At 49.7% G+C, this 141,663-nt stretch overlaps 3 protein-coding genes and 2 long non-coding RNA genes across 17 annotated transcripts; 2 read left to right on the top strand and 3 right to left on the bottom strand.

The window, feature by feature from the left end:
- Positions 1 to 25,534: 25,534 nt before the first annotated feature.
- Positions 25,535 to 63,296, bottom strand: UBE2V1 (ubiquitin conjugating enzyme E2 V1). 8 transcript variants are annotated; one of them, XM_008014318.3, is made up of 6 exons: positions 60,415 to 60,450; positions 54,661 to 54,718; positions 52,208 to 52,322; positions 41,588 to 41,736; positions 28,527 to 28,652; positions 25,535 to 27,324 (listed from the first exon to the last, which is right to left on the bottom strand). In XM_008014318.3, the coding sequence occupies exons 3-6, from the start codon at positions 52,224 to 52,226 to the stop codon at positions 27,178 to 27,180; spliced, it is 441 nt and encodes a 146-aa protein (XP_008012509.1). In that variant the 5' UTR covers positions 52,227 to 52,322; positions 54,661 to 54,718; positions 60,415 to 60,450; the 3' UTR covers positions 25,535 to 27,177. The 8 variants fall into 8 exon arrangements, with proteins under 8 accessions (XP_008012509.1, XP_008012513.1, XP_037838574.1 ...); XM_008014322.3 differs by lacking the exons at positions 52,208 to 52,322; positions 54,661 to 54,718 and adding an exon at positions 58,617 to 58,890 and having other exon boundaries at positions 60,415 to 60,459; XM_037982646.2 differs by lacking the exons at positions 52,208 to 52,322; positions 54,661 to 54,718; positions 60,415 to 60,450 and adding an exon at positions 63,219 to 63,296.
- Positions 63,297 to 70,879: 7,583 nt separating this feature from the next.
- PEDS1 (plasmanylethanolamine desaturase 1) lies at positions 70,880 to 100,645 on the bottom strand. The gene is made up of 6 exons (XM_008014303.3): positions 100,425 to 100,645; positions 90,477 to 90,596; positions 77,790 to 77,881; positions 76,463 to 76,607; positions 74,895 to 75,107; positions 70,880 to 71,904 (listed from the first exon to the last, which is right to left on the bottom strand). Exons 1-6 carry the CDS (start codon positions 100,543 to 100,545, stop codon positions 71,783 to 71,785), a joined length of 813 nt encoding a protein of 270 aa, XP_008012494.1. The 5' UTR covers positions 100,546 to 100,645; the 3' UTR covers positions 70,880 to 71,782.
- Positions 100,646 to 111,083: 10,438 nt separating this feature from the next.
- LOC103244447 (uncharacterized) lies at positions 111,084 to 120,498 on the top strand. 6 transcript variants are annotated; one of them, XR_012089123.1, is made up of 5 exons: positions 111,084 to 111,549; positions 113,079 to 113,171; positions 113,495 to 116,347; positions 117,044 to 117,138; positions 120,103 to 120,498. It is a non-coding gene; the product is annotated as an uncharacterized lncRNA (long non-coding RNA). The 6 variants fall into 6 exon arrangements; XR_012089124.1 differs by lacking the exon at positions 113,079 to 113,171; XR_012089126.1 differs by lacking the exon at positions 113,079 to 113,171 and having other exon boundaries at positions 111,114 to 111,549; positions 115,747 to 116,347.
- Positions 120,499 to 128,290: 7,792 nt separating this feature from the next.
- LOC140708877 (uncharacterized) lies at positions 128,291 to 131,557 on the bottom strand. Its single transcript, XR_012089137.1, has 2 exons — positions 130,979 to 131,557; positions 128,291 to 130,163 (listed from the first exon to the last, which is right to left on the bottom strand). It is a non-coding gene; the product is annotated as an uncharacterized lncRNA (long non-coding RNA).
- A 2,048-nt stretch (positions 131,558 to 133,605) lies between these two features.
- Positions 133,606 to 135,695, top strand: CEBPB (CCAAT enhancer binding protein beta). Its single transcript, XM_008014278.3, has one exon. It carries the CDS (start codon positions 134,057 to 134,059, stop codon positions 135,089 to 135,091), a length of 1,035 nt encoding a protein of 344 aa, XP_008012469.1. The 5' UTR covers positions 133,606 to 134,056; the 3' UTR covers positions 135,092 to 135,695.
- The last annotated feature ends 5,968 nt before the right edge of the window (positions 135,696 to 141,663 follow it).

Raw genomic sequence — 141,663 nt, 5'->3', positions numbered from 1 at the left:
GAAGTCTGAGCAGTGGTTGGTGACAGAAGACCTGGATGCGAAAAGCCAGCCGACCACCAGAGTCAAGGCCCAGAGAAAACAGCAGGTGCCTGAGGCAAGGAAGCCAGGATTCCCAGATCCCGGCAGCCTGGCCCCAGCTGTCCCAGAGGGGACTCCACCAGCCCCCGGGTCCGCTCCACCCGGGGTCCAGCCCTGACTGCGCCAATGGCAGCAAAGATGGAGGGGACCCCAAGGGCAACTTCCCAACCACCAGCAGCATTTAGGAAGCACCAACTGTGTACCCCACTCTGGACTGCGCAGCATAGAGATTGTACCCCAGTGAATTCCTGGGGACCAGGGGTGGTGACTTCATTGTCTTCCTGTCCCTAGAGCCCAGCACTGGCTACTCATGGATTCAAACATTTATGGAGCACCTACTGTGTACCAGTGACTATGCTGAGTGCATCTACCTGCCAAGAGAGGGAATTTCCGGACCATGGATTTAGGGAGGGGAGGAAGAGAGTGCACTTTCTTTCTCTTTTTTAAATCTTGTTGTTGTTGTTGTTGTTGTCATTGAGATGGAGTCTCACTTTGTCGCCCAGGCTGGAGTGCAGTGGCACAATCTCAGCTCACTGCAACCTCTGCCTCCTGGTTCAAGTGATTCTCCTGCCTCAGCCTCCCAAGTAGCTGGAATTACAGGTGCCTGCCAACATGCCTGGCTAATTTTTGTGTTTTTAGTAGAGACGGGGTTTCACTCTGTTGGCCAGGCCAGTCTTGAACTCCTGACCTCAGGTGATCTACCACCTCAGCCTCCCAAAGTGCTGGGATTACAGGCCTGAGCCATCACGCCCGGCCGAGAGTGCACTTTTCTATCAAAGCTTTTTTTATTTTTATTAAAAAAAAAAAAAAAAAAAAAACAGAAAACATTCTTTTTGCAAATAAATAAACACATCAAGAATTCCCAAGTTAAGCCGGGAGCGGCAGCTCATCCGTGGAATTCTGGCACTTTGGGAGGCCGAGATGGGAGGATCGCTTGAGCCTGGGAGTTTGAGACCAGCCTGGGCAACATAGGGAGACACCATCTCTACAAAAAAATCAAAACATTAGCTGGGCATAGTGGCACATGTCCGAAGTCCCAGCTATTTGGGAGGCTGAAGTGGTAGGGTTGCTTGAGCCCAGTAGGTCGAGGCTGTAGTGAGCCATGATTGCACCATTCCGGCTTATGCCACAGAGCAAGACTCTGTCTTTAAAAAATAAAAATTCCCAAGTTAGGAAAAAAGACAACCCTACCACCTACCAGTGATAGGAGGAAGTTCGGGGGCCTTCGGAGCCCCAGAGGAAACACCTGACATAGCCTGTGCGGCCAGGAGAGGCTTCCAGGAGGAAGTGAGTTCCAGGCAACGACCCCAGGAAGTATGAGAGGGAACTTGGGTGGAGGGAAGGAGCCCTTTGGAAGGCTACTGCCCGGGGCAGCCGGGTGGTTAGGTGCTGATGGTCTCACCCATCCCAGCCCAGCTGAAGGTGAGGCCTTTTGCCCCATGAGTCCCTGTGTCCGATGCTTCTTGGCAGAGCTTATTGCAGCCGTAACGCAAGCATCATTTCCATAATTATGTTTCTGTCTTCCTCTCTCCCACCCCCCCTCTGAACTGGAACTCTATGAGGGCAGAGCCCTTCCTGTCTGCCTCATCCACCACGCTGTCCCCTGGGCCTGGAGCACACAGCAGGTGCTTACGGTGGATGGCCTTGTGTTCCCCTGAAGTTCATGTCCACCAGGAACCTTAGAATGTAACCATATTTGGAAACAGGAGCATTGGCTGATTAATTAGATAGGGATCTCCAGATAAGATCATACTGGAGTTGCGGTGGGCCCGAAGTCCAATGCCTGGTGGCCTTGTAAGAAGAGAAGTGGGAAGGCCAGGCATGGTGGCTCACACCTGTAGTCCCAGCACTTTGGGAGGCTGAGGTGGGCGGATCACTTGAGGCCAAGAGTTCGAGACCAGCCTGGCCAACATAGTGAAAGCCCATCTCTACTGGAAATACAAAAATTATCTGGGCGTAGTTTTGCACACCTGTAATTCCAGCTACTCGGGAGGCTGAGGCAAGAGAATCACTTGAACCTGGGAGGTGGAGGCTGCAGTGAGTCATGATCATGCCACTGCACTCCAACCTGGGTGACAGAGCAAGACTCTGTCTCAAAAAAAAAAAAAAAAAAAAAAAAAAGGAGGAAGAAGAAGAAGAGGAGGATACACAGAGAGGCACAGAGGAGAAGGTCCTGTGAAGATAGAGGCAGGAACTGGAGAGATGCGGCTATAAGACCAGGGACGTGGAGGAACCCTGGGGAACACCAGGAGCTGGAGGAAGTGAAGGCGGGTAATTGCCTGGAGCCTTCAGAGGAGGCACACCCTGCTGACGCCCTGACTTCAGATTTCTAGCCTCCAGAACTGTGGGAGGACATATTTCTCTGTCTCTCGCTCTCTCCCTTTTTTTTTTTTTTTTTTTTTTGAGACAGGGTCTTGCTCTGTTGCCCAGGCTGGAGTGCATTGGTGAGATCTCAGCTCGCTGCAGCCTCGACCTCTCCAGGCTCAAGTGATCCTCCCACCTCAGTCTCCCGAGTAGCTGGGACTCCAGACATGCACCACCACGCCCAGCTGATTTTTGTGTTTTTTGTAGAGATGGGGTCTCCACATGTTGCCCGGGCTAATACTTCTCTTTTTCTAAGCCATCAAGTTTGTGGCAGCCCTGGAAGACTAGTTCGGATTTTGCTGTGTGAATAAATATGTGAATGAATGAATGAATAAGGAAAGGAATGAATCGAGAGCTCCTATGGGTTGTGCAGGGCCTGTGGGGTGTGGCCAGATGTCTGCCTGAGGGCCATAGGGAGCCATGGCAGGGTCCCAGCCAGGAGCTGGTTGGGTCTGCATTTCAGGGCTGTTGCTCAGGCTGTGGTGGGGGGCTGGATGTCATCCAGCCAGTGAGGTGGGGGCTGTGAAAAGCTGTCGGGGGCCCAGCCTCACAGAGGTAACCAAGAAATCAGGTTCTGTAGAATCCTTAATCCCAGAAACCCACGTCCACACCCAGCGTGGACACCCACAGCCGAGATTTCGGGGGTCTCTCCCCTTCTGGTGTCTTGCAGATAAGTTACAGCCAATGTTTATCCCCGAGTTCTGAATTCATCTCAGAAGGTCCACCCAAGTGAGTCTCATCACCTTCAGCTACAGTCCAGAGCTCAGGGAGTTGGGAGGGAAGTTCTCCACCTGTCTGCCCTTCATCCCTCTTGCTGTGACCCTGGAAGTCAGGAGGCAGCAGGATGCAGGGGAAAGAGCCTAGAGTCAGCCTAGATCCTGACTCTGCCCAGTGACTGGGCAAGCCTCATTTTCCCCATCTGTAATTGGGGAAAAGTCATCTGGTTTGCAGAAGCTGTTGTGCAGAGTGGAGGCCAACACGGGCTGACAGAACACCCAGCACATAGTAGGTGCTTGCTAGGAGAAGTGGGCCCAGGGTTCTCTCTCCAGGCACAGCCCTGAGTCTTAAAGGGAGACTCCGGCTTTCCCAACCTCAGATCTTTTGAAAGCCCTGACCCCTTCCCTGTGGCCTGTCCAGTAGACCCACAAGGCCACCCTATCCCCCAAGGAGCTCGACACCCTCAGAGGGAGTAAGACTTGGATTTCATGCTCATAAAATGACTGGAATCAAAGCAGGGCTTATGACATGGAGCTGTTTTGAAGTTGGCCCAGGGCAGGAGGGGCGTGAAATTCCTGACTGTTTTGGCCCCTCCTGGGGGAAACCGGGGCCCCTGGCAGGATGTCTGGGGCCCAGACAGGAGGTTAATGGCTGGTTACAGGAGGTACCTGCCATTTTAGCAATGATCCAAATGCCAACATAGACTTTTGGAGAAAAAAATTCTAAGTTTCAGAGAAGACAAATGGGAAGACTCAATTGAAAAGCCCCCTTATCTGGGGCTGGAGACGGTGAGGACCCAGTGGTTGCAGTGTGGGGACTTGGGCCCTGTAGCTAGGGTTCCCATCCCTGCCTTGCCGCTTACTTGCTGTGTGATGTTGGGCATATTGCCTAGCCTCTCTGTGCCTCAGTTTCCTTCTCTGTTGAGTGGGTCTAATACCAGTCCTTTCATCAAAGGCTTGCGATGAGGGTGACCACATTGACATTTCCTGCCCTGCTGGCCCAGCCTCTGGGTATCACAAGCTCAGTCACTGACACTGTTACTAGTAGTTTTTTTTTTTGAGATGGGGTCTTGCTATGTTGCCCAGGCTGGTCTTAAACTCCGGATCTCAAGTGAGCCTCCCACCTTAGCCTCCCAAAGTGCTGGGATTATAGGTGCGAGCCACTGCACCTGGACCAATTGCCAGTATTTTTCCTGTAGAAACAGCTTCTGAATTGAGGGCTACCTGTGAACCAGCCCCTTCATAGGTCTCCTCTCACCAAATCTTTCTACAGCTGCATGAGGCAAGCCATGCACCCCCCAGGCAGATGATCAGCGATGTCTGGACACTTGCCCGGGGCACACAGCCGGTGAGAGGCAGGGCCAGGATTCCAGCCCCAGTCCTTCTGGTGGCTCAGTTCACATTCTTGGTCACTTTCCTTTAGGAAATATGGAAAGGCGAGGGGAGGAAAGAAATGTCCCTACACCCATACAGAGAGAGCAGGGTTGCTTTTCTTTGATTTTGTTTTTTTGTTTTCGTTTTTGTTTTGAGACAGGGTCTTGCTCTGTTGCCCAGACTGGAGTGTAGTGGCATGGTCATAGCTCACTGCAGCCTCGAATTCCTGGACTCAAGTGATCCTCTGATCCTCCCACCTTGGCCTCCCAAAGTGCTGAGATTACAGGCATGAGCCACCATGCCTCATAAGAACAGGGTTTCTCAACGTCGGCCACATTCTGAGCCCAGTGCATCTCTGCATGGGGGCCGCCTGTTCTGTCCACTGTGGGATGCTTAGCAGCATCCTGAGCTTCTGCCTACAGATCAGGAGTGTGACAACCCAAAATGTCCCCTCCACATGTCCTGGAGAGGGGCAGCCCTGCCTGAGAACTGGACTGAAGTACTGGGGTTGAAATGGTGGAGTGTTTTCTTCTGGAATTTTGCCCTGACTACACACACTGGGGAAATACAGACACACACTGGGGAAAATAGGCATTTTGTTGCATGCCTTGCATTTTCTCTTTATTTTTTAATTTTTTAAAATGTTTGTTGACCTGGCCCAGACATGGTGGCTCACTCCTGCACTCCCCGCGCTTTGGAAGGCCGAGGCAGGCAGATCATCTGAGGTCAGGAGTTCGAGACCAGCCTGGCCAGCATGGTGAAACCCCGTCTGTACTAAAAATACAAAGATTAGCTGGGCTTGGTGGCGTGTGCCTGTAATCCCAGCTACTCGGGAGGCTGAGGCAGGAGAATCACTTGAGAGGTGGAGGTTGCAGTGAGCCGAGATTGTGCCACTGCACTCCAGCCTGAGCAACAGAGCAAGGCTCCATCTCAAAACAACAACAACAACAACAACAAAAATGTTTGTTGACCTGTCAGCAGGAAGAATTTTAAAAATTATTTATTTTTATATGTATTTAGCATTTTATCATAAAAAATACAGCTGGGTGACATCACGCATGCGTTGAACTTAGGTGAATCCATGTTCTTGGGCTGGGGTGAAGGAGAGAGAGCAGTACCATGAGTGATAATGGGGTGATGCTGGCATCAGTGACCCGAGCCAGGAGCTGTCACAGGCCCATTGACTGGGGCTTTCCCCCATCTTTGCCATTGCACAGATGGGGAAACTGAGGCTCAGAGACTGGACAGCGTTCCAGAATTCCAGGGGTAAACCTCTGGAATTCAGTGTGGCTCCAAAACCAGGGCTGCAGGTGTTGTCCCCTCTGGGTCAGGCCCCCGTGGCTCCTTGGGGCACCCCTTGTCTGGACCACTTCTGCCCCAGGGCCCCCCAAGAGTAGGATAAGGAATCAAGAGGGGTTGAGCAGATGGGAAGGAAGTGAGGAGTCAGGTGCAGTGACTTACACCTTTAATTCCAGCACTTTGGGAGGCCAAGACAGGAGGATCACCTGAGCTCGGGAGTTCAAGACCAGCCCAGACAACATAGCAAGACCCCATCTCTACAAAAAATGCAAAAATTAGCCAGGCATAGTGGCATGAGCCTGTGGTCTCAGCTACTTGGGAGGTTGAGGTGGGAGCATCACTTGGGCCCAGGAGGTTGAGGCTGCAGTGAGTAGTGATCATGCCACTGTACTCCAGCCTGGGTGACAGAGCAAGATCCCATTTTTTTTTTCTTCAGATGAAGTCCTGCTCTGCCACCCAGACTGGAGTACAGTGGGGCAATCTCAGTTCACGGCAACCTCCGCCTCCTGGGTTGAAGTGATTATCTTGCCTCAGTCTCCCGAGTAGCTGGGATTACAGGGGTGCATCACCAGGTCTGGCTAATTTTTGTATTTTTAGTAGGGACGGGGTTTCACCATGTTGGCCAGGCTGGTCTCGAACTCCTGACCTCATGTGATCTGCCTGCCTCAGCCTCCCAAAGTGCTGGGATTACACGCGTGAGCCACCGAGCCTGGTCCCCATTTCTTAAAAAATAAAAAATAAAAACATTTTAAAAGGAAGGGAGGGAGGCAGGGTGGGAAGAAGAGGCCCTGCACCCACCATCGCCCGCAGCAGCCACTGCAGGGAGGACTCTGCTGAGGGAGGCCCAGGGGCTACAGGGCCAGGGCCCAGGGCTGACAGCTCCCTCCCAGGCACACACACAGGGGCCGCTCCTTCCCATTACACAAATGAGGACGCCCCTGAGGTGGGAGGGTGATGGCTTCCAGGCTGTCTACTCAGGAGGGCCGTGTCTGCAGGAGGGGACCTTTCCCTAATCTGAACAAAGGCCTCCCTTTCTCCTTCTGTCCAGAGGTTGGTTTGTTCACCCAAAGTCACACAGCAGTAAATCACGGGCTGGGATTTAAACGCAGACTGCCTGCTCCGGAATCCTCGTTTTACCCATTCCGTATCTTATATGGCTTGTGGACATGCATACGTGTGTTTGGACACACACACACAGAGAGACACACACACACACACACACACACACACACACACACGCAGTGGCAGCTGCTCCCCCAGACTCAAGAACCCCTGCATCTGTCTCCAGGGCCCTCTGAGACCTGGGGCCGCAGCAGCTGTGTCTGGTTTGCAGCCCAGCTGAGAGCAGATAATCCCAAGTCTCTCAGACCCCATTCCAGCCCCCATCAGCGCACTCCCCAGCTGTGCATCTTTGGACAAATGGAGCCTCTCTCGGAGCCTCAGGGTCCTTGCCACCCCAGCACCCCTGCACCCCAGAACTTTGCTAGGGGTCCTGTGAGCTGGGGCTACTTTGTGATTTATCTGAGCAGAGTTCCAGTGGGGCACAGAAACCACCACACACAGCTGGCGTCCATGCAGCCTGGTTGGCTGGTAGGGCTCAGTGGCCTCCCAGGGTCCCTGCTCCGTCAGGCTTCAGGGCCTGGTGTGTATGATTTCATAGGAAGCACTGACCTTGGGCAAAAGTGTCACAGGGCATCAGCCTAACGGATTAGGCCTGGCTGAGAGTGAGCGAGAGGGTTGGAGTCCCCCTCCTGGGGCCGGGTTCTTCAGCGTGGGGGAACTCAGGGACCTCGGTCATTGCCTGTGATCAGGGTGAGGAGACAGAGGCCCAGGGACCAGCAGCCTTCCCAGGGTCACCCAGCACTGCCTGACCTCTTCCACCACCTCGGGGTCTTTGGGAAGGACAGGGTCAGTGGGGGTACAAGAACCTGCAGGGGCCAACAGACCTTCTCCTGGCAGGTCATTGAGGCCTCAGTTTCCTCTTCCGTAAGGTGGGTTTGATCAATAGTCCCGATCTCAGGGCTGGGGGAGAGTCTGTGAATTGCTTTGTAATGAGCTCAGCATAGAGAAGGGGCTCATTATGTCTTTTTTTTTTATCTCTTTTTGAGACGGAGTCTCACTTTGTCGCCCAGGCTGGAGTGCCGTGGCGCGATCTTGGCTCACTGCAACCTCTGCCTCCCGGATTCAAGCGATTCTCCTGCCTCAGCCTCCTGAGGAACTGGGATTACAGGCATGCGCCACCACGCCCGGCTAACTTTTGTATTTTTAGTAGAGATGGCGTTTCGCCGTGTTGGCCAGGCTGGTCTCGAACTTCTGACTTGAGGTTATCCGCCTGTCTCGGCCTCCCAAAGTGCTGGGATTACAGGCGTGAGCCGCCGCGCCCAACTGTCTTTGTTGGTTTGCCTCACATCCCTGCCCCCATCTGGAAAGCTCAGTACTTAGACAGTGCTGGCTGCTGGACGCTGCCAGTCCTGGGTTCAGATCCCAGCTCTGGTGGGTCACCCTGAGCTAGTGACAGAGCCTCTTGGAGCCTCAGTGTCCTCATCTGTGAAACAGGGTCACTAACACTACCAAGGAATGGTTGGGAGCAAAATGAGATGGTGGCTGTGAGGCACTTCAGGCACCTCAGTTCATCAGGGTGAGTAAAGTTGCTCTCTGTTGACCTTGCCAGGCTAGAAGTAGCTGATTAATTGTCATGGTGAGTGGCAGATGGGCAGCTAAGGCCACCGGCTCAAGGTCACAGGGATCAGAGTGGAATCTCACTTTGTGGCTCAAAGCTGTGTGATCTTGGGCAAGCCACTTGGCCTCTCTGGGCCTCAATTTCATCCTGTTGGCATCAGAAGACCCCAGGACCATACAGTGGAGGACTGAGTGTAACTTGGCATCCAGTCAGTGATGTGCTTTGTACCCAATGCCTGGCACAGTGCTGCGCCCACCAGGAGAGATGGAAGGGTGATGGCTTCCAGGTCGTCTGCCCAGGTGGGCTGTGCCTGCTGGAGGGGAGACCTTTCCTAATCTGAACAAAGGCCTCCTTTCTTCCATCCACACCCTCCCCTGGGAGTGCAGCCTCACACCTTAACCCATTTCCACAGGGGCCACTCTGGTGCCTGTCCCCGGGTCACTCTGGACTGGCCAGCCTCCTTGAGCCCCCGATCTGAGGGTCTCACAGGCATTGTAGTTTAACACACTCCCATCCAGCTCCAGAAGGCCCCCACAAACTGCCTCTTCCTGAGCCTCCCCTGAGTTAGGCCAAAACCTGGGAGTCCCCCAGCTCCTTTCCCCCTCTTACCCTCTCACTTCTGAGTCCTGTGGGCTCCCTGGTCTGAGCATTCTGCATTTCATGGACATCTAAGAGGCCACAGGAAAGGTATGCATTCCAGAATCAAGGAAATGCGGGAGCTGGAGTCTCATTCTGTTGCTATGTTGCTCAGGCTGGTCTTGAACTCGTGGCCTAAAGTGATCCTCTCACCTCGGCCTCCCAAAGTGGTGGCATTACAGGCACAAGCCACTATGCCCGGCTGCTTATCACTTCTTACCTCTTCTGGAACACCAGGTCCAGTGCCATCCTCTGCCCCTCTGGTCTATGGCAGTCAACTCCCTGCTTCCAGCAATGCCCCGTGGTCTGTTCTCTGAAGGAAGCTAGAGGTAAAAACCTGGGGCACATGTGTCCCTCCTCTGCAATGGTTCCCATCTCCCTTGGATAAAAAGATGGATCTTTGAAAGGCCCTGTAGGATCTGCCCCCCCACCCCTCCCCCACCCCATCTGCTAAGCCTCCCCCCCGCTCCCTGACCCTGCACTCTGCTCCAGCCGCACTGGCCTCCTGGCTGTTTCTCCAACAAATTAGGCATGCTCCTGCCTCACGGCATTTGCACTGGCTGCTTCCTCTGCAGGACACATTCTTCCCCCAGATGTCCACATGCCTCACTCCCTCACCTCCTGCAGGTCTTTGCTCAAACGCCACTTCTCAAGCATCAGGCACCTGCCCCCACTCCAGTTTTCAATGGCAACTCTGCCCCACCCCGTCCCCATCCCCCTCCCTGCCTTGTTTCCCTCTATAGCATGTATCACCATCTCATCTTCTACATCCTTTACTTTTTCATCTGTTTACTGTTTCTCCCTAGTCCCTTGCCCTGCCCATCACCATTCCCAGAACATCCATTTCACGAGAGCCATGTTTCTGACTCTTTTGCTCCCTGCTGTGTCTGCTGGGCCTGGGGCAGTACCAGGCACACAGTAGCTGCTCATTAAATATCTGTGGAATGGGCGGCTCTGGAGTGTGGATACCTACATGCCCCTGGCGAAGCGGGAGCTCTAGGATTTGGAATCAGCCTGTAAGCTGTAGAGAGCAGTGTCCTTTGGATGGCACAGCTGGGTCAGCATGTTCCCAGCAGGGGCTTGTGGGAAACAGCTGTGGAGGGTCCTGGTGTCTACAGTCAGAGTCCCAGGGCAGAATGCTGATGGATGGGCCATGGCACGATGGGGAGGCCAGGGGGTGTGGCTGGGTCCGGCTTTAAGCCTCTGGCCACCGTGTCAGGTTTGTGAAGCAAAGGGTCAGGAAGGCACCAAGGGCAGTGTGGCAGGAAGTGAACGGCCCAGGCTTCTGGGAAAAAAAAGAATTACATTCCAAGGAACCCATGGCTTGGGCGCCTGAGCCACTGGGGGCAGGGAGGAGTGTGAAACGGGCAGGGCTTTCGTGGGCAGATGGTGGCCTCGCCTGAGGTTCAGAGTGGTCAGGTCTGTAGGTCAGGGTGACCCTGGAGAGCTGGGATTTTGACCAGGTCAGGGGAAGTGTCCCCAGATTGTGAATGGCGGGGGCGTGGCAGCCAGTCCACAGCTCCTGCTGCTGTGGGGAGGGGAGACCCCCACTATGGGCTGGAGTGCAGCTCAGGGAGCCCCAGAGGTGACTGAGCCACTTCCTTGTGCCAGCCGGTGTCCATGTCCACCCCCAGGGCCAGATGTGGGCAACCAAGCCAAGAGAGGGGGCTGCCGAGGCCCCAAGCTCATCCATGTGTCCGTTTATCCATCTGTTTACAGAGTGTCTATTGCATGCCATGGGCTGCAGACTCTTTTTTTTTGAGACGGAGTCTCGCTCTGTCACCAGGCTGGAGTGCAATGGCGTGATCTTGGCTCAGTGCAACCTCCACCTCCCAGGTTCAAGTGATTCTCCTGCCTCAGCCTCCTGAGTAGCTGGGATTACAGGTGTGGGCCACCATGCTCGGCTAATTTTTGCATTTTTAGTAGAGACAGGGTTTCGCCGTGTTGGCCAGGCTGGTCTCGAACTCCGGACCTCAGGTGATCCACCTGCCTCGGCCTCCCAAAGTGCTGGGATCACAGGCGTGAGCCACTGCACCCAGCCCCTGTGCTGTAGACTTAATGTGATAATGTGACTTGCATCTTACCGCCTGGGCCTCTGCTCTTGCTGTTCCCTTGGCCTGGAACTGTACCTACCAGACTCCAGGCCTGGCAGCTCCTCCTCACTTGGGGTCACCTCCTCCAAGAGGCTCCCTGCCCACTGCTGCCTGCCCGCCCTCTGTTCCTTTACCTGGGTATGTGCTGAATGCCTGGAAGAGAACCTGGTGCATTTCCTTCTTTGCTGTCTAACTCCCCCATTCAAATATCAGCTCCACAAAGGAGGGTTTTGTCTCTTTCATCACTGCATGTCCCTAGCACAAGATTTGGCACACTGTAAACACCCAATGAATGCTTGTTGAATGAATGAATGGACAAATGAACAAATGGAAGCTCTACTGCAGAAGCTCAGGGTGGAGACTGGTTCCTAACCCAGAGGGAGAAGATATCCTGGGTAATGCAGTCCTGGAAGATGCAGTCACTGGTAAACTGAAGCCTAAAGAAGCTCAGGCAGGCGGGTGAAGAAACCAGGGAGATGGTTTTGTTTCAAAACACCTTCCTCCAAGGGAGGAAGAGGTAAGCTACCTCCAAGGTTGCTCAGAGGTGGAGACTGTGATTAAAAATAAAAAAAGGCGGCCAGGTGTGGTGGCGCACGCCTGTAACCTCAGCACTTTGGGAGGCCAAGGGGGGTGGATCACCTGAGGTCAGGAGTTTGAGACCTGCGTGGGCAATATGGTAAAACCTCATTTCTATTAAAAATACAAAAAGTAGCCGGGTGTGGTGGTGCACACCTGTAGTCCCAGCTACTCGGGAGGCTGAGGCAGAAGAATCGCTTGAATCTGGGAGGCGGAGGTAGCAGGGAGCTGAGATCCCGCCACTGCACTTCAGCCTGGCTACAGAGCAAGACTCCATTCCAAAATAAATAAATAAATAAACAAACAAGGCTAGAAGTGGTGGCTCACACCTGTTATCTCAGCACTTTGGGAGGTCAAGATGGGAGGATCACTTGAGCCCAAGGGTTCAAGACCAGCCTGGGCAATATAATGAGACCCTGGCTCTACAAAAGCAAGCAAAGCCTTTAATTAATTGCTACCATAAAAATTGAGACATTTCACTACATCCCGATGTTCCTGTCTCTCTTGAAGACTTGGAAGATCTGGCCATGTGGGCCAGCATTCTAGAGGCAAACGTGGTCAGTCCTGTGTTCTCCACAGCCCCTATCAGGTCCTTGAGGTATGTGAGCTTCAAAGCCTCGTATTTACAGCGCCACCCTCACTACCCCCACCTGCTGGGTGACCTTGGACAACTCTTTCTGAGTCTCACCTGGTCCTTGGCAAAAAATGGGTTGGAGGCCAGGCATGGTGGCTTACGCCTGCAATCCCAGCACTTTAGGAGGCCAAGGCAGGATCACTTGAGCCCAGGAGTTTGAGACCAGCCTGGGGAACACAGCGAGACCCCGTCTCTACTAAACAATTTTTTTTTTTTTTTTTTTGAGACGGAGCCTTGCTCAGTCTCCCAGCCTGGAGTGCAGTGGCGCGATCTCGGCTCACTGCAAGCTCTGCCTCCCAGGTTCATGCCATTCTCCTGCCTCAGCCTTCCAAGTAGCTGGGACTACAGGCGCCCGCCACCACGTCCGGCTAATTAAAAAAAAATTTGTTTTTTAATTGGCCAGTGGCCCGCACCTGTAGTACCAGCTACTCAGGAGGCTGAGGCAGGAGGATTGCTGGAGGAGGAGGTTGAGGTTGCAGTCAGACTTGATCATGCCACTGCACCCCAGCCTGGGTGACAGAGTGAGACCCTGTCTCTAAATGAATAATTAATTAGTTGGGCGTGATGGCACCCACTTTTGTTCCGGCTACCCGGGAGGCTGAGACAGGAGAATCGCTTGAGCCCAGGAGTTGGAGGCTGCAGTGACCTGTGATCGCCTCACTGCACTCCAGCCTGGGCGACGAGAGACCCTGTCGCAAAAAAAAAAAAAAAAAAAAAAAAAAAAAAAGAAAAGAAAAAGGGTTGGAAGCGCAGGTACTGGGGGAAAAAGCTTGCCCACTCTGCTTTGGGGGTCTCCAGCAGGCTCCCGCTGTGGCAAATGCACACACCCAGATGCCCGGTGGTCCACCCCTGCCCGGCGGTCACGCATGTTCCCTCCTCCAGCCCCAGCCCCAGCCCCAGCCCCGGGTCGGCTGAGAGGTGAAGCGTGGCCCGGCCCAGCCGGAGCGTTGGTCCCTAGAGCGCTAGCGCCCTCTGCTGGCCCAGGGCGGGCGCGCAGGCCCGAGCCGGAGCCGGGAAGCCGGGCGCCGGGAGAACCGGGAGCTTCACTCTTCCGGTAGGTGAGATGGGGAAGAGCAACAGCGAATACATAAGCAGAATATACCGAAAGGAAAGGAAAGAACAATAGCGAACTAACATTGACGGAGGCGGTGCTCCGTGCCAAGGACTGCAAGAAGCCCACACCATGTAAAACCACATGTAATCCTTAGAATAACCCGGCGAAGTGGCTACGGAAACGCACGGAGAGGTTAAGGAGCCCGCCCGGGGCCACACAGCTGGTAGTGGAAACGGCTGACTCCTGGGCCTGTGCTGGTATCCACTGAGGCGGAGAGAGGATGTGAAGGTATCACCTCTGCTCATTCACTCATGCATGGCCTTCCAGCCACTCACCCATTCACAAGTATTCGCCGATCACCTACCGTATGTCAGACATTGTGTGAGATGGCAGGAACACAGCCATGAACACAACTGGCCCGGTGCCTACCCTCTTGACGCTGACATTTTAGTGGGGTGGGAGGGGGCAGATAATAAACATGAATATATCATTAACAGCTGCGCCAAAGGCCAAAGGATAAACCTGTATGCACTCGCTGATGTTACTCGGGCACCTACCCCAACATGATATTTTGTCGCATCTGAGCCCCACCTGTACTATGATTTACTTGACATTTGCTCCTAGACAGTTGGTTTTTAGTTAAGTGTATTTACTTATTTATATATTTATTTATTTATTGAGACAGAGTCTCGCTCTGTTGCCCAGGCTGTAGTGTAGTGGCACAATCATGGCCCACTGCAACCTCCACCTCTTGGGCTCAAGCGATCCTCACACCTCAGCCTCCTGAGTAGCTGGCATTACAGGCGTGCAACACCATACCTAGCTAATTTTTGTATTTTTTTGTAGAGATGGGGTTTTGCTGTGTTGCCCAGGCTGGTCTCGAACTTCTGGACTCAAGTGATCTGCCCACCTTGGCTTCCAAGAGTGTTGGGATTACAGGCGTGAACCACTGTGCCAGGCCAAAGTTTTTTTTTTTTTTTTCGAGATGCAGTCTCACTCTGTCACCCGGGCTGGAGTGCAGTGGCACAATGTCACTGCAACCTCCGCCTCCTGGATTCAAGCGATTCTCCTGCCTCAGCCTCCCGAGTAGCTGGGATTACAGGCACGCACCACCATGGCCAGCCAATTTTTGTATTTTTAGTAGAGACGGGGTTTCACCATGTTGGCCAGGCTAGTTTCAAACTCCTGACCTCAAGTGATCTGCCCACCTGGGCCTCCCGAAGTGCTGGGATTACAGGCATGAGCCACCGTGCCCGCTTGCCAAAGTGTATTTTTAAAAGGGAATCTCGGCATGGTGAAACTCTGTCTCTACTAAAAATACAAAAATTAGCCGGGCCTGGTGTCGTGCACCTGTAGTCCTAGCTACTTGGGAGGCTGAGGCGGGAGAATCGCTTGAACATGGGAGGCAGAGGCTGCAGTGAGCCAAGATTGCACCACTGCACTCTGGCCTGGGCCACAGAGCGAGACTCCATCTCAAAAAAATAAGGGGGAGGGGACGAGGGAATCTCACATCACCACACCTAGCCAACCAGTATCAGCTGTCACTTATCAGACAGCATCCTGGACTGACGGTGAGGTATTGACATCACTGTTATATTAATCAATGTCCTTGGCATGCCACATCAGTTCCCCTGGTGCCTGGCAGGGGCACTAGAATCTCCCCCTGGGAATCCCAAGATGAAGCCAGCCCCAGGGCCAGGCCTAGGGAACGAAGGTGCTATCAGCTTCTGAAGAAGGTGGGTGGCCTCTCCAGGATCCTCCCAGTCATCGTGGCCTGTGCCTTCTCTGGATTCTGCTGATAACCCTGAAGAATCTGAGGTGCAGGCCTTCCCTGGCCAATCTGAAAGCAGTGTCTTCCATCTTAGCTTCCTGCCCGCCGTGGACAACCCTGGGTCGTGGAACCCCTATCTGCTTCCTTTCATGGGCAGCAATGGGTATAAGGGAGACTTGCTCAGACCTGATTCTCAAAATTCCTACCAGGGAAGGCCAGGCTTCTGAGCCAGTCCATCTGTTGTCCCCCCGACCTAGCCACCCAGCTTCCCTGCGTGAGGGCAGAGGGAACAGGAGGCCCCATGGGGCCACTGGGACCCTTCCCTTTTCACTGCCAATGGCCTGACAGGTCCACGTGACCCACCAAGAGAGGAAGGCCAGGCCCAGCCCTGAGGAGTGATTCACTGATTCAGTTGACACAGTCTGACTGTGCTGGGCACTGCTTTTTGTTGTTGTTGTTTTGTTATTTGAGATAGGATCTCGCTCTGTCTCCCAGGCTGGAGTGCACTGGCGTGATCTTGGCTCACTGCAACCTCCGCCTCCCGGGTTCAAGTGATTCTCCTGCCTCAGCCTCAGGAGTAGCTGGTATTACAGGTGTGCACCACCATGCCTGGCTAATTTTTGTATTTTTAGTAGAGACAGGGTTTTGCTGTGTTGGCCAGGCTGGTCTTGAACTCCTGGTCTCAAGTGATCCTCCCACCTCACCCCCCAAAGTATTGAGATTATGGGCTTGAGCCACCATGCCTGGCCTAGACACTATTCTTTATTTTATTATTTTATTATTATTATTATTATTTTGAGACAGAGTTTTGCTCTTGTCTCCCAGGCTGGAGTGCAATCGCGTGATCTCGGCTCACTGCAACTTCCGCCTCCTGGGTTCAAGTGATTTTCCTACCTCAGCCTCCTGAGTAGCTGGAATTACAGGCACCTACCACCACACCCAGCTAATTTTTTGTATTTTTAGTAGAGAGAGGGTTTCACCATGTTGGTCAGGCTGGTTTTGAACTCCTGACCTCAGGTGATGCGTCTGCTTCCGCCTCCCAAAGTGCTAGGATTACAGGTATGAGCCACCATGCCCAGCCTATTCTTATTATATTTTGAGACAGAGTCTGGCTCTGTTACCCAGGCTGGAGTGCAATGATTTGATCTCGGCTCACTGCAACCTCCACTACCTGGGTTCAAGTGATTCTCCTGTCTCAGCCTCCCGAGTTGCTGGGATTACAGGCACGTGCCACCATGCCTGGCTAATTTTTGTATTTTTAGTAGAGATGGGGTTTCACCATGTTGGCCAGGCTGCTCTCGAACTCCTGATCTCAGGTGATCCACCTGCCTCGACCTCCCAAAATGCTGGGATTACAGGCTTGAGCCACTGTGCCCAGCCTTCAACGCCTTCAACACTGTTTTTAATACTGGCTTCATGGCAGTGAAGAAGCCAGATGAGGCGCCCACCTGCAAGAGGGACAAAGGAATAACTACCACAATGAATGAGATAGTTAAAATATACTGGGCATGGGAGTCCGAGGAGGGTGGATCATTTGAGGTCAGGAGTTCGAGAACAGCTTGGCCAACATGGTGAAACCCCATCTCTACTAAAAATACAAAAATTAGCTGGGCATAGTGGCAAGTGCCTATAATTCCAGCTACTTGGGAGGCTAAGGTAAAAGAATCGCTTGAACCTGGGAGGCTGAGGTTGCACTGAGCCAAGGTCATGCCACTGCACTCCAGCCTGGGTGACAGAGTGAGATTCTGTCTCAAAAAACAAACAAACAAACAAACAAAAACACTCGGCAGAGGACTGGGGGCGGCTGCTTTGCATGACTCAGGGAGGGCCTCTCTCAGGAGGAGACACACGAGTGATAACAGAGGGGCTGGGAGGCAGCCACCTAGAGAGAGGAGAGGAGCAGGAAGAGCATTCTGTGCTCAAGTGCAAAGGTCAAGGTAGGGTGAGGTTCCTGAGTTGAGCAGAATCCCTCTGGCTGTGTGGCTGAGAGCCCAGGGCGGTGACAGTGACTTGGGGTTCGAAGGCAGCCATATCCTGAGACCTGGCTTTGGACGCAGGAGTGTTCTAGGGTGTAAGCCTGGAGAACCCACTTGCTGGCGCGAGGCTGGTGCTTTTCAAATCACTGCCCTGGGCTGGAGACAGCAGAAACGCACGCCAAGCAGTCAAGACATGCTCTGGTCAAGGGCAAGCTATGGGTGGTGTCAGGCAGCCACCCTGCCACCCTGCCAGCCTGCCAGGCTTCGTTTTCAACACCTCTTCATCCACAAGACTCTAAAGGGCTGAGGCCACTTTCCTGCCTTTCGAGGGAGGAACTGAAAATGTCCCCAACTGACCACAGGGGAAGCTTCTGATCTGACTGCACAAACTCACCCACCCACCTGTTCCACAAGCCACTTGGCAGCTGGTGAAGGTGGCTCCTGGTGGGCCAGTCCCGCCAAGTCATGACAGAGACACTTGTTTATTCAGTCAATGACCGTCTCAGACAGCGAGAACTCCTTTACATAAGGCAGTCTTACAGGTGAGTGAGAAAAAGTAACAAAGGCCAGGCACAGTGGCTCATGCCTGTAATACTAGCACTTTGGGTGACTGAGGCAGGAGGATCACTTGAGTCTAGGAGTTCAAGACCAGCCTGGGCAATGTAGTGAGACCCCCATCTTTACAAAAAATTTAAAAATTAGCTGAGTGTGGTGGCCCACACCTGCAATCCCAGCTACTTGAGAGGCTGAGGTGGGAGGATCACTTGAGCCAAGAACGTGGAGGCCACAATGAACCGTGATCATGCACTCAACCTGAGCAACAGAGCGAAACCTTGTCTCAAATTAAAAAAGAAAAGAAAAAATAAAGATGAGTGAATGACAGAGTTGGCTTTTCACCACAAGGAAGGACACGAAGCCTCGTCCTCATGAAAACCAGGCAACACCACGTTCAGAGCAAAGACGAGCAGGCACAGACATGTGCCCACACAGAAAGGGAGGGGACCAGGTGAGCCTGCAGTGTTGGTGGGAGAGGAAGGCCACCATTCTTTGTTGGGAACTTGAAAATGTCAAAATTTAAAACGCAGCTGGGCACGGTGGCTCATGTCTCTAATCCTAGTACTTTGGGAGGCCGAGGCAGGAGGATCAAGAGGTCAGGAGATCGACCCATCTGGGCTAACACACTGAAACCCCGTCTCTACTAAAAATATAAAAAATTAGCCGGGTGTGGTGGCGGGGGCCTGTAGTCCCAGCTACTTGGGAGGCTGAGGCAGGAGAGGCGTGAACCCGGGAGGCGGAGCTTGCAGTGAGCTGAGATCCCGCTACTGCACTCCAGCCTGGGCGACAAAGTGAGACTTCCGTCTAAAAAAAAAAATAAAAAAAGGCCGATATCTGGCTGGCCGTAGTGGCTCATGCCGGTAATCCCAGCACTTTGGGAGGCTGAGGCAGGTGGATCACCTGAGGTCAGGAGTTCAAGACCAGCCTGGCCAACATGGCGAAACCCTGTTTCTACTAAAAATACAAAAATTAGCCGGGCATGGTGGCAGGCACCTGTAATCCCAGCTACTTGGGAGGCTGAGGCAGGAGAATTGCTTGAACCTGGGAGGCGTAGGTTGCAGTGAGCCGGGATAGTGCTATTGCACTCCAGCCTGGGCGACAGAGTGAGACTCTGTCTCAAAAATAAAATAAATAAAATGAAATAAAATAATAAAATGCCTGTATCCTTGGATGGAGAAACCTGTTCCTAGAACTGTGTTCTACAGAGGTATGCAAATGCACACACATGCCCTGAAGCCAGCGGGCAGCAGAGCAGCGGAGACCACCTCAGGTCCAGCAGTCCAGGCCTGGCCACTGTGGTGGTGGCCCTTCGTGTGCTAGGTGTGCTGAGATTAACTAAGGAGCAGATCCCCAAGGCTGCTCTGCAGGGCGCTGGGAAGAATATCCCAGGGAGGAGTACGTGGAGACCACATTCCCATTTGTGTAAAAAAGTGGGGGAAAGTGCATGAGGGGAGGGGAAAGAATGTGGAGTGGTGCTGGCTGCACATGCATGCACTCGCGTGCTGCCTGTGCCATCTCAGAGGCTCACACAGTGGTGCTTGCCTTGGGAGAACGGGGTCAGAGGTGCGACTTCACCCTGCACTCTATTCCCTTTCTTTTTCTTTTCTTCTCTTTTTTTTTTTTTTTTTTTGGAGACAGAGTCTCACTCTGTCACCCAGGCTGGAGTGCGGTGGTGCAATCCTGGCGCACTGCAGCCTCCATCTCCCAGGTCCAAGCGATTCTCCTGCCTCAGCCTCTTGAGTAGCTGGAATTACAGGCATGTGCCACCACGCCCGGCTAATTTTTGTATTTTTAGTAGAGACAGAGTTTCACCATGTTGGTCAGACTGGTCTCAAACTCCTGAACTCAGGCGATCCGCCCACCTCGGCCTCCTAAAATGCTGGGATGACAGACATGAACCACTGAGCCCGGTCTCTTTTTTTTTTTTTCTCTTTTTTTTTTTAGACGGAATCTCACTCTGTCACCCAGGCTGGAGTGCAGTGGTGTCATCCCAGCTCACTGCACCCTCCGCCTCCCTGGTTCAAGCGATTCTCCTGCCTCAGCCTACTGAGTAGCTGGGATTACAGGCACGCACCACCACGCCTGGCTAATTTTTGCATTTTTTGTAGATGGGGTTTCACCATGTTGGCCAGTCTGGTCTTGAGCCACTTCACCCGGCCATTCTATTCCCTTTCTGCTGTTTGAAATCCCTTCTAGGATCATGTATTCTCTATTTAATAAAATAAAAATGGGCTCTTCAGCTCAGATCTCCCCCAATAGTGTAAGGGGCCGATTCATTTTGTCAGCAGGGTTTTGATATGGTCTCTGGCCTTCACCGGCAGTGGCTCATTCCCTGTCACAACTGACAAACCCACTCTGCCTTTCACCGACTCTAAAATGGACATCTTCACATTTCTGGAATTGGAATGTTTCTTACAGTTATAGTGTCTTACGCTTATAATTGGCAGTGTTTTTCCTTTTTTTTTTTTTTTTTTTTGAGATGGAGTCCCAAAGTGCTGGGATTACAGAGTGAGCCACCATGCCAAGCATTTTTTCTTGATGGTATATAAACTAATAGTGCATCTTGCAGCAGGTTCAGTTACCTGTGGGTCTGGTTCCCATTGGTCTCCTAAAAACAGGTGCCGCCACCCAGGCTCAAGCATGTCCCTGGGCAGAGCTGCCAGAACCACAGACCTCCTAGAGGTTAAAGGAACATCACATTGACCTTCTTGGGAGGACCAGGGACAGCTGGTGACAGAGAGTCACATATAGCAGTCTCAACTGTGGCCTGTGCTGGGCACGGCTCATGGATGAGTTTATTTTGTTCTACGTGGGATAGGAGAGGTTTTTGTTTTGTTTTGTTTTTTGAGACAGGGTCTCACTCAGTCGCCCAGGTTGGAGTGCAGTAGCATTATCATGACTCCCTGCAGCCTCGACCTCCTGGACTCAGGTGATCCTCTCTCCTCAGCCTCCCGAGTAGCTAGAACTACAGGCATGTGCCACCATGCCCGGCTAATTTTTTAATTTTTTGTAGAGACAGGGTTTCACCACATTGCCCAGCCTGATCTCAAACTTGTTGGCTGAACGGATCTGCCAGCCTTGGCCTCCGAAAGTGCTAAGATTATAGGCATGAGCCATTGCCCCGGCCAACTCTGTTAATTGACACATAAATGTGGGGAGACGTCATGTAAAAATCTGCCTTCACAGCTTCCTTGGAAAATCAGAAAAATCTGGCATTCACTCAGCCCGTGTGCCCAGTACTTAGTAATACCTTCACACTCACCTGTCCTCACCCAGCTGCATGACATCAGACACATGTCAGAACCCCAAGGATGTGGCCAGTGTCGTCTTCTCACAGTGACAGGGCCACCAGCAGCAATGAGATGGCTCTAGCCTAAGGTCTCCCCTCTCCCAAGGTCACCTTGGCCTGTGTGTGACAGCTGACTGCATCTAGCAGGTGACCTTGCCCAGGTCTCACAAGGAAGTCTTTGAGGTTGATCTGTTATCATCTGGAGCTCAGAGCTCTGTACAATCCACCCACCCCAGCAGCTTGTTTCTTGCAAACTGGAAAGAATGAAGCTTTCGCAAGCTGCTTTTTTTTGTTGTTGTTTTGAGACGGAGTTTCACTCTTGTTGCCCGGACTGGATTGCAATGGCGTGATCTCGGCTCGCCACAACCTCCACCTCCTGGGTTCAAGATATTCTCCTGACTCAGCCTCCTGAGTAGCTGGGATTACAGGCATGCGCCACCACACCCAGCTAATTTTGTATTTTTAGTAGAGATGGGATTTCTCCATGTTGGTCAGGCTGGTCTCGAACTCCCGACTTCAGGTGATCCACCTGCCTTGGCCTCCCAAAGTGCTGGGATTACAGGTGTGAGCCACCGTGCCCGGCCAAGCTGCCTCTTCTTAAAGGAATTTCCTCCTCTGCCAAGTAAGGAAGTCCCTAACGCTGTATCTTGAACTTTGTTATGAGGCTCCGTGATGAGGGAGTGACGTCAAGAAGGGACAGGCCAAGAGAGAGAATATGACTGTCCCTGGGCTCCCCAAGGTCCTCTGAGGGGAGATGCAGGAGGCCAAGCAGGGGCTGGGTGTGGTGGTTCACACCTGTAGTCCCAGCATTCTGGGAGGGTGAGGTGGGCAGATCACCTGAGGTTGGGAGTTCGAGACCAGCCTGACCAACATGGAGAAACCCCATCTCAACTAAAAATACAAAATTAGCTGGGCGTGGTGGCACATGCCTGTAATCCCAGCTACTCGGGAGGCTGAGGCAGGAGAATCGCTTGAACCCGGGAGGCAGAGGTTGCAGTGAGCCAAGATCATGCCATTGTACTCCAGCCTGGGCAACAAGATTGAAACTCCGTCTAAAAAAATAAAAGGCCAGGCAGGGTGGAAAGGGGCACAGAGGCAGGGGCTACTCCGTTTATGTGACTGCATCCACATCGTTAGGCAACACCGCAGCTAAAGGTGCAGTACAGCCAACAGTGCTCCCACCTAGAGGGCCAAGAACTTTCTCCAGTGGAGATGCAGCCCAAGGAACTGGCCCTTGCCCCAAGCCCAGAGTCGGTCAGAGATCCAGGGCAGTGGGGCCCCATGGCTGGCTTGCCGTTGGTCAGCCAGAAGGGGTGCTTTCTATACCTGCTGCCTCCCCAACCTTTGCCAGATAACGACAGATGTCTCCCCACACCACAAGGTTTCACACAGTGAAAATTACCAGTGGAAGCATCCCCTCTGGGACAGAAACCTGCCAGGGGCTGGAGACTAGAGGTGTGACCCAGGGAAACCACCTGGCAAAAGTAACAACATCTGGCTGGGCATGGTGGCTCATGGCACTTTGGGAGGCTGAGGTAGACAGCTCATCTGAGGTCAGGAGTTCAAGACCAGCCTGGCCAACATGGTGAAACCCTGTCTCTACTAAAAATACAAAAAATTAGTTTGGTGTGGTGGCGCACGCCTGTAGTCCCAGCTACTTGGAAAGCTGAGGCAGAATTGCTTGAACCCGGGAGGCGGAGGTTGCAGTGAGCCAAGATCACTCCACTGCACTCCAACTTGGGCGATAAAGAGGATTCCGTCTTGAAAAAAAAAAAAAAAAAAAAAAAAGTGGCAACATCTGAACCTCAGACAAGCACTTCCTGTGTGCCCTCAATTTAGGCCTAAACTCTGTCCATAAACTTTGGACCATCTGTAAACCCACCACCAAGGAAGAGCAAATTACACAAACTTGGGACAATGCCCACAAGATCACAGATCCAAACAGCTGTCTCAGAGGGTTTTGAGTGTTGTTTCACAGGCCTTAAGTCCAGGTCCACCCAGCCCGCATCCCCTCTGGTATACAAACCTGGTAGGGGCTGGGACTGGAGGTGTGACCCAGGGAAGCCAGGTAAAGTGCACACTCTAGGATTTAAGACAGGGTTTGTTTTCCTTTTGGGGGTCACTCAGCACAGAAGAGGCCAACTTTAGATTCCACAAATTTGTTCTGGGGTTTTTCCAGCAGCATTTTATTTTTTACTTTTATTTATTTATTTTTGAGACGGAGTCTCACTGTGTCGCCCAGGCTGGAGTGCAGTGGTGCAATCTCGGCTCACTGCAAGCTCTGCCTCCTAGGTTCACGCCATTCTCCTGCCTCAGCCTCCAGAGTCGCTGGGACTACAGGTGCCTGCCACCACGACCGGCTAATTTTTTGTATTTTTAGTAGAGACAGGGTTTCACCGTGTTAGCCAGGATGGTCTCGATCTCCTGACCTCGTGATCCACCCGCCTCGGCCTCCCAAAGTGCTGGGATTACAGACGTGAGCTACCGCGCCTGGCCATTTTATTTTTTAGAGACAGGGTTTCCCTCTGTCACCCAGGCTGGATGCAGTGGCACCATCATGGCTCACTGCAGCCTCGACTCTCAGATTCAAGTGATCCTCCCACCTCAGCCTCTCGACCAGCAGGGACTACAGGCATGCACTACTACCCCAGCTAATTTTTTTTTTTTTTTTTTTGAGACAGAGTCTCGCTCTGTCATCCAGGCTGGAGTGCAGTGGCGCGATCTTGGCTCACTGCAAGCTCTGCCTCCCGGGTTCAAGTCATTCTCCTGCCTCAGCCTCCCGAGTAGCTGGGACTACAGGCACCCGCCACCACGCCCGGCTAATCTTTTATATTGTTAGTAGAGACAGGGTTTCACCATGTTAGCCAAGATGGTCTCAATCTCTTAATCTCGTGATCCGCCCACCTCGGCCTCCCAATGTGCTGGGATTACAGGCGTGAGCCACCGTGCTCGCCTACACCGGCTAATTTTTTAACTTTTTATAGCGACAGGGGTCTTGCTATGTTGCTCAGGCTGGTCTCAAACTCCTGGGCTCAAGTGATCCTCCCACCTTGGCCTCCCAGTGTTAGGATTACACGTGTGGGCCACCATGTCTAGCCTGAAATAATTTTGGAACCTCTCCTCTCCTCCCTTGGGAGGGCTGACTGAGGATGAAGAAACCATGGTTCTTTCCTGGCCCAATGTATGTACTTTCAGAACCAAAGGGCACCAGTCCGTGCAGAGGACTCCAAAGACCATTCACAGAAATCTGGGCAGGGCTTTCTGGAGGGTGGCCTGTTGGGAAGAACCTGGCCCTTTCCTAACAGCCAGCTCTTCTCACACCTGAGCTGCGCCAACAGCCAGAGGGAACAGCCTGCTCCTGCCACAGGGCACCAAGGTGGTACCTGTGTATAGCTGGGACTACAGCAGGAAGTTCAAGCTCTGGGTAAAAACTAGACACGTTCCCACTGCATATGCAGTAGATGGCAGACAAATCATTAATCATCAGATCAAAAAAATTTTTTTAAACATCAGAGAAATACATGTGACAATCCTATGATTTTTTTTTTCTCTGAACAGACTACTAAGTCCAGCCAATAACTGGCTTCTAGTGGAGTCTTAGTAGCTCAAGACCTATGAGGCTACTTAAACCAAACGAAGAACCCTTTTTTAAACTACCATCTTGGGCTGGGCACGGTGGCTCACGCCTGTAATTCCAGCACTTTGGGAAGCCAAGGTGGGTGGATCACCTGAGGTCAGGAGTTCTAAACCAGCCTGGCAACCATGGTGACACCCCATCTCTACTAAAAATAGAAAAAAATTAGCTGGGTGTGGTGGCAGGCGCCTCTAATCTCAGCTATTTGGGAGGCTAAAGCAGGAGAATCGCTTGAACCTGGGAGGTGGAGGTTGCAGTGAGCTATCATGCCATTGCACTCCGGCCTGGGCAACAAGAGCAAAACTCTGTCTCAAAAAAAAAAAAAAAAAAAAAAGAAGCCTACCATCTTTAGGACAGGGGTTGGCAAACTATGATCCATGGGCCAAATCTAGCCCACTGCCTGATTCTGTATGGCTTCTAGCATGAAGGATGATTTTTACAGATGAACATTTGCAAGAGGCTTGATGACAGGGAACACGAATGAATCCCAATTAAGCAACATGTTATCTCCTAGAAGAACTCCAATCCTCATGTTAGTGGGCCAATAACATTATAAATAAACAGAACTCTACTTTGAATTTCACCAATTACAAATTTGGGAAATCTGTTTTCTCTCAGAATATAAGTACTCACACAATGTCCTCAGATTTCGCCTCTTAGCCTGCAAAGCCTACATATTTACTAATTTAGGCCCTTTTAGAAAAAGTTTGCCGACCCCTGCTTTAGGATGTCAATCAGAACCCCAAAGCATCTAAAACATTAAATTCTGTCCCTAATATGCCAAGAGGAAGAAGAGTACAGCCTGTTAAATATTAACGCACACTTTTTTTTTTATTATATTAAAATCAGGCAATGGTCTGACAATAAAAAGGCTGTTTATGGAATACTGTTATGTTAAACTTCACTTACAGGATGTTAAATCCTTAGAACTAAGGTTTTCCCCCCGGAAAAAGATTAATGGAAACATCAATTGCTTTTCAGACTTGATAGTTGCTGCTTCAAAAGGTGGTTTTACACAAATACTAAATTAAAAAAAAAAAAAAACCTTTAGTACACAATGAATTGCTTTTATTTCGGTATGCATCCACATTTCAGCATTTAGTGGTCCTGAACAGCAAGTGGAAAGACGCAGCAATTTGCTAGGAGGTCAAGCCCACCAATTTCGGGGATCTGCTGTGCACACCGGGTTCTTTCTTAAAACCTGCTGAGGATCTTGGGAAGCAGCAGCAGCACCAAAACCAAGGCATGCACCGGATTCAAGGTTCTTTTTGTTCCAGTTGTCAGATTCCAAACTAGACCCCAATGGATTGCAAGGATGACCAAATGAAAGCCCTGTTTAAAACTTCTTCAATTTTTAAAAGCAAAACAATTATAGGAAAATAAAACAATTCAGAGGGATCATGTGTGCTTACAAGTGTCTTCATGTGGTCTTTCTCCAAGTTCAACCACCAAGGACTCCAAGAGCTGGCAGGTCTGAGTAACCCTGGTGACTATTCTTTTCACCTTATCAAAACCTGAGCTAAAAACAATGCATCAGCTGATGACAGCAGAGGGTGGCAGGGCTGAGGCCCCATTATTCATTTCCCAGGCTGGTGGACAGTGAGTGAGTATGGTTCCAAAACTAAACAAGGGAGGTCAGAGACTCTTTCCAACCTTACCTGATGGCTTCTGGCCAAAGCAAGGAAGTGTCATGGAAGGTGTTGAGTGGTGATGGTGCAAAAAGGAACTTGAGGAGGAGGGAGAAAAAGCAGCACCCCTCGATAAAGGTGGGGGAGAGAAGATATGGGGAAAGCCCTGAATTCCTCACCGAAGGCCAATCTCAGAGGGGAGCGGAGGGGTTACAATCTATGCTTCGGCCAAGGGTGGGAGTGGAGGAGTGTGGGAATAGGATGATGGCTTGGAAGGGGCATCATTTAAGACTTAAAGAAACCAGGGGTGCAGGTGAAGCACCCCACACACCTAGCAGTAGTCCCACAGGCTGCGACCTGAAACCTTCACATCTACTCTAACAAGCCCCCCAGGCTAGAGGGCTGTTGTTGCAGGGAGGGTGGGAGGCGGGAGGGTAAGGGGAGAAGGCAGAGACCCCAGGCCGTGTAATCAGCAGCAAGGTGATTGTGTGATGTGTCTTTTCACAGTTAAGTTAGATGTGCCCCACCAGTTATGATGGGAATCAATTTAAATAGACTTTCTTGATCCCAGAAGTTCAACTACGTGGACAGTGGTTACACTTGACAGGATGATTTGTTATAGCACAACTTATATATTTCAAATGGACAAAAAATTAGTATCATTTACAGTATCTTAAGATAAATTTCCTTTGAATGGGAGCTTCCTTTCCAGTACTTTGAGGTCTACAAGACGTATCTAGAAAATTTACTACTGTGGAAAATGAAGACTGCTTAAATCGAATGGGGGGGAAGGGGAAGGGCCTGTGGTTTTTCTTTTTGATTAATTGCTGTAACACTGTCCTTCGGGCGGCTGAGGGAGTTTCATATTTTCTTTAGACATCATTAGGCGCCGAAGCTCTTGCAGGACAACTTTGATGCTATATGAATTCTGCCATTTTGCTAGCACTGATATGGCTCTTGGGTCCACCTACAACAAGGCAAACAAAAGCAAATTACTCTCAGACTCTCAAACAAAACAGCTATATGCTGGGGCTAAGCTACGATGCAAACTAGAGTAAGATGTACTTTTCAAGTTGAACCTGCTGCTAATCCTAATACCTTACATGAAAAATACCTACCTGCTGGAGTCCCTCCCTCCAGTCAGCCTGCCTTTCCCTTTTGTGTCCTGAACGCTTACTATCTGGGATAAGGAAACGGTGGTACTGACACTTGGTGAGACTCAACCCAGCCCTACTTGGCCCCACAACAATGGCTGCAGCTGGGCTGGCTGCTGCCGTACTCAAGGCCTGTTCTCTTCACTGCGCCCAGGTAGTGGGGACAGATGTGCATGCAGGGCAGTACGGACAGCGAAGGCAAAGGGTGGCCAGGACCCGTGCTCTAGTGACAAGGGTCTGCCACAGAGCCAGTGCCTCTCAGATTAGGGCAGCATTTCCCAAAATAAATTCCCCAAAGCATGGGTTGACTTCTGGGCTCAGGACTTTAGGTGGAACTCAGATTCAGGATTAAACACCGAACAAACACACTGTAACGAAGCTCATCTCTTTTCAATTTTCCAGTCTTCTGAGTATCTCAAAGATGAAGGCTTGGTGTGATGTTAATGTGTAGCATCCCTTCAACACTTGCAGGAGAGCAGGCCTCAAAGGCTCAAAGCCTTTGGGTAAATGACACATGGAGTCAAGATTTATTAACATTGCTCTGTTTTTATAATATTTACTGTTGCCATTATTGCCCAGTTATGACAACTGAGACAGGCTTTCCATTTATGGTAGTAAAAATAAAAAAGTAAGGCAATTAAAGGAAAAAATATTACGTGCCAGTGGTTCACAAATAAGGCCCAGGGGGTAAAGATGTAGCCCTGGGCAAGATCCTCTATGTCTGTGCCTCAGTTTCCTCATCTCTACCTCATCGGGATGGCGTGAGGACTGAAAGAGCTCATATCTCAAAGTGACCAGTACAGAACTAGCCCAGGGTAAGTGCTATATGAGTGACCGCCACATATAATTGGGAAACAGGCCCCACCCGAAATCTGTGCTCCTATGCACAGTGATACAGTTTATCAACAAATAACCAAAGAACATACGGAATTGGGCCCAGTCTAAAAGCTCGTGATGTTAAGTACAAAGCAACTGTCAACCCCAAGGAACAAGTGGGGCAGAAAAAACAACTTACCACTCCATTAGAACTATTTACTCCATTCATATTAATTTTTGTTACAAATCTTACAAAGGGGGGTGCTTCTGGGTATTTAGGTCCACATTCTATTTTAAGGCTGTATATTCGGTTTTCATAAATTGTCTGGAAAAAAAGGGTACAGAGATGTCACGTAATTACAACAAAGCATTCAAAAAGGTAGAGCCTGTGAAACCCCATTTATCCCTGACTGGAAAACTGGTACATGTGCTTCCAGCAGGGAGTCTACTTGTTCTGTGGTAGGCCAGCAGTTCTAAACTAGTTCCTATACTAGTTTATATGACTTCCAGGCCTTAGGGGAATAAAAAGAAGATGAAGCATTTAAGCTAGTACCAGTGAAGTTTTAAGTTAATATTATGTCTAAACAGACCTGTTTTTATGTTAATTTCTCTACTTTGCAGTCCTTCTCTGGGGAATGGTAAGAGGCACTCTCTACTCTAGGAAGCCAAGTTAAATGTCCACTCACCAGGATCATCAGCCAATCAGTTAAATACCACTATGTGGTATTAAAGCGCAGAGCAGGCCACTGCTTTAGAGAACCTCAAAATTCAGACAAGATGAGGGAGGGGTGCAGACCCAGAGCTGCTTCCCCCTTCTCCATCACTCCGGGGTTAGGCACTGGGTAAGGGATTTCAATGGGGGTGTTCCACCCCTCCCTGCAGTCTTTTTTTTTTTTTTTTTGTAGTCTGACCTGACAGATTACTGGCATTCAGTGGGTGAGGTGGCACAGGGAAAAACAGTTTTGTTTTGTTTTTTTTTTGAGACGGAGTTTTGCTCTTGTTGCCCAGGCTGGAGTGCAGTGGTGTAATATCGGCTCACCACAATCTCTGCCTCCCGGGTGCAAGAGATTCTCCTGCCTCCTGAGTAGCTGGGATTACAGGCATGTGCCACCATGGCCAGATAATTTTGTACTTTTAGTAGAGATGGGGTTTCTCCATGTTGGTCAGGCTGGTCTCGAACTCCTGACCTTAGTTGATCCGCCCACCTCGGCCTCCCAAAGTGCTGGGATTACAGGCGTGAGCCACCACACCCAGCCAAAAACAGTCCTTCTTAAAAGGCTAACTGTGCCTTTGTTGAGAAACACTGAAAAGTCCAACCCCCTACGTCAATAATCTCTTCATTGTACCGTCTAACCCATGAGCAGTGAGACGCGATCTGCTGCCCGACCGTTCGTTCGGCTTGGAGCACCCTGCCCGCACCTGAAATGCCTTGCAACCCTGAAGACTCAGCTCAAACACCACCTAGTCCCTATCTTTCTGTCCCATATGAAGTCACACTGCTATCACATGTGTCTGAAGACCACACTGAAGGGTGATGTCTCCCAGTTAAGAGTAGGCCCCTCAAAGGCACGGGCTCCCCTCTCTGCGGGTTCCCCTCTCAGGCATCAGCGCCCTCTTCTCAGTAGTCTTGTACCGCGCAAGTCAATTGCTCCGGTGTAAAGAGCGGCATCTAGTGGTCTTTAGGGAGAATAAATCACAGGATGTGATTTAAACCCTTAATTCAGAAGGCATTCATAATATACCCATGGAAACTTTTCTTGTCCACAGGGATCCCTAACTATAACCAAACCAAAACTGTGAATTTCTACCTACCCTCAACCTGCCCTCTTCTTCCTCAGTAAGTGACATCAGCATCTATCCAGTTAGCTAAAGCAAAAATCTAGCAGGCAACCCAATTCCCCTTTCCCTTACCCTCTACCTGCCAGTGGTCAGAAGGTCCCACTGTTCTACCTCTGAAAGAGACCCTGTATCTGTCCACTTTCCTCCACCACCGTCACCTCTTCTGAACTCCCCCAAGTCTTCCTCTCTTGCTGCCGGCACAGCAGCCAGAAGACAGACATCTTAAAAACAGGAAGCTGTCTCTGCTGGCTTAACCCTCTGACAGCTCCTAGTGACCTGAAGAGGAAGCCAAAGTTCCCAGACTGACCTGGGCAGCCGTAACTTCCTCTTCTTTTACTCTTCTCCCTCCCCTGCCCGCCATTCCTCTTCAAGCTTGCCAAGTGCTCTCTACCTTGGGGCTCTCACCCCAGCTGCTTCCCCTTGGAAGTCCTCCCAATCCCCTCAGCCCCTCCCAACCGAGGCTCAATTAGGCATCAGACACCCTCACTAAACAAGGAAAAAGGAGGGTGGGGGCTTTGACAGGGGCCCTCAACTGAATTGGTACTTAAATGTTTGTTGAATGAATGTTTATCTTCACACTTTTATGTTATAAAATAACACCTCATTGCAATTAAGGTGTTTCCTCAAAGAAAAAAAAAAAAAAATCTCCCAGTACACAGAATAAGTAGGAAGCAAACAAAGGTATGACTCACATACAGATTTATGGAAAATATGAGAGATCCATCTTCAGAACCTATCATAGTCTCCATCAACAACTACATACTCAGTGTCGACTGAATGGATCCTGCAGGGAGCAAAATTATACTCCTTGGTTTTGTTACACAATTCAAGGATGAAATTCCTTACAGTTTAAGGAATCAAATTTCTCACCACTGATGTTCATCTGGTAATTTCACTGGAACACAGTTTAAAAAAAAAAAAAAAGCCTCAAGTCAAGTGATCCCACACACATACCTGAAGGGTCATTTAAAAGCCCCAAGCTAAGGCTGGGCGCGGTGGCTCACGCCTGTAATCCCAACACTTTGGGAGGCCGAGCCAGGCAGATCACGAGGTCAGGAGATGGAGACCATTCTGGCTAACACGGTGAAACCCTATCTTTACTAAAAATACAAAAAATTTGCCAGGCGTGGTGGCGGGCGCTTGCAGTCCCAGCTACTCGGGAGGCTGAGGCAGGAGAATGGCGTGAACCCGGGGGGCGGAGCTTGCAGTGAACCGAGATTGCGCCACTGCACTCCAGCCTGGGCGACAGAGTGAGACTCCGTCTCAAAAAAAGAAAAAGAAAAAGAAAAAAAAAGTCCCAAGCTAAGGCTGGGGGCAGTGGCTCATGACTGTAATCCCATCACTTTGGGGGGGGCCGAGGCAGGTGGTCAGGAGTTCGAGACCCACTTGGCCAACATGATGAAACCCTGTCTCTACTAAAAATACAAAAATTAGCCAGGCATAGTGACAGGTGCCTGTAGTCCCAGCTACCCGGGAAGCTGAGACAGGTGAACTGCTTGAATCTGGGAGGTGGAAGCTGCAGTGAGCCGAGATTGCACCACTGCACTCCAGCTTGGGTGACAGAGCAACACTGTGTCCTAAGAAAAAAAAAAAAAAAAGCACCAAACTAGACTTTAATAGAAAACAGGGTTACAGGGTTTCTGTTTTTTTTCTTTTATTTTGTTCATGAGTGCTCCAGGGACCTGCTAAAACAGTTTCAGCAAAGGAAATGTACCTGAAGAATTGCTGGAACATTCTGTGTGAGAAATACTGCTCTTAAGATTCATTATTTGATCATGAAACAAACACTTTCCACTTTGTTGATATGGCTCATGCTTTGTGGAGCCATTTGGCAGTGCTCACCAACATGTGAAATGAGCATGCTCAGACCAGCAGGCCCCTTCCTAGCAATTTCCTTCAGAGAGACGCATACTTGTGCACAAAATGTGAAGCACTGTCTGCAATAGCAAAAATAACTACAATCTACATGTCTACTTGCAAGGGACTATATGAACATGGCATATTCATATAACCCGGAGACTTCGTAGCCTTCTCAGAGGCCGAGGGTACACACACACTCACATGAAAGACTGGCAAAACACGGTACCGGGTATTGACAGTACATTGTAGGATATGTATAACATATAGAAGCAGGCCTACACTTTCTTCCAATTCTGGGTATATTTGTGTGCACACAGGCTACTTCATCCATTAGGCACAACAGGCCCAGAGCCTGGAGATTACAAATTTTTCCTGGGTCAAATGTATATATATGAGATAACCCCAGTCTAATCATTAAAAAAATAAAAAGTCAAATTCCAATAGAGAGACAGTCTACAAAATATCTGACCACTACTCCTCAAAACAGCCAAAGGCATCAAAAACAAGAAAAACCTGAGAAATGTCATTGTCACGAGGAGCCAGAAATATGATGACTAAGTGTAATATGGTATCTTGGATGGGATTAAACAGACATAAGTAAAAACTTAAGAACACCTGAATAAAGTACGGACTTTAGTTAATAATAATGTATTAACATTGGTTTATTGGTTGTGACAAAGGTACCATACCAGCAGAAGATGCTAGCAACAAGGAAAAGGTAGTACAGGAAGTACCTCCTTTGCAACTTTTCTATAAGCCTATAAGTATTGGAAAATAAAATTTGTTTTAAAAATGTATGAGCTAGGCTAGGCACAGTGACTCATGCCTGTAATCTCAGCACTTTGGGAGGCCAAGACAGGAGAACTGCGTGAGCCCAGGAGTTCGAGACCAGCCTGGGCAACAAAGTGAGACCTCGTCTCTACAAAAAGTAAAAAAAATTAGCCAGGCGTGGTGGTGCGTCTGTGGTCTTGGCTACTTGGGAGGCTGAGGCAGGAGGATTACTTGAGCCCAGGAGGTGAAGGCGGCAGTGAGCTGTGATTGTGTCACTGCACTCCAGCCTGGGTGACAGAATGAGACCCTACCTAAAAAAAAAAAAAAAAGAAATACGAGAAAAGGAATAAGGTATTAATTACAAAAATATGCAAAGAAAATTACAAAATCTAAACATATAAAAAGGAAACATTAGGTCAACTAGTCACCTGCTATTCAGTTTGAATCTTACGTAGTTATATACAAATTATGTTTAATGTACAATGTGGGTACATGCTGTGTTAGAATGCAAATCACTGTTACTGCTCGGGAGAAGAGTAGGGATATGGCAGTTAGGGTAAGTCAGGAAAAAAGACTCCACACTAGGTTTTATAACAGAATTTAATATAAGACATTGGTTAAACAGGCGTCAGTAGACTGGAAATGCTAAAAGGGAATCTAAGCTAACAGAGATGTAATAAACGAAATGAAGCAGGATGGAAACTCTTAAGGGAGTGGGGACTAAGCTGGAGTTCACCAGGGTTGGAGGCTAAGGAAGAGGTCTGCAGAGCTGAACTCAGATCTCTGAGGAGGGGGTGCTGCCTGGCTGTTGCTAGAACTTCCAAGGAAGGGGCCTGGCGGGATGTGATGAGGCTGGTTTTGTGACTGTCCCCAAAAAGCTGGAGACTGAAACCCACTGCTGATGCCAGGATGAAGGGCTGTTACCAGGGTGGTACAGACAGAACAAACAAGACACAGCAAATCCCTTTTCCCTTCCCCATGCCTTTCAGGCTCTCTCTTGTGTCCCTGACTGGTGGAACCTTAAGAGGAAGCCAGCTGACAAAGGAAAAGTGTAGTGTGCAGAGTCCCAGCCCCAGCATCCAAAGTAAAGCGGAGAGAAGCGGGCTTGGAGCTTCCTAACCAGCACCAGCAGGCACCTCTCTGCACAGCAACGAGACACAATTATCCTTTGTACAGAGACTCTCCCTCTTCCCACCACTCATGGTATCCTTCTGAGTAAGCACAGGGCCCATCTCTAGGCAGTATTAAGTTTTCACTTCTCTAGTTAGGTTGTAGAATATTTGGGTGGCACTCAGACTTAAGGACTGAATGGTCAAATTAACTACATGATCCTAATATAAAATAAAGAGGAGGAGGCATTTGCCCCTTCATATTTGCTTGCTATTCCTTTAGGTATCACCCCAGTATGAGCCCCTCACCTTGGCAGCAAGAGCTGGTTTTGGGCTTCAGTGTCTTTTGTACTCCCCCAACCAGCCTTGCCCTTGCCCCGTGGGTGCCAGCAGCAGCAGAGGGGGCACCTTTTTCCCAAGTGCCAGGTTCTGACAGCCCAAGTTTCCTCTCCTGGCCTCCCAACCCCAGGGGGTGGTTACTGTTTCTGCAGCGGTATCTGTGTTCTCACAGTGTGCCTTCTTTGATTTTTTAGTCCAACATAAATTTGATCAACTTCCTATATTAAATTATCTCTGTTGCCTAGTATTGGGTATAGATCCAAAGGAAATGAAATCAGTGTCTCAAAGAGATAGCTCTTTGCAGCTATTCACAATAGCCAATATATGGAAACAACTTAAATGTCCTAAAGAAAATATGGCATATATCACACAATGAAATATTATTCAGCCATAAATAAGAAATCCTGCCAGTTGGAGAATCGCTTGAACCCGGGAGGCGGAGGCTGCAGTGAGCCAAGATGGCGCCACTGCACTCCAGCCTAGGCGACGGTGCGAGACTTCGTCCCAAAAAAAAAAAAAAAAAAAAAAAAGACAAAAAGAAATCTTGCCAGTCCTGACAACATGGATGAGCCTGAAGGACATTACGCTAAGTGAAATAAGCCAGACACAGAAAGACAAAAACTGTATGATCTCACTTATATGTGGAATCTAAAAAGTAGAACTCACAGAAGCAGAGAACATAACAGTGGTTGACAGGGACCAGGGTGTAAGGGGAGATACTGGTCAAAGGGCACAAACTTTCAGTTATGAGTAAGTTCTGGGAATCTAATGTAAAGCATGGTGACTACAGGTAATAATGCTGGATTGTTTACTTGAAATCTGGTAAAAGAGTACATCTTAAGTGTCCTTACCACAGACACAGACAGACACACAAGGTAGCTACGTGTAGTGATGGATGTGTTGATTAATTTGGTTGTCGTAATCATTACACAATGTATATGTATATCAAGTCATCACATTGTATACCTTGGATATATATAGTTTTTATCAATTACACCTTAATAAAGTTGGGAAAAAAATTACCTTGTATGATTTCTCTTTTCCTGACTGACACAGAGTTAAAGCGGGACTAAGTTAACTTCTTATTCTATATACTCTATATTGTCGGAAAAAAAATTTTTTTTTGAGACAAGAGTCTTGCTCTGCCACCCAGGTTGGAGTGCAGTGGTATGATCTTGGCCCACTGAAACCTCTGCCTCCTGGGTTCAAGCAATTCTCCCTCCTCAGCCTCCCGCGTAGGTGGGACTACAGGCGCACGCCACTATGCCTGGCTAAGTTTTATATTTTTAGTAGAGATGGGGTTTCAACACGTTGGCCAGGCTGGTCTCAACTCCTGACCTCAAGTGATTCACCCGCCTCGGCCTCCCAAAGCGCTGGGATTACAGGCGTGAATCACCATGCCTGGGCTTTTGTCGTTAAAAATATTTACAAGTCATATAACTGTCATATTTACAAGTCATTAATTAGTCATATAACTGAAGGCTTTTATTTTTTTTTTTTTAGACGGAGTCTTGCTCTTGTCGCCCAGGCTGGAGTGCTGTGGTGCAATCTCAGCTCATTGCAACCTCCACCTCCCGGGTTCAAGTGATTCTCCTGCCTCAGCCTCCTGAGTCAGGCACCTGCCACCGCGCCCAGCTAATTTTTATACTTTTTTAGTAGAGACAGGGTTTCGCCATATTGGCCAGGCTGGTCTTGAACTCCTGACCTCAGGTGATCTGCCCGCCTCGGCCTCCCAAAGTGCTGGAATTACAGGCGTGAGCCACCACGCCTGGCCTCAAAGCTTTTAAAAAAGAGATCAGTCAATAAGCACTGATATAGAAAGATGTCCACCATCTATTAGGTGAAAAAAATTAAGTTGTAAAACATTATGCATAGGAAGATCTCATTTTTCTTAAAAAGATATATATTTACGTTTGCACACCCACAGCAAAAATGGGTAGAAACACACCACACACCATCTTAAGTTTCATTCAATGGTGAGTGTAATGAATCAGAGAAAGGATCCCTTTCCTTTTACTTCCTACACCCCTGTAATTATGTTCGGTTCCTCTGAAGCATGGGTACCAATACTTCAGGGTAAGTGTGTGTATAAACACACATCCAGGCTCTAACCTACACATAAAACACTATTTTGGCCGGGTGTTGTGGCTCATGCCTGTAATCCCAGCACTTTGGGAGACCAAGGTGGGCAGATCACCTGAGGTCAGGAGTTTGAGATCAGCCTGGCCGACATGGCAAACACCTGTCTCTACTAAAAATACAAAAATTAGCCAGGCGTGGTGGTGTGTGCCTGTAATCCTAGCTACTAGGGAGGGTGAGGCAGGAGAATCGCTCGAACCTAGGAGGCAGAGATTGCAGTGAGCTGAGATCATGCTACTGCACTCCAGTCTGGCAACAGAGCAAGGTTCCATCTCAAAAAAAAAAAAAAAAAAAAAAAAACAGAAAAAACAGAAAAAACACTATTTTGGAGAATCCCAGAGGCACAATAGTGCTTCTCAACGAGGGCAATTTTTGCCCCTCTGCTGGGAAGGGGAAGGGAGGATCAAGCACTGTCTAGACACATTTATAGCTGTTGCAATGGAGACGGGGGTACTGCTGGCATCTAGTGAGCAGAGGCCAGGGATGCTGCTAAACAGCCTACAATGCACACACCTAGCACCCCCATGACAAAGAAAAGAACCAGCCCAATATGCTGAGGCTGAGAAACCCTGCTCTATATAACTTGACTATTGTTAGTACTTCTGTGGTCAAAGTAGAAATACTCCATGTCTAATGCTATGGACAGCCAGACATTTGCCAGAATTATGCAAGGAGTAGTTGGCTCAGAAGCTTTGTTTTTAGGCTTGCAGGATTTGCTTTTCTTTAAATAAAAACAAACAAACAAACAAAAAAGGTGGGGGCACTATTCAAACAGCACACATATATGACTAAAACATTCAAAGAGTACAGAAGGGTATATGGTAAAAAGTAAGTTTCCTTTCCACTCTAGCCCTAGCCAGCCAGCTCCCTTCTGAAGAAGACAATCACTGTCAGCAGCTTCTTTTCCATTCCTCCAGAGGTATTCTAAGCACACAGAAGCAGTGTATGCATGAGCTCTTCCTCTGCCCCCATGGCCCCCGACTCCAACTGGCAGCATACTCTGTCTCCTGCTTTATAATTTACTTTTTCACAATATCATGGAGATCATTCCATTTCAGCACACATAAACCTGTCTCATTGTTCAACAGCTAAACAGGAAATAATATGGTATACTCAAAGATGATGTTGTTTCCAATATTTTGCTACTACTGACAATGCTGCATGAAATAATTTTGTACATTGCCTTTGGGCAATACATTGAAGAGAAGCTGGAAAGTAAATTCCTAGAAGAATTCGTGGACCATATGGTACAAACCTTTGAAATTTTGATGGAAAACATTTTTTTGAGTAAAACAAAAACAAAACTATAATAGGGAGATGAGTTACTCAAGTGCTCTATTTAGATGCTGTAATAATTATGTGGATATTCGAGTTATATAGCGAACAGCTCATGTGCTAATCATAAAAGAATGGTCACAGGAAGCACCTACATGCAGATAGTTCCTTTTATGACTTAGTTTCTAACCTTGGGGAACCAGGATAATAAAAACTAAAGGGGTCAAAAGACAGTAACAAGTACTGGTGAGAATGTTGAGAAATGGGAACTCCCAGGCATTGCTAGTAGGAATGTAAAATGGCGCAGTCGCTTTGGGAAACAGTTTGGCATTTCCTCCAAATGTTTTTTTTTTTTTTTTTTTTTTTTTTTTGAGGCGGAGTCTTCACTCTGTCACCCAGGCTGGAGTGCAGTGGCTCGATCTCGGCTCACTGCAAGCTCCGCCTCCCGGGTTAGCGCCATTCTCCTGCCTCAGCCTCCTGAGTAGCTGGGACTACAGGCACCCGCCACTGCGCCCGGCTAATTTTTTGTATTTTAGTGGAGAGGGGGTTTCACCGTGTTAGCCAGGATGGTCTCGATCTCCTGACCTCGTGATCCGCCCGCCTCGGCCTCCCAAAGTGCAGGGATTACAGGCGTGAGCCACCGCGCCCGGCCTCCTCCAAATGTTAAACACAGTTACCACATGATCCAGCAATTCCACTCCTAGGTATACACCCAGGGGAATTCAAACTCTGTATCTCCGGAAGGGCGCGGTCGCTCATGAGGTCAGGAGTTCAAGACCAGCCTGGCTAAGATGGTGAAACCTTGTCTCTACTAAAAATACAAAATTAACTGGGTGTGGTGCCAGGCACCTGTAATCCCAGCTACTCGGGAGGCTGAGACAGAGAATTGCTTGAACCCAGGAGGCAGAGGTTGCAGTGAGCTGAGACTGTGCCACTGCACTCCAGCCTGGGAGACAGAGGGAGACTCCAACTCAAAAAAATATACATATATATATAACATATATAATATATCGTATGTTATATATTATATATGTTATGGATAATATATATTACATATGCTATGTATAATATATATTATATATGTTTTATATATAATATAGGCGCAGAGGATTTGCTTTTCTTTAAATAATATATAATTATATATAATTATAATATATTATATTTATATTATACAATTATATATGTAACATATTTACATGTGTAATATGTAATAAATGTAATATAATTGTATATAATATATATATAATATAATGTTATATAATATAGAACATATATAATATATATCTATCTTCAAAGGAGGAAAAATTAGGTAGCCAAAAACAAAAACTATGTCCATCCATTCCAGCAGGTGTAGATTAAAAAAAAGAAACTATATGTCCACTTACAAACCTCTAATATAAACGTTCCTAGCAGCATGATTTATAATAGCCAAAAGGTAGAAACAACCCAAATGTTCATCAACAAATGAACAAAATACGGCATACCTGTACAATGGAATATTATCCGGCCATAAGAAGAATGAAAGTATTGACAGATGCTACAGTATGCTTGAACCTTGAGAAAATTATGCTGAGTAAAGGAAGCCAGTCACAAAAGGCCACATACTGTAGAATTCCATTTTTATAATATTCAGAAAAGGCAAATTCATTGAGCTAGAAAGTAGACTGATGATTGTCAAAGATGGGAAATGGGGCATGTGGGAGGGAGAATGGGGGGTGCCTACTGATGAGTATGGGGTTTCTTTTTGAGGTGATGAAAATGTTCTGAAATTAGTGACAGATGTACAACTCTGAATATAAGACCACTGAACTGTACATTTAAAAGGGTGAATTCTATCCCAATAAAGCTGTTACTAAAAACAAATACATGAGGCCTGGCGTGGTGGCTCACACCTGTAATCCCAGCACTTTAGGAGGCCGAGGTGGACGGATCACGAGGTCAAGAGATCGAGACCATCCTGGCAAACATGGTGAAACTCCATCTCTACTAAAAAGTACAAAAATTACCTGGGCGTGGTGGCGCTCGTGTAGTCCCAGCTACTCGGGAGGCTGAGGCAGGAGAATTGCTTGAACCCAGGAGGTGGAGGTTGCAGTGAGCTGAGATTGCGCCACTGCACTCCAGCCTGGCAACAGAGCAAGACTCCGCCTCAAAAAAACAAACAAACAAACATATATATATATATATATATATATATATATATGGAGGACACCTGGCATACCATAGCTACTCATTACAACTTCCAAAGCCTCTTTTGGAAAGAGATAAACTGAAATTCAGGGTAGCCCAAGCTATTTCACGTGGATAGAATATTTTCAGCAGAACTTACTGATTCATTATTTTGTGTGTTTTTTTGAAAGTGTACAATTCAGTGGTATTTAGTGTATCACAATGTTGTATACTGGTTCCATTCTCAGTATTTTAGAACCTGTAAATCATGAAGTTGATTAGCAAACCTATTGAGTACCCCATTTCTAGGTATTCTGGGAAGTAAGGAGGGAAGCACAGTTCTCATCCTCAAGAAACCAAAATCATTCTTAGGAAGAGAAGACATGCAGTGAAGAAGACGTCAGCATATGATGGACCTTCAGAGACAGTAAAGAAAATTATCTCCATGGAGAAACAGGATTTCTAGATTGGGTTTTCCCCAGTATTTAGCAGATACAGAACATTCTAGTTTTCATAGAAAAAAAGGATAAAGAAGTGAGTAAAAACAGATCGAATGTATATATTTTTAAAACTCCACAAAACTACAGAGTCACAAAATGACTCAAGAAGCAACATTAAATGGTAAAGCCAATCATTCACCATGAGTGTTGATGACCATCTGAGATGAGCATTAGTGTCCTAACACTTAATGAACAGTCACTTGTCCCTGTTCCAGCCGGGGCCACGCCCTGCATGTCTTTCTGCTCCCACAGTGCTAGTGCAAAGTCCTGTACACAATCAAACGAATGAACGTCGTCATCATCCTTAAACACAAGCAGACACAGGACAGGTCTTGCTACATTCAGGCAGAAGCTCTCACTGCTTGTCTGAAGTGTGTCACAGTATGGAAATTGATTTCTTGACTCCTACATCAAGTTACTACTTGATTAGTATCTTCTATAATGGTAACAGATGAAAACTCAAAATGTAAACAAAAGGGAGACACCACGGCACAGTGGTTAAGAGCACAGGCTCTGGAGTCAGATCTGATTTGGGGGTTACCAGCTATGTGACTTTGGGCAAGAGACTTGACTCCTCTGAGTCTGTCTCCTCATCTGTAAAATGGAATGCAATTGCACCTAACAATAGGGTTTTGTGAGAGTTGAGAGACATTTCCTGAGGGTTTACTATGTGTCCTCGAAAAATGGTTGGCTGGCATTATGAAGACTGGGAACTCTCACAAATCAGAAAGTTCTGAAAGAGGCCACTTTTCCCCATCCTCATTGTCTTGGTCTTCTTTGCAAAGGCCTCTGGGTCTAGCAGTGCCTGGAATAGACCAGGAGCTGACAGGCTGGCATGAGGATACAGGTGCACGGCAGACCTGGGAGACAGTGAAGAAAAACAACAACTGGGAAGGCTTTTCAGAGTTCATTTGGAGACTAGCTTCAGGAATGCTGGCTATACCTAGGGCCTAGTTATTTGGTTAGTCCAGAGATTGTTCGGAATGACATCTGAGGGTGCAATGACCTCATACCTTACTGTCTACATTGTCATATAAATTCACACTATGAGTCTAAACAGATTTTTGCTTACCATTTAGAGGGGTTAAACAGCATCAGAGGAGGTTCAAATATATAAACTGAAACTGGTCAAAAAAGAATAGCCACATTTCAGAAAATATACCATTGGTGAGCTTTTTTTCCGTGATAAGGTTAGGATTTTTCTAAAAGGAGGCACAGTGAATTTAAGACATTGACATTTATAGCCGTAGCTCGACGCTTACTCTTGGAGGCCCAATTATCATCCCTGTCCATCTTGTAAGTGTCATGTCTTCGTCATCTTCTAGACCCCAGCTAACTGTGCCATCTCCTACTCCTTTCTGGCCTTCTTCGAGTTCTTCCAACAGTCGGAAATTGCGAGGGACTTTAACTCCTAAAATAAATGGAAAGAAATTCAAGATACCAGCAACTCCAGGGGAACTTGTAAGCCTAGAGCTAGCTGTTCATTATTGCTCCCTGGGAATAAAGATGCTAACATGCAAAAAAATCATGGGAAGTTATCACACCTCAAACTTGCCACTTATAAAGCTATCAGTATCAACCAGCACAAACAGAGGGAAGGGGCACATGGTTCTCTGACAGGTGAAGTGACTAGGGCTAGATAACCAAACTTAGATACCCCACCCCCACCCCTCGGACAAACCTTATAAGGGGCTTACATGTCTAAATGTCTATTAATTGGGGTTAACTAGTGTGAGATGAAAACCATCAATATCAAGTGCTAACAAAAGTACCTTGGAAGACAAGAGGCTGAGACTATGCTTATTTGTTGGCATGACTCTCAAACAACCTTTAGGAGGAATAGTCACCATGGATATGGCAAATAAAAATGGTGTCCTCTTAATCAACTAAGAGTCAATTGAAGGCACCAAGGATAAAATGTTCTATTGTTTTTCAATTATTTAAACGATAGTTTCTCTTTTAACTTACAAAAAAGCTAAAAGGGAATAGCTGGCTCTCTAATTTTTTCCCCAAAATCCCAAAGCCTGGCAAGTAGCTCTTGAAAGCAACACATGAAAACATCTCAGAGGTTCAAGACGCAGTACCGGGTTCAGGCTGAGACTTGAGCCATTTCTAGGTGTCTTCCAGAACAGAATATTGGCCAGACTCTCAAGAGACAAATAGGACTAACCATGTGACTGTGAAGAGAGGCTCACTTGAGGGACCCCAAATTGTGGGAGGTGTTGCCAGTATATGCATCTCCCAAAGTGTAGGACACATGACATTAATGTAATTGGAATAAATATTTGAGCACCTATTATACATCAGGCACTTTTCTAAGCACTGAAGAACAAGCAGTGAATAAAACAAAAATGCCTGCAGCTTACATTCTAGTAGGAGACATATAATGGACAAAAATGAATATGTAAATTATACAGTATGATAGATTCTGCTGTTCTGGAGCAGGGAGTAATAGGGGACGGGCAATACTTTCAAATGGAGTGATCGAGGAAAAGTGTTATTGCAATCAGGTGTCATAACTAAAGACCTGAAGAAGGTGACAGGGCATGATTTATGGATAGCTGAGGGGAAAGTCTTTGAGACAGAGCAAACAAGTGCAAAGGCCCTAAAATAGAGGCTTGCTTAAGGTGTCAAAGGACAGCAAGGAGGCCAATTTAGCTTACACCAAGTGAGGGATGAGAGAGCAAGAGGAGATTAAGGATGCCAACTATTACTGCGTGACATGATCTGTCTCTCAGACTGCTGCATGAGGACGAGAGTGAAGGGAGCAAGAGCAGAAACAGCTAGGGGGATACTGCAATAGTCCTAGCAAAAGGTAATACTGGCTTGGACCAGGGTGATAGCAGGAAAGTAGTGAGGAACAGCGTAATTCTAGGCATTTGAGAGGTCTGAGCTGTGGAGATTTGCTATCAGGTTGCCTGTGAGGTGTGAGAGACAAGAGTCAACTACAGCTCCTGGGTTTCAAGCAACTGAAGGACGGAGTTGTAGTGGTACGTTAGAGGACTTTAGGTGGTATGTGACTGAACACTTCGTTTTACAGTCATGTATTTATGTTTAAGAATAATTTATTTAAGATAAGTAATATACAAACTTCCCATCCATAACAATGGTAAAAGTTTCCTTTAAAATAAATGTAAGCAAAAGAGTCAGTTGATTACAAAAAAATGTTAAATAATACTACATATGGTATTTGAAAGGAAACAGCAAAACCTACAAGCATACTTGAACTGCTTGTTTGGAAAACACTGGCATTTTCATCTGCACAGCAGCCAACTGGATTATTCAGCTACACGGGACTAAGTCTTCTCTAGCAAACATAAAACTGAAAGACAGTGGTGACATTACAGGAAAAAAGTCAGACAACACAACTGTTGTTCAAAAGGGTTCAATCTAAATCTTTAATGATCCTAATTAGGCTGGGGGAGAAAAGTCACTGCCTTACTACTGGTTAATTTATAAGCCTACACTAATAAAAATGAAGATCAAAAGAACACAAAATCATATTGATAGGAAGGCTAATGACCGAGGTATTGTTCACAGATGGTGTTACGGTTGAACTGTGTTTCCCTCAAATTTACGTACTGAAGTCCTAACTCCCAGCACCTCAGAATGTGACAAAACCTGCTGACACCTTGATCCTGAGCTTCTGGTCTCCAGAGCTGTGAGAAATTTGTTAAGCCCCCACCCAGTCTATGGGATTTTGTTATGACAGCACTAGCAAACCCATACAGATGAGAAGTGACATCTTGTTTTTTCTTTTTTTTTTTGAGACAGAGTCTCGCTCTGTTGCCCAGGCTGGAGTGCAGTGGCGTGATCTCGGCTCACTGCAAGCTCTGCCTCCTGGGTTCACACCATTCTCCTGCCTCAGCCTCCCGAGTAGCTGCGACCACAGGCGCCTGCCACCACGCCCAGCTAATTTTTTTCTATTTTTTAGTAGAGACGGGGTTTCACCATGACAGTCAGGATGGTCTCGATCTCCTGACCTCATGATTCGCCCGCCTCGGCCTCCCAAAGTGCTCGGATTACAGGCATGAGCTACCACGCCCGGCCGATAAGTGACATCTTAAGAAGCTTTATAGAGTTGGTAAGGATACAGAACAAGATGTTAACAGTTATCTCTGGGTAAAAGAATTATGGATGATTCCCCCTACTTTCTCTATTTCCTGATTTTTTACAACAATCCCATGTTATTTGCATAACAAAAAACCAATTAGGAACCATTTCAATTGTATCCCACACAAGAACCTACTCAGGGCCCGTGTGCCTGTCATTCCTGCTGTCCAGAAGGCTCCTTCCCCTAGGAATCCATAAGCCAAGCTCCCTCAGCTTCTTTAGGGCTTTGGTTGTCCAGCACTTTATCTCACTAAGGATCAAGCGTTCTTCTCTGAGGAGGAATCTCACTTAACAGCATTCCTTAAGTGACTAACTTTTAGTGGACAATGTTTTTAATGTTACTAAAACTTGGTCAGCTGGGTATGGTGGCTCACACCTGCAATCCCAGCACTTTGAGAAGCCAAGACAGTCGTCTGAGGCCAGGAGTTCAAGACCAGCCTGGGCAACATGGAGAAATCTCATCTCTACAAAAAAATACAAAAATTGGCTGGGCATGGTGGTGCCCACCTGTAGTCCTAGTTGCTCAGGAGGCTGAGGTGGGAGGGTCACTTGAGCCAGGGAGGCGGAGGTTGCAGTGAGGTGAGAGATTGCGCCCCTGCACTCCAGCCTGGGCGACAGAGTGAGACCCTGTCTTAAAAACAAAAATAAATAAAAAATAATAAATACATACATTAGCTGGGTGTGGTGGTGCACACCTGTAGTCTCAGCTGCTTGGGAGACTGAGACAGGAGGACTGCTTGAGCCTGGGAGGTCAAGTCTGCAGTGAGCTATGATCATGCCACTGCACTCCAGCCTGGGCAACACAGCAAAAACCTGTCTCTTTAAAAAAAAAAAAAAAAAAAAAAAAAAAAAAAAAAAGATGGGGCACAGTGGCTCACGCCTGTAATTCCAGCACTTTGGGAGGCCGAGGTGGGCAGATCACGAGCTCAGGAGTTCGAGACCAGTCTGGCCAGCATGGTGAAACTCTCTCTCTACTAAAAATACAAAAATTAGCCAGGCGTGGTGGTGTGCACCTATAGTCTCAGCTACTTGGGAGGTTGAGGCAGAAAAATCACTTGAACCCTGGAGGCGGAGGTTTCAGTGAGCTGAGATCACGCCACTGGACTCCAGCCTGGGTGACACAGGGAGACTTCCATCTCCAAAAACAGACAGACAAACAAATAAATAAACAAAAGTGTTAAGACTACCAAATAAATGGCCAAGTATAACAGCTTCTATAGCTGAGCCTTTCATTACTGAATGGAAGCTGTATTATACATGTGACCTCTATTTTGAGTTGCTCTTTTTGGCAAGACAAAAAAATGTGTTAGTTTCTTATGTCAGGTATTTAAATGTCAGCTGGACTATTTATAGTAGGACTATTCCTCTTGTAAATTTAAGCAAAGAACATCTCTATGGCCGAAAGGTTACCTTTTCACCTAACAATCAGATCTGATTAGGAAATCCTAACATTCAAATATCACAAGCTTGTTGCTATTAGTTTCAAAACAGTGAATTCAAGTTATATTTTTCTGATATTTAATTTTTACTTGTGAAGTAGGGCAAAATATATTAGTAATTAACCCTATACTTCCAACAGACATTTCCATTGGATTAGATATTCGATTACTTAAAAATAAGCGTGCAAAACCCACATATACAACTGAACCAAAGAAACAGGTTAATTTATTTTAGGCTTGTATTTGGAACAGGAATTGAGATCCACAGAGGGAAAGGTCAGCTTTCTTTTGCTCCTGCATTATAGGACAATTTGATTCTGACTCAAGTTGTAAAGCCAGCACCAGAAACAGTTTAATAAATGAAAAACTTTGGACTGGCCGATATCTATCTGTATTCCAACTAGGAGTTGTGATAGACATATAAATATAAGAACAACTGCTATCTACTGAACAATTACAATAAACATTTATTTCATTTGAACAGCAGTTCTCAAACCTTTTGCTTTCAAGAATGCTTTATACTCTCAACAATCACTGAAGACCTCAAAGAACCTTTGTTTGTTTGCTTGTTTGTTTTGAAACGATGTCTCACTCTTGTCACCCAGGCTGGAGTGCAATGGTGCGATCTCGGCTCACTGCAACCTCCACCTCCTGGGTTCAAGTGATTCTCCTGCCTCAGCCTCCCAAGTAGCTGGGATTACAGTTATGTGCCACCACGCCCAGATAATTTTTGTATTTTTAGTAGAGACAAGGTTTCATCATGTTGGCCAGGCTGGTCTTGAACTCCTGACCTCAGGTGATCTGCCTGCCTTGGCCTCCCAAGTGCTGGGTTACAGGTGTGAGCCGGTGAAGACCTCAAAGAACCTTTATGTGGGTAACACCTATTTGTATTTGCCAAGTTAGAAATTAAAACCGAGAAATCTTAAAATTATTTATTAACTCATTTAAAAGTAATCACAACAAACCATTATATGTTAAGACAAATAATAAATTTTATTAAATAACTATGTTTTCCAAAGAACAAAAGAAAATTAGTGAGAAGACGGCATGGTTTTGCAAATAACCTTGACGTCTGGCTTAAAACAACAGAGCATATGAAGAACTGAGGTGAGGGGAGAACACACATGCTATCTAAAGGGGACAGTTACTCCTTAACTCTGGCCAAATGTCTACGGGACAGATTCTGCTCATGGACCATCATGAGCTCAGAGAATATTTAAAACTTTTTCTTTTGTCAGAAGGGAAAGTGAAGACTGGTAAACATTGTGCTATCTGGCATTGGGCAGTTAAAAACTCTGTAAACCTTTATTCAACTAAATCCTGAAGAATTTAAGTCCACAAACTAGAAAGCTCCTAAAGTAGATTGTTAATTTTTAATTCATACTTTAAAGCCATAAACTTTAATTTTCACTCAAACATTGATTAAGAGCAAAGTTTGGGGAAGAGCTCGTAGAAATAATGAATTACAAAAATTTATAAAGTATAGGGTGTTCATTTATTCTTTCTTGACATTTACACAGAAGTGGCAAGTTGCCACCAAGTTAGTTGGTATACTAAATTATACTGTGCTAAGAGCATAAAGCTCTTGGTGAGGAAGCATTCTGGGGCTTGTGATGTTTAACGTGTATAGAACTGGACTCACTCCACATTTATAAGCAAAAAAAAAAAAAACCCAAAAAACAAAACAAACAAACAAACAAAACTACACATTTCAGAACCACAATGAAAAAAGTTTGCTAGGCTTTTTACCTGCTTGTCAAAATTTCCCTATACATAAATTATCAGTAACATATATGCACACACACCTTCTCTCAGTGTGATAATTATCCAACACTTATCCAGCACTTTGCTAGACAATCTAGGGGCAACAAAATAAAAAACTGGGGTCTCCCTAATGCAGTCTAAGGTGTCAATGTAGAAACAAGATATACACAAAAGGCAATGAAATAAAACCATATCAAAACATATGAGAAACAGAACCTACCAGAGGACAGTGTTACTTAGCCTTTGAGGGGTCATAGACTTCTCTGAAATTTGACAAAAGATGAAGAGGTTGGAGCCATGTTACTACTGGACTTTACCTTAAGGGTAATAGCGGGAAGCTGCAAAAGGCTCGGAGTAGGGCAAGAGATAAGGCACATCCAAGTCTCCTTGGTAATGATCAGCTTTGGGGTATGCTACTGCTAATGTCTCAGGATACAGAGCCAGAAGCATTTGCCTAGAGCAAATACTGTGACCGAACATGTGGCGTCAAACTTCTCACAGGCCTGCATGATGGGAAGTAGAAGAGATGTAGAAGACAGGGTAATTAATTCAGCAGCTCCCATTCATTTGTATGACTGTGGTGGCAGTTCGAAAAACAAAACAACAAAACAACAACAACAACAAAAACTGGCCTGTACGCAGTACTTCAGATAAATACTTGTTGAAAATTTTTAAAATTAAGCAAAAAAGGACAAAAGGTCGGCAAACCTCATTTTCTAAAAAACAAACACAAAAGCGACCTTTTATGTGTCCTCGTATGCTCATTGTACTCTCACCAATGATCCTGGGGTGTCATGACCCAGAATCACTAACATAAGGATGCCTGGTCTACCACTCTGTTTTTAAAAGGCATGTCAGGGTAATGGATATATTACCTCCCACAAGTAAGAATTAGAATATATTTTAGAGAAAATTCCATAATCTCTTAGTGGAGGATTAAGAGCACAGACCTAGGATCAAGTTCTGTCTCCACAACTTTCTAGCAATCTAGCTTTGTGCCTGAGCAAGGTAAAGCAGGGATCACGGCACGCCTGCTCCACAGGTGGCAAGGGAGAATACATGAGGTAAGGTCTGGAAAGCACTTTGTATAATACCTGGCACACAGTAAGCTTGCTGCTGAATCATCTCCATCAGCAGACTGTATTATCCATGACAAAACAAAAACCAAAAACCCTCACTTGACCCTATATCCCCCTCCAGCTACCATCTAATTTCTTTGTTCCTTAGTAGCAAAAAAACAAAAAACAGCTGTCTAGACTCCTGGTCTAGATTCTTCACCTTACCTGCACCTATTCCAATCATGCTATTCCACCTAGTCACTCAGGGGCACCAAGGAGCACCCTCTAAATCCTACAGCCAAATCCCATGGTCAGTTCTCAGCTCCCACCCTATAACTGGAGTTTTGGGCAGCATCTGATCACTCCCTCTTTTTTCTTGCTTCTCTGAGCTCCGCTTCTCTTCTCACTAGCTGCTCTGCCTCACCTCCCGGACCTCCAGACTCTGGCTGCCAGGCCTCAGGGCACAGTTCACCTTTGAGGTCTTCTGTCTGCTCCATTCTTCCAAGCAATTTTACCTAAACCAAGGCTTCGAGTAAGCTGACAACTCTCCAATTTATATTCCCAATTAACTGCCTCTTAGACATCTCCATTTAGATGCCTAATAGGCCTCTCACACTTAAAACACCTCCAAAACAGAATTCCCATGCACTGTTCCTCAAAAGACAAAAACTACCCACTCCTTAAGCTCAGTATATGGCATAAATATTGCTCTGGCCAAAAATCTTGGAGTCATGACAAGTCTTCCCCTTATATCCCGTATCTAACCCATTTCCAAAGCTATCCAACACCTGGTTATTTTCACCATCTCCACTGCGACCACTGTCATCCATACCACCTCAGCCTCCTAACTAGCTTCTTCATCCACCAGGCTATACTGACAGTCCATTCTCCACGACGATCCTCTTTTTTTTTTTTTTTTGAGACGGAATTTCACTCTTGTTGCCCAGGCTGGAGTGCAATGGCACGATCCTGGCTCACCAAAACCTCCACCTCTCGGGTTCAAGTGACTCTCCTGCCTCAGCCTCCCGAGTACAAAGCGCTTCTCCTGCCTCAGCCTCCCAAGCAGCTGGGATTACAGGTATGCACTACCACGCCTGACTAATTTTGTATTTTTAGGAGAGACGGGGTTTCTCCATGTTGGTCAGGCTGGTCTTGAACTTCCAACCTCTCAGGTGATCCGCCCACCTCAGCCTCCCAAAGTGCTAGGATTACAGGCTTGAGCCACTGTGCTTGGCTGACGATCCTCTTAAAGGTAAAATAAGTGCCCTCGCTCTCCTACCGGAAGCCTACTCTTGGCCTTCCGTTGTACCCGCAATCCAGCCAAACTTGTCACCTGGCCAACAGAGCCCCACCTGCTTTGCCAGCATCATTTTGTGACACTCCGCCTGGCTCCCCCATCCTCCTCCAGCCACACCAGTCCTTCTCTAAGTTTCTGAAGAGACATCCTTACTTCCTGCCTTTGCATTTGTGAGTCCCTCACCCTGGAATTCTCTGTGCCAGAGCTGGGAATGGCTGACTGGTTCCCTTGTCCTCATCCAAGGGTCTAACTGTCCATTCCCTTATCTTGCCTTATTTTTCTTCACAGTACTCACTGCCACTCGACATTGTAAATATATTCATTTCCACTTTATTGGTTGTTTCTTGTCTGTCTCCCATCTGAACTTAAGCTCCATAAGAGTACAACTTCGTCTGTTTTGTTCACTGCTGAATCTCCAATGTCTCAGGGTGCTTTGCCCTCTAGAGTAAGCACCCAAATACTTATTGAAAGAATTAATAAATGACTAGGTATTAGCTAGGAATAGTATTTCAGAATGAACAATGCTCAATGTCACAAAATTCTAATTCTGGTTTATTCTTGAAAATACAAGAGAGAAACATTCACAGTATCATTATCTGGGAGTCTAACATGATAAGGATTATCAAAGGGGCTTAGTATGAATTTTAAAGCTCAAGAACAGTTATATATTAAGAGGCAGAGTCTCACTCTGTCACCCAGATTGGAGTACAGTGGTGTGATTTTGGCTCACTGCAACCTCAGTCTCCTGGGTTGAAGTGTTTCTTGCACCTCAGCCTCCCAAGTAGCTGGGATTACAGGCACCCACCACCACAGCCAGATAACGTTTGCATTTTCAGTAGAGATGGGGCTTTACCATGTTGGCTAGACTGGTCTCGAACTCCTGGCCTCAGGTGATCCGCCAGCCTCGGCCTCCCAAGGTGCTAGGATTACAGGCATCAGCCATCACGCCCGGCCTGAATATAATAATTTTAAAAGCTATAAAGCTTAATTAGAAACCAGATGGTCAAGAGAGGCCCTCTCAGAGCCCCCAGTCCCATACACCTTTACTGCCACACAGGCCTGTGCGGTACTTTTTCTTTACATTTTATTTTCTTCTTTTTTTATTGTCTGACTCACTCTCTAAGTTTCTCAAGTCAGAGCTGTGACTCATTCAATGCCGCCTCCCCAGAATCTGGTATGCTATCTGGCATATAATGATACTCAATATCAATAATGTTTTCTGGTTGAAGAAATGGCAGTATCAGGCCAGGCGTGGTGGCTCACGCCTGTAATCCCAGCACTTTGGGAGGCCGAGACGGGCGGATCACAAGGTCAGGAGATCATCCTGGCCAACATGGTGAAACCCTGTCTCTACTAAAAATACAAAAATTAGCAGGGTGTGGTGGTGGGCGCCTGTAATCCCAGCTACTCGAGAGGCTGAGGCAGGAGAATTGCTTGAACCTGGGAGACGGAGGTTACAGTGAGCTGAGATGGCGCCACTGCACTCCAGCCTGGCAACAGGGCGAGACTCTGTCTCAAAAACAAAAACAAAAACAAAAACAAAAACAAAAAAAGAAATGGCAGTATTTCCTACTGTAAACTCTAACCTACTGGGTCCAAATTATTGGACAATGTTGCCATATAATTGACATTGGTTTTTTATTTTGAGAGAAGTAAAATTTGGTAACTATTTTTATTTTTATTTATTTTTACAGATGGAGTCTTGCTCCATCACCCAGGTTGGAGTACAATGGCGTGATCTCAGCTCACTTCAACCTCCACCTTCCTGGTTCAAGCGATTCTCCTGCCTCAATCTCCCAAGTAGCTGGGATTATAGACACGCATCACCATGCCCAGTTAATTCTCATTATGTTTAGTAGAGACGGGGTTTCACCATGTTGGCCAGGCTGGTCTCAAACTCCTGACCTCAAGTGATCCACCTGCCTCAGCCTCCCAAAGTGCCGGGATTACAGGCATGATCCACCGTGCCCCACCTAGTTTTATTTTTAATGAATGTAGGGAAACTTACAATTTTTTTTAAATGAGGGAAAACTGGTTTCTCACCCAAACCACACAAGTGAAAGAATTCTTCACTACAAAATGAACTCTGTTTCATAAAACATGTATGAAAGCAAGTTACTAATATTTCAAACCATTTAAAAACTGCATACAAATACATAAATATTTTCTACAAAACAAAAGAGCATTTAATTCCAAATGGCCTAACCATACCGTAGTTATAGAACTTCATGGTCTACTCCAGGGACATAAGTCCAAATATTGTTGGAATTCAGAGATCCTGCAGACTTCAGGATGCATCAGTGACAACTGAAAAGCTTATCCTATTCTAAATAGAGAGTTTAAATTAAAAATCATGGTACATTAAACAAAACATTTTAGTGAATATATTAAAAAATTAAACCTACATATGCCAAACAACAGAAGCATAACAGATGAGAAAACCCAAGAATACTCTAACATATGTTTTGGTCCTCTAGCACTTTAATCAATTGAATCAACATAAATTTTAAGATTCCCAATATTTCTCTGTGAATCTGACACCAAAAAGGCAGCTGGAGAAACAGCATCAAGTGGCAATATGGAAGACATAAAAACGGACTCTTATAGGCCAGGCGCGGTGGCTCACACCTGTAATCTCAGCACTTTGAGAGGCCGAAGTGGGTGGATCACCTGAGGTCAGGAGTTTGAGACAAATCTGGCCAACATGGTGAAACTCCAGCTCTGTTAAAAATACAAAAATTAGCCAGTTGTGGTGGCACATGCCTGTAATCCCAGCTACTCAGGAGACTGAGGCATGAGAATCACTTGAATCCGGGAGGTGGAGGTTTCAGTGAGCTGAGATCATGCCACTGTACTCCAGCCTGGGCAACAGGGACTCGTCAAAAAAAAAAAAAAAAAAAAAAAAAAAAGGACTCTTATAATCTTGCAAAACCAAGAGAACTATAGGCTCTATAATAGCTAGGAGGTACACTAGGAAAATCTATAGCTAATGATAAGTATAATCAAATAGACTGTGACTATTAAAAAGTGAACTATGAAAATGTTAAGAAAACTTCACCAAGGTGCTAAAATATCATAGTAATCCAAGACTTTTTGAAGAAAATATTTGTTCATATTATTTCAGAAGTATTCTTTCCAGAAGGCTTTTTCCTGGATCTGTGTCAGTATCAAAAGTCAGCCGGTTATTCTCTTAGCAAAATATAAACTTAAAAGTCAGCAGTTGCAGGATATTGCAAAGAAAATACGGCAACCAGGTTTAAAAAGCATGAATAGTTGATAGAGCTTTATACCATGTCACAGTAAAACATTTAATGTAGTAATCTGAAACACAGCAACATATTAAAATATCTGTGGCACAAAAAGGATTCTGAAGTCCTTTAAAACATGTTTTGGGAAAATCATAGCCACCAAGGAGCAGCTATCCCAGCATGTCAATCTTGGAAAACCCTGGCCTAGGTCTTGAATTAAAATGGTAGAACTGGCTGGGCGTGGTGGCTCACACCTGTAACCCCAACACTTTGGGAGGCCGAGGTGGGTGGATCACCTGAGGTCAGGAGTTCAAGAATAGCCTGACCAACATGGAGAAATCCTGTCTCTACTAAAAATACAAAATTAGCCAGGTGTGGGGGCACATGTCTGTAATCCCAGCCACTCGGGAGGCTGAGGCAGGAGAATCGCTTGAACCTAGGAGGCAGAGGTTGCAGTGAGCCAAGATTGCACCATTGCACTCCAGCCCGGGCAAGAAGAGCGAAACTCTGTCTCAAACAAACAAACAAACAAACAAACAAACAAACAGTAGAACCTCAGAGGTTTCTCCTGAAAAGAAAGCTGCTAGATAAAAATGGTTTGGTTGCCCATTCAGGGAAGACAGTGAACTGAGCTAGGAATCTGATGCTGCTCCCACTTTAGAAAATGAGGAGGTATGGAAGGTGATGCACTGGGATTCAATGTCCTTGAAAACTGGACATAAAGCCAAAATCAAGTAACTTTTATTTCTGAGCAACCGGCCAAGTGTAGTCTGGCTGTCTAGTTAGCCTGCCCAGAAGTTCTTTTTTCCTCCTTCTCTAGAGCAATGGTTCTCCAAGTTAGTCCTCAGACCTGCAGCCTGGACCTCATCTGCGAACTTGCTAGAAATGTACATTCTCAGGCCCCCAGCCCAGAATTCCTGAATCTGAAACTCCAAAGGTGGGCCTAAGAATTTGACAAGCCTTCCAGGTGACTCTGAGGTATACTAGTTTGGGATGCATTGCTCTAGGGGAATTCTAGGGGAGGAATTAGTAGCAATGTGTCATTCTTTACAGTCCAACGATGTGACAACAGGTGGTGACAGAATACAAGACCTTATGCTCTTCTGCTGCTAGGGTCAGTGACCAAGGCCAAGCATCAGATTTTCTTTGACAAGGGGGGAAACAAGATGTGGGAAATGAGTCAGGACAACTGGAGAAGGGGAGGAGGATGGTTAATTCTATGATCAAGTACCTCTATAAATACCACCAAACAAGAATAAGAGGTTTAGTTTTTTGAAAGGCTGAATAGCCACTTTTGCTTCTGCCCTATCAGATACATTGTTTCTCTGCAAATTGTCAAATGTATCCATTTGGCTACATCAAAGAGATCCTGAATTAACTCACTGCAACATTCACAAATATTTACTGAGTACTTACTATTTGGTCCAGAACTGTGCTCGTGCTAGGGACACAGCAGATGGGACAGAATCTTGCCCTAGTGAAAAGGCATAGAAAATATGCAAAAAAACAACACTTCAGGTAAGGTTAAGTGCTTTAGAGAAACAGAGCAAAACAAGAAGCTGTGACAATGACTGAAAAACTACATTGAATGGAGTGCTCAGGGATGGCCTTTCTGGGTAGCTGTGACCTGAAGAACAGCAGTCAGGCCCATGAAGATCTGGGGACAGAGCAAGATCAGAGGTATATATGATACCACATGAAGTCACGGCGGCAGGGCCTTGTGGGCCGTGGAAAAGGGATGGGTTATTCAGTAATAAGAGCAGTGGGAAGGGCTTTCTGAAGGGGAGTGGCAGTTTCTGTTTTATGTCTGTGAAAGATCATTCTGTCTCCTGTATAGAAAGTGGAAAGGCCAAGACTGAAAGCAAGAGGCTTTTTCCATCTTCCAGGCAAGAGAAAGATGGTTCTGGTTAGACTAGGATGACAAGAGTGTAGACAGAAAGGAGGATTTGGCATTTAGTTTGGGGTTACACCTACTGGACTTGTGACAGGGTGGATGTGAAGATGAGGAAAGACTACTACTCCAGAGGCCATTGCTATCTACCCACAAATAAGTTAAACAGCCAAGGCAGAAACAACAACAGACATGCCAATGGCTGAAGATGCTTGCAGGCCTACCTCAGAGAATAGGAAATGGGGGCTGGAAGAACTATCATCCTGGCCAAGAGCACATGACCTGAAGCAACACCGTCCCAGAGCACCCAGGCTCTGCACCTCAGGCTAGTCACTCATCTCCTGGCCTGTTTCCTCACCTTCACAATCGATACAGCCCTTCACAATGGTCTGCTGTGACAAGTGAGATAATGCAGTTAATACAGTGTCCAGCAGTTAGTTAACCCTAGGAGTGCAACTTAAAAAGAAGTTTGATGGCTTGCATGTAAATAAGGATGAGGAACTACTTTGTACATGCCATGATGGGGGTCCAAGCCCAAGAGCTGTAAGTTATTCAGTATAAAATATAAGCAAGAGCTTCCTTAAAAAAGGACCTCACTCTCCTTGGACAGCACATAACCCAGAAGAGGACAGACAGTGGCCAGAGATGCTATAAAAAGAGTTCCTGAAATGGGTAGCAGCAGACATTTCTTACTAAAGCCCTTTCTCTCTCCAAGATTAAACATTCCAAGACCTAGGAAGAACATATCCCTAAATCCATGCCTTTTCCTTTTCCTTCCTAAGGTACTGGAGCAGGCTGGGGAGGTAACGGGAGATAAAAATGCCTGGGCTCTAGTCTGAGCATCACCAGTTTCCCTTGGCTTTTGGCTCCTCCCTCAGTAATGTGGATGGATACTGCTCCTGGCTGGTGACCAGGCTGTGGAGAGTTAGAGGAGACAACATCACAGGAGAGTCAAAGTCCATGGGACACTCTAAAGCACTATCAACAATATAACAGTAATAATATTCAAATATTTACTTTGCCAAATGTGCTGCTCTGAACTTCATTGTGCCCCTTCAAAATTAAGCAGAGGATTCCTGACTTCATATTTTGTATTCTACTTTTATCAAATTTCTACAGAGCTACAATTTGGGGGGAGGTGGGAGGGACAGAGATATGAAGAGAAAAGAGAATGTGGTGGGGGAAATAGAGTGGTTTTAAGTTAATGTGAAGGGGGAAAATCATGATCATCAAAATTAACCTTGGTAATCCCTTAAGAAAATAATAGCTGGCAGCCCAGCGCGGTGGCTTATGCCTGTAATCCCAGAACTTTGGGAGGCTGAGGAGGGCAGATCATGAGGTCAGGAGTTCGAGACCAGCCTGACCAACATGGAGAAACCCCAACTCTACTAAAAATACAAAAATTAGCCGGGCGTGGTGGCGTGTGCCTGTGATCCCAGCTACTCAGGAGGCTGAGGCAGGAGAATTGCTTTAACCTGGGAAGCGGAGGTTGCAGTGAGCCGAGACTGCACCACTGCACTCCAGCCAGGTGACAGGGCGAAACTCCGCCACACACACACACACACACACACACACACACACACACAAAAGCTTGCACTAGCCCAACAAAGTCAGTTTCCCCTCTATCACTGGGGCAGGCTACTATTTCTTTGGCTGAGCACAATATGAGGCTATTCTTTGAATGTAGGGCCCATGTTGTAAAAAAGGCACTTAATTACAATTGGCATAAGATGCTCACACAGTGAGACACAAGGGAACTGAGAAAAACTAAGGGACTGTGAGTTTTCATCCATTTCCAGCTCTCTCTGGGGAAGACCCTTGAATGGATCTCTGTTGCCCACATGGTTAAGGTTTTTTTTTGTTTTGTTTTGTTTTGTTTTGTTTTTTTGAGACGGAGTCTCGCTCTGTCGCCCAGGCTGGATGGAGTGCAGTGGTGCGATCTTGGCTCACTGCAAGCTCTGCCTCCCGGGTTCACGCCATTCTCCTGCCTCAGCCTCCTGAGTAGCTGGGACCACAGGCGCCTGCCACCACGTCTGGCTAATTTTTTGTATTTTTAGTAGAGACGGGGTTTCACCGTGTTAGCCAGGATAGTCTCGATCTCCTGACCTTGTGATCCACCCGCCTCGGCCTCCCAAAGTGCTGGGATTTACAGGCGTGAGCCACAGCGCCCAGCCTTATGGTTAAGTTTTTATAAGCCGAATGTGCATATGAGGCCACTCCGATGTATGCAAATTTAAAATCATGCCCCACCAGGGCTTACCACTCTGGCACTTACTTTCTGATTAAATGTCAGGGAAGCCCGTGGGCTGCTAAGTGAGAGGAAGGGCCTGGAAACCAAGGGCCACTATTTGATGTGCTGCAATCCTGGCCAAGGCAGGAGGAAGTCATCTGTCATAACATGGGGATTCTGAGGATCTGTGGTGGGCTTTTCACAGTTCCACCCTCTAAAACATATGTAGATATCACACATTGCAGAACCAAAGGAAGTGGGAAGGCGGTGTAGCCAAATGCTGAAAGCAGTGACCATAAAAAACTAAGTTCAGCCCTTACAGGAACTCAAAGGCTTCACAGCTGTTTCCTGGCAACCAGAAGCACAGATTAATCAAGAGCCTCACTCTAAACCTGACTAAGGAAGGCCTCAGGGCCCTGACCACACCTGGAAGACTTCTCAGGGTTAGAAAGCAGAGAGGCCTGTACACTCATTTTAGTTTAACCCAAGTAAGGTCTGCTTAGCACCCTGCACTCTTTTCACTGCCTAGGGACTCTTAGCACCCTGCACTCTTTTCACTGCCTAGGGACGAAGGTCAGATCTTGCCATACTCCTCTTTTTAAGACTCTTATTTATTCATTCAACAAATATTTACTGACTGCCTACTTCATACCAGATACTTGTTTGATGGCTTCCCCTCACACCAAGTCAAATCCAAAGCCATGTCTCTCCAACTCATCTCTTTAACAAGCCTTGCTTGCACACTAAGGCCTTTTATCCTGTTCTTTCAACATGCCAAGCTCAGTCCCACCACAAGGCCTTTGCACTCACAGTCCACCCTCTCTCCTGCCTGTGACACTGTAGGGTTGGCTCTTTCCATTATTTCCCTCAGTTGAAATGTCACTTTCTCAGAGAAGCCTTCCCTGCCCACCTCTCCAGACACTCTTTATCATATCACACAATTTCCTCCATAGCACTTACTGCTATCTGAAATTGTCTTATTTACCCCTTAACAGCCTTCTCTCCTTGACTCAAATGGAAGCTCCCAAAGGACACAGACTATGTCCGTTTTGTTTGCTATCCACAATGGGACATAATAGGCCCTCAGTAAATATCTGTTGAATAAACAGACAAAAAGAATTTTGGGAAGTTCATTTTAGGGCACCTCAAAGCCTGTTCTATGTTATCTAAACCATGCCAAATGCTCTTGTATTCCACTAGAGAGCAGCTGATATTTTATCTGATCACCATAGCCATTTACAAAGCACTCACTTTTTAACTGTCAGGGTCTCCAGAAGTTAGAATCGGGCAGCTGTTAACTCAGATTGTAGGTAGCCAACCGAGTGACTGCAAGCAGGGCTGAGCTGCAACAGCACCTTATTGCTGGCTACCGCCAGCACACTGGGCCCCTTGCTTCATTACGACCTGGTACGAGTGTTATTCTGGTGAGAAGTCTCCCCCAGCAGTCTGGCCTGACTCAGAATCTCTCTTCTGGGAGTGCCTGGGGCAGCGTCTTGGTAAATGAATTGACTCAGCACTGTTCCAGCTGAAATCAAAATCGAGTAAAAGGATTCATGGTCTCCGCTATGCTGCAAGAAGACCCCACTGTTTTAAATGCAAAAGGCAGCAGCTTCTGGTGGGTCACTTCAGTCAGATCCCCCATATTCAATTTCTTTTATTCTCACCCCAACCATCAGACAAGTATGGCTCCTTGAGACCGCAGAGGAGCAACATTGTAAAGAATTTCCCTCACCCTATTTCTCCTGGATCACCAATTCCTTCCCAACACTGCCCCTGCTGTGGCCTTAAATACCCCAATGACTGCCGTACTCAGGTTGGTGTCCCTGCAGCCCCACAGTGGGGAACACTGTGGTCCTGTTTGCTTCCTCCATCAGAGGTAACCCATCTTCACCCCATCTGAGAGAACCTCCTTGGCCAACTTCACTGCCAGGCACCCGAGGGTGCAGCCTCACCCAAGAGTTTCCATTTCATCTATTCACCTCCCTACTCCCATCAGCCAGTGGGGAACTTCTGAGCTGAACCCACATATTTGTCCCAATTATCAAAGGAGTGGATGAGAGTGAGCGTCTCCACAGAAGAGACACTTCTAGGATATGCTTCCCTCACTCAATTCAAAAAGAGGAGACTTCTCGTTTACAAGAAACATCTCTGGAACCCGACCTTTTCCACTAACTCATTTCAGGGGCTTCCCTCAGTTGAATCCCCACTCCCAAAGAGACATCCTCGGGATTCCCAATTCACCTGTTCTTCCTCATTCAATATCAGAGGCTTCCACCAATTGCCCCACTCGGACCTGTCCCCTGAAAGCGAAATTGGAGCAATCCATCTGTATCCTCGAATAGGAGACTGGTAATGATGGGGTCATTTCACTATCACTGCAATCAAGTCCCTCTGGCATCTGAATCCTTTCCCCCCCGCTCTCACTTATCATGCGGAGATTCCCTTAATTCTCCCCAAAAGCAGCCGCTCCAAGGCTCCTCCTTTCTAGTCAACACAGCTATTTCCTCGGCTAACCCCATCTCTAAAACTAACGCCGGAGCCGTCCCCTCAACCAATAGGGGATCCTCTCGAGTCACCCTCTGAGGATCCCGTTTCTTCCTCCCATCCAGCTTGAGGGGCTCCTATGATGTCCCCTCCAGACATACCAAGGGCCCCCCTCAGCCGCACCCCTGGCACCCAGTATGGGACTTCCATCCGCTGTGGGGCGCCTCCTCCCCTAGGGAACCCCTTGGTCGCCCCTTAAGAGTCGCCAGCCCCAGTCTCCTCAGGAGTGCCTTGGAGCTCGCTCCTCGCCCACTCCGGCTCCCCTAGGTAGCGCAGCGGGGCCCTCACGCCTCCCGGGGGAGCCTTAGGGCCTCGCCGCGCCGCCCACAGGCCCCTCAGCCCCCCGCCCGTGCTTCCGGCCACCGCCTGCTGGTGGCTGCAGCGGAGCCCACCGGACAGAGGCGGCGCGGGGACCCTGGCCCCCCTGCAGGAGCCTTTGAGAGTCCCCAGCCCCCGGCCCAAGCCCATGCCCCTTCGGCCGGCCGGGCCCGGCGCCCCCGCTCACCCGAGCCCGTGGTGGCTGCCATCTTGCGTCGCTGTTGCTTGAAGGCCGGCCCCTTCTTCACCCCCCACCCGTCCCCTGGCCCTGATGCGCAGGCGCGCGCGCACGCACAGACGCCGCCGCTGACGCCCGCTCCGGAGACCTGCGCGACCCGAGGCCGGGGAGGCTCTTTTCCTTCCCTTTTAGAGAAAGGAAATATCTGCGTGCTCGAGGGCTCAGCAACCTGCAAGTCCCCCCACATCGGGTGCAAGGGAGGTTGTGACGTGCTTAGTGAGAAGGGCAGGGGTGACTAGGCTTGGGAAGGCGCGATTGTGAAAGAAAAAGAAAAGATAGCTTCAAACAAAAGCGCCGAATTCACTTGGGGCTTTTTCCTGTCTAGTTCCTATCTAGATCCTCACCACATCTCCACAAGGTCAGAATTAATGTGAAAAATGCAGCCGAGAGAGATTAAACGATTTATCTAAACTCAGCTGTTAAGTGGCAGAGACAGACAGAATTTTAACCTCCAGGTTCAGATTTGAATTTGAATCGTCACCCTCCAGGTCAGATGATCTGGCTTCTAGGATTGATGCTCCCTGGCCAGAGAAGGCTTGAAGTGGGTGCAGTTAAATGATTTTGGGGCAATAAGGTGGCAGGGAAAACATTTGCTAACCATCTGCCCAATTCATTCATTCATTCGTTCGTTCATTCATTCATTCAACCAAACAAACATTAAGCACCTACTATGTACCAGACACTGTGCTAGGAGCTGGGGATGGATAGACATCTCTGAAGAAGCAAATCCCTGCTTTCAGGGGCTTACATTCTAGTCATAGACAGCAAGTAAATAAACAGGAAACTACAATTCTGATAGGCTAGAGATAAACCAAGAAAAGGGCAGCGGAGGATGGTCAGGAAGGGCCTCCTAAGGTGGTCGTATTTCAACAGAGATCCTAACAATGAGGAGGTAGAGGGAACAGCTTGTGCAAAGGCCCTCAGGAAATATTTTTGCAAATAAACCCAAGAAGTTACTCCTCCTATATTTTAAATTGTCTGAGAAGCCCTTATATGGATGTAGACCCTGAAGCTGAGAGAGGTGAAGGGACTGGCTTAAGGTCACAGAGCAAAATACTGGCAGAAGGACCAGGACTCTAAACATAGAGGGACAAGGAAGCTGCAAGCCCTCACCCAGCACATCCAATTCATCACCTTTGTCTGACAACAATGCCTACTCTGCATCTCTCCCGCTCCATTCACTTCTCCACTCAGGACAAGCTGCCTTTATCCCCTGCTTGGAAGACCCCAGCAGCTTCCATTCTCTCCCCCATGGTCCATTCTCCATATGGACCAACATCTGCTCAAAACACCCTCCAGCTAAAGCCTTCAGTGGCTCCCCATTCCCTCTGGATAAAATACAAACTCTACAAGTTGAGTGACCATAGATTATCACCTAATGAGGACACTCATCAGATTAAAAGAGGACCTATTATAATCTCACCAGGGCAAGTGGAAACCAGGGCTCTCCAGGGCAAACCAGGATGCCTGGACACCCTGTGTACAAGGCTTTGCATCCAGGGCTGGGACGAGGATGGGGCCATCAGATTTAACGGGGCTTTCACTCAGGACCTGACTCTGCACTTGTACAGCCCTGCAGGTGAGTGACTCCTTAAAATCTGCACCCTAGGGCAAGGCGTAGTGGCTCATGCCTGTAATCCCAGCACTTTTGGAGGCAGAGGTGGGCGGATCACCTGAGGTCAGGAGTTCCAGACCAGCCTGGTCAACATGATGAAACCTTGTCTCTACTAAAAATACAAAAATTAGCTGGGCGTGGTGGCAGGCGCCTGTAATCCCAGCTACTCAGGAGGCTGAGGCAGGAGAATCGCTTGAACCTGGGAGGCAGAGGTTGCAGTGAGCCGAGATCGCGCCATTGCATTCCATCCTGGGCAACAGAGAGAGACTCTGTCTCAAAAAAAAAAAAAAAAAAAAAAAATTCTGCACCCTAGGTCCCCCACTTGCCTCATCATAGCCTTGGCACAGCCTGCGCCTCTGAGACTTTCTGTACCTCTGCAGCGACACTGGCCCTTTGCAAGCCCCCTGGAACGCAAGGCCTCTCCCACTTCAGGGGCTTTGCTTGTGCTGTCTCCACTCTTCAGTTCTCAGATCCAGCACCACCCCCTCAGGGAAGTCTTCCTCGATTCCTTCAACCACGTCAAATTCAGCTGTAATTAGCTCTCCAAGTGCCAGCACTGGCTACAGGTGAAGCAACTTGACTTTTCGTGTATCACGTGATACAAGTTTGCTTTGGGGAGCACGGAAAATACTTGCCCTGGACTTGGGGTCACTGTAAAGCATCAGTAGCAGGTGGAAGCATTTGGGTTCCTAAGGTGGACTCACTTTTGCAGTAAATTTTCTAGGTTCAAGTCTTCCTTCATCACTCAGTGTGCTTTGTGACTTCAGGTAAGACGCTTGAACCTCTCCTGGCATCAGTTTCCCCTTCTATGAGGATAGCAGTATCAACCTCATAGGATTGCTGTGGAGATAAAATGCTTTCCTAAAACCCCTTGGCACAGGGAGGAGGAAGGGACACTAGAAGCGCTGATATTTACCAAGCCGTTACATCCAGCTTTTAATCCTCACAACTCGATGCAGCAACTCCTGTGACTATCCCCGTTTTAGAGATGAGAAAACTGAGACTCAGAGCTAACAGGTAGAGGATGAGGATTAAAACACAAGCCTTTTTATCCATGATGCCCGTAAATGTCTACTCGCATGGATTCCTTGGCTCTTGTAGGAAACTTCTTGCAAGTAAAATTGACAATAATAATTACCGTGCAGAGCTCATCGCAGGAAGAGGTTAAGCGGGACAGCCCGGGGCATGCTGGTTATTGTAGGCTGGCGTTGACGCGGTGCCTGGTGGGAGTTGTAGTACGTCCCGCGCACACGCTCCCTCGAAGAGGCTCTGCCCCATTCCTGGACGTCACAACCGGTCCCCAGAGCGGGATTCCTCCCGGCGCCTGCGCCTGGTCGCCGCTGTGCGCTTGAGCTGATAAACTCAGCTGATGGGGATAAGAGTCTTGTTTTATCGGATTTTGGGGAAGATTAAAATGGTTAATAAAACTAGAGAATTTAGAAAAGCGCTTGGCACTAAGTGCAATATAAGTATTAGCTGCTATTATTATTTAATCCTCAATGACCCTTGCAAAGTAGCTGTTACCATTTCCATTTGTGAGATGAGAAAACTGAGGCTTAGAGGAGTTAGATGGCTTTTCCAAGGTCACACAAGGAAGGAGTAAAATCAGTTCTGGAATCCAGTTTTCTTTATCCTGTGTCACCTGCTGACTCTCCTGTGATGAGGGAGGTGGAGCCTGGGAGGTTTTGAGCAAAATGTGGGCAGGTTTGCCTTTTTGCAAAGTGCATCGTGCTGCCATGAGGAGACAGGGTGAGGACACCCAACTGGGCAGCAGCAATATTGGTGGCAGGGAACCCAGAGAGGTGTGTTGGGCACTGTTTACTGCCAGTCCAGTTGCCATGTCCCCACATGGCGGGGTGGGTGTTTGGAAACTTTGCCTCCCCTCATGAAAGCTGAAGAGAAGGTTGGGCGCCCTGGCTCACGCCTGTAATCCCAACACTTTGGGAGGCCGAGGCGGGCGGATCACCTGAGGTCAGGAGTTCGAGACCAGCCTGGCCAACATGGCAAAACCCCATCTCTACTGCAAATACAAAAATTAGCCGAGAGTGGTGGCTCATGCTTTTAATCCCAGCTACCTGGGAGGCTGAGGCAGGAGAATCGCTTGAACCTGGGAGGCAGAGGTGGCCGCAGCACTGCACTCCGGGCTGGGCAACAGAGCAAAACTGCATCTAAAACAAGCAAACAAAAAAAACCCAACAGGATGTGTGATGCATTTGCTAGTGAAATTCTATGGCATATATGTGGAGTCATGGTTCCCTGAGGTGTGTCTAGCCATAGTGCTGAGACATCTTATTTAATGTCTGATGTAGTTTTGAAATATACAGTCAAAAAGAGGTGGGAGTGGGTGGGCAGGGGGCCTTGGTGCACTTCATTAACTCACTCTATCAATGGTCTCAGTTGTTTCCATTGGCTTCTTCTGATACAATTTTTGTAGTGTCTGAATTTTGTATTACATGTTACTTTTGTGGTCAGGGAAAAAGGAATGAAAACTAGGGGTTTGAGGTGGGGAGGCAGGGGAATAAAAAGGATGTTTCCTTAATTTATAAAGAGCCCTTGCAACTCATTAAGAAAAAATAACTCAAAGATGACAGTTATAGCAAATATTTATTGAGCATTTGCCATATTCCAGGAACATGGTATTTTGCATATAATAATGTATTTAATCTTCACACCTATCCTATAAGGTAGGTACCATTATTATCCCCATTTTGCAGATGAGGAAACTGAGACACAGAATGGTTAAGTAACTTGCCCAAAGTCACAGGCTTGTAAGTGGCAGAACTGGGATTGGAATCCTACACTTTTAACCACTACTACCCTGCGTTGCAAGCAAAATAAGAAAAGGGCATGAACCGATGAGGAAATGCAAATGCATTTTAAACTCACAGTAAGATGCCCAATCTCACACAACATATTGTATTTCAGTGATTTGAAGATACACGTTTTTACTTTTTTTTTTTTTTTTTGGAGACAGAGTCTCACTGTGTCGCTCAGGCTGGAGTGCAGTGGCATGATCTCAGCTCACTGCAACTTCTGCCTCTCGGGTTCAAGCAATTCTCCTGCCTCAGCCTCCCAAGTAGCTGGGACTACAGGCGCCTGCCACCACGCCCAGCTAATTATTATTATTATTATTGTTATTATTTGTATTTTTAGTAGAGACGGGGTTTCGTTATGTTGGCCAGACTGGTCTTGAATTCCTGATCTTGTGATCTGCCCGCCTTGGCCTTCCAAAGTGCTGGGATTATAGGCGTGAGCCACCGCACCCAGCCACATTTTTACATGTGAACATCTCTGAAATCAGGATGCATCTTACAATCAGTGACATCTTAGAATCAGTGAAATACAGTAAGAGAAATGCAAATTAAAACCATCTATCAGATTGGCAAAGAACAAAACATTTGATAACATGCTGTGTTGGCAAGGGTGTGAGGAAACAGGGACTCTGAAAACTTGTGAACTTAAACCGGCATGGCCTCTGGAAGACAATTTGGTATGCACTATCAAAATTTGAAACACACTTGTGGTTCAAGCCTGTAATCCCAGCACTTTGGGAGGCTGAGGCACGAGGATTGCTAGAGCACAGGAGTTTGAGACCAGCCTAGGCAACAAAGCAAGACCCTCGTCACTAAAAATAATAAAAAAAATTAGCCCAGCATGGTGGCATCCACCTGTAATCCCAACTACTTGGGATGGAGGCTGAGGGAGGATAGCTTGAGCCCAGGAGGCAGAGGCTGCAGTGAGCTGGGATTGCACCACTGCACTCTAGCCCAGGTAATAGAGCAAGACCTTGTCTCAAAAAAAAAAAAAAAAAAAAAAAAAAAAGCCAGTTGCAGTGGCTCATGCCTGTAATCCCAGCACTTTGGGAGGCCGAGGTGGGCGGGTCACGAGGTCAGGAGATCGGGACCATCCTGGCTAATATGGCGAAACCTCGTCTCTACTAAAAAATACAAAAAATTAGATGGGCGTGGTGGCGGGCGCCTGTAGTCCCAGCTACTTGGGATGCTGAGGCAGGAGAATGGTGTAAACCCGGGAGGTGGAGCTTGCAGTGAGTCAAGATCATGCCACTGCACTCCAGCCTGGGTGAAAGAGCAAGACTCCGTCTCAGGAAAAAAAAAAAAGTCAGATCCATTCCATCCTGAAGTTGGAACACTATACAGCCGTAAAAAATAATAACATTTTGTGAGCACTGATGATAACACTATCTTCAAAATATATTAAGTGAAAAAAGGCAAGGTGCAGAACTGTGTGCATAATATCCTACATATTGTGTGAAAAGGAGTGGGGCAGACATACCCCTCTGCCTACATAAGGCATTGCGAGTGTCTTGTCAAAGTGATGGCCTCTAAGGAGGGGAACTGAGTACCTGAGGGAATATGAATGGGGAGCAATTTACTCTTCCATCTAGACCAGAGAGAGGTTGGTAACTTTTCTCTGTAAAGGGCCAGATTGTAAATTTTTTAGGCTGTGTGGACCATGTGGTCTCCGATGCAACTACTCAACTCTGCTGCTGCAGTGCAAAAGCAGCCTTGGACACTGTGTACATGAGGGGCATGGCTGTGTGCCAATTCAGGTTTACAAACTGGAATTTGAATTTTCTGTGTTAGGAAATATTGTTCCCCCTCCCCCAGCCATTTAAAAAATGCTCATGGCTGACATAGCGACTCACACCTGTAATCCCAGTGCTTCGGGAGGTTGAGGTGGGAGGATCACTTGAGGCCAGGAGTTTGAGACCACCCTGGGCAACATAGCGAGACCCCATCTCTAAAAAAAAAAAAAAAATTAGCTGGATGTGGTGGTGTCCATCTGTAGTCCTAGCTACTCAGGAGGCTGGGGTGGGAGGATCACTTGAGCTCAGGAGTCTGAGGTTACAGTGAGCTGTGAATGTGCCACTGCATTCCAGCCGGGACAACAGGGCAAGACCCTGTCTCTAAAATACAAAAAACCCACAAAAGCTTCTGAGCTATAGAAAAGCAAGTGGGCTGGATTTGGCCCACTGTCCAGGGTCAGCTGATCCATACTCTAGCCCCTTTTATATTATTTGATATAAGCCACTGCGCCTGGCATGATTCTTATTCTTTACCTATGCAAGCATTACCTATTGCAAAAAAAAAAAAAACAAAAAAACAGTGTATATACATACATATATGTGTATATATGGGTAGCCTGAAAATATTTTTGGTTGATCAAAAGGGGTGTTGGCTGGTCGCGGTGGTTCATGCCTGTAATCCCAGCACTTAGGAAGGCCGAGGTGGGCAGATCGCTTGAGCTCAGGAGTTCGAGACCAGTCTGAGCAACATGGTGAAACCCTGTCTCTACAAAAAATACAAAAAGAAACTAGCTGGGGGTGGTGGCACATGTCTGTCATCCCCACTATTCGAGAGACTGAAGTGGGAGGATTGCTTGAGCCTGGGAGGTTGAGGCTGCAGTGAGCGCAGATCATGCCACTGTGCTCCAGCCTGGGTGACAGAGCGAGACCCCGTCTCAAGGAAAAAAAAGGGGGGGCGGTGATGGAGTTGAAGTTGGGGGTGGGCGCCCTAAGGTGTGTGCCCAGGCCGCCTCTAAAGAACAGTAAGCACAGAGGGGTATTCAAGTTCACTACAGCTCCCCTGGTGGAGCTGGAAACCCATCTGTTTGCCCTGCATGCCACTACCCTGTGCCACCACCAGACGGCAGCACATGCCCACCTAAACCCAAGCCGTCCTGCAGCAGCTGGGAGGGAGGCTGCAGGCATTGGGCCCGTGCACCCATTTTGTTTTGCCCACAGTATGTTTTAAATACGGAGCCAGCATTTTTAAAGTTTAGATTTCTGGCGCCTGTTTAACCAGCTGCTGTGAGTAGCAGCTGCCCTTTGGGCCTGATGTCTCCAGGTTATCCCAGTCCCCAGCATCAGCGGCCCTTTTCTCAGGCATGCTGCATTGCCTCATAGTGGACACTAGTGGACACATTTCTCGCCTGCCACCTGCCTCACCTCCCTCTCCACAATGGGAGCGTTAAAGCACAGGGGCTTTGGGTCAGACGCTGGCTCAAATCCTGATTCTACCATCTACCAGCTCTGTGAGCTTGGGCATATTACATGACCTCTGTGCCTCAGTTTCCCCATCTGCAAATGGTGCAAAGAGTACTCCTCAGAGCGGCAGGGACTGCTTGACAGGACCCGTGCCAGAGCTCTCTGCACAGTCTGACGCAAAGTTAAGTGCTCAGTAATATTAAGTAGCATTTTTCCCCGTCTGGCCCTCACAGGCACTTGTTTGCAAGTCCCTGATCTCACAAGTGGCCCCAACACTCTCAGACCCAATGCAGCACACCTTCTGGTTTTGAGAAGGACTTTTTTTTCCAGCCCCCAGGATTCAGAAGTGAAATGGTCTGAGTCTGAGGCCTGCTCTACCCTTACTACCTGTGGGACCTTGGGGGAGTCACTTTACCTCTCTGGACTCAGGCTGAGGGCTTTTTTTTGTTGGCTCCAGGGGAACTGACACAGATTGGTGGGGCCTGGAAACCAACACCACAGTCGCGAGGCTACTCCTCTGGCCTCTAAAAGAATTTAGCTGCCTGTCCCATCCACCACTGACTTCTTTTTGTAGTAATGCCTTAGGAAGAGGTGATCACAACCCTGCAAATCCAGATGGATATTTTTCAGCCCTGGGCACCAAAGCATTTCACCCCACTGGCCAATGTGATTGGTTCAAGGGTGGGTACATGACCCAGTCCAGACCAATGAGAGCCTGCCTTGGGACTTCCACTGCAACTATTGGGAAAGCACTTTCAACTGAGATTGCTGAGCTGGTCTAGTAAGTCTCAACTCAGAAAAACAGAGCTTAGGGAGACCACGTTTTGATGAATCATGTGAGCCCCTGGGTCCTGCCAAACCTTAAGTCAGAACACCTGTGGACTTTTCCATTTTATGAGCTGATACAATTATTTTAGCTGTTTGCCTTAATTTTCTGTCATTTATGAGTTGTCGAATTCTAATACCCTTCCTTGTGTGGTCCCCTCAGGCATAGTCACAAAAGTCTAGTGATGGGCAAAGGAAAATGGCATTATGGGTCACATTTTAAAAAATAAATGTCATGGCTGGGCATGGTGGCTCATGTCTGTAATCCCAACACTTTGGGAGGCCAAGGTGGGTGGATCACCTGGAGTTCGAGACCAGTCTGGCCAACATGCTGAAACCCCATCTCTACTAAAAATACAAAAATTAGCCAGGCGTGGTGACGGGCACCTGTAATCCCAGCTACTCAGAAATGTCATTGTGACTGCTCTGGAGTCCTTTAGGCATTTCCCTGTCCCTAACAGGCTTTCTTTTTTCTGGCTAATATTGCAGAAACTAGCCAGCCTAGACTAGCTATTGACTATGTCTGTAGTGTTCACTACAGAATCACAGTACCTAGTTCATAGGAGATGCCTTATAATTACTTATTCAATGAATAACAAGTTACTAATTTGTCTACAATGTCCTGACCAGGTGCAGTGGCTCATATCCCAGTACTTTGGAAGGCCAAGGAGGACCACTTGAGGCCAGGAGTTCAAGACCAACCTGGACAACATAGTGAGACCCCATTTCTTAAAAAAAAAAAAAAATACCCAAGCCAGGTGTGGTGGCACGTGCTAGTCCCAGCCACTCAGGAGGATCATTTGTGTCCAGGAGTTCAAGGTTGCAATAAGCAATTACACCTCTGCATTGTAGCCTGGGTGACAGAGCATGACCCTGTCTCTAAAAAAATAGTAATAAATACAAATAAATAAAATGACCAGCAGCTCCCCACTCACCTCAGCCTATGAGTCTCTGTATAACAAAGTCCACGTTTTCCCAACCTTGTCTTCCATTTTTTCTTAGCTCATTCTAGTCCAGCCACACTGGCTACCTTACCGTCTCTTAAAATCTCAAGCTTGTTTTTTTTTTTTTTTTTTTTTTTTTTTCCTGAGCGAAGTCTCGCTCTTATCCCCCAGGTTTGAGTGCAATGGCTCGATCTCGGCTCACTGCAACCTTCGCCTCCTGGGTTCAAGCGATTCTCCTGCCTCTGCCTCTCAAGTGGCTGGGATTAAGTCGTCTGCCACCATGCCTGGCTAATTTTTGTATATTTTAGTAGAGATGGGGTTTCACCACGTTGGCCAGGCTGGTCTCGAACCCCTGACCTCAGGTGATCCGCCCACCTCGGCCTCCCTGCTGGGATCACAGGTGTGAGCCATTGCGCCCGGTCCCAAGCTTGTTCTTGCCTCAGGGCCTGTGTACTTGCTGTCCCATAAAGAGGCCTCTTCCCTCACTTCTTTCCTGTCTGGCCTCCTCTCCTCCTCCAGGTCTCAGCTCAGAGGCCCTTCATGACCACTCTGCCAAAGCAGCACTGACCCTGCTTTTCCGAAGTGGTTCTGTCCTGTTTGATTTTCTTCACAAACCACCACCCGAATTTCCATGTGCATTTATTTGTTTATTGACTCTTTCCCCAGGAGGTCAGCCCCACCAGGACAGGTCTTTGTTGGTTCTTTCACCGCTGTACCTGTGTACAGGAGAGAGCCTGGCACACACCAGGTGCCAGTGAATATTTGCAGACGGAAGTCACAAACAGGGATCAGCCATCGTTACTTTATCATCATGATCAATAAGAGAGACCACTGTCCTCACCCAATCCCCTCCAAAAGGCTTTGAAGCAGATGTCAACATTAATTCACTGTCTTAGGTGACAGCTCTCATCCTAAGGCCCGGGTTGGGAGAGCTGGGAATGGAGTGAGTCGGGCCTCATGTCTCAGGCTCCTTGATAACCCCCCCACCCCACCCAGCCAGGAAACACCACGAGGCAGCCAAGGTTAAGTAGACTCTTGCTGCTTTGTTATAAATATATTATGTACATCCAAAACATGACATTAAAATATTACTCCGTGTTACAGAAAAGATATTAAGGCTTTCTATTATTTACATTAAACAAGCAAGCACCTTTAAAAAAAAAAACAAAAACAGAAACAAAAAAGCCCTACTCTTCCTTCTCTGACATACTTTGGCCAGAGGGGATACTGTGTCCTCTTCCAAATAACCAAGACCCTCTGCAGGGGCTGTGCCCTGTGAAGACATCCTGGTATTGGAAACATCAGCTCTGGCAGGGTGGGGGCAGCAGAGAAGTAGGGGTCTAGACGTGGGCAGGAGGTTCCAGCCTCTTCTGGCCGGCTACCCTCAGACCCCTGCTGAGCTTTGCCATCCTTGGGGGACAGGCTAGGCTGAAGGTGGTGGCTGGGGCTGTCCAGCCTTCCGGGGTCAGTATGCAGGGCCGTGGCAGAATAATGCTCCGCGACGCTTAGGTGTGCCTGGGGGCTCCCCAGACCACTGGGGCCAGACAAGGAGGGAAAGATAGAGGCAACTCAGTGGCCCCAACGCCAGCCACACTGAAGGGCTGCCCAGCAGGGCAGAGGCGGCAGGCGTGCAGGGAGTGGATAAGCCTCCTCTCTACCAAGGGAGGCTGGCAGAGTCAGGCTTGTAGACAGAGCAGCTCAGGTGGCTGAGGAGGGGCCGAGGAAAAAAAAAAAACAAAAAAAGGAAATTAAAAATCAGTGGCTCAAGTATTCTGTGTCATGAGGGGTGGGCTGGGGGTACCCGGGCCCAGCCCAGGAGATGTCCTCTCCATCTGGAGGGGCCAGCTCGAAGAGGCTGGAATTTGGCAGATGGCTTCGGTTTGGGGGCTAGGGAAGGTTGGCAACCAAGTAGCAGGCTCAGAGAAGTTATTTGATCTTCTGGGCCCATTTCATGTCATCTGCCCGAGGCTTCTCGCCCGTCAGGCCCTGGATGAGGTCCTCCAGGCGTCGCCAGAAGCCTATCTTCTCCAGAGGGTAGTTGAGCCAGCCTGCAGTAGAAATGGCAGCGGGAGATTGAATGGGAGAGAGAGTCAAGGGGACATTGGAAGACAGCTGACCTTCACTGGGCTGGAGGGGCCCAATGAGGAGTGAGTCAGTACAGGATAGGACACAGGGACCAGCCAAGGAATTGGAAGTGGGGGCCTCCCAACAATGGGCCTGGGGCTACTCAGGCCTCCAATCCCCATATTCATCTACTTTCTTACTATATACCAGGCACTTACTTATATTTGAGTACTTACTACATACCAGGCACTGTGGTGGCCTTATCACTCAGCTCAAATGCTACCTCTGCCAGGAATCCTTCCCCGAGCACCCACTCAAGCAGCACCCCAGGTTTCTCACATTACCCTTTCTTTATTTATTTTGAGACAGAGTCTCACTCTGTCGCCAGGTTGGAGTGCAGTGGCGCGATCTCAGCTCACTGCAACATCCACCTCCCAGGTTCAAGCAACTCTCCTGCCTCAGCTTCCTGAGTAGCTGGGACTACAGGCATGTACCACCATGCCCAGCTAATTTTTGTATTTTTAGTAGAGACGGGGCTTCACCATGTTGGCCAGGATGGTCTCAATCTTTTGACCTGGTGATCCGCCCGCCTCAGCCTCCCAAAGTACTGGCATTACAGGTGTGAGCCACTGCACCCGGTTCTATTTCTTTTTCTTTTTTTTTTTTAAATACAGATGGGTCTTGTTTTATACAGGCTGGTCTTGAACTCCTGGGCTCAAGCAGTCCTCTCGCCTTGGCTTCCGAAAGTGCTGGGATTACAGGCGTGAACCACCATGACAGGCCGCCCTCTTTCATTTCTTTATAGCCTTTATGATAACCTGTAATCATCTTCGTTAATTCTCTATTTTCCTGTTCTGTGTTTGTTTACCCCCCAATCCCCAAATGGAACATCATCCCCAAAATGCAAAACACCATTCCTTTCACTGCTGATCCTCAGTGCTTAGAATACAGCCAGGCACAGAGTAAGTGCTCTATAAATACTGCTCACAATCTTACAGCCTTCCAGCTCACCATGAGGTAGATACTAATATCAGTCCCATTTTCCAAATGAGCACACTGAGGCTTAGAGAAGAGTTTCCCAGTTAGCAGGTGGCCAAACCAGGATTGGAACCAAGGCCTGCCTAAGTAGTTAACCCATCTCTTAAATAGCCTAAATTCTAATTCCTCCACCTGCCCTCTGAGGAGCACAAGTTGAGGACATGAAAAAGAATTTTTTTTTTTGTGGTTCTCAATTCTGTTTCCAGAAAGACTTCAAGAAAAATAGTAGCTGTAATTTATCAAGTACCTACTATACGCCAAACACTGCATTTGCCATTCCCACTATGGCCCTAAGAAGGTGATATATGAAGGAGGGGGCTGCAGTCCTACTTTGTGAGGAGAAAAGCAGTCCCCAGGGAGGTTTATGAGTTTCCTAAAGGCACACATGGAGAAGCTGGGAGTTAGGCCTGAGGTGGCCGGACCTGCCAGTACCTGATACACTGAACCTTGAAGGCAGCCCAGCTGGCCCCAGAGAAACCCCCCGTTCACCTCACCGCTTTCGCACTGGCCGCTAACTGAGCATGGCATGTGGACCTCCTTTCCCTTCCTCCACTGCACTGGGCATGTTCCTGCTTCTGGCCTGCGTGCTTCCTGTTTCCTTTGCTCTAATCTGTGCCCATCTATCTGCAGGGCCCTCCCACACTTCTCTCCTCCCTCTTCCATTGCTCTGCCCCCAGCTCCACTCCAGTCAGGAGCCTCTGCATTCCAGAAACACACCAAGCAAGCACAGGTCAGCCTCAGGGCCTTTGCACCTACTGTTCTTGCTGCCTAGAGTGCCTCCCACAGAGGTCTGCATGGCTTTGTCCCTCAGCTCCTCAGGGTCTTTGTTCAAGTGTCACCTTCCCTGACCACCCCATTTAAGAGGTAAAGTACCCCACTTCCTTCTCCCAGCCCCTGCTTTATTTTCCTCCATAGCAGTTAGCACCATTAGCTGCATTACATATTTTATTAATTCGTTTCAGCTCCCTCACTAGATGGTGAGTGCCACAAGGGCAAGGATCTGTGCTTTTTTTTTTTTTTTTTTTGAGACAGTCTCGCTCTGTCACCCAGGCTGAAGTGCAGTGGTGTGATTTCAGCTTACTGCAACCTCCGCCACCCAGGTTCAAGCAATTCTCTTTTTTTTTTTTTTTTTTGAGACGGAGTCTCGCACTGTCGCCCAGGCTGGAGTGCAGTGGCGCGATCTCGGCTCACTGCAAGCTCCGCCTCCCGGGTTCACGCCGTTCTCCTGCCTCAGCCTCCTGAGTAGCTGGGACTACAGGCGCCCGCCACCGCGCCCGGCTAATTTTTTGTATTTTTAGTAGAGACGGGGTTTCACTGTGGTCTCGATCTCCTGACCTTGTGATCCGCCCGCCTCGGCCTCCCAAAGTGCTGGGATTACAGGCGTGAGCCACTGCGCCCGGCCAAGCAATTCTCTTGCCTCAGCCTCCTGAGTAGCTGGGAGTACAGATGCTTGCCACCACGCTCGGCTAATTTTTGTTTTGTATTTTTAGTAGAGACAGGGTTTCACCATGTTGGCCAGGCTGGTCTCCAACTCCTGACCTCAAGTGATCCACCCGCCTTGGCCTACCAAAGTGCTGGGATTACAGGCGTGAGCCACCGCACCCGGCTGATTCATGCTATTTTGTTTGCTGCAGGAGCCTAAGCCCAGAGCACTGTGGCATGTGGTAGGTACTCAATAAATACGGGATGATGGGTGGCTGGAATCACAACGCCATGAAGTTGGGGGAGAGGGCTTTGTCTGTCTTATTTACTGTGTCCTCAGCACCTAGAATAGTGCCTGGCACACAGTAGGCGCTCAATAAATGCACGATCTGAGAAACTGTTCCAGAGGGCAAGGACTGTGTGACCTCCCGCTATGATCTCTGCCCCTCTGACCTCGAAGATGGTGCAGTGGTTGGGGTGGGGAACGCCCATTCCATGCCACCGGTGGCCGCACCTGTGGTGATGCAGAAGTAGGTCTCGTGGGGTGAGACGTGGTGGATGCGATGGTGTTTACGTGGCAGGATGACATGCCAGTCCTGCAGGAGAGTGACCCAGCGTGGCAGCCCAAAGTATGTGTGTGACCACTTGTGGATCTGGTTGGTGAAAGTGCCGAAGATGATCAGGCAGAAGACGAAGCACTCCCAGGGGTAGAGCTGCTCCAGGGCTTCTGCAGGGTGGGGAAAGGGAGGCTGGCACAGCTGTCACTCGGGACGGGGAACCCACCCCAACAGGCCCTCACCACCTGCCCCTGGGCGGCTCCTGCGCTGGACAAGCACCCAGGATTCTCTCCCACCCCCTGCAGAGTCACAGGAGAGCTCAGGGGCTGCCCTGGGCTTCAGGCTTTCCTCCTGCTCAGGAAGCAGGCATAATGGTGTAATAGGATAATGGCGTAAGCACGGCAATGGCTAGGAATGTGGACTGCAGTCAGCTGGAGCTGGGTTCCGACCCCTGCCGACATTTCTTGGCGGTATAAGCTAGGGTCGGTGACTCTGCCTCTTAGAGGCTTAATTTTCCCATCAGGAAAATGGGAATGATGACTTCACCCAGGTTCCCTAGAAGCGGAGCCTCAAACAGGTTCTTGTGTATATGATTTATCAAGGGAGCCTCTTTAGGAAAAAACCTCAAAGGGAGGGAGGGAAGCAATATATGGCAGGGGAAGAGCAGAGCGAAGATGGGGTGGGCGTCGTATCTCAGCCTGTTCCTGCAAGGAGCTCTGAGGCTCTTTAGAATTTGACCCACTCAGAGGCAAAGGGACTGCTTCGGAGGCATTTTAGTCACTGGCCCCAGCCTTATCCCAAGGGGAGAGGTGGCACCTCCCCTCCATCCCTGGAGAAGCTGGGAGCTGTCAGCAGCCACCTCTCACAGAAGCAGGGGATGGGTGCACCTCTGGAGAAGGGGATGGGCAGGGTGCCACAGCACCCACTACACTACACTACACTACACGTCCTCAGCACCTCTACCCACGGAAGGCTGCCTGAAGAACCAATGGGTGTTAAGGTGCCGGAACAGGACCAGGCCCCATTCTACCTCCATCTGACAGATAAGGCAACTGAGGCTCAGAGTGGTGAAATCACTTACTTTGGGACAAGTCCCTCTAAAAATAGGCAGGCCCTGTTTTCACAGCCTAGACGTTTTCCACTAGGCCACAGTAGTAAAACCCCAGAAGCCCTGCCAGGGAGGTAACACAAATGAATAAGGTGGGTTGGGTGCAGGGAAGCAAGGAGTAGTGGGGACGGTGGTAAACTAGAAAGACGCGTCCTGTTAAAGGCAGTGGCTGCAGCTCAGCTCCCACCCAGTGAGGCCAGGTGGGAACATGGACCCAGGGGGGCCAGAGCAGATTGTGCAAGAGAAGCTGGAAACCCCGATCTTTATGTCAGCTTTCCTGATTTTACATGAAGACAACGAATGAAAACTCTTTTAAAACACCATAAGGAGCCAAACACATAAGCCCCAGAAGGCTCCTGGGGGTGGGCCTCTGCCCCCAAGACCCCCTCCTAGCCCACCACTAGTTGGGCGTCTCACCAGGGCTGTGGGTGCAGAACTTGTAGGCCATGTTTAGCAGCGGCAGCAGTGTCACCAGGCAGTTGTCCCCGTTGGTTTCGATGAAGTCGTGCCGTGTGATAGCTGTCGGGTCAATGTGGTGCTCCCGGAAGGGTCGGATGAAAGCCTGGAGTTGAGGGGGACACAGCTCCAGCAGTCAGCCTAAGGTGGTCAGCTGCTCTCCACAGCCCCCTAAACACACTCACCTTGGGCTCACCTCCCACCTTTGCTCCTAAGTTCCCTCCACCCAGGATGCCTGAACATTCCCGCCCCGCCCACTGTCGGACACAGACCCCATCCAGCCTTTGAGGAGATGAGTCGAAATGACCCTGGAGGGACTCTGGGTTGGCACTGTCTGCCTCTGGGCTTCAGTCTCCCTACCTGTGCTGTGAGGGGGCTTGGAGACAACCTCTGCCCTTACTCCCCAACCCAAGGCAGTTGAGGAGGTCCCTCCAAGTAACAGGTGGGACCCTCTGGACTCCCTGCACCTCCTGGGGTAACAGCCTCCCCTCCTTAGTCCAAGCTCTTTTGACAGGGCTGACCCCGCCCCCGGCTGAGAAAGAACATGTGACCAGGCCCGGCCAATCACAGCATCTCCTCCCTCTGGCCAGTGACTGCCTGATGGCCCAGAACGTGACCCAATCTGGGCCAATGGGAGTGAGCCATGGGACTTCAGTTGTCAGAAACTACGGGAAGGAGAAATGCTGTTCTCCTGGGAGGACAGTTCTCTTTTCCTGGAAGCTGGAAGGATGGGTCTCTGGGCAGTGAGAAACCACACACACTGGCCACCTCATGAGGGGAAAGTAGAGACAGAGATGGAGGAAGACGGAGACAGAGATGGAGGAAGACGGAGTCTGAAGAATGTGGTCTCTCTGTCCTACTGGATGCAGCCATACCTTAATTTGGCTCTAACCCTGAAATCTTCAGTTACATGAATCAGTACTCTTGTTTGCCTAAGCCAGTTTAGATTTTCTGTCAAAACCAAAAAACTGTGACTAATGCAGGATAAAATGAAGTTAAAACAGCAAGGAGCAGCAGGGGAGACAACAGAAAAGCAAGACACCCCCAAATTCAGGGGTTGTGGTGAGGCAGGCACACATCTAAACTCTCGGACCATTGCAAGCCTGATGCTTTTGCTTCCCAAATCCCAAGGACTCCTGTTCTAGTCTTGTAGGAGAGGGGTGAGGGACGGGCTGGAATGATGGTTCCCATCTTTCAGAGAGGTAAACAGCCTTAGAGAAGAAAGAGGACTCACCCAAGGCCATACAGCCCAACCTCCTTGAGGACATGGTTAGGTCAACATACTCACCTTCCCCACAATGGGCAGCTCCACGGAGCCCCACGTGTCAGCACCCCAGTGTACCAGGCCAGATAAGAAGTCAGCAATGAGAGCCCCTGCAACTGTGGACAAGAAGACGGTAAGTGAAGGAACATCCCTGCACCCCCCCAATCAGAATCACTCATTCATTTACTCACTTGCCTGCTTATTCATTTGTTAGGAGGGGAAGGTGTCCCTTCTTCTCTAGTTGGGATGTTTTCTTCCCTAAACATGGAGCCTAACACTCCTGCCTGTCACTTGCTGTGCCCCAGGGGAGATGCCAAGACTCATGTGCTTGGAGAGTCTGGAGAGCATAAACTGGGCATGCCCAGATCAGTCCAACCTTTCCCTATTAGGAGCTGGCTGTGCCCATCTCTCTGCCCCACATAGGGAAGCCTGCTCTGCACCGGTGCTGCCTGGAACTGGAGCAATGTCCTTCTGGGTCTGGTGTTAGAAAGTACCTTGGCCAGGTGTGGTGCCTCACGCTTGTAATCCCAGCGCTTTGGGAGGCTGAGGCAGGCTGATCACTTGAGGTCAGGAGTTTGAGACTAGCCTGACTAAAATGGTGAAAACCCATCTCTACTAAAATTACAAAAATTAGCCAGGCATGGTGGCATGTGCCTGTAGTCCCAGCTACTTGGGAGGCTGAGGCAGTTGAATCACTTGAACCTGGGAGGCGGAGGTTGCAGTGAGCTGAGATCACACCACTGTACTCCAGCTTGTGCGACAGAGTGAGATCCCGTCTCAAAAAAAAAAAAGAAAGTACCTTACCTGCAGATAGAAGCCTCGCTGCTCCACCCCCACCCCTCCAGCTTTTATCAGCAATAAACATGATCATTTGGTCTCCAGCAGCCTTTTCCTTGTTTCTGTTCTCAGTCTGTTCGGAACTTGAGTAGGGTTCCCTCAGAGACTCCAACACCATTCACTGACTTGAGGGTTCAGTAGATACGGACTCAAATTCCAGTTCTGGCACTCACTAGCTGTGACGTTGCATATGTTATTTAGCCTCTCTGTGCCCAGCTTCCTCTTGTAAAATGGGAATGATGTGACTGGGCACAGTGGCTCAAGCCTGTAATCCCAGCACTTTGGGAGGCCGAGGCGGGTGGATCACCTGAGATCACGAGTTCGAGACTAGCCTGGCCAACATGGTGAAACCCCGTCTCTACCAAAAATACAAAAATCAGCCGGGTGTAGTGGCACATGCCTATAATCCCAGCTACTCAAGAGGCTGAAGCAGGAGAATTGCTTGAGCGGGAGATGGAGGTTGCAGTGAGTCGAGATCGTGCCACTACACTCTTTCCTGGCCAACAGAGTGAGACTCTGTCTTGAAAAAATAAAAAAAAAAGGGAATGAGCACTTTCTTAACGCCAAGCTCAAGTGCTTTATAGGCTAAATGAATTCTCACCATTTGTTGGAAATTGGAAGCATTTTTATTCCCACTTTATAGAGGTGGAAACTGAGGCTTCCACCCCATGCCACCTCCCGTCACTCTCCTCTATCACTGCAGCCCAGGCCTACTTTATCCTCTTTCCCTTGTATGCCTCTGTGTCTTTGCATCTGCTGTTCCCTCTGCCTGGAACATTCTTTCCTAAGATGCAACACAGCTTACTTCCTCACCTCCTTCAGATGTTTACTCAAATGTCCTCCCTGGACACCTGATGGAAAATTGTAATCACCTCATCTTCCAGCATTTCCGATCTCCTATGTATATTGTTCTCCAAGCACTCAGCCCCTCTGACTGCTCTTTTGCTGGTATATTTTCTCCCCCAACAAGGAGGTCGGCTCCACCATGGCCAGGGCTTTAGTCTCTTGTTTATGGCTGCATCCCAGCTCCTGGCACCTATTCAGAACTCAGTAGAGCACAACTAAGTGCACTGCTTGGCACATAGTAAGCCCTCAGGCCATATTATTGTTGCTGTCATTTAGTCAATCAACTAAGCAACACTCCACAAAGGCCTACTGTGTGATAAGCTCTACAGGAACATGTCGGACACTGAACTCATGTCCATGGGAACGCTGTAAAATCCAGCAGAGGATGAAGGCAGCTGTGAGTGATGACACGTGCAGCCCCCTGGCTCATGGGGCTTCAGATAAACCCCTCCCCAGACTCAGTTTGTCTGTGTCAACTGGTTGTCTGAGGTTCTGAGTTCTGCTGGTGCCCTCAGCCCCTTGGTGACAGGGGACCAGGGTCTTGGGGTACTGTAGAGACTGCAGAAAAGCCCCTGGATGCCTCCTGGGTGAGTAAGACTTGTGGTTGAAGGGACAAAAGTAAGCACGCAAGTCACTGTGAATGTGCGATCCTGACGTCCGGGCCCGGGGTGAGGGGCAGCCACTGGACTCAGACTTTCCAGAGGCCCTGTGGTATCCATCACAGGTGCCAAGCACGGGAGGGGTGGTGGGGATGGGGGCAGCTCAGCTTCACGCAGGCACCTGCAAGTTCCTGGTGATAAGGGCGGGAGGGCAGGTGGGGACAGGTGGCAGCTATACCTCTTGGCACACAGATGCCTCAGGACAGGCTGAAGGGTGTCACTGCATAGTGGCTGGGCTAAGATAAAGGGGCTGGGACTCAGCAAGGTCCCAGAGCCTGTGCACCCAGTGGCCCTGCTCTGGTTTGGGCAGTCCCTGCTCCTTGGTGATGGGGAGGGTGGACCCAGGCCAGGGGCAGGGGAGGGGGTGTAGAAGGTGAGGGAGGTAGAAGCCCGAGAAGAGCTTCTGGATTTTCTGTTCCTCTACCCAGCACCCCACCCCCACTCCAGATCCCCTGTGCTGGCTCCTCCTCAGCCTTCTTGCGCACAGCGAAGGTCAGCCAACCCTTCTGGCTAAAGCCATCCTTCCGGGCAGCTGCTCTCGCTCACATCTCCCTGCTTCATTTATTTCATGGCACTTGTCATCCCCTGAGATGGCCTCATTTGTCATCCCTTCTTGGATGAAGAAAGAGGCCTGGAAAAGTTGAACCACTGCCTCCCAGTCAAGTGGCCTGGAAGTGGCAGTTATGGGATGGGAAGGGGCCTGTCAACCTGCCTCCAAAACCAGCACCCTTTTGTGTCCTTAAACTGCACTGCAGCAGGTCTAATAATGGCATTATTAGAGCCCCTACTGCATACTTTGGGATCTGTGTATGCACTGCCTCTGTCTACCAGCAGGGACAAAAGGTCATGTTGCCAAGAGCTATGACAGAGCTAGATAAAGTGTTGGGGGCCTCAGCTCTTGCTACCATATTGCTGTGTGACACTGTGCCTACTCTAGGCCTCAGCATCTTTACTTGCTTAATGAGGTCAACTGAGGTATCTTGAGGTCCTGTCCCCATAGCTCGGCCTAATGACATCTCTAAATGCTGCCTCCAGGTCGGGCTGCAGTGCAGTGCAGAGTTGCAGAGCTCCCACCATTGCACTCCTCCCAGCACTTTGGGATGCCAAGGTGGGCGATCACCTGAGGTAGGGAGTTCAAGACTAGCCTGGCCAACATGGTGAAATCTTGTCTCTACTAAAAATACTAAAAAATTAGCCAGGGATGGTGGTGGGCACCTGTAATCCCAGCTACTCGGGAGGCTGAGGCAGGAGAATGGCTTGAACCCGGGAGGCGGAGGTTGCAGTGAGCCGAGATTGCGCCACTGCACTCCAGCCTGGGTAATAAGAGCAAAACTGTCTCAAAAATAAATGAATGAATGAATGAATGAATGAATGAATTCTGCCTTCATGAAAGAAATAGCTACAGAGGAGAAGTGACTAGAGGTCATAAGGGTGGGGCCTTGCAAGGGATTCAGAGTTCAGGTTCCTTGTTCCCTGAGTTCTGGGCTCCTGATGAGATGGGGACAAGCCCCTTCCCCTCCCTAAACCTTGGCTCATTTTATGTTATAACTGAATATAACCTACAAACAGTAAAGGCCATAGGCCTTACACAGCTCACAGCCTTTTTACGCACAGACACACCTGTCTGACCACCCCCCAGGTTAAGATAGAGATTCTATACCTACACAGAATATAAGGGGTTGGCAAACTTTCTTTAAAGGGTCAGGCAGGCCGGGCGCGGTGGCTCACACCTGTAATCCCAGCACTTTGGGAGGCTGAGGCAGGAGGATCACTTGAGGTCAGGAGTTTGAGACCAATCTGGTCAACATGGTGAAACACCGTCTCTACTAAAAACACAAAAAAATCAGCTAGGTGTGGTGGCGTGGACCTATAGTCCCAGCTACTCAGGAGGCCGAGGCAGGAGAATTGCTTGAACCTGGGAGGCACAGGCACAGTGAGCAGAGCTCATGCCACTGCACTCCAGCCTGGGCAACAGATGGAGACTCCATCTCATAAATAAATAAATAAATGGACAGTAAATATTTTGGGCTTTGCAGGCCAGGCAGTCTCCACTGCAACTCCTCAACTCTGCCGCTATAGCGTGAAGGCAGACATCAACAGCATTCCCAGAATACTTGTTTACAAGTATTTTTGGTCCTCAGGCCATAGTGTGCTGACCTCTGATAGAAAGCATTTCCAGGCCACGCACAGTGGCTCACGCCTGTAATTCCAGCACTTTGGGAGGCCGAGGCAAGTGGATCACCTGAGGTCGGGAGTTCGAGACCAGCCTGACCAACATGGAGAAACCCCATCTCTACTAAAAATGCAAAATTAGCCAGGCATGGTGGCGCACACCTGTAATCCCAGTTACTCAGGAGGCTGAGGCAGGAGAATTGCTCGAACCCAGGAAGCGGAGGCGGTGGTGAGCTGAGATCATGCCATTGCACTCCAGCCTGGACATCAAAAGCGAAACTCCATCTCAAAAAAAAGAAAGAAAGAAAGAAAGAAAGCACTTCCAGCTCCACAGCTGGCTCTCCTGTCCCCCAAGCTCCCTTCCGACCCTGTTCCATGCAACCATAGAGCTGCCTCCTTTCAGCAGGGACTGATTTTGCCTATTCTAGAACTTTATGTAAACAAATTCATATGGTAGGTGCTCTTTGGAGCCTGGCTTCTTTTACTAGTATAATGCTTCTAGCGTGAGCCATGCAGTCGTGCGGATCAGCAGTGGTTCATCGTTTTTAGGGCTGAGTATCCCACTATCTGGATGTACAATGATGCATTGATCCACCTGGCCATGGTTGGCCATTTCGGCTGTTTCCAGTTTGGGGTTATTTTGAATCTGCTGCAGTGAATATTGGTGTACAAGTCTATATATAGACATCCACCCTCATTTACTTTGGGTTAAGATGTCAACTACTTTTTAAAAAAAATATATATATATATATATTTATTGAGACCTTATAACTACCAGGCCCCGTGCCAACACCTTAAATGTTTTATCTCCTTTAATCCCTGAATGGCACCAAGGCCTTGCTTAGGCCACATCTTATCTCTTTACTCATTCTAAACACTTACTCCTCACAGATAATGAGAAAGATGAGAATAATAAAAATGATACAGATGAGAAAACAGTACTTGAGTTAACACTGTGTATTGGGGCTTTGTGAAGTGTTAAAAAGTGCATCACTGAGAGCATAACTTGCCATTCCTTAAGTGTGGGCTGTGTACAGCGACCTCCTTCCAAAGAGAGCACAGTATGAAAAAGGAGGGAGGCTGGGCGTGGGGCTCATACCTGGAATCCCAGCACTTTGTGAGGCCGAGGCGCGTGGATCACTTGAGGTCAGGAGTTCAAGACCAGCATGGTCAACATGGTGAAACCCTATCTCTACTAAAAATACAAAAATTAGCCGGCCATGATGGTGTAGGCCTGTAATCTCAGCTATTTGGGAGGCTGAGGCAGGAGAATCACTTGAACCTGGGAGGAGGAGGTAGCAGTGAGCCAAGATCGTGCCACTACACTCCAGCCTGGGTGACAGAGTGAGACTCTGTCTCAAAAAAAAAAAAAAAAAAAGAAATGGGAGGAAGGCTGGGTGCATTGGCTCACACCTATAATACCAGCACTTTGGGAGGCCAAGGTGGGAGGACTGCTTGAGTCCCGGACGGAGTTCAGTACCAGCCTAAACAACATAGGGAAACCCTGTCTGTATATAAAATAACAAAATTAGCCAGGTGTGGTGGCATGTGCCTGTGGTCCTAGCTGGAGGCTGAGGTGGGGAGATGGCTTGAGCCTCGGAGGTTGAGGCTGCAGTGAGTTGTGATCGAGTCACTGCACTCCAGCCTGGGTGACAGAGGAAGATTTCATCTCAAAAAAAAAGGCGGGGCAGGGGGAGCAGAGTAACTTTTGTTTGTTGTGTTTCTGAGACAGACTCTCCCACTGTGGCCCAGACTGGAGGGCGGTGGTGCCATTCACAGCTCACTACAGCCTTGAGCTCCCATGCTCAAGCAATTCTCCCACCTCAGACTCTCGAGGAGCTGGGACTACAGGCATGTGCCACCACACCCTGCTGATTTTTAAACTTTTTTGTAGAGACAAGGGTCTCACTATGTTGCCCAGGCTGGAGTGTAGTGGCACGATCTTGGCTCACTGCCAAGAGTGAACTCCTGAGCTCAAGCGACCCACCCACAAATCCTAAAGTGCCTCCCAAAGTGCTGGGATTACAGGCGTGAGCCACCGCACCCAGCCGAGAGTAACTTGACTGTGGGGAACTCTGGTATCTGCTACCTTAGCCAGGGGATCAGTCATCACAGTGATAAATCACGTTGGCTGTACTTTTGCTATGATGTGATGAAAATGGCACTTCACCTCTGAACTCTTCCTCCTCATAACCTGTAACCCCAGTCCAATCATGAGAAAAGCATCAGACAGATACCAACAGAGGGGCAGCCTACAACACACCTGACTAGCACTCCTCAAAACCGCCAAGGCGAGCCGGGCGCGGGAGCTCACGCCTGTAATCCCAGCACTTTGGGAGGCTGAGGCAGGTGGATCACGAGGTCTGGAGATTGAGACCATCCTGGCCAACATGGTGAAATTCCATCTCTACTAAAAACACAAAAATTAGCTGGGCGTGCTGGCGCGTGCCTGTAGTCCCAGCTACTTGGAAGGCTGAGGCAGGAGAATCACTTGAACCCGGGAGGCAGAGGTTGCGGTGAGCCAAGATTGCGCCATTGCACTCCAGCCTGGCAACAGAGCGAGACTCCGTCTCAAAAAAAAAAAAAAAAAACCTGACAAGAGGATCCTAGAGGGGACATGACAACTAAAGGCCATGTGATACCCTGGACGGGATCCAGGTACAGAAGAAGGACATTAGGGAAGAACTAAGGCAACTAAATAAGCCATGGACTCCAGCTCATGATAATGTATCAACACTGGCACACACTGTAACAAATGTGCCCCACTAATGTAAAATGTAAGATGTGAATAACAGAGGAAACTGTGTGCCCCAGGCATATGGGGATTCTGTACTATCTGCCCCATCTTTCTGTAAATTGAAAACTTGTTTTAAAAAATAAAGTCTATTTTTCAAAAAGTGCACAATCTCACTTCATGTCCATGGTAACAAGCCCCACCCCATCCTGACCTTCCAGAGGAGGGTAAAGACTCCCCAAGGTCACAGGGTGGCAGGAGCAAGGCAGGGCTACTGGTGAGTAGCCAGAGACTCACTAGAGTCATTCAGGATGATGCAACCTTAGGGTTAGGGTTAGGGAGCCTTCGCACCCAGGTATGGAGAATGGGGACATTTACCTCCCTTAACTATGAGAAGTTACTAAAATGGGCTGCTGGGTAAAGAGCCCAGTGGGTCCTGCGACACAGCCAGCATCCCCCGCAACGCAGCTCCCGTGAGCTCTCTGCTGAGCCTCAGTCTTGCCATCTGTCCAATGGCCAAGCCCTGGCGCCCACAGGCTGCCCAGCAGGGAGGGATGTGTGCTTTAGAGAGAAGTCAGTAATTATTTTAGGAGACGAGGAGCCCTCCCCCTGGCTCCATGATCTTGCGGCCTCTGCCGGTGGCAGTGACTCCAGGCTGCTGTCTGAGGCTGCTTTAATGGGGGCAGGGGTGGCAGACAGGCACACAGAAGCCTCTTTGTCCCAGCTCTGGGGTGGTGGCGGTTGGCAGCCAGCTCCCCTGGGGGCAGCTTCGGCTTGGTTACCACCCCTCCCTGCGGAACACTGGGACAAGGAGACAGATGGGAGACAGCTCTCCCCAGGCTACCCTGACTCACGGGGGACCTTGAGGTAGTCTCTGGGCCTGTGGGGGCTTCCATTTCCCCAGAGGTCACCCAGCTGGGACTTCCTCACCCCTCTCTGCCCACCTCAAAGGCCTAGCATGGAGACAGAAGGCGTGGCTGAGGGGCCAAGTGAATGAACTAAGGGCAAATCTATGGGCTTTGGTTCTGGGTCCCAGTCCTGTCTTTCCTGCCTTCCAGCTCAGTCAAATCCAGACTCCACTTCCACATACAGGGCGGGCCACGACCTGAGCCTGGGACTTCTCCGACCTCATCCCCAACCTCTGGACTCACTGTGCCCTCTGCCCGGAAGGCCCTCTCCCAAGGTCCACGGAGGACTCTGACTCCTTTAAGGGCCAACTCATAACCCAAACACTTCCTCCTCCTCCACGTGGAACAAAAGCTCAGGGCTCCCACGGCCTTCACTTGTTCACCCACTGACTCATGACAATGATGTCCTTGTCAAAGTGGCTGACCTCCACGTGGCTAAATCCGAAGGTCCCTTTACTGCCCACCTTGCTGGTCCACTCGGTGGCTGTTCCCAGTGGACCCCCAAGACTCCTGGAAACACATTCTCCTCTTGGCCCCTGCAAGCCCTCCCTGGTACTCCCCCGACCTCCCTGGTACTCCCCCGACCTCCCTGGTTCTCCCCCAACCTCCTTGGCAGCGTCATCCCAGCCTCCCTTGCTGGCTCTTCCTCCTCCCCAGCCTGGAAACATGGGAGACTCAGCCCCTGGGGGTGCTCAGCCAGCTTAGGAGATAAGGACCTCCATCTCGACACAGATGACCCCGGATTTTCTTTCTTTTTTTTTTTTTTTTTTTCCAGAGGGAGTATCACTCTGTTGCCCAGGCTGGAGTGCAATGGTGCGATCTTGGCTCACTGCAACCTCCGCCTCCCGGGTTCAAGCGATTCTCCTGTCTCAGCCTCCCTAGTAGCTGGAATTATAGGCACGTGCCACCACACCCAGCAAATTTTTGTATTTTTAGTGGAGACAGGGTTTCACTATCCCAAAGTGCTGGGATTAAAGGTGTGAACCACCATGCCCGGCCCGACCCCCAGATTGCTATTTCCGGCTGCCTCTCCCTGCCTCCAGACCTGGATTTCCAGTTTCCTGCTCGACACCTCTCCTTAGCTCACCAGTGGCCATCTCAAGCATCTCCCTCAGGCCTGCTCTGCTGACCTCTCTCCAAGTCTGTGTGTGAATGATAGCTTCATCCCTTCCACTCTCGAGAGAGAAACCTTGGAGTTAGGCTAATTCTTCCCCCTCTCACCTCCACAGCCAACCTGGAAGCACATTCTGGCAGCTCACCTTTCACAGCTCCTCCAGAATTTGAACACTCATCACCACCTCCACTGCTCCACCCAGGTCTGGGCCGCCCTCGGGTCTGGGCTGCCATCTTCACGTAGCTGGACCATGGCAGGTGCCTCCTCCCTGGCTCTCCCCACCCCCAGCCATCTTCCCTGCAGCATCAGATGATGTCAGCTCCCTGTGGGAAACTCACCAATGGCTTCTCATGACCCCACATCCAGACCACGGCCCTTAAGGCCCCACAACATCTGCTTCTAGTGCGTCGCTGGGCTGCCACAATTTTCCTTTGATCAATTTCCTCCAGCCACAATGGCCTTGCTCTGTTCCCCAAACACACCAAGCATGTGCCAACCTCGGGGCCTTTGCATTTGCTCTTTCCTATGCCTTGGATGCCCCTCCCCAAGCTCTCTGCACGGTCCCTCCCTCATCTCCTTCAGGTGTCTGTGCAAACGTCACCTTTTCAGAGAGGCCTTTCCCGCCTACCTCCTTAGCTTGATTTTGCTTCCCAGTGCTGCGTCATGTGTGTCTGTGTTTATTGACTTGACACCTTTCCATGCTTCTGCCTTCCTTGATTTCTGGGGCCTGCCTGGGACAATGGAAGCTCTGGAGCATAGAGTGAGGGGTAGGGGGCAGGCTCTGCAGGCTGGCATGGTGCCCTTACTGCCTGCATGTTAACACACAAATCAGGGTGGCTATTTAAATCGATTAGGGACTGTGCAAACACCACTATCAGGGGATTGTCTACTCTTATCAGCCCAGAGGCAAAGGTGTGGGATGGGGAAGCTGGTGTTGTGCAGCCTCGAGAGCCAGAGATTTCCTGGGCTGTGGCTAGAAGCTCAGGTCCCAACCAGGGAAGGGAGACAGTGACCTGCCTGGGACAGTCACCCTCCCAGCCTGCACAGCACACACCTGGGCTCTGATAGAGCCCATCTTTTACCCCTGTAGAGGCCTGGAACGGCCTGGCCTCCCAATGTTAACTGGAGGCTATACAGGCCCTGGTGGGGAAGTCCTCATTTGAAAGCCAGGCAGGTCTGGATTTGTGATCTCAGACTCTGCTGCTGCCTGGGTGAGGACCAACATGTGACTTACGTAGCCTCTCAGTGGTGAAGGGAACCTCCTCACTAGGGTGGCACAAAGAGTGAAAAGTGCCCAGCATGGGGCTTGGCACACAGTAAGTGCTCACAAAACATCCGCCATTAAACTGACCAGTGAGCTGAGGTGCAAGCCTTGATCAGTGGACTGGCAGGTGCTGTCCCCTCCCCGCCCCTGCTTAGTCACTGGTTTTCTCAGCACCTAGGCACACCTGCATTTTGCCTTCACAACAGCCCTAGGAGGCAGGTACTGCCAGCAGCCTCATTTACTCTGTGGAAAATGAGGCTCAGAGATGCAATAACACTTGCCCAAGACCACAGAGCCAGAAGGTGGTGGAGCTGGGACTTGAACCCAGGTCTGTAGAGGCCTGCCCGTAACCATCCCCAGATGAGGCTGCAAAGCTCAGACTGTCTATATTCCTGCCCTTGAATATGGCGCTTGAGGTAGAGAGGCTTGGGGTGCAGGTCTCTCCCATCCCTGGGGGCAGGGGACATGCCTGGCTCCTGCCTGGGCTTCCCAGCAATGGACAGGTTCATCTCTCTCCCATCCTCAGCATATACCAACCCCATCCCAGACCCAGATGGTTCAATTAGCTGGCCTGAGCACTATTGGCTTAGGTGGTTAGAATGCTTTTAATGAGATTGTGGGAGTTGAACCCTTAGGGTTGGCCAGGCAGGACCAAGGGCACAGCCGCCCCCTTCAGTCTGGAAGTTGGGGACTGGGAGGGGACGGGTGGTGCATGAAGAGGAAGGAAACTGAGTCACCCAGGGCCTGGGAGTGGAGATGGTATATTAACAACTATGTTGTGCTCTGCCTTGAAGTGTGACTCTGGACTGGTCCCTTCTCTGAGCCTCAGTTTCCTCATCCGGAAAATGATGACCACCTTAGCATAAGAAGTGACTGATGGAAAACACCCAGGAGGTACTAATAAACAACAGCTCTCTCATTCATTCATTCATCGATTCAAAAAATACTGAGCACCGGCTGTGTGCCAGGCCTGAGGCTTGAGCTAGGGACACAGCGGTGAATGAAACAGACAAAAATCTCTGCTCTCAGGGACCTGGCATTTGAGTTGGGAGAGATAAGACGATAAACAAATAAAGACACTGTGGACACAGTGTAACAACAGAAAAGGGGGACGGTGTGTGACAGGACTGCTATTTTGAGACAGAGTCTCATTCTGCTGCCCGGGCTGAAGTGCTGTGGTGTGATCTTGGCTCACTGCAGCTTCCGCCTCCTGGGTTTAAGTGATTCTCCTGCCCCAGCCTCCCAAGTAGCTGAGACAACAGGCGCCTGCCACCACGGCCGGCTAATTTTTGTATTTTTAGTAGAGGCAGGGTTTCACCATGTTGGCCAGGCTGGTCTCGAACTCCTGACCTCAAGTGATCCGCCCCCCTCGGCCTCCCACAGTGCTGGGATTACAGGCATGAGCCACCACACCTGGCCGGGGCTGTTATTTTTTGTGGGGCAATCACACCTCCTCTGCTGAGAGGAGGTGACCTCTCAGCAGAGACCTGGAGTGAGCCATGTAGGTGTCTACTGTCAGAGTTCTAGTCATAGAGAACGGCACATGTAAAAGCCCTGAGTAGGAATGTATCTGAGAGTAGGTGACAGAGGCATAGTCAGGGGGCCAGCATGGCAGGTGCAGGGTGACCTAGCATGAGGGTGGAGAGAGGAAGCTGGGGCAGGTACACTGAGAAGCGTGTGTTCTATACGGCTGCAGGTGTATGCAGATAAGAGTGGGGGAGTGGCATGATCTGCCTGGGGCTCTAGCAGGATCCAGCTAGCCGTGTGGAGACTGGATGGTGCAGGGCAAAGGTGAAGGCAGGGAGACCAGGAAGGAGGCTCCTGAAACAGTCCAGGTGGGAGGATGGTAGCTGGACCAGCGTGGGGACCATGAAGGTACAGAGCCATGGCTGTACTCCTCATGCAGTTTGAAAGTAGAGTTAACAGCGTTTGCTGATGGTTTGGATGTGCAATGCAAGAGGAAGGGGGAGGAACTGAGGATCATGTTTAGGTTTTGGGCCCAAGTGTCAGGCTGCAGGGAGGTGCTGCTGACTATGATAGGGAGGCAGGGTACCCAAGGCACATACTGGACTCGAGCACACACATCTGCATATGCGGACACACGCACGCGCCAGTTACCCGGTGGGTCCCTGGCCCCTAGGGAAGTTGAGGCAGGCAGCAGTGCTTCGGGCACTCACCAACACCGACTATGACCAGGGGCGTGTGCTCCCAGCGGGCCAGCAGCAGGAGGTGGACCAGGTTGTGCGCGATGAGGCTGAAGCACAGGATCACAGAGCACCACTCCTGGAGGCGCTTGCCTGCAGGGAGCAGAGGTGAGAGGTAAAGGCTGGAGGGTCAAGGCCAGGCAGAGTGTGGCCCCATGGGAACTTTTCTTTCTTTTTTTTTTTCTGAGACAGATTCTCACTCTATCACCCAGGCTGGAGTGCAGTGGTGCCATCTCGGCTCACTGCAACCTCCACCTCCTAGGTTCAAGCGATTCTCCTGCCTCAGCCTCCCAAGTAGCTGGGATTATAGGCGCCTGCCACCACACCCGGCTAATTTTTGTATTTTTAGTAGAGATGGGGTTTCACCATATTGGCCAGGCTGGTCTTGAACTCCTAACCATGTGATCCGCCCGCCTCGGCCTCCCAAAGTGCTGGGATTACAGGTGTGAGCCACCGCACCCGGCCAGGAGTTTTTCAACTGTGTTCAATGCATCTACATTGCCAAACACAAGCTGAGTTTACAGACTCCCACAAAGGATTCTGTACCCATTTCACAGATGACATCACTGAGGCCCTGGCCAAGGTCAAACAGTCAGGGCTGGATGCATTAAACCAAGGAAGGGGCCCTTCAGAGAGTGGCTCAATTCTTTGACAGACAGGACCAGAACTCTGGTCTCCTGGGCCCCTCTGGGCTCTCTCTGGAGATGCCTAAGAGAACTTTAATGAGATTCTTTTTCTTTTTTTAAACTAGAATCTTTGTGGCTTCACTTGTCCCCTTTTGCAGGTAATTATTTGGAGGCAGAGGCTACAAACAACCTTTAATCCTGGTGGCTCACACCCTGCCCAGCCTCCCTCAAGCAGGCTCCAGACGACGAGTCAGGAATTCATGGACAAACAGGGCTATGGGGACAGTGGGGCTTCTCAAAGTACGGCAGGTGGGCCAGGGAGGCAGAGCTTCTGATTCCCAAGAGGAGTTAGAAGTCAGGCTTTGGGTGTGCAATCTGTTTAAGTGTTGCCACATAGTTTTCATAGACACATGAGTTCAGACAAGCTGATTCACTCACTGCAGCTTTGTTTGTGGTGTCAAAACTTGGGAAATAACCTAAGAGGCCGTTGCCTGGGGATTGGCCAAATGAATTCAGTCCACATCATCTCTGCAGCCAGGAAAATGCCTGGGCAGTTGTCTATAAGTGGACGTGGAGAGACGCCCAGGACATCTAGGTAAGCGCAAAACGCAAAGCGCCAAATAGCAACCATTTATGTTAAAAAAAAAAATCTATATAGTTAAGACTGGCTTTTCCCTTATTTCCTTTTAAAGTACTAGCATATTACATTGTTTCCTTTTAATCGTAAATTAAAATTAAAAAATAAAAGGAGGCCATGTGCGGTGGCTCACACCTGTAATCTCAGCACTTTGGGAGGCCAAGGCAGGAGGATCATTTGAGACTAGGAGTTCGAGACGAGCCTGGCCAACATGGTGAAACCCCATCTCTACTAAAAATACAAAAATTAGCCAGGCATGGTGGCAGGTGCCTGTAATCCCAACTATTCGGGAGGCCGAGGCAGGAGAATCACTTGAATCTGGGAGGCGGAGACTGCAGTGAGCTAAGATGGCACCACTGCACTCTAGCCTGGGCAGCAGAGTGAGACTCCATCTCTTTTATTTTAGTTTTTATTTAAAAACTAAAATAAAAATAAACATAAAATGAATAAAAGGGGTTAGGCCCAGTGGTGTACTCCTGTAATCCAAACACTCTGGGAAGCTGAGGCGAGAGGATTGCTTGAGCCCAGGAGTTCAAGACCAGCTTGGGCAACATGGCAAGACCCTGTCTCTATTAATAAACAAAACAAAACAAAAAATTTAAAACATTAAAGGAAATATGGCTGCACACAGTGTTTCATGCCTGTAATCCCAGCACTTTGGGAGGCCAAGGCTGGCAGATCACCTGAGGTCAGGAGTTTGAGACCAGCCTGGCCAATGTGGCGAAACCCTGTCTCTACTAAAAATACAAAAACTAGCCAGGCGTGGTGGCAGGCACCTGGAGTCCCAGCTACTCGGGAGGCTGAGGCAAGAGAATTGCTTGAACCCAGGAGGCGGAGGTTACAGTGAGCTGAGATCACGCCATTGCACTCCAGCCTGGGTGACAAGAGCGAAACTCTATCTCAAAAAAAAAAAAAAAAAAGGCCAGGCGCGGTGGCTCACGCCTGTATTCCCAACACTTTGGGAGGCCGAGGCGGGCAGATCACGAGGTCAGGAGATTGAAACCATCCCGGTTAACATGGTGAAACACCATCTCTGCTAAAAATACAAAAAAATTGGCTGGCTGTGGTGGTGGGCGCCTGTAATCCCAGCTACCGGGGAGGCTGAGGCAGGAGAATGGCATGAACCTGGGAGGTGGAGCTTGCAGTGAGCCGAGATTGCGCCACTGCATTCCAGCCTGGGTGAAACTGTGAGACTCCGTCTCAAAAAAAAAAAAGGAAATAAAAACACCATGTGGGTGACACAGAACATGTGACTAGGGTATGCCCCAGGCAGCCGCTCCGTAAGGCAGAGAAAACTTTTAATGACAATAATTTGATCATCGGTGTTTAAAATATACTGAGCAGTTACTACATGTCAGGTGCCTGCTGAAGTGATGTCCTTTTGCAGATGAGAAAACTGACCACCAGAGTGGTCAAGGAAGTAGCCCAAAGCCACCCAGCTAGTCAGCAGAGACCAGAATTCCATGGCCAGAGGTCTGGCTCCTAAGATCCTGCTCTCGCCTGGCTCCATCCTGTTCCTGCTGCCCCTGGTCCCTCCCTCTATTCCCTATCACCCTATCACCTTGATGACATTCTGGGTGAGGAACCCAGGCCCCCCTTAAGCAGCAGGGCCAGGAAGGTCCCTGTGAAGGGGTCAGGGCCAGAGCAGGTGAGAAGGGCTCCTCCCGTGTCCATCCTTTCTTCTTTTTAGGGCTGTGTGTATGCTGTTCCCTTCACTCCCTGTGCACCTGACACTGCTCCTGCTGATCTCACCCTGGAAACCTCCATCTCCAGGAAGCCATCCATGATGCCTCCTCTGACCCCACACTCCCCCAACACGAGGCCCATCGCTCATGCCTGTGGCCTTGTCTACGTTTGCCTTCCCTACCTAAATGTGAAGTCGGGAGGCCCAGAACCATGTCTGGCTCACTCACCAGGGCCCTGACACTCAGTAAATGCTTGCAGAATGAGCATTTGGGAATGAAATTCCCAACCACAATCCTAACGGACAACTCCACAGCTTTGTGTCTGGGTGCCGCTCACCGACATACCTTGGGAAGGAAGTACTGGGTTCCCCATTTGTCATGATAGGGAAACTGAGGCTCAGGGAGGGAGAGGGCCTTGTCCAGGTCACACAACAGCAAGCTGCTCCTGACCTACCCCGAACCAGAATCAGGATAGCTGCCCTCCCCTGGCCTATGAAAAGACCAAGGCTCAGAAGGGGAAAGGGAGACACCAAGGTTACATCCCCTAGGCCCCTTTTGTACAGAAGAGGACACTGAAGCCCAGGAAGGCGAAGGACCTCAACAGAGGTCACATAGCAGAGGTCACAGGGGCCTAGATCTCCTGGTTTCCCAATTCTCAGGCAAGGGCTGTTTCCCTTGAGCCACGCAGCACCCCCACTGCCCAGCAGCTGCCCCAGCCTGGGGATCACTATGATCAGGCCCAGCAGGGCCTTCCCCTTTCTGGTTCTTGTTTGTAGCCAAGGCCCAGGGCTCAGAAGCAGAAAGCCCCGAGCGGCTGAGGTGGGAGGACATGGAGAGGCGGTGAGAAGGAAAGAACAAGTGAACTCTCCCGATGGACCTGCCTGCCTGCCCCACAGCACACAGGGACAGGAAGTGGACAGAGCCAACCGCAACACAATCAAATAAGTTACCCTAACAATGGCTGACACCCACTGAAGCCTGTCATGTGCTGGGGTGTGGCCCATATTGGAGACGTCGCAAACTGGCTCCCTCTGACATTTTGCCCTCAGTTTTAAAAAGTGAACTAAATTTGAAAATCATGTAAAATTCCTAGTTTCCTGCTTCCCTCAATAACACAGGGTTCTGGCCACCCTAGGCCTGAACAGTAATAGCTGCCCCCATCCGATGGGATATGAGCTCCAGGTTCACCCTGGTCCTCTCCCTTCCCTGGGGTCTCACACTCGGTGGCCAGATTTGGTGGTGGCCCTGGCTAGGCCCCTGTAGTCATCTGAGTTTTTGAGCCCGAGGCACAGTCTCTCATTCAAGTATCAGCCCCTCAAGGAAGGAACTGAGTGATCTCATTTCCTAGACAAGGAAACTGAGGTTCAGAGCTGGGTTTGGATCCCAGACTCATCAATGAGACATGTTAGCCTGGATGTTAGGGGCTGTCCTGAAACCAGAGATGATCCAGCTCTCTCCCCAGGCCATGGAGAACGTCCTCCAAATCCGAATACTTTTCCATCTAAACTCCATCTCTCTTTGGCCTCTGGAAGCTGGATCCTTCTGCAGACCAAATACCTTAATTCTGATCCATAAAAAATGCATACACAATGGCCAGGTGTGGTGGCTCATGCCTGTAATCCCAGCACTTTGGGAGGCTGAGGCGGGCAGATCATAAGGTTAAGAGTTAAGAGATCAGCCTGGCTAACATGAACATGGTGAAACCCCGTCTTGACTAAGAATACCAAAAATTACCCAGGCATGGTGGTGTGCACCTGTAATCCTAGCTACTCTGGAGGCTGAGGCAGGAGAATCGCGTGAACCCCAGAGACAGAGGTTGCAGTGAGCCAAGATCGCACCACTGCACTCCAGCCTGGGTGACAGAGCAAGATTCCATATCCGGGAGGGGAGGTAAAAACATACACAACGTAAGTAGCTTTCACTGAGCAACTAGAACATGCCAGGTACAGGGCTAAGGTGACCTCAGCACGCCTCATCACCTCCTGGGGCTAGGGACCCTCTGTCCCATCCTTCAGAGAGAGAAGTTGGGCCTGGAGAGGTGAAGGCACTTGTCCAAAGTCACTTGAGGGTTACCAAAGTCACAGCATGGACCATCAGCCTGGTAGGGCCTGTGGGGTCTGGCCTAAACTGTGTCACTTAACAGATGAGCAGACTGAAGCGGGGTCAGGGAGTGTGCCTGCTCAGGACACAGGAGGCCTGGGCTGTCCTCTGGCTGTAGTGCTGAGGTCCTGCTTTTACAGCCAGCCCCTGGCTTGGCAGGGGTTGAAGATCTGAGCCAATAGTAGTGGCCACTTGTTGGCCAGAGGAAGGGCTGGCCTCGTGTGGTAGGTATGGAGGGCTAGGAAGAGCAGGGGAGGGCTGGGATCATGCCTTTGTTATCCTGCTTTCCAAGTGACAGGCTGCAGTAAAAGGCTTGGCGGGCCCAACTCTTCTGGTTCCAGGTAGAGACAAGCCCCAAATAAGCTGAACTTCGGAGGGCCCCTGGCCTCCAGCGGACCCTCAGCCTCAGGGAAATGGGGGACAAGAGGTAAAGAGAAGGCGGGGATGAGAGACGGACAGAGGGATAAATATGAGATGAGAGACTAATAAGGAAACAGAGCCACAGGAAGATGAGAAACAGGCTGAGTGCCGCGGCTCATGCCTGTAATACCAGTGCTTTAGGAGGCCAAGGTAGAAGGATCACTTGAGGCCAGGAGTTGGAGACCAGCCTGGGCAACATAACCAGATCCTGTCTCTACAAAAATAAAAATAAAAATTAGCTGGGCGTGGTGGCTTACACCTGCAATCTCGGCACTCTGGAGGCTGAAGCGGGAGGATAATTTGAGCTCAGAAGTTTCAGGTTGCAGTGAGCTACAATCGCTCCACCGCACTCCAGCCTGGGTAACAGAGCAAAACCTTGTCTCAAAAACAAACCAAAAAAATGAAAGAAACAAAGATGAGAAACAGAGACAAAATGAGCAAAAAACAGAAGGCCCATCTGGGGGACTGCGAACCCCTGGGCTCAGCTTCGAGAGTACAGGCCAGGACTCTCACCCAGTACTCCTGACACCCTCCACCTTTCCCCTCCCCCGGTGCCAAGAGCCTCTGTAATCCCCAGGGCAGGGGGCACCAACAGTTAGCCTGGGTTGGGGACAGGTGGATCAAGGACTCTTCAGGCTGCACCCTTGAAACCTGGGGCACCTGAGAAGCAGCACACACACGGCCAGATTTCAGCTGGGACCTTTTGGGAAGGTGGACACCTGTCTCACCCTCCAGCCTGCCAAGCTGGCCAGGCCCTTCACAAATCCTGACATTTGGCATGAGGTGGGCTGCTGCCGCAAAACTCAAGCCTAGAACAGGGCCCTTCATGGCTCCCAGGTCCCGCAGGACCAGGGCTCAACCTCTAGGCCAGACAGTTGGGGCCTGCAGAATCAGGCTGCGGCTGCCTCCCTGCTGCACCTGTCACCATTCCCTTGGTCCCATGCTGCTCTGGTACAACTACTCACAGTTCCCTATACACAGAGGCCCGTTCTCTGCCACCTGCCCTGCACACATGCTGTTCTGATGATCTGGAATACTTGCCCCCGCCTCCCACACACTCACCCCCGGCTGGCTGACTTCCATAGTGAAGAGTAAGAACATAGGACCTAGGGCACCCGCTCCCTGCCCAGTCCCGGGTTCCAGGCCTAGGCCTGCTGCTGCCCGGTGCTCCGCCCTATGACCTCAGGCAGTCTCTCCCATTTTCTAAGCCTCAGGAAACGTTCCGACAAAAGTGGACTGGGTGCTCGTGAGGGGCCACGCACTTCAAGCAAACCAAATAGGTTCAGTCCCTGTCCTGCTGGCCTTCCCATCAGGCGAGGGCAGATGTGGGCCTAACCCCGATCAAGGTGAGCTTTAGGAAGAGCGTGCATGGGGTGGGAGTTGGGAGGGGTTGCAGCCTCCTCCTCTGTAAATGGGGTTAATATCAGGGTACAGCTCACACAGCTGTAGTAGGGATGCACTGAGAGCAGATGAGGAACATGCCAGCACAGTGAGGGCTCAATCACTCGGCTATGTTGATTGCCATGATTATGACTGTCAACTGTCACAGTGCCAAACCACCTCCGGCCCCAGTAATCTCAAACATTCCGCTCCTAGAACCCAGGAACTTCTCCCACTCTTCCCTCCAGCCTACATGTGTCCTCCATGTTCCCTAAATATGACTGGCAAGCTCCCACCTCAGGGTCTTTGCATTTGTTGTTTCCCTGGTCTGGACCAACCCTTCTTCAAATATCCTCGGGGCTCCTTCTCTTGGCCCTTCCTCCCTTCAGGCCTCCCTTCAGGCCTTCCTTCGAATGTCACCTGCTCAGGGAGGCCTTCACGCCCCCTCCCTAAAATGTCATCCCGTCCCCAACATTTCAGGTCCCCCTCTCCTGCTATATATTTGCTCCACAGTGCTTGCCACCACTGGGCATGTGAGACAGTTGTCAAGTTTATCGCCTGGCTATCTACTAAAATGCCAGCTCCATTTTTTTCTTTTTCTTTTTTTGAGACAGTCTCGCTCTGTCATCCAGGCTGGAATGCAGTGGCACAGTCTTGGCTCACTGCAACCTCCGCCTCCCGGGTTCAAGAGATTACCCTGCTTCAGCCTCCCGAGTAGCTGGGATTACAGGGGCCTGCCACCATGCCCAGCTAATTTCTGTATTTTTAGTAGAGTCGGGGTTTCTCCAAGTTGGCCAGGCTGGTCTCGAACTCCTGACCTCAAGTGATCCACCCAATTCGGCCTCCCAAAGTGCTAGGATTATAGGTGTGAGCCACCGTGCCCAGCCAGCTCCATTTTTTTCTGTCTTGTTCACCACTCTGCCCCCAGAGCCTAGAACACGGGCTAGAAGATAGGTGTTCAATATGCATTGAGCCTGGTCTCTCATTTTATCAGGCCCAGAGGGGTCAAGTACTTCCCCAAGATCACACAGTGAGCAGATAGAAGCAGAGAGGCCAGTGGAAAGGAAGTTGGAGAAACCAGTTTGGCAAGTCTCCTCCCCTACCTCCAGGTCTGGAGGAGATAAGAGGCCTTGACTGCAGATTTGGGGCACCAGGCTGTCTGCAGACTGTGATTCAGGCATGGCTGTTCAGAGAGTGAAGCGCACTTGGGGAAACCAGAAATGCACAAATATGCAATTGATCGCGGTGAGGTGGGGAGACAGCAATCCCTGGGGAGGCTCAGAATGCCTGGGAATGATTTGGGCTGTCTCAAAGTAGGCAGGGTTCACAGGAGCAGGCAGAGCTGGACACTAAAGAGGGAGGCCCTTGAATCCTTATCCCCAATACCCAGGTGAGGAGTTTGAGGACCAGAGAGGTGAGGTGGATCCCCCACAGCAAAGGTCAGACTACTGTTAACAACAGGGAGTGCCTGCTGAATGGCAGGCACTGCACCACAGTGGACGATCTCATTTCCACTTCCTAACACAAAGGGGCAGATAAACTTTAACTTGCAAGGAACCAAGGGGAAACAGAGACGGAAAGTGGCTTGGACCAGGTCATACAGCTGAGTAAGAGAGTCAGGATGTTAACCCTGGCCTACCTCCAGGAGAGCAGGAGGTTGTAAGTCCGTAGGCTGGGTGCCTTGGGTACGGGCCTGAAGAAACCACCACGGCATGGACCAGGTGCCCAAGTCAGGAGTTAAAAAATCACATACAGAGAATGGAGTGGTCTAGGACCCAATGAGGAATCGCAAATGGCCCATGGCCATGCCGCCTTTTAAGGAAGAGATAGCATGGAACCCAGACCAGTGAGGGTGGAAAGCTAAGGTGCTAGTGACCCAGGCCCACTCCAGGCAAGGGCTGCGTGTGGTGCTTGGTGGCTGCCCCACAGCAAAAGGATGTCAGAATGTTTGACAAACAAAGCTTGATGCGATGGTGACACCTAGGCAGAGGTGCCTCCCAGTAACCTGAATCTGGAGTTCTCGCTTCCTTAACCCCTGGGGACACAGGGCCCTTCTGAAGCCAAACAACAAAACTCCTAAGGCTCAACATAGGAGTCAGAGAAGGTGGGGGTGCCCCAGCGTGCTTGCTGGAGCATATACAGTGAGCAAAGCAGGAAGAAGCTAGGGAGAAACCGTGGCCCGAGGGAAAGGGGCAGAGGGAGAGGTGAACTCCAACTTGTGATCTGGTCTGGGGAATATGGGGGTTCCAGTCCCAAGTCCTAAGGAAGGGGCTAATACATGGACGTGAGGAAGGGGCAAGAGCTGGAGTTGTGGCTTATGTACAGGGGAGCTGACACTGGGGTACGTTCAGTCCCTTCACTGCCTGGGATCCAGGAATATGGGTTAAGGACTGATGCTCCCCACTGGAGGGTTGAGGAGAGGATATCGGTCTGTAGCCACTGAAGTTATCACTAGGATGGGGTTTTGGGGGAAGGGTGTGGGGGGTACCGTGCAGCTGGAAGCCCCTGAGTTAGGGTTCCCTGGGCAGAGGAGCTGACATTCCCAGGTTAGGGAAGTGAGGTCATTGTCTGCAGCCCAGGGCCTGGGCTAGGGCACAGAGGAGGCACTGGGGTGTCGATTCCAGATCTGGGGAACCTGGGATGAGGCGTGACTTTTAGGGGCCTGAGGGCAGTGCTTATAGCTGAAGGGCAGCTTTGGGCTTGGACTGGGTCCTGTAGGGATGAGGGGGTGAGGTTCTAAGTCTAGGAGCACTCTTCGCAACCAAGAATGCCCCGGGGCTAAGATTCCGTATCTGCGGGTCCGATGGGAGCTCCATTTGTCGCCCAGGAAGCTCATGGTAGTTTCTTGATCTGGGGAGTGTCTTTGCAGCTAGGAAACCCCAGGGCCAAGGTTCTGGCTTGGGTTTGGAAGGGACGCTGGGGTGGGGTCCCCGAACTTAGGGGCGCTATTTGCAAGTTAGACACCCAGGCTGGAGTTCCGCATCTGGGCCCGAGGTTGGGGCTCCAATCTAGGGTCGCTGTCCACAGCGGGGGCTGGTGACCGCAGGCCTGGAGGGGGGCCCGGAGGTCTTACCTGGCGAGTAGAGCGCAGCCAGCTCGCGGGCCCCAGCGTGCTGCGCGCCCCAGCGGCAACAGGACGCCTCGTCCTCGTCCAGCTCCAGCTGCTGGCCCGGCCCATCCTCGGCGCCCGCCATGGCCACTCGCCCGACCGGCCCGGTGCGCTCTGCTGGCGGCGGCGGCGGCAGGGCCGCGGAACCGCGGCGAGATCACGCCGCCCAATGACCGCCCAGCGCCGGGCGCGGCGGCGCCGCGGGCGGGGTCCTCGCCCGGCCGCGCGTCACAGCCAATCGGGGCTCGCGCTGGAGCCGCGTAGGCCAATCGGATGCCGCTGAGCCGCAGCCAACCGCCGCGAGCCGGAGGCTGGGCCGCAGCTGGACGCAGCTGGGCGCGGAAGCGTGGGGCGGAGGCTCGTGTCCGCCTGACCCGCTCAGCGGCGGCTGGGTTCCCGGCTCCAGCCCACCTGGAGCTCGCGGCGCGGTGCCGCCCACCTAGGCTTCGGTTCACTGGCCCTTGCAGTGGGCCGAGGCTGGGCCCAGAAATGGGCATTTCTTGAGCCCGCAGCGTTAAGCGCCCACCGCGTGCAAGGAACGCGAAGGGAGGGCGCCGGGCCGGGGCGGAGGCCAGGGAGCATTTGGCAGGTGCTTTGTACCGTGCTCCCTAGTGAGGCCGATGGACGGTGGGCTGGTTTATCAAGCCCTACTGTGTGCAGAGGTTTCGGGGGCCGTGCGTTCATCAGCTGTGTGCCAGCTCTGTGCTGTGCGCCCAAAGAGGAGAAACCTCGAGCCTGTCCCGCATCTTCCCCAGCTCAAGTTCTCCCGATGGAGAGGACAGTCAACTAATGAAAATGACAGCTAGGGTCACTATGAGATTTGCTGAGCGCTTAATATCTGTCAGGCGCTGGACCAAGAGCTAGACGAGCAACATTTATTTGACTCTTAAACACCAATGGTATTGCCTCCTCAGAGAGCCCCACCACCACCACCCTGCTCAAAGGTGCCCCCTCCTCCAGTCACTGTGACATCACCCTGTTTTGTCTTCACAGCGCTTGTGGTGGGGATTGAGCTTGCAGTCCCTGTCTCTCCTATCAGAGAGCAAGCTCCTGAGGGCAGAGAACAGCTTTGGTCAGAGCAGAGCCCCCGTGCCAAGATTGGGGCTGGCACATGGTAGAAGCTCAATAAATGCCTGATGAATGAATTAAGGCTCAGCCAGATGCGTTTAATACTTCAGCAGATAAATGACAGCAGCAGGGATTTACCCCAGGTCTAACCGACAACAAAGTATGCAATAATTGCTCATAGAAATTCCATACAGGCTGGACGCGGTGGCTCATGCCTGTAATCCCAGCACTTGGGAGGCCGAGACCGGTGGATCACCTGAGGCCAGGAGTTTGAGACCAGCCTGGCCAACATGGTGAAACCTTGTCTCTACTAAAAATACAAAAATTAGCCAGGTTACTTATCCCAGCTACTTGGGAGGCTGAGGCAGGAGAATCACTTGAACCTGGGAGGTGGAGGTTGCAGTGAGCCGAGATGGTGCCATTGCATTCCAACCTGGGTGACAAGAGTGAGACTCGGTCTCAAAAAAAAAAAAAAAAAAAAATTCCATACAGTGAGATCACATAGGAGCCTCCCTAGAGGCTGTGGAAGGTCCTGAGAGGTGCTGAGGGGAGCAGAGAGGGGAGGTAAGATCCCCTTCCAGAATCCAGGTTCTCTGAGGGTTTAAGTCCTGGATTCCTGCACTACCAGTCACCCCAGGGCTGTTTCCTGAGTGTTCCTGCCATAGAGAGCCACTGTCCCCCACCAGGCCTATGCTCCCTCCATTTCTTTCCCACACCTCCTCCCAGGAAGGAAAAGCCACCTTTTGGTGGCAGGGACGGGTTGCAACCCAAGTCCTGGTGAATTCTGGTGAAGCTGGCTGGTTTTGCATCATGTATTAACAGCACAGTTAATCTAACAGTTGGATTTTTTAACCCAGGAGCTTAAGGCTGGAGATGGAGGTTGGTGGCTTTGGTGGGGGCTGGTTGTCAGATTTCAGGTAAACACCCTGTAAAGCTCTCTACTCGCATCCCACAGCCTCCAAACAGGGTAGGGTGGCTGGTTACTGCTGCTGTCCAGAGACCCTCACAGTGGCCAGCACCCGATGGTTGATGGACAGACTGCCTGAGATAACTCATTCCTTCATTCTTTCACTGAACACATTTATTAAGCACCAACCTGACCCAGGGAAACAGCAGGGAACATGGCAGAATCCCTGCTTTCTTGGGAGGTGGGGGTGAAGGTTAGGGAAGTCCTATTTAAGAAGATGACATTGGATCCAAGACCTAAAGGGCACGGGGGAGCTGGTTACTTAAAATGAACTGGGAAGTCCCTTCCCTGTGGGATTTTGAGTAGAGGAATGACATGATGACATGATCTGACTTACTTTTTCTTTTTTTTTTTTTTGAGACGGAGTCTCAAGCTCTATCACCCAGGTTGGAGTGCAGTGGCGTGATCTCGGCTCACTGCAACCTTTGCCTTCTGGTTTCAAGCAATTCTCCTACCTCAGCCTCCTGAGTAGCTGAAATTACAGGTGCCCGCAATGCCTGGCTAATTTTGGTATTTTTAGTAGTGATGGGGTTTCACCATGTTGGCCAGGCTGGTCTCGAACTCCTGACCCTGTGATCTGCCCGCCTTGGCCTCCCAAAGTGCTGGGATTACAGGCATGAGCCACCGTGCCCAGCCAAGAGATACAAATTTCATACCTTTTAAAGTATAAAGTGAACCCTATTAAAGTAAATTCCGTGGTTTTTAGTATATTCACACAGTTGTGTAATCATCACGACTATCTAGTTCCAGAACATTTTCAGTACACCCAAAAGAAACCCCATATCCATTAGCAGTTACTCCCTCACTTCCCTCTTTCCCCAGTTCCTGGTAACCATTAATCTAATTTCTACTTCTTTTTTTTTTTTTTTTTTTTTGAGACGGAGTCTGGCTCTGTCGCCCAGGCTGGAGTGCAGTGGCCGGATCTCAGCTCACTGCAAGCTCCGCCTCCCGGGTTTACACCATTCTCCTGCCTCAGCCTCCCAAGTAGCTGGGACTACAGGCGCCCGCCACCTCGCCCGGCTAGTTTTTTGTATTTTTTAGTAGAGACGGGGTTTCACCGGGTTAGCCAGGATGGTCTCGATCTCCTGACCTCGTGATCCGCCCGTCTCGGCCTCCCAAAGTGCTGGGATCACAGGCTTGAGCCACCGCGCCCAGCCTCTAATTTCTACTTCTAAGGACTTGCTTCTACTGGACATTTCAATGTAATAGGATCATATAATTATATGAAGCCTTTTGTGTCAGGCTTCTTTCACTTAGCGTAATGTTTTCAAGGTTCATCCATGTTGTAGCACATGTCAGAATTGCCCTTTTTTTTTTTTCGGTAGCTCAGATTACAGGCATGCACCATCAGGCCCGGCTAATTTTTTTGTAGAGACGGAGTTTCACCATGTTAGTCAGGCTGGTTGTGAATGCCTGACCTCAGGTGATACACCTGCCTCGGCCTCCCAAAGTGCTGGGATTACAGGCATGCACCACCGTGCCCAGCCACGTATATCTTTTTTGGAGAAATATCTATTAAAATCCTTTGCCTTGGCCAGATGTGGTGGCTCATGCCTGTAATCCCAGCTACTTGGGAGGCTGAGGCAGGAGAATCATTTGATCGTGGGAGGCAAGTGATCCAAGTGAGCTGAGACCACGCCACTGCACTCCAGCCTGGGCAACAAGAGCGAAACTCCATATCAAAAACAAACAAAAAAATCAAATCTTCTGCCTTTTTTCAAATTCAGTTATTGGTATTTTTCTTGAACTGTAAGAGTTATTGATATATTATGGCTATTAAACCCTTATCAGATATAGGATTTATGACATATTTTCCGTCATTCTGTTGGTTGTCTTTTAACTTTCTAGATCATGTTCTTTGACATACACTTTTTTTTTTTTTTTTTTAATAGGGTCTCATTCTTTCGTCTAGGCTGGAGTGCAGTGGTGTGATCATGGCTCACTGCGGCCTTGAACTCTCGGGCTCAGGTGATTCTCCCACCTCAGCCACCCAAGTAGCTGGGATTACAGGCAAATTACAGGCATGGGCCACCACAATCAGTTAATTTTTTGTATTTTTTTTCTTTTTTTGAGTGGAGTCTTACTCTGTTGCCCTGGTTGGAGTGCAGTGGTGTGATCTTGGCTCACTACAACCTCCTCCTCTTGGGTTCAAGCAATTATCCTGCCTCAGCCTCTCAAGTAGCTGGGATTACAAATGTGCGCCACCACACCAGTTAATTTTTTGTATTTTTAGTAGAGATGAGTTTTCACCATATTGGTCAGGCTAGTCTCAAACTCCTGACCTCAGGTGATCCAACCGTCTTGGCCTCCCAAAGTGCTGGGATTACAGGTGTGAGCCACTGCGCCTAGTCCAGACTTGATTTTTTTAAAAAAAACTTTTTTATTTGTGACAGGGTCTCTCTATTTGTCTCCCTGGCTGGAATGCAGTGGCACCATTATGGCTCACTGTAGCCTCAACCTCTTAGGCTCAAACAATCCTCCTACCTCAGCCTCCCAAGTAGCTCAGATTACAGGCACACACCACCATGCCTGGCTAATTTATTTTTTGTACAGATATGGTCTCACTATGTTGCCCAGGCTGGTCTTGAATTCCTGGGCTCAAGCAAACCTCCCACTTCAGCCTCCCAAAGTGCTGGGATTACAGGTATAAGCCACTGCCCCTGGCCTCCGAGTAGTAGTACATTTGTTAATTGATAAAGCTACATTGACACTCCATTATCACCCAAAGTCAATAGTTTGCGTTAGGGTTCACTCTTGGTGTACATTCTGTGGGCCTGGGCAAATGTGTAATGACATGGATCCACCATTGTAGTTACCAGACAGAGAAGTTTCACTGCCCTAAAAATCCTCTATCACAGATGTATTTTAATGATTTGATTGAATATGTGGGCTGCTAAGAAGTGGGCTTTGAGCCCACAGGAATTGTGGGCTCAAAACATCTCAAAAAATTAAAAAAAAAAAAAGGCCCTGAATTTTTGGAGGAATCTCTCTTGCTGCCCCTGTTCTCAGCCCCTGAATTTAGCACAAGCCAAGCAACGTCGTCCAGTCCCCTGGGATGCAGTGATTGATTCAGAGATGAGCATGTGACTTAAGATGGTCTATCACAGTGGACTTCAGGATCCTGGTATGGAATTGGGATGTGAATAAGGAAGCAAGTCTCATCAGAATCTGCTGGCAGACATGAAGGCATCATCCTCAGAGTGAGTCCAACATTAGAGGAAGCAAAAAGGAGAGACCAAGAGAAACCAAGTCCTTGCTGAGACCGTTAAGTGGCTGGATCAAGCTTCACCTGAAAGTAGCCCTACCTTTCCAGTCAGACAGACTTAGGTTAAGTCTCAGCTCCATCACTTGTGTGCTGTGTGACCATGGGCAAATTATTTACTCTGTTAGGATGTCAGTTTCCTCCTGTAAAAATGGGGATCCTAGCAGAATGCCTGCTTCATAAGGTTGTTATGAAGATAAACAAGTTAATACATACATAGTTGTTAGAAGTGCCTGGCATATTGTAAACCCTCAATAAATTTTATTTTTTTGAGACAGAGTCTCGCTCTGTCACCCGGGCTGGAGTGCAACGGCTCGATCTTGGCTCACTGCAACCTCCGCCTCCGAGGTACAAGTGATTCTCCTACCTCAGCCTCCCAAGTAGCTGGGATTAGAACTGCCCGTCACCACACCTGGCTAATTTTTGTATTTTTAGTAGAGATGGGGTTTTGTCATGTTGGCCAGGCTGGTCTCAAACTCCTGACCCCAAGTGATCCACCTGCCTTGGCTTCCCAAAGTGCTGGGATTACAGGTGTGAGCCACTACACCTGCCTTCGATAAATTTTAGCTATTACAGTTAGCACTGAGCCACTAGAACAAACCTTACCTGAACTGCAGCTCTCCTTTGAACTTCACTGTTATGGGAATCCAATAGATTCTGTGTTTTTTTTTTTTTTTTTTGAGACAGAGTTTTGCTCTTTTTGCTCAGGCTAGAGTATAATGGCGTGATCTTGGCTCACAGCAACCTCCGCCTCCTGGGTTCAAGCACTTCTCCTGCCTCAGCCTCCTGACTACCTGGGATTACAGGCATGCACCACCACGCCCAGCTAATTTTGTATTTTTTAGTAGAGACGGGGTTTCTCCATGTTGTTCAGGCTGGTCTTGAACTCCCGACCTCAGGTGATCCGCCCTCCTCAGCCTCCCAAAGTGCTGGGATTACAGGCATGAGCCACTGCACCCAGCCTGGATTCTCTGTTTTTATTTTGCTATATTTTTTCTTGCTTGCAGAGTGTGGGGCCTGAGATCAGGGAAGGATCAGGGAGAAAGGTGTGGGGAACTGTGTTTGAAGGTGGCTGTTACTCTGTGTCAGGCACTTTGCATACAACTTGCTATTTGGCCCCATTTTCCAGAAGAGGAAACTGAGGCTCAGAGAAGTTAACTTGTCCAATGTGGTTTTTTTTTGCTTTTTTGAGATGGAATCTCACTCTGTCGCCCAGGCTGGAATGCAGTGACGCAATCTTGGCTCGCTGCAACCTCCGCCTCTGGGGTTCATGCCATTCTCCTGCCTCAGCCTCCCGAGTTGCTGGGACTATAGGCGCCCGCCACCATGCCCGGCTACTTTTTTTGTATTTTTAGTAGAGACGGGGTTTCACCATGTTAGCCAGGATGGTCTCAATCTCCTGACCTTGTGATCCGCCTGTCTCGGCCTCCCAAAGTGCTGGGATTACAGGCGTGAGCCACCGCACCCGGCCAACTTGTCCAATGTTTTTACCAAAGAGGAAAGGTAAGGTAAGGGGCCAGGCGTGGTGGCTCACACCTGTAATCCCAGCACTTTGGGAGACCGAGGCAGGTGGATTACTTGAGGCCAGGAGTTCAAGACCAGCCTGGCTAACGTGGGGAAACCCCATCTCTACTAAAAACACAAAAATTAGCTGGGTGTAGTGGCACGTGCCTGTGCCTGTAATCTCAACTACTGGGGAGGCTGTGGCAGGCGAATGGCTTGAACCCGGAAGGCAAAGGTTGCAGTGAACCGAGATCGCACTACTAATCTCTAGCCTGGGCGACAGAGCAAGACTCCGTCTCAAAAAACAAAACAAAACAAAACAAAAGATAAGGTAGGGAAGTTGGACAGTGGGTATGGCAAGAGTAAAGGCCAGGAGGTGTGACTGTACCTGATGTGCATGCAGGGAATGGGAGTCATTAGGAATCTAGAGGAATTAGCGGGCAATAAAAGGCCAGGAGGCCAGGAAGGGCGGGGCCAAGCTCAATCCATATTGGTGGTGGTTGGAGCTATCTTTGTGTTATGGCCACAACTGCGGTTCCCTTGCATCAATCTTCTTATCTGTGAGGGCGACATAGAGGTGCATTTGTTTGGATTAGATGTGATAAGCCACAGATATCCCAAAGTTATAGTGGCTTAAACATGGCAGACACACACACACACACACACACACACTACACAGACACACACTACACAGACACACACACAAACTTGGCAGACACACACACACAAACACGGCAGACATTTCTTTTCCTTTCACATAGATAGAGGGGACCAGAGGTAGTGTGGCAGAATCCACAGTCGCCAGGCCCCTTCTATCTGGTCACTCCACCATCTGGTCAGTCAACCAACAGGTGGCTTCCACCTCAGGGCCCAAGAAGGTCGCTCATGCTCCAGCCATTGTGTCATATTCCAGCCAGCAGGAAGGGGCAAAGAAGGCAACGTTTCCCTGCTTTGATCCTACTGGTTAGAACTTGGTCTTAGTCACATGGCACTCTGCTGTACAGGAGGCTAGAGAATGTAGTTGTCCTCTGTGGAGACCAACTAAAAAGCTGGGGTTCTATTAATAATAAGAAAGGAAAATGATATTATTAATAGTTGATACTCGGAAGCTTCTGCTGCACACATGGCAGGCACGAGTCCTTCTTTTTGGCCTCCAGTGTCCAAACTGCTTTCCTAGGCTCTCTAGCCATCCTGGTGTTCCTGAGAGTTCCCCAATTATTTCCCTAGTAAATTACTTGTTTCTTGCCTGTCATCACGAGCCCTCATAGCGAATGGCATAGGGGACGAGATCAGAAATGCATGATCAACAATAATGGTGAACATTTATTGAGCACTTACTGCATGCCAGGCCATGTTATAACCTTACCTCAGCCTCCCGAGTAGCTGGGATTACAGGCATGCACCACCATGCCTGCCTAATTTTGTATTTTCAGTAGAGACGGGGTTTCTCCATGTTGGTCAGGCTGGTCTCGAACTCCCAACCTCAGGTGATCTGCCAGCCTCGGCCTCCCAAAGTGCTGGGATTACAGGCATGAGCCACCGCACCTGGCCAGGCCTGGTTCATTTTAAAATTGTTGTCTTAATCTGAGTTGCTTAAGAACACCGAGTTGTTACTGCTTGCAATTCTGTGTGTTGGCTGGTGGTTCCTCTGTGGGTTTCACCTGGGCTTGTGCATGTGGTTGCTTCTGCCTTTCAGCTGTGCTGGCCAGGCCAAGGTGGCCTCACTCATGGTGACATGGGATTCAGATGGGATTCAGATAGCTGGTTGTTGGCTGTGGCATCTCAGTGCTGCATCTGGGCTCTTATCATCCAGAAGGTTAGACTATATGTGGTGTTTTCAGCACAGCATCCAGGAGCCCTAGGCCCAGATGTCCCATAAAGTCTCTTTCTCCCATTTATTCTATCTCAGAGCAAGTCAAACATCAGCCCAAGGCTTCCAGGAATCTGCTCCTTGCTCCTTGTTGGACCCCAGACCTCATTTGTACTCACTAGCAGAGGGATAAGATTACCCTTTGGCTTATGTGGCCCTCCAAGGTGGGGCAGGGAATGGGGTCACTTCCCTGAGGCACATGGGCTGCCTGGGGAAGGGGTGGACCTTTGAACAAAACCGGGGAGGGGCAGGTGCAGGGAGAGGGTGGTTACAGAGCGGAGACAATAGACAACAGGACTATGACCACCCACTGTCAATGTTTGGTGGAATTTCTTTCCAGGCATTTTACAAATACTCAAGAGATATTCCTGCCTGCCACACTTATACTGAGAACCCGTTTCTGGAAGCCTCTTGGGACTGTGCCCTGATTGTGCCTAGATCCTGAGCACAATCATACAATGATGTTTTTCCTTTTCCTGGGAGCAGGTGGGAATGACAGATTAAAACTATGCTGTAAAAACTAGAACACAACATAGGTGAGTTTCTAAAAAATGCCTTTAAAAAATAATAATTCAATTTTTTTTCCAAATTTACAGAAAAGTTGCAAGAATAGTACAATAAACTCTCAATACCCTAATTATCAACATTTTGCTACACGTGATTTATCCTTCTATCTCTCTGTGTGTACTATTTTTCGGAACCATTTGGGAGTCAGTTACAGACATCATAATGCCTTTTTAGCCTAAATTCTTCAGTGTGTATTTCTTAAGAACAAAGACATTCTCTTACAGGAACTCTGTATAGTTTTTAAGATCAGAAAATGTCACATTGGTGCAATGTTATAATTTAATTTCTTTTCTTTCTTTCTTTTTTTTTTTTTTGAGATGGAGTTTGGCTCTTGTTGCCCAGGCTAGAGTGCAATGGCACGATCTTGGCTCACCGCTACTTCCGCCTCCCAGGTTCAAGTGATTCTCCTGCCTCAGCCTCCTGAGTGGCTGGGAGTACAGGCACACATCACCATACCCAGCTAATTTTTGTAATTTTTTTTAGTAGAGATGGGATTTCACCATGTTGGCCAGGATGCTCTCGGTCTCCTGACCTCGTGATCTGCCTGCCTCGGCCTCCCAAAGTGGTGGGATTAGAGGCGTGAGCCACTGTGCCTGGCCTATAATTTAATTTCTATTTTTCAGATTCAAATCTTGTTATTTATCCCAATTAGGACCTGAGACCCTTTTTTTTTTTCCTCTGAGTCTGCTTGCAAGGGACATCTCATATTCTTAAACTAGTGACTATCAATGTCATTGCACCCCTTCTAAAGAGGTAAAATGTCCTTCTGCCCAAAGAGAAGAAAGTCAATAACACATAAAATCTGTTTAAAGAATCTGTGCTTAGAAATCCTCCTCATAGGCTCTGTATAGTTACAGCAATGGTTCTCAGTCTGGGGTGATTTTGACTCCCAGGGGACATTTGGCAATGTCTGGAGAAATTTTTGGTTATCACAACGGGGGTGGTGATTTACTGGCATCTAGCGAGTAGAAGCCACAGATGCTGCTAAACATCCTACAGAGGACGGTCCCCCTACAGCCCAACAACAAAGAATAACCCAGTCCAGGATATCAGTGGGGCCAAGGTTAGAAATCCTGACCTGTAAGTAAACTGAAGAGGCATGCCTTTTTCTGTTGCAATAGTGCTCCCATGAATGTACAATTCGTCCTAGCAGTTCCATTTCCCCCCACCTATGTTGCAAAATCCCACCTCTGTAGGCACCGGGAGGTCCAGCCAAGTGTGTTTAGGATCGCTGGAAACTGGAACCAACCTGTATGCCCATTAGGAAGAGACAGATCAAGCACGTAGTCACGCTGTGCCGTGTTGCTTCCCTCTGCTTCTTTTGCTTCCGGGTAACTAGGGCGGGGGAGGTGGGATTGGAAGGATGCCAGGAATCTTGGGCCCAGCTGCTGCTTTATGACTTAGGGATACAACTGCTTCTGACTCATGCGTGATTGGCTCTTTGTGATTATGTGCTGAGACACGTCAGCAGGAGGCTGCCCCGGAATGTCTCCCCATGTGAATTGAGGGTGGGGCCTCTGCTGAGTCACCTCTGTCTCCTAGAAGCCTGGCTCAGGGTCAGCTCATTTTAAAAGCAGCCGACCTTTCTTCTTCTCTTCCCTTCTCTTCTTCTTCTCTCTCTCTCTTTCATTCACATTATAGCTTGAGTCAGAACTTCCTTTTTAAGGCTGAAGGACCACATTTTGCTTGTTTGTTCATTTGCGATCAATGATGATGGACACTCAGGTTGTGTCCACTTTTTAGCTATTGTAAATACTGTTGCTAATGAATATGGGTGTACAAATATTTCTTCAAGATCTTGCTTTCAGTTCTTTTGGGTATATACTCAGAAGTGGAACTGCTGGATCATATGGTAATTTCTGTGTTTAATTTGTTGAAGAACCGCCATATTGTTTTCCACTCTGGATGTTCCATTTTTAAATTTTATTTATTTATTTGTTTGTTTTTTTGAGACAGAGTTTCCCTTTTGTTGCCCAGGCTGGAGTGCAGTGGTGTGATCTTGGCTTACTGCAACCTCTGCCTCCCAGGTTCAAGCCATTCTCCTGACTCAGCTACCTGAGTAGCTGGGATTACAGGTGTGTGCCACCATGCCCAGCTAATTTTTGCATTTTAGTAGAGATAGGTTTCACCATGTTGGCCAGGCTGGTCTTGAACTCCTGACCTCAAGTGATCCACCTGCCTCGGCCTCCCAAAGTCTTGGGATTACAGGCATGAGCCACCATGTCCGGCCTGGCTGTTCCATTTTATATTCCAACAGTGCACAAGGGTTCCAATTTCTCTACACCAACACGTATTATTATTATTATTATTTTGGAGATGGAGTTTTGCTTTGTCACCCAGGCTGGAGTGCAGTGGCATGATTTTGGTTCACTGCAACCTCCGCCTCCCAGGTTCAAGTGAATCTCCTGCCTCAGCCTCCTCAGTAGCTGGGACTACAGGTGAGTGCCACCAAGCCTGGCCTGTTTTGTAGTTTTCATTGTAAAGGTTTTTCACTGTTTGGATTAATACCTAAGGATTTTCTTCTTTTTGATGCTATTGTAAATGAAATTGTTTTTATAATTTTTGTTTCAGATCACGCACTGTCAGTGTAGAGAAAAGTAACTGATTTTTGTGTGCTGACTTTGTATCTTGCCACTTTGCTGAATTTATTTATTAATTCTAACAGTTTTTTCTTAGTTTGTGAAATTTTTAGGGTTTCTACATATAAGATTGTATCATTGGGGAGCAGAGATTATTTTACTTCTTCTTTTCAGTTTGGATGGCTTTGATTTCTTTTTCACTCCTAATTGCTCTAGCTAGAACTATCAGTATTATGTTGACTGGCTAGAACTACCAGTACTATTAGTCAACATAGTTTTTTTTTTTCTGAGACAGGGTCTCACTCTGTCACCCAGGCTGGAGTGCAGTGGTGTGATCACAGCTCACTGCAGCCTTGACCTCCTGGGCTCTAGCAGTCCTCCCACCTCAGCCTCCTGAGTAACTGGAACTGCAGATGTGTGCACCACACCTGGAGAGAGATATATATATATCATATATATATATATATATATATATATATATATCTCTCTCCAGGTGTGGTGCACACATCTGCAGTTCCAGTTATATATATAATAATATATATAATTATGTATCATATATGATATGATATATCATGTATCATATATGATATATACCATATTATATTACATATATGATATATGATATATATCATATATTATATACATTATATATAAAATATATAAACATGTATAATATATAAATAAAATATATAAATATATATTTTATTAAAATAAAATAAAATATATAAATATATATTTTATTAAAATAAAATATATAAATACATACATATATATTATACATATATGTATGTATTTTTTATAGAGACATGGTCTCACTATGTTGCCCAGTCTGATCTCAAACTCTAGGACTCAAGTGATCTGCCCACCTTGGTCTCCAAAAGTGCTAGGATTACAGGTGTGTACCACTGTGTCTGGCTGACTTTTTTTCTGTACCTCTCACTCTACCAGGCTGGTCTCGAACTCTTAGGCTCAAGTGATTTGCCCATCTTGGCCTTCCAAAGTGCTGGGATTACAGGTGTAAGCCACCGCGCCTGGCCCAGAGGAGCTAGTGCTACTAGTTCTAAATCTGGCCTTTTCACTAACTAGCTGTGTGCCCGTGAGTCACCCATGTCCCCTCTCTGGGTCTCACATTTCTCAGTTGTAAACCAGGCTTAGCAAATCTTTAAATCTATGCAATTTAAAGATTTTTTTTTTGCTCTTTTGCAATTGCATTTCTAGGAATCCATTCCCAGGGAAATTCTCACCGCACAGCACATGAACACCGGTGCCAGGATGCAGCTGCACCTTCCTTTGTGGAAATATCCTTAAAAGTGATTAAGTAAATGAGAGTTTATCTGTGCTCTGGAGTGCAAGACCGCGGACTATGGCTTTCAGGATTCTCTGGTGACACCTGCTGGCACCAAGGGATACTACAGCCCAGCTTGGCTAGTATTGGGGAATTTCTAGAATAAGAGAGGTTCGGGGCAAATGTGTGAGGGTGGTTTGGGAAGGCAGAGAGCAGGGAGAGATTTGGAAGGAAGGTCAAGGCAAGGAGGTGGCCTGAGTGTGGAGGCTGCAAGCATAGACCTGGGTTCCAATTCTGGCTTCACTATTTACTAGCTGGGTGAGCCTGGGTGGATTTGGGACTTTCTCTGAGCCTCACTTTCTTCTTCTGTAAAACAAGGATCCTAGGCCAGGTGCAGTGGCTCATGCCTGTAATTCCAGAACTTTGGGAGACTAAGGCGGGCAGATCACGAGGTCAAGAGTTCGAGATCAGCCTGCTCAACATGGCGAAACCCTGTCTCTACTAAGAATACAAAAATTAGCTGGGTGTGGTGGCGTGTGCCTGTAATCCTAGCTACTCGGGAGGCTGAGGCAGGAGAATCGCTTGAACGTGGGAGGCAGAGGTTGCAGTGAGCTGAGATCATGCCACTGCACTCCAGCCTGGGCGACAGAGCAAGACTCCATCTCAAAAAGATAAAATAAGGATCCTAAGGCCCGTGTTACAGATTATTGGTGAGGGCTGGGTGAAAGCATTAATTTATTTAATAATTTATTGAAACAACATTGAGCACCTAAGATGTCAGTGATTGACAGTCTCATCTAGGTGCCAGGGATACAGCAGGGGATGAGGCCTGGGTCCTGCCCTCCTGGAGCTTACAGTCTAGTGAGAGAACACAACAAACCAATAAGCATGCATATGACATAATTTCAGGTATTATTTTTATTTATTTATTTATTTTTGAGACAGAGTCTCACTCTGTCACCCAGGTTGGAGTGCAGTGGTGCCATCTTGGTCACTGCAGCCTCCACCTCCTGGGTTCCAGCGATTCTCATGCCTCAGCCTGCCAAGTAACTGGGACTCCAGGTACACACCACCACGTTGGCTAATTTTTGTATTTTAGTAGAGGTGGGATTTTGCCATGTTGCCCAGACTGGTCTCGAACTCCTGTCCTCAAGTAATTCACCCACCTCGGCCTCCCAAAGTGCTGGGATTACAGGCATGAGCCACCGTACCCAGCCTAATTTCAGGTATTGATGACGCTACAAAGGAAAATAAAGCAGGAGGCGTGTTGGTGTGGATGGAGGCATTGTTGCAAGTGGGGTGCGTGGGGAGGGTGTCTCTGAGGAGGCTTGAGCAGAGCCAGAGGAGCCGTATCCTGTGTGCATATGGAATGCATAAGAAATGCTAGCAGAAGAGCCTCACATGTAGGAAAGGGCCAATAAAGGGTGGGTCATCATCTTATTACACACAGCAGAGCGAAAGGAAGGGAGGGATTGGAATCCATTTCCCAGGGTCTGCGGCAGTCACAGAGAGTGACAGAAGATTCCCTGGGCTGGCAGGTGGAGCGGCAGCCCCGCTCATGGTGTGGGGAATGGGGAGCCCTGGATTTGAGGAGACCCAACTCTGGGTGGCCTTGAGCAAGCCACTGTCTGGGCCTCAGTTTCCTCATTTGGAAAACAGGGCCGATAATGCCCACTTTGTGAAACTGGGGGGTGCCATGGGCTGAATGATGACCCCTCCAAATCATTATGTTGAGATCTAATCCCCAGTACCTCCGAATGTTACTGTATTTGGAAATAAGGCCTTTAAAGGGGTAATTAAGTGGCTAGGCACAATGGTTCACACCTGTAATCCCATCACTTTGGGAGGTCGAGGAGGGCAGATTACTTGAGGTCAGGAGTTTGAGACCAGCCTGGCCAACATGGTGAAACCCCATCTCTATGAAAAATACAAAAAGTAGCCGGGCGTGGTGGTGCACATCTGTAATCCTAGCTACCCAGGAGGCTGGGGCAGGAGAATTGCTGGAAACTAGGAGGCAGGGGCTGCAGTGAGCCGAGATCGCGCCACTGCACTCCAGCCTGGCCCACAAAGTGAAACTCCCTCTTCGGGGGCAAAAAAAAAAAAAAAAAAAAAAAAAAAGAGGTAATTAAGTAAAAATGAGGTCATTAGGGTGGACCCTAATCCAACATAATCGTTGTCTTCATAGGAAGAGGAAATTTGGACACAGACACAAACAGAGGGAGGGCCATGTGAGCCCAAAGCAAGAAGGCGGCCATCTACAAGCCTCGAGAGAGGCTGCGGGAGAAACCAGCCCCACTCACACGTTGACAACAATCTCTGTTGTTTAAACCACAGTCTGTAGTCCTGTGTTATGGCGAGCCCTGCAAACTGAGATGGGGTTGATGTGGAAATACGGCTGGGCACACAGGAGACCCTCAGTGGAGGCTGATTTCTGTGGCCCAGTGCCATATGGAGCCCGACCATTGGCTGAGCTGGAGGCCTGATTGTGACCACTCAACGTCTCTGTTAAGCTCAGGGTCTGCGTTGGGATCCTGCACTTACCACGGAGTGGCCCTGCCTTGGCGACCCATCTCACCTCATTTCTGCCCTCCTTTCTTGTTCATGACTCAGCCATCCACTAACGTCTCATGGTAGCACTGTGGCCACTCTGTAAACGACAGCACCACTGGCGTCTCACTGGGGGCCAGTCTGGAAGAGGGAGACCACCGAGGCATTTCAGACAGAAGGGATGGGATACAGGCGTTGCTTACACAGAGGACGGATGAGCCGAGATGCAGAAAGGCCAGGTGAGGCACTAGCCACAGCTGGAGGCGCTCCGCCCTAGGCCAGCGGGACAGAAGGAAGCTGGGTCCGAGAAGCCAGGGCTGGAGCCACAGGGGGGTGCTGCCTGGTAGGAGCCGACCAGGGAAGGAGGGTGGGTCTGTCGGGCGGGGGCAGGCGCTCTTTGCTTTCCGATCCAAGCCCCGCCCTCTGCAGCTCTGTTCTGTCTGCCCCAGAGCAGACCCTGCGGCGCCATTCCCAGGCTCCCGTCCGGTGAGTTCCTATTGGCCAACGGGAGGCCCCAGTCGGAGAGCGCCCCGGGACAGGCCCCTGTGCCTCTGGCTTTGCGGAGTGACCCAGGCCCTGAGCTACAGCAACCCTACCAGCCCTTCCAGCTTAGATGTGGCAGTGGCTCTTTGCAGCTGCGATTTCTTTCTCGGAGCGTCCTCCCCATCCCGTTTGGCCTCTGTCTCCACCGTCGTCTCTGTAACCCGTTCCCTGTGGGAGAGTCCCTGTTGCAGCGTTCAGGGGTTTCGGTTTTCTGGCTGAACTTAATGCGAGGGAAGGCGCTGACGGCAAGGTGGCAGGTGACCAGCCCAGCAGGCCGCCCAGGCCTCCCCTACCTACAGACAGAAGCGCCGAGGCCTGTGGAGGGGAGAGGCAAGTGGGTGTGGGGGATCGCGGGCAGCCCTGGAGTCAAGACAGACCTTGTTTTGTCCCAGGAAGAAAATTCCAACACAGACCACAACACCGATGGACCTGGAAAACACTGTGCTCAGTGAAAGAAGTCAGACACACAAGGACAATGTTGTATGAGGTACCCGGGATGGGCAGATTCTGAGAGACGGAAAATAGAATAGAGGTTACCTGGAGAGAGGGGGGAATTGTTGAATGAGGACAGAATTTGTGTCGGGGATGATAGAAAAGTTTTGGATACAGAGAGTGATGACAAGTATACAGCATTGTGAATTTTCTTTTCTTTTCTTTTCTTTTCCTTTTTTGTGACAAGGTCTTACTCTGTTGCCCAGGCTGGACTGCAGTGGTGCAATCCTAGCTCGCTGCAGCTTCGACCTCCCGTGCTCAGGCGATTCTCCCACCTCAGTCTCCTAAGTAGTTGGGACTACAGGTGCATGCCACCACGCCTGGCTGATTTTTCTTGTATTTTTTTTTTTTTTTTGGTAGAGATGGGGGTATCGCTATGTTGCCCAGGCTGGTCTTGAACACTTGGGCTCAAGTAATTCTCCCGCCTTGGCCTCCCAAAGTGCTGGGATTACAGGTGTGAGGGTGTGAGCCACTGTGCCTGGTGTGAATGTATTTAATGCCACTGAATTTTACACTTAATGGTGAAAATGATAAATATTCTGTTAAATATTTTACCACAATAAAAAAAATCTGTGACAGTTGTCAGAATGAAAACCTTCACAAATAGAGAAAGACCATGAAGAGGGGCGTCTCATGCTTATATGCCTGATAAAGAATGACTGTAAGAACTACAACCCTTGGCTGGGCGCAGTGGCTTACGTTTGTAATCCGAGCACTTTGGGAGGCCGAGGCAGGTGGAACACCTGGGGTCATGAGTTTGAGACCAGCCTGGCCAACATGGTGAAACACTGTCTCTATTAAAAATACAAAAAAAAATTAGCCGGACGTGATGGCGGGCGCCTGTAATTCCAGCTACTCAGGAGACTGAGTCAGGAGAATAGCTTGAACCTGGGAGGCAGAGGTTGAGATAGGGCCACTGCACTCCAGCCTGGGTGACAGAGTGAGACTCTGTCTCAAAAATTAAAAAAAAAAAAAAAAAAAAAAAAGAAGCCGGGCACGGTGGCTCACACCTGTAATCCCAGCACTTTGGGAGGCTGAGGCGGATGGATTACCTGAGGTTGGGAGTTTGAGACCAGCCTGGCCAACATGGAGAAACCCCATCTCTACTAAAAATACAAAATTAGCTAGGTGTGGTGGCGCATGCCTGTAATACCAGCTACTTGGGAGGCTGAGACTGGAAAATCACTTGAGCCCAGGAGACCGAGGTTGTGGTGAGCCGAGATAGTGCCACTGCAGTACAGCCTGGACATCAAGCGCAAAACTCTGTCTCAAAAAATATATATATATTTATTTTTAGAGACAAGGTCTTGCTCTGTTGCCTAGGCTGGAGTGCAGTCATGGCTCACTGGAGCCTTGAACTCCTGGGCTCAAGCAATCCTCCTGCCTCAGCCTCCCAACTATCTGAGACTACAGGCAGGTACTACTATGTCCAGTTAATTTTTAAATTTTTTCATAGAGGTGGGGTCTCACTATGTTGCACAGGCTGGTCTAGAAAATTTTAAATTAAATATGTAACTCACATTTACAGTTCACATTATTTATTTATTTATTTATTTATTTATTGACACAGAGTCTTGCTGTGTTGCCCAGGCTGGAGTGCAGTGGCATGATCTCGGCTCACTGCAACCTCTGTCTCCTGGGTTCAAGTGATTCCCCTGTCTCAGCCTCCCTAGTAGCTGGGATTACAGGCGCCCACCACCACGCCCAGTTAATTTTTGTATTTTTAGTAGAGTCAGGGTTTCACCATGTTGGCCAGGCTGGTCTTGAACTCCTGGCCTCATGATCCACCCGCCTTGGCCTCCCAAAGTGCTGGGATTACAGGCATGAGCCACCATGCCCAACTGCAGACATCTTCTTGTTTTGTTTTTTCTTTGGAGATGGCGTCTCACTCTGTCACCCAGGAGGGAGTACAGTGGCATGATACCTGCTCACTGCAGCCTCGACCTCCTGGATTCAAGCGATCCTCCCACCTCAGTCTCCTGAGTAGCTGGGGCTACAGGTGTGCAACACCACACCTCGCTAATTAAAAAGATGACAGAGAGACCCTGTCTCAAAAAGCAAACAAACAAAAAACCACGTGTGTGCAGGGGTGTGTGTGTGTGTGTGTGTGTGTGTGTGTGTGTGGAGAGAGAGAAAAAGAGACGAGGATATGATACATCAAATGTAGTAAAATGAAAACATTTGGGAAATATTTGAAGTATTTGTAACTTTTCTTTAAGTCTGAAAGTATTTTAAAATTAAAAAAAAGAAATAACATAAAAGGTAAATAGTGCCAGGTGTGGTAGTGCACGCCTGAAATCCCAGCACTTTGGGAGGCTAAGGCAGGTAGATCATCTGAGGTCAGGAGTTCGAGACCAGCCTGGCCAACATGGTGAAACCTCATCTCTACTAAAAATACAAAAATTAGCCAGGTATAGTGGTGGGCACTTGTAGTCCCAGCTACTTGGGAGGCTGAGGCAGAAGAATTGCTTGAATCCAGGAGGTGGAGGTTGCAGTGAGCTGAGATTGCACCACTGCACTCCAGCCTGGGTGACAGAGCAAGACTCTGTCTCCAAAAAAAAAAAAAAAAAGAAAGAAAGAAAGAAAAAAAAGGGTGAATAGTACCAAGTGGTGGTGGAAGATATGGGATATAAAACCCTTGAGCACAGCTGGTGTGAGTGGAGAGGGGACAGCCTTTCTGTAGAGCACCTGGTACTTAGTCAGATTAGTCCCCCCATCCCCTACAACCCATTCCCAAGCTAAAGTCCCAGAGACATCCTCACGCCAGCCCTGGAGGGTGCAAGGAGGCGGCAGCTGACCTTATCTGTGGTGGGGCAAGTTGGGGGTCCCTTGGGTGTCTACCCCAGGGACTGGGCGGCTGAGACTGGGGACTGCTCACAGAAAGGACCGTGGAGGAGCCACAGCCACAAAACCCTTAACACAAGTGTTCATGCACAAAGTAGCCACATGTGTTTTGCAGGGACACATTCCAGCAAAAAGACACAAAGTGACAGAATGGCTGCCTTTGAGTGGGGGTGAGAAGAGGTGGATGGCAGATACCAGAAGAGAAGGGAATAAATATATGAAGAAAAACGACCCCCTCGGGCAGTGCCTGGCACAGCATAAGTGCCCAGGAAACAGAGGCCCAGCTGCTCACGTTCTGGGCAGCAGGGCTGGGACCAGCACCGGCTTCCTGGTTAAAGAGGCCACCCTTTCCTCTTGAGGGGTCTGAGTATGCATGTCAGCACCTGGTGGGCACGCAGCACCCAGCTGACCAGGGGCCTTCCCCTCTGTGGGTGTCACCAGCCTGGCCCTGAGAACTGGATGAAAGCTGGAATAATTCTTCCTGTAATAAAGCAAACTCGACCACGTTCAACCTTTCCCTTCATTTCAGAGGCTTCCCGCACCCGATGCCTCCCACAGCCTCACGCTGAGTCCCCAGGTGCTCCAGTGGGGGTGGCAATGCTGAGCACTGAGTTGGTTTCCATAGTTTTCATCATTAAAATGTTTAAATGACTAGGCTGGGCACGATTGCTCAGGCCTGTAATCCCAGCACTTTGGGAAGCCGAGGTAGGTGGATCACTTGAGCCCAGGAGTTTGAGACCAGCCTGGGCAACATGGCAAAATCCTGTCTCTACAAAATGCAAAAAAATTAGCTGGGTGTGGTGGCACTACAGGTGCCTGTAGTCCCAGCTACTTGGGAGGCTGAGATGTGAGGATTGCTTGAGCCTGGGGAGGTTGAGGTTGCAGTGAGCTGTGATCGTGCCACTGCACTCTAGCCTGGGTGACAGTGACTGACCCTGTCTCCAAATAAATAAATAAATAAATAAAATTAGCCTGGCATGGTGGCACGTGCCTGTGGTCCCAGCTACTTGGGAGGCAGAGGGAAGGGCATCTGAGTCTGGGGGGTTGAGGCTGCAGTGAGCTGTGATGGTGCCAATGTACTTGAGCCTAGGCTACAGAGATCTTACCTAAAAAAAGCCTAAATGAAAGTGTGGCAAGGAGCAGGCTTGAGTTATATTCATGCTGAGCTCTTCAGGATAGATTCTCAAAAAAAGTGGCATTGGTGGGGCTCTCCCTCTGTTTATTCACTAATCTGTTTTATTTTTTATCTTTATTTTTTTTATCTACTCTTTTTGAGATGGAGTTTCACTCTGTCACCCAGGCTGGAGTGCAGTGGCACAATCTCGGCTCACTGCAACATCCATCTCCTGGGTTCAAGCGATTCTCCCACCTTGGCCTCCAAGTAACTGGGATTACAGGCATGCGCTACCACATTCAGCTAATTTTTAGTAGAGACAAAGTTTCACCATGTTGGCCAGGCTGGTCTTGAACTCCTGACCTCAAGTGATCCACCTGCTTTGGCCTCCCAAAGTGCTGGGATTACAGGTGAGTGTCACCACGACCCGCCCATTTTAACATTTAATTGGGTAAGCTGCAGATACCCCTCAAGATGTCAGTGTGCATGTCATTAACTAGAGTCGAATACTTGTTTCTCTGTCTGTAAAGCCTACATTTGATGAACTGCACAATTCTTAGGTGTACTTTTGATTACTTTTTTTTTTGAGATGGAGTTTTGCTCTGTCACCAAGACTAGAGTACAGTGGTGTGATCTCTGCTCACTGCAACCTCTACCTCCCGGGTTCAAGTGATTCTTCTGCCTCAGCCTCCTGAGCAGTTGGGATTACAGGCGCCCGCCACTGCGCCTGGCTAATTTTTGTATTTTTAGTAGAGATGGGGTTTCACCATGTTGGCCAGGCTGGTCTTGAACTGCTGACCTCAAGTGATCCACCCGCCTCGGCCTCCCAAAGTGCTGGGATTACAAGTGTGAGCCACCGTGCCCGGCCACTTTTGATTACTTTTGACAAATGCATCTAGCTGCACTGCCCAGACTCCCTCCAAGATATTAAACATGCAGTGGGTTGAATTGTATCCCCCAAGAAGATATGTTCAAGTCCCAACCCCTGGGACCTGTGAATGTGACCTTATTTGGAAATATGGGCTTGCAGATGTAACCCAACTTAAGACGAGCTCATTCTGGAGTAGGGTGCGCTCTAAATCCAATGAGTGGTGTTTACATAAGAGAAAGGAGAGGGAGATTTGGAGGTGAACACACACAGAGGGAAGAAGGCACTGGAAGAAGGCTGTTGGAAGATGAAGGCAGAGATTGGGGTCATGCAGCTCGAGCCAAGGAACATGGTGAATGGCAGGCAAGCACCATGGACGAAGCAAGGAGGGATTCTTCCCCAGAACCTCCAGAGGGAGCAGGGCCCTGGTTTCAAGGGAGAATAAATTTCTGTTGTTTTGGGTTTGTGGTATCTTATCATGGTGGCCTTGGACACTCACACGAAACACGTACCATCGCCCCAACGAGCACCCTTGTCCCCTCCCCAGTTGTGCTCTCCGGCAACTGGCAACCACCATTCTGATATTTTCCTCATGGGTGAGTTCTGCCTGTTCTAGAGCTCTATACAGATGGAATCACGCAGGAGGTTCTTGGTGTCTGGCATCTTTCACTCACACAAGATCGGAGATTTACTGTTGCAGCTATCAGTGCTGGCACGCCTATAATTAGAGTCCATTTACTTGAAGAGGAAGTAAATTTTGAAGTTGAGGAGGAGGGGAGTAGGCAGTAAGCTTTCTCTTTTTTTTTTTGAGACTGAGTTTCGCTCTTGTTGCCCAGGCTGGAGTGCAATGGCGTGATCTTGGCTCACCGCAACCTCCGCCTCCCAGATTCAAGTGATTCTCCTGCCTCAGCCCCCCGAGTAGCTCGGATCACAGGCATGCACCACCACGCCCGGCTGTTTTGTATTTTTAGTAGAGATGGGGTTTCGCCATATTGGTCAGGCTGGTCTCGAACTCCCGACCTCAGGTGATCCGCCCGCCTCGGCCTCCCAAACTGCTGGGATTACAAGCGTGAGCCACCGCTCCCGGCCCGTAAGCTTTCTCTTTAAAGCTGGGCTTGAGGCCCCCTCTTCCCGGGGGTCTCTGGCCCTCAGGCGCCTCGACCTGAAGCTGTTTCCCAGTTCAGACAGAGGTTGCAGAGCTCGCAGGCGGGGCTTCCGCGCCACCTTGTGGCCATTCTAGGCAGTGCAACCCGTGATGCCTGTGGTGGGGCGTGGAGGGGGGGTGGGGTGGGGAAGGTGGGGTGGGCCCTCAAGTCACTGAGCACCTACTCAGCGCCTGCATGATTCCACTGTATGTGTGTGGGGGCAGAGATGACCTAGATTGGGCAGACCCTAGAGGGGTTCCCAGGAGAGGGAGATTGCACAACACAAACTCCAGTAGGGTGGATGGAGTGAGGCCCAGAGGCCTGAAGTCCAGCTAGAGCCTGGAGGAGGGGAGAGTAATGGACTTGGGCATTCAGGGAACATTTCCCTGGGCATCTCTACAGCTGGAGATGGAAAGGAAGGGTGTTAAAGGCAAGGGAACAGCACAGCCAAGGTGTGGAAACAGGACCCGGCAACATTCTGCACCCAACCAATCATAAGGTAATACGTGTCCATGGTGAACATTTTTTTTTTTTTTTCTTTTTAGAGACAGGGTCTTGCTCTGTCACCCAGGCTGGAGTGCAGTGACACAATCATGGCTCACCGCAGCCTTGACCTCTTGGGCCCAAGAGATCCTCTTGCCTCAATCTCCTGAATATCTGGGACTGCAGATGCACACCACCATGCCTGGCTAGTTTTGGACTTTTTTTTATAGATGGGGGTCTTGCTGTGTTGACTGGCTTGTCTTGAACTCCTGGCCTCAACTGATCCTCCTGCTTTGGCCTCTCAAAGTGCTGGGATTACAGGCGTGAGCCCCCACACTCAGCCCCATGGTGAACTGTTTTTTTTTCTTTCTTTTTTGAGACAGGGTCTTGTTCTGTTGCCCAGGCTGGAGTGCAGTGGCATGATCTCGGCTCACTGCAGCCTCCGCCTCCTGGGCTCAAGTGATTCTCCTGCCTCAGCCCTCCGAGTAGTTGGGATTACAGAGTCGCACCACCATGCCTGGCTAATTTTTGTATTTTTAGTAGAGATGGGGTTTCACCATGTTGGCCAGTCTGGTCATGAACTCCTGAGCTGAAATGATCCACCCGCCTTGGCCTCCCAAAATGCTGAGATTACAGGTGTGAGCCACCGCGCCCGGCTGGCTTAAGTCTTAAGCAGCAGCTTCCACTTTTGTGTTCTGGGGGAGGCTAGCAGCTATATAAGAAGTCTGTGCTGGTTGCAAAAAGTGCAAGGTTTAAAAAAAAAGAAAGACTGTTCTGAGACCACATGGCAAGGCCACGAGGCAAGAGAGGCCAGGAGGAGAGGCCACTTGAAGGGACAACTTGCAGCATGTGCAGAGGCCACATGGGGAGTAAGAAACTGCCAGAGGGAGCACTGAGGAACTAAGGCAGCAGACACATGATCCAGCTGGCCATCTGCCACTCGGGCCAGCTGAGCTGAGGTGCCACACATGCAGCACAGAAGCCACTGTGGACACTTGGAGCAGAGACAAGCTGTCCCCTCATGCTCTGTCCTAATTCCTCACCCACAGGATTGTGAGCAAATACATTGGTGGTTATTTTAAGCCCTTAAAAAACAGAATTACTGGCGGGGTGTGGCAACTCACGCCTGTAATCCCAACACTTTGGGAGGCCGAGGTGGGTGGATCACTTGAGGTCAGGAGTTTGAGACTAGCCTGGCCTACATGGTGAAACCCTGTCTCTACTAAAAATACAATAATTTTTTTTATTTTGTATTTTTAGGGCATGGTGGCAAACATCTGTAATCCAGCTATTTGGGAGGCTGAGGCACAAGAGCTGCTTGGACCTGGGAAGTGGAATTTGCAGTGAGCTGAAATCTGAGATCATGCCACTGCACTTCAGCCTGGGCAACAAAGTGAGACTCTGTCTCAAAATAAATAAATAAATAAATAAATAAATAAATAAATAAATAAATTACTGTATAATCCAGTAACCACCACTGGGTATATATCCCATGGAAATGAATCTAGTATGTTGAAGAAATATCTGCGTTCGCACGTTTATTGCAGCATTATTCACTAAGTTTTGAGGTGTGTCATTACATGGCGGCAGCCGGAACCCCTGGCCCTCGGCTACTACTGTTGCTGGTTTCTTGTGACCCTTCCAACACGAACCTCTGCATCCTCAAATACATGAAGCTGGGCATGGTGGCACACGCCTGCAGTCCCAGCTACTCAGGAGGCTGAGGTGGGAGGATCACCAGAGCCCAGGAGTTTGAGGATGGGGTGTGCTATGATCTCACTGTGAACAGCCACTGCACTCCAGCCTGGGTGATACAGTGAGACCATTTCTAAACAGACAAACAAACCAAAAATAATATGTACATTCCCACTCCTCCCCTCATTTATGTGGGGTTCACACACCACACATCTGGCCTGCTCTTGGTTTTTTTTTTTTCTCCAATTAATGATAGATCTTGGAGATTGTTCTAGGTGTGTACTGGTCAATATAGTAGTCACTAGTCCAGGAGGTGATTTAAATTTATTTTAAAAAATTAAGTTTTATGTATTTTTTAAAATAGAGCAACCCTCCTGCCTCAGTCTCCCAAGTAGCTGGGACTACAGGCACACACCACCATGCCTGGCTTATTGTTTTTTGAGACGGAGTCTCACTCTGTTGCCCAGGATGCAGTGCAGTGGCACGATCTCGGCTCACTGCAACCTCTGCCACCTGGGTTCAAGTGATTCTCCTGCCTCAGCCTCCTGAGTAGCTGGGATTACAGGCACCTGCCACTGTGCCTGGCTAATTTTTTGTGGGTTTTTAGTAGAGACGGGGTTTGACCATCTTAGCCAGGCTGGTCTTGAACTCCTGACCTCATGATCCACCCGCCTCAGCCTCCCAAAGTGCTGGGATTACGGGTGTGAACCACTGCACCTGGCCTTAACTTAAATACAATTCAATAAAATTAAAAATTCAGTTCCTCAAGTACACTAGCCACGTTTCAGGAATTCAACAAACACACATGGCTGGTAGCTGCCCTATCAACCCAGATAGAGAACATGTCCATCATTCTAGAAGGTTCTGTTGGACAGTGCTGGTCTAAATCCTCTCCCATGGAGCTGCCTCATTCTTCTTAGTGTTCTTCGGTAACGACAGCCACTGACGTTACCTCACAAGCTTTGCTATTGTAAAGCATTTGCCATTGTCCATTTGTCTTTAAGCAAGTATGAGTGTCTTGGTGGCATAAATGCCTTGCATTTCTGGGTCCAGTGACATTTCCCATTTTGATGGGCATGGCCAGATTGGAACTGGAGGTTATACCACTTTGCACAGCTACTGAAACTGTAAGAGTGCCTGTTTTTCCACACCTTCATCAACACTGTGTCATTCACATTTTAAAAATATTTTAGCTAATGGCAAAGGTTTTCCAGACAAACATGGCTTTACCAGGCCCCTGCCCTGCCTGTTGCCTCTCAAGTCACAATGCCAGTGGGCACCTTTCCACAGGTGAAGATCCATCTTTTGTTTGTTAGAAATGAGATCTTACTGTATTGCCCAGGCTGGTCTCGAACTCCTGGGCACAAGGGAACGTCCTGTCTCAGCCTCCCAAAGTGCTGGGATTACACACCACTGCGCCTGGCCCACGTTGGCCTTTTTTTTCAAATTGGGGTAAAATATGCAGAACATAAAACTTACCGTATTAACCATTTTAAGTGCACAGTTCAGTGCCATTAAGGACATTCACACTGTTGGGTAATCATCACACCATCCATCTCCAGAGCCCTTTCCATCTTCCGAAACAGTAACTCTGTATCCATTAAACAAGAACTTCCTCCCACCTCAGCTTCTGGCAAGCACTGTTCTATTTTCTGTCTTTATGAATCTGACTACTCAAGGTACTTCATGCAAGTGGTATCATGCAGTATTTGTCCTTTTGTGACTGGCTTATTTCACTTAGCACGATATCCTTAAGGTTCATCCGTGTTGTAGCCTGTGTCAAAATCTTCCTTTTTAAGGCTAAATAACATTCTATTGTACAGACACACTGCATTTTGTCCATTCATCCACCGATGGACATGAGTTGCTTCCACCTCTTTTTTTTTTTAGACGGAGTCTTGCTCTGTCACCCAGGTTGGAGTGCAGTGGTGTGATCTTGGCTCACTGCAACCTCCGCCTCCAGGGTTCAAGCGATTCTCCTGTCTCAGTCTCCTGAGTAGCTGGGATTACAGGTGCCCGCCACCACACCCGGCTAATTGCTTCCACCTTTTGGCTATTGTGAAGAAGGCTGCTATCAACGTGGGTGTACAAATATCTCTTCGAGGTCTTGCTTTCAATTTGTTTGGGTACACACCCAGAAATAACATTGCTGGGTCATTTGGTAATTCTATTTTTAATTTTTTGAGGAACAACCATACGATTTCCTACAGTAGCTACACAAGCATTCCAGTTTCTACACATCCTCCCCAACGCAGCAGCCATCCTAAGGGGCGTAAGGTGGTAGCTCACTGTGTTTTATTCCTTTTATTTTTAGTTGACACATAATAATTGTACATGTTTATGGGATACAGAACGATATCTCAATACATGTATACAACATGTAATGATCAAATCTGGGTAATTAGGATATCCATGACCTCAAGCATTTATCATTTCTTTGTGTTGGGAACATTCAAAATCCTCCCTTCTCATTGCATTTTTGTTTGTTTGGTTGGTTTGTTTTGTTTTTTTTTGAGATGGAGTCTCACTCTGTCGCCCAGGCTGGAGTGCAGCGGTGCAATCTTGGCTCGCTGCAACCTCCGCCTCCCAGGTTCAAGCGATTCTCTTGCCTCAGCCTCCCAAGTAGCTGGGACTACTAGCACGTACCACCACGCCCAGCTAATTTTTGTATTTTTAGTAGAGATGGGATTTCACCATGTCGGCCAGGCTGGTCTCGAACTCTTGACCTCAGGTGATCCACCAAAGTGTTGGCGTGAGCTACCGCACCTGTCCTCATTGCAGTTTTGGTTTGTATTTCTTTAATAGTTAGTGATGTTGAGTATCTTATCATGTGATTATTAGCCATTCACAGTTTTCTTTGGAGAAATGTTTATTCAAGTCCTTTGCTCATTTTTAATTGAGTTGTTTTTATTGCTGTTGAGTTGTAAAAGTTCTTTATGTATTCTGGATATGAACCCCTTATCAGATATATGATTGGCAAATATTTTCTCCCACTCCATGTTTCCATGTTACTTTTTTTTTTTTTTTTTAAGGCAGAGTCTTGCTCTTGTTCTGTCACCCAGGTTGGAGTGCAGAGGCACAATTTCGGCTCACTGCAACCTCCGCCTCCCGGGTTCAAGTGATTCTCATCCTCAGCCTCCTGAGTAGCTGGGATTACAGATGTGCGCCACCATGCCTGGCCATTTTTTTTTTTAAAATTTTTAGTAGAGATGGGGTTTCACCATGTTGGCCAGGCCGGTCTCAAACTCCTGACCTCAAGTAATCCACCCACCTCGGCCTTCCAAAGTGCTAGGATTACAGGCATGAGCCGCCATGCCTGGCTGACCCCCACTATTTCTATGACACAAATTCCTGCTACTCTCTGTCATCACCGCAACTATGTGCTCCTACCTCTGGGCCTTTGCACTTGCTGTTCCCTCTGTGTGGTCTGAGGTCCCCGCAGATACCTGCTTCACTACATTCAGGTTTTTGCTTAAATGTCACCTCAGTGAGGCCTTCCCTGACTACTCTAACATAAAGTTAAAATGAACTCCCCTAGCTTGCGCAATATAATGAGACCTGATCTCTACAAAACATTAAAAAAAAATCTGCTGGGCATGGTGGCATGTCCCTGTGGTCCCAGCTACTTGGGATGTTGGGGGGGGAGGATCACTTGAGCCCAGGAAGCAGAGGTTACGGTGGGCAGACATCGTGCCACCGCACTCCAGCAGTAAGGCCCTGTCTCAACCAAAAAAAAACAAACAAAAAAACCCAGAAAACAAAAAATCAAATCTTTGAGAACTCCTGCTCTGCTCCCCTGCTGTATTTTCCTCCGTAGTGCTGACCAGAATTGAACACAATCTATACTTTAATCATTGATCTTGTTTAGTGCTTGTCTTCCCCCAGGACAATTTCAGCTCCATGAGAACAGAAATTGCTTATCTTGTCCATGAATGTGTCTTTAGGGCCGGAATTACATGATGTGCCAAGGAACATCTGATGAAAGACTACATGAAGGTTGAGCACTATTTTCTGTTCGTGGGACACTCTGGTTCCTCTCGGCAGCCTGCTGATGCCCTGTGTGCATCTGTCACATCCATGGCACTGGCCTCCCCTGATCCCAGAATAAGGGCGCCCAGCGGGGCTTCACGCATGTGAATGGCTCCTGCAGTCCCAAAACCTGCCACCTGGGGGCAGTATATACTCAGGCAAATTTCACTACCAGGCCTGAGCACCTCCCATCTCCAAAATCCTGGATCCCAGCACCTCGGAGCCTGGCAGCCCTCGGGGATCTATCTCTGCCAGCCCCATTTGGCAGATGGGGGAATCGAGGCCTCAGAGAGGAGGCATGATGAGGAAAATCTCAAACATTGGAATCAGGGAATCTGACTTTTAAGTCTGGCTCTTGTACCCATTCACAAGGGTACAAGGAGGATTTGGAGGGGGAAGTAGGAAGTACTAACTCTCTTTGGGCCGCAGTTGCCCCAATTGCCTGCTTTGTGGGGTGAAAGGGACATCTGATTCACTCTGATGTGTCGGGGAAGGCCAGCAGCGAGGGGGAACAGCAGGCCCAGAATCCCAGATAGAAGATTGTCACCCCATTTTATGTATCAGGGAATGAGGCCCAGAGGGGACATCAGACACAGCTGGAGAGCCACAGCATGGAAAGCACAGGGCAGGACGAAAGGCCAACCCCTTCCATCCCCCTGCCCCATACCCACTAGAGACGTCCCCCATTCACGTTCTGACGGTTCACCTTTCTGCTGTATTTTCCCGCCTGCTAGCTGATTTCTAAGCCCCTTCGCAGAGCACACTCTGTCAAAGCAGCCACGTGGGTCTCCCCTTGGCGAGTCGCCTCAGTGTTCTCCTCTTGAAAATGGGATAGGGAAAAGCTGCAGAGATGGGGAGGAGGAATTGTGAAAGCAGTTTGGGGGCAGAGGAGGACGTGTGTCCCAGGTAGGAAAGTGCCTGTTCCCTCCCCGCCCCCGCCTGGCTTCTGCCCACCACCATGTGGCCACGTGGGCCCAGCCCACAGCTTCAGGTTTTAAAAGAGGAGCTGGAAATTTGAATTTTGATGTGAAATCTCCTGATTTTTAAATGTTGGCAATAAATTCACTTAAACATACATACATCAAGCAAAACGCTATGGGGTCAAACTGAACACATCTGTGGTCTCGATTTGGCCACTGGCTGCCAGTTGGAGACCCTTTCCGGCTCTAGGTTCTGAGGGCAGGTGACTGGGAGAGGTGGCGCCAGGGGGATCCTGGTTTCCTGGGCCCACACAGCCACTTGCGTGCTCTGGGCCTCTGGGCCGTGGTGGTTCAAGCCCCCACCATCCCCGCTCCTTGGGGAAAGGCTGAAAAGCACTGGGGTGGGGGTGGGGGAGCAGCAGGCGTGGCCTGTTGAGCAAGAGCCTTGTAAAAACAAGGGCTTACGTCACCCTAGCTTGCAGCTTCCCTGCAGGACACCTGGCTTGGCACCGGGGTGGGACCTGCTCTGAGAAGGGATGGGTCATCCCCGGCAGGGGGTGGAGGGCGGGGAAGGGTGGCAAGCATGTTCCACCCCAGAGGCCAGAGGGCCTAGACCCCTGCTGGGGCTGTCTTTGGGGGCTGGCCTGCAAGGTCCGAGTAACACCTTAGCGCACTGTGTGACCCCAGGTCTACCCTTCTCTGGGCCTCAGTTCTTCTATCCAGAAGATGGCACTCACATTGTCAGGCCTGTTATGACAAACCCAAGGGGGTAAGTCTGGCTGGAAAGATGTTATTCCTTCTCGCCCTTTCATGTGACCTGGAGCAGATGCACTTAGCTCTTTTGGGCCTCAGTTTCCTCATCTGTAAAGTGGAGATAATTATAAGACTTTGGCCAGGTGCAGTGGCTCACGCCTGTAATCTCAGCACTTTGGGAGGCTGAGGCAAGAGGGCCACTTGAGGCCAGGCGTTCGAGAAAAACCTCAGCAACACAGTGAGATATCCATCTCTACAAAACATTGAAAAATATGAGAAAAGAAGAAAAAAAGACCTGCCTCCTACAAATTATCAGTAGGATTAAATGAGTTAATACATGCAAAGAGCTTGGAATGTGGTTCAGGGAGGTGGAAGGTTGGCCTGAGGACAAACAGCAAACCCTCCAATTAGCTTCAGTCCCCCACATCTCCCTGCATCTCTTCAGAATCCAGAAGGGGGCCATGGGCGAGTGCCGTGGCTCAGAGACGGGAGCCATTTTGCCTAAGGTCACCAGTCCAGCTAATGAGGAACCTCTCCCTCTTCTCAGCCTCCTCCATTTATTCACTCACCATTCATTGAGCACCTTCTGTGTACCAGGCTCTGTTCTAGGCACCAGGGACACAATAGTGAAGGCTGTGGGGACAGACAGCAAGACAGGCAGGCAAGGTAATTGTGACTACAATGAGAACAGTGACAGAAATGAAGCAGGGGTGTGAGAGGAGTGACTGAGGGCCTAGATTTCCCATGCGGAGGTCAGGGAGGGCTTCCTGGAGGAGACAGTTTTTGGGCTGAGACCTGAGGAGCTGCCTTGGGCAGAGGTAGGGGGACAGTGTTCTTGTTGCAGAGGGAACAGCAAATGCATTCATTCACTGGTAAATGTTGAGCGTGCTGTGCTCAGGAGTCCTTCGTGGGCCAGCCCTCCCTAAGTGGCAGCCTAGAGGGAGACTGAGGTAGACAGCTAGGATAATGGTGGCTGGCGATAGGGAAGGAAATTCACTAGCAGGTAGGACAGGGAGGGCCTCTCAGAAGCTGTGGCCTCTAGCTCAGCCCTGAGTGTCCCATTTTGCAGTGAGGAAGGCCTGGCTGGGTGGCCCTGGGGAAGCTGCCGCACCCCTCTGGGCCTTGATCCCTCCCCAGCCCAGAGGCTGCTGGGAAGGCCCAGAAAGCCAGCAGGCTGGGCCAGTGTTTTATCCCCTCCCTCCCTGCCTCCTACCCACCAAGGGTGCCCAGAGATGTCATTTCTCCAGCCTTTGGGGGCAGAGGTCACCCCAGCTCAGCAGATAACACCAAAGGTTGAGCAATGTCTGCCTGCCCACTGAGCCCAGGGCTGGGGTCAGTGGGCCAGGGGTCAGCCCCGGGCAGGCTGGGAGCTCCTGCCGGGGCAGCCTGGGCTAGGAGTGGCAGAGAGGTGGGCCCAGGGAGCTGCCCCAATGGCCTAGGAATGGGTCTGGAAGGGCAAAGCAAAGGGCCCTCTAACCTGAGCCTAGGGAGCAGAGGCGGGCTGGTAGTTAGAGGGCCTTGGGTCTGTGTTCAAGTCCAGGCAGGCCGTTGTCACTTTCCCGTCTGTGAAACGGCAGCAGCAAAAGCATCTTCCTGGTGGGGTGAAAAAGAACCTCGGGGTCCAGGCCCACCCTGAGCACAGGGCAGGGACTTGGTAAAAACTTCTCTTTCTCTTTCCTTCTCTGTTTCCTGCATGCCACCCCTCTCCCGTGAGGCCTGGCTTAAGCCCCTCCCCAGCAGCTTCAGAAACAGAAGCTTTTTGGCCTCTGGGGCTGGCAATAGGTCTTAGGGCCCGGATGAGGGCATTTCATTTGGGATGAATGGGGGACATGCGGCCATGCGACCTTGGTATGGCATGCCATGCTCCCTCTGGGCCTCCACTGGCACAATCCATGGGGGTCCCTTTCTCTCTGATGTGCAGCCCACAACGTAAGCCTTAGGTTTGGGAGTCTGGTGGGAGCAATGCCACCACCGCTGACAATAGCGACACCCTTCATGGACTGCAGCTGGGAGAAGTGACTCATCCAAGGTCACACAGTGTGGCAGGGCCCAGCACCCCCCCACCCCTGCACCATCCGAGGGCCCAGGTCGGATGGCGCGGCGCGGGGCAGGAGAAGACCCGGGTGTGTACAAGCCGCAAGCTGGCGGCAGGTGCGGTGGGCGGGGCTAGGGGCGGGGCGCCGTGGACCAGGGTCCAGCCCCCAGCGCAGCGCGATCCTGCTCCGTGCCCCCCGACCCCCGGGGTCCTCATATTGGCGGTGGCTTAAGAGGGGAATCGTCACAGGCGTGGAGTCTCCTCCTTTCTAGAGCTGGGGACCTGGGGAAGAGGTGGGAGTTTAGGGGGAAGGGCCACGAAGATGGGTCGCTTCTCCTGGAGCTAGAGTTGCGAGCTGGGGTCTCCAGGGTTCGGCCTGGGGAGCGGCCCCTGGTCCGCCGTCGGGGCTCTGCTCTGTCCTCCTGAAACCTCCGCCTCCTCCAGCAGGGGGCGGGCCGGGGCCGCATCTCCGGGGGAAGGCGATCAGGTCGCCCCCTCCTCCGATTCCCCCGCCTTCCAGGACAGCCTCCAGCCCAGAGGGGCGGTCTGGGGGCGGGGTCGCACCGCCCCCTCTCGCTCCCAATCCCGGGGCGGCCGGGCGGGGGTGGGCAGGGGGCGTGAGGCCGCCCCCTGCGGCCCGGGGACCCCCCCGAAAACGCGCTCCGGGTGCCCGGTCCCTCCGCTGCGCCCTGCAGCCGTCCTCCTGGGGGTCTCGGGCGGCCGCGGCCGTGTCCTTCGCGTCCCGGCGGCGCGGCGGGAGGGGCCGGTGTGACGCAGCGGTTGCTACGGGCCGCCCTTATAAATAACCGGGCTCAGGAGAAACTTTAGCGAGTCAGAGCCGCGCACGGGACTGGGAAGGGGACCCACCCGAGGGTTCAGCCACCAGCCCCCGCACTAATAGCGGCCACCCCGGCAGCGGCGGCAGCAGCAGCGACGCAGAGGCGACAGCTCAGAGCAGGGAGGCCGCGCCACCTGCGGGCCGGCCGGAGCGGGCAGCCCCAGGCCCCCTCCCCGGGCACCCGCGTTCATGCAACGCCTGGTGGCCTGGGACCCAGCATGTCTCCCCCTGCCGCCGCCGCCTGCCTTTAAATCCATGGAAGTGGCCAACTTCTACTACGAGGCGGACTGCTTGGCTGCTGCGTACGGCGGCAAGGCGGCCCCCGCGGCGCCCCCCGCGGCCAGACCCGGGCCGCGCCCCCCAGCCGGCGAGCTGGGCAGCATCGGCGACCACGAGCGCGCCATCGACTTCAGCCCGTACCTGGAGCCGCTGGGCGCGCCGCAGGCCCCGGCGCCCGCCACGGCCACGGACACCTTCGAGGCGGCTCCGCCCGCGCCCGCCCCCGCGCCCGCCTCCTCCGGGCAGCACCACGACTTCCTCTCCGACCTCTTCTCCGACGACTACGGGGGCAAGAACTGCAAGAAGCCGGCTGAGTACGGCTACGTGAGCCTGGGGCGCCTGGGGGCCGCCAAGGGCGCGCTGCACCCCGGCTGCTTCGCGCCCCTGCACCCGCCACCCCCGCCGCCGCCGCCGCCCGCCGAGCTCAAGGCGGAGCCGGGCTTCGAGCCCGCGGACTGCAAGCGGAAGGAGGAGGCCGGGGCGCCGGGCGGCGGCGCAGGCATGGCGGCGGGCTTCCCGTACGCGCTGCGCGCTTACCTCGGCTACCAGGCGGTGCCGAGCGGCAGCAGCGGGAGCCTCTCCACGTCCTCGTCGTCCAGCCCGCCCGGCACGCCGAGCCCCGCCGACGCCAAGGCGCCCCCGGCCGCCTGCTACGCGGGGGCCGCGCCGCCGCCCTCGCAGGTCAAGAGCAAGGCCAAGAAGACAGTGGACAAGCACAGCGACGAGTACAAGATCCGGCGCGAGCGCAACAACATCGCCGTGCGCAAGAGCCGCGACAAGGCCAAGATGCGCAACCTGGAGACGCAGCACAAGGTCCTGGAGCTCACGGCCGAGAACGAGCGGCTGCAGAAGAAGGTGGAGCAGCTGTCTCGCGAGCTCAGCACCCTGCGGAACTTGTTCAAGCAGCTGCCCGAGCCCCTGCTCGCCTCCTCCGGCCACTGCTAGCGCGGCCCCCGCGCGCGTCCCCCTGCCGGCCGGGGCCGAGACTCCGGGGAGCGCCCGTGCCCGCGCCCCCGCCTCCGCCCCCGGCGGCGCCGGCAAAACTTTGGCACTGGGGCACTTGGCAGCGCGGGGAGCCCGTCGGTAATTTTAATATTTTATTATATATATATATCTATATTTTTGTCCAAACCAACCGCACATGCAGATGGGGCGCCCGCCCGTGGTGTTATTTAAAGAAGAAACGTCTATGTGTACAGATGAATGATAAACTCTCTGCCTCTCCCTCTGCCCCTCTCCAGGCGCCGGCGGGCGGGCCGGTTTCGAAGTTGATGCAATCGGTTTAAACATGGCTGAACGCGTGTGTACACGGGACTGACGCAACCCACGTGTAACTGTCAGCCGGGCCCTGAGTAATCGCTTAAAGATGTTCCTACGGGCTTGTTGCTGTTGATGTTTTGTTTTGTTTTGTTTTTTGGTCTTTTTTTTGTATTATAAAAAATAATCTATTTCTATGAGAAAAGAGGCGTCTGTATATTTTGGGAATCTTCCGTTTCAAGCATTAAGTAAGAACACTTTTAATAAACTTTTTTTTGAGAATGGTTACAAAGCCTTTTGGGGGCAGTAATTGGCTTTTGTTTTTTTTTGCTTTATTTTGGATTTGTAGGATTTTGTTTTTGCGTTTCTGGTGTGTAGTGGGTTGTGTGTGGGGGGCTGCTGTTATTTTTGGAGGTTTTGGTGGTTGGTGGGGGTGTTGCAGCTGGTTTTTCTGCCTCTGCTACACCCTCCCCCCACCCACAGGGTCTGCTTGGAGATGGGGTTCCAGCCCTGGGGGAAAGGGGAGAAGAGTAATGGGTCAGGCTTTCAGGCTGACTCAGAGCTCCTGGGCGCCGGGACCGGTGGCTGGGAACCCTGCTTGAGAAGAGATTCCGGGGCTTCTGACTGGTCCCGAGTGTCAGGCTTGGGTTTGGAAGGGCTGGGAGGTCTGTGACCCCTGCCCTGTGTTTGGGGACTAGGTAGGCAGGCCTGTGACTGTAGGAGGAGGGGTTCAGGTCTTGGTCCTGCTGAGCCTGAGTCAGGGCAGATGCTTTTGGTAAGTGTAGTTGGGTGGGTTGTTTAAAACACAGTTTGTGTATACATGTGCATTTTAAAGAGGGGATCCTGGGTGCGTGGGCGAGTCTGTTTGTGTGTCCCTGGCCAGCAGGAGGGGAGAGGCCAGGCCAGGTGGAGGGAGGTGGGGGAGGGGTTCCCACACTTTGATTCCGTTTCCTGGGGATGGGAGGCTCCTCACTTGCCCTCTTTGCCCAGACGTGGACACTGAGCCCACCTCACCTGCCCGCTCAAGGTGGCTGAGCCCAGGCACAAACTTGGGGCTGCTAGCCCTGATTCCCTGGGACAGGCTCATCTTCCCCGCCCCCTGATCCCTTTGCCCCTTCCAGCTTCTCACTGCAGCCCCTACTCCTATCCAGCCCTGGATGGCATTCCTGAGAGTTGAGGATGTAGATGGATGTGAGTGGATCCATGTACAGCGGCCCACAGTGCCTGGCACGCAAGAGGTGTTATATAAGCGCTTGCTCTTGTTATTATTTTCACTGGGAAGCTGCTGGCATTTGGCTCCCCAGTCTCCAGTGCAGCGCCAGTGTGGCCAGTACTTGCCAGGGGCCGGCATCTGGTAAACACTGGACCTGCCCCATCCCATTTAGACCTCACAACAACCTTTGGGAAGGTGGGGACTGTGGTGACGCCTGTTTTTAGAGATGGGGAGCAGCTTTGGGCTATCTGATCCCTACGGGCAAGACACTGGTTGGGGGTTGCCCTGCCCTGAGGAATTTAGGGGCAGCAGGCGTCGTAGACTGGCTTGCCAAGGACCTGGGGCTATCTGGGATCTCAGGAGCAGCTGCTGATACCGTGGTTGAGGAATGGGAAATGCTTTGCCCCTCCTTTTCCTTTTGGGGGCCTGGTTGTGCTTTCCCTGTGGGAGCCTGGGGTGTGGGGAGCAGACAGCAACACTCATCCCCTACCGTCACAGAGCCGAGGATTCCTACAAGCTCCACCTCCCTAACGCCAGTGTCTCCTGATGGTGGCTCGAGGGCTATGCAGCTTGCTGGACACAGATAACCTCACTTCAACCTGAAACCTGCAGTATGGCCCTGACCACATCTCCTCCCAGCCCTGGGCAACTGGACGACTGGCCAGGCATGCCTTCGAAGCCTTGAAGTCAGTCCAGTCCTAAGCCCCACTGGTCTTGATGGTTTCTATCAGTAGCAGCAACAGCAACGTGGGCTCGACCTCGAGGATTTACTTGCTGAAGACAGAGGCTGGGGGGCTGAACCTAGGGAAGATGGGCGGTGGGGAGGGTTGAAATTTAGGAACAAATCTTAAATTCCTGCTCCCTCCTTTGTCACCGAGAGTTGGCTGGTGGCCACTGCTCACCCAAATGAGGTGAGAGGGAAGCAGCCTGGCCAGACGGTGCCCCCCATCTGTCCCTGTCTGCCCCACAGCTTCTGTTTCCCCAGCGCTGTCCTGGAACCAGCGTCGAGTCAGTTTTTCACACACTCACATCTTGCTCTCATCCACATAAGCGCCCCACAGAAGGTACTACACCCATTTCTAAAAGCGCACATTGAGGGCCACAGAAGTGAGGTTTGTGCTCAAGGTGGGCTGGGTGGAGCAGGTTACAAAACCATCTGACTCCCAGGTCTGTGGGGAAAGTCTGGGGCTGGGAGCCTGGCTTGTAATCCCGGTTTCTGTTTCAAATCCCAGGCCCTTCTTGCAGGGCTCCTTGTCTGGCCTCAAGTTCAGGCACTCCAAGCCCCAGAACTGCAAACATCAGTTTCACAGTTTGGAAGCAACAGAAAGTAAATTGGAACCTGAGCCTCTCAGGCTGCCTCTAAAGAGGGCTGGGAAAAAGAGTTTACAGGTTGAGGGCTTTGACAGTGGCCTGGTGTGGGAGCACTGTGGATGGAGCTGTGCCCAAAGGACTTGGGGAGATGTCATAGTTGGGGTGACACCCGCCCCATGGTTCACCAAACTGCGAGGGTGGAGGGCTTGCAGGGAGGAACCAGTCCATTCAGACATCCAGAAACGGGAGGGGATGGGATTGGGTGAGGGGATCCCAGGAGGCCAGGGATGAGCCTCAAGGAATCATGATAATAGTGGGTGCGAGACAAGTGCTTAGATGTGCAAAGCACCACTCCAAGCCCTTGGCACGGATGAAGTTGCTGGATCCTTAAATATGTGGGAGAAAGCCAGTCATGTTAACTAACCACAGACCCATTTAGTGTGTTTGACCTCTGAGGCCAGCTGGGAGGTGGGAGCCTGGAACCCCAACTAATGTTTGCTCAGGACAAGAGAGTTCACAAAGCAAGACACATTCATACCTCATAATCTTGTGCAATTGTCCCACGGCCTGGTGATTTTAGCGAGGAGACAAGTGGATGTCAGAAATGCACGCTGGAGACAGTGCTGGGTGCCGGCCGGCGCTGACACTGTGCTCCTTGTTTTAATCAACTCAACAGCTTTTTGGAGGCTGCAGCTTTTGTTACCAACATTTTCCTGCGGAGCAAACCAGCTTAGAGAAGTGAACTGACCTGTCTAAGGTTGCACAGCTAAGAATGGCAGAAGCTGGAGTAGGAGTGAGAAGGGGAACTGCTCCTTCTGAACGCCTGAAGACTATTCCCCCGCAGGCCGGGCGCGGTGGCTCACGCCTGTAATTCCAACACTTTGGGAAGCTGAGGAGGGCAGATCATTTGAGGTCAGGAGTTTGAGACCAGCCTGGTCAAAATGGTGAAACCCTGTCTCTGCTAAAAAAAATATAAAAATTAGCCTAGTGTGGTGGGTGCCTGTAGTCCCAGCTACTCGGGAGGCTGAGACATGAGAATCACTTGAATCACGGAGGTGGAGGTTGCAGTGAACCAAGATCGCACCACTGCACTCCAGCCTGGGTTCCAGAGTGTGCCTCTGTCTCAAAAAAAAAAAAAAACAATATCCCCCCGCCTTCCAAGTTTTGTCCAGACCTCTCTGAAACTGTTTTGTCCTAGTTTCTCAGCCGTTTTTTTGCCCAGTTATATTTTTCATTTATTTGACAAACATTTATTGAGCACCTGCTGTGTGCTAGGCCACTTACTGGGTGTTGGGGACATGTGGTGGCCAAGATGGAGGTGATTATTTTCAGGGAGACACAGATGCTAAGTACCCAGTGACTGGAACAAGATAATGGCAGGTGGAGTCAAGGGCTCTCCAGGAAGGAAAGTGGGGCAGAGGTGAGTGGGAGAGGGCCTGCAAGGCTCCTCCTAGGAAGTGGCATCTGAGCAGAGATCCCTGAGCCCGGGGAGTCAAGAGTACGGTGGGCTGCAGTTTATTGGCAGCTCACTTTGCACCAGCTGCTGTCCTGCATGCATTATTCTTAAAATCCCAACACCCATGTGGGTGCTACTTTTTTTTCTTTTTTTTTGAGAAGAGTCTTACTTTGTCACCCACGCTGTAGTGCAGTGGCATGATCCCGGCTCATTGCAAGCTCCGCTTCCTGGATGCAAGCACTTCTCCTGCTTCAGCCTCCCAAGTAGCTGGCATTACAGGCTTGCTCCACCATGCCCGGCTAATTTTTGTATTTTTTATAAAGATGGTGTTTCACCATGTTGGCCAGGCTGATCTGGAACTCCTGACCTCAAGTGATCTGCCCACCTCAGTCTCCCAAAATGCTGGATTACAGGCCTGAGCTACCACACCCAGCCGTGGGTACTACTTATTACTCCTCTTCCCCACATGGGGAAAATGAGGCAGAGAAAGGTGAAGTCACCAATCCCAGACCTGGTGAGTGGCCAATGTGAGGTTTGAATTCTCGCCTTGCATTTGAACCTGAGAGACCTTCTCTGCCTGTTTTCCCCCATGGCCCTGAGCCTCTCCTTTGCTGTTTTCCTGTCCTGCCCTTCCACCTCCACTCGCGTTCTTTCTCAGCTTGGCCAATCTCCTGTGTGGCCTGTGATGCTGTCCCAGCAGTCCCCGCTCCTTGCAGGATTTTTGACTGTGCATTGGCCGGGGCAGGGTAGTGAGGGACGCCTGGGCTGGGCAGACCCAGGAGAGGCTGGGGAGTGGGCTGGGGAAGCCAGGGGCTTACTGGGCTGGTGGTGTGAGCCCGTCCCAGGTGTCTTCCGAGACAGGAAAGAGTTCCGTTTTACAGAGAGGAGACCAGAGGCTCCGAGAGGGGATCGTTCCTGTCCCAAGAGCAGCAAGGTTGGGATTTGAATCGAGGCCTGCCTGAGCCCCAAGCTCAGCCACTTTTCTGTCTGGTTGGCTGCTCTGGGGAAGAGACACGGATAGAACACAATCAGACACCTCTGAGGGGCAGGATGCTTGAGCAAAAAAGCTCTGGGCCTTGTCCTTTGCTTGCAGAGTGACCTTGGGTGAAGCACTTAGCCTTGCTGAACCTGGGCTTCCTCACCTGCGGGCACAGAGTACAGGTGTATCAGCCAGTGTCGAGCGAGCGCCCACTGTGAGCCCAAGACGGTCCCTGACCGCCAGAGCTGTCATTCTGGTGGAGGAGACAATGTGCGGCTAGCAAATTGGCAAGCTCATTGCAGACTGTGATAAGGGCCGTGAAGAAAATAAAGTGGGGGATGTGGAGGAGGGTGATTGGGGAGGAACGCTTAGGGAGCCTACCAGGCCAGGGGAACAGCACATGGAAGGGCCCTGAGGCAGGACCCAGCTCCAAGCGTGAGAAGAGGCTGGAGCCAGCATGGCTGGAGCAGAGGCAGCAAGGGGAGGAGTGGGGAAGAAGAGGACGGTGCGGGGGGTGGGTGGGGGCACAGGGCTTCTCATACAGGGGTGGAGTGGGGGAGGGGAGGATGGGGCACAGGGCTCCTCAGGCAGGGGTGGAGTGGGGGAGGGGGGGAAGGGGCACAGTGCTCCTCAGGCGGGGGTGGAATGGGGGAGGGGGGGAAGGGGCACAGTGCTCCTCAGGCAGGGGTGGAGTGGGGGAGGGGGGGAAGGGGCACAGTGCTCCTCAGGCAGGGGTGGAGTGGGGGAGGGGAGGATGGGGGCACAGGGCTCCTCAGGTGGGGGTGGAGTGGGGGAGGGGGGGAAGGGGCACAGTGCTCCTCAGGCAGGGGTGGAGTGGGGGAGGGGAGGATGGGGCACAGTGCTCCTCAGGCAGGGGTGGAGTGGGGGAGGGGAGGATGGGGGCACAGGGCTCCTCAGGCAGGGGTGGAGTGGGGGAGGGGGGGAAGGGGCACAGTGCTCCTCAGGCAGGGGTGGAGTGGGGGAGGGCAGGATGGGGGCACAGGGCTACTTATACAGGGGTGGAGTCGGGAAGGGGAGGATAGGGCGGGGAGGGGGCCAAGGGTTCCTCATGCAGGGGAGGGGAGGATGGGGAAGGGGAGCTGGGTAGGCCACATCTTTCATGCAGGGCATTGGAGGCTGGGCGGGCTGTGAGGTGACCTTGAGGATGAGAGAGTGGGTGTCCCTGCCAGGTGTGGCACCCAGAAAGGCCTTGACAAGCCTGTGGAGGGAATGAAATAGGCCCCGGGCCTTCGGGACGAGGTAAAGTGCAGTGGGTAAAGGGCACAGGGAGGCCTGCCTGG

The sequence above is a fragment of the Chlorocebus sabaeus genome, chromosome 2 (genome assembly GCF_047675955.1).
Source record: "Chlorocebus sabaeus isolate Y175 chromosome 2, mChlSab1.0.hap1, whole genome shotgun sequence".
Lineage (NCBI taxonomy): Eukaryota > Metazoa > Chordata > Mammalia > Primates > Cercopithecidae > Chlorocebus > Chlorocebus sabaeus.
The sequence above is the reverse complement of the archived record's forward strand: the minus strand, read 5'-3'. Positions and strand labels throughout refer to the sequence as shown.

Excerpts from the sequence above, each read along its gene's own strand:
- UBE2V1 (XM_073005923.1), bottom strand. The coding sequence starts at position 62,874 with ATGCCAGGAGAGGTTCAAGCGTCTTACCTGAAGTCACAAAGCACACTG. Across the intron at positions 41,734-62,780 it reads AAAATTTACTGCAAAAGTGA|TTAAAGTCCCTCGCAATTTC; the intron begins GTCCACCTTAGG and ends TTATTTTAGGAG. Across the intron at positions 28,653-41,587 it reads TGATAATTGGGCCTCCAAGA|ACAATTTATGAAAACCGAAT; the intron begins GTAAGCGTCGAG and ends CTTTTTTTCCAG.
- PEDS1 (XM_008014303.3), bottom strand. The coding sequence starts at position 100,545 with ATGGCGGGCGCCGAGGATGGGCCGGGCCAGCAGCTGGAGCTGGACGAG. Across the intron at positions 90,597-100,424 it reads GGCTGCGCTCTACTCGCCAG|GCAAGCGCCTCCAGGAGTGG; the intron begins GTAAGACCTCCG and ends TGCTCCCTGCAG. Across the intron at positions 76,608-77,789 it reads AGCTGCCCATTGTGGGGAAG|GCTTTCATCCGACCCTTCCG; the intron begins GTGAGTATGTTG and ends CCTCAACTCCAG.
- CEBPB (XM_008014278.3), top strand. The coding sequence starts at position 134,057 with ATGCAACGCCTGGTGGCCTGGGACCCAGCATGTCTCCCCCTGCCGCCG.